At 42.6% G+C, this 144,179-nt stretch overlaps 7 protein-coding genes across 22 annotated transcripts in view; 3 read left to right on the top strand and 4 right to left on the bottom strand.

Moving 5' to 3' along the window:
* The window catches only part of LOC110538394 (serine/threonine-protein kinase WNK4), a 99,552-nt gene extending 80,492 nt beyond the window's left edge, over positions 1–19,060 (top strand). For both annotated transcript variants that reach the window (XM_036938416.1, XM_036938415.1), the window contains 13 exons: positions 232–431; positions 1,011–1,081; positions 2,144–2,270; positions 2,499–2,615; positions 4,543–4,716; positions 7,812–7,866; positions 11,089–11,220; positions 12,474–13,369; positions 13,587–13,680; positions 14,159–14,771; positions 15,586–15,791; positions 15,878–15,972; positions 16,189–19,060. In XM_036938416.1, coding sequence (XP_036794311.1) covers positions 232–431; positions 1,011–1,081; positions 2,144–2,270; positions 2,499–2,615; positions 4,543–4,716; positions 7,812–7,866; positions 11,089–11,220; positions 12,474–13,369; positions 13,587–13,680; positions 14,159–14,771; positions 15,586–15,791; positions 15,878–15,972; positions 16,189–16,191 — 2,783 coding nt within the window. In that variant the 3' untranslated portion in view covers positions 16,192–19,060. The remainder of the gene's footprint in view (positions 1–231; positions 432–1,010; positions 1,082–2,143; positions 2,271–2,498; positions 2,616–4,542; positions 4,717–7,811; positions 7,867–11,088; positions 11,221–12,473; positions 13,370–13,586; positions 13,681–14,158; positions 14,772–15,585; positions 15,792–15,877; positions 15,973–16,188) is intronic.
* Positions 19,061–24,570: 5,510 nt separating this feature from the next.
* Positions 24,571–64,152, bottom strand: LOC110538397 (rho GTPase-activating protein 12). Of its 4 annotated transcripts, none has more exons than XM_021625189.2 (19): positions 63,786–64,152; positions 56,257–57,322; positions 38,984–39,541; positions 38,380–38,589; positions 38,188–38,271; positions 33,253–33,375; positions 32,654–32,740; positions 32,271–32,333; positions 30,752–30,819; positions 30,578–30,665; positions 30,308–30,409; positions 30,088–30,186; positions 29,914–29,998; positions 29,636–29,761; positions 29,431–29,529; positions 29,263–29,340; positions 29,028–29,162; positions 28,770–28,875; positions 24,571–26,651 (listed from the first exon to the last, which is right to left on the bottom strand). In XM_021625189.2, the coding sequence occupies exons 2-19, from the start codon at positions 57,232–57,234 to the stop codon at positions 26,474–26,476; spliced, it is 3,267 nt and encodes a 1,088-aa protein (XP_021480864.2). In that variant the 5' UTR covers positions 57,235–57,322; positions 63,786–64,152; the 3' UTR covers positions 24,571–26,473. The 4 variants fall into 4 exon arrangements, with proteins under 4 accessions (XP_021480864.2, XP_021480863.2, XP_021480865.2 ...); XM_021625188.2 differs by having other exon boundaries at positions 24,572–26,651; positions 29,636–29,764; positions 63,786–64,146; XM_021625190.2 differs by lacking the exon at positions 32,271–32,333 and having other exon boundaries at positions 24,572–26,651; positions 29,636–29,764; positions 63,786–64,137.
* A 4,271-nt stretch (positions 64,153–68,423) lies between these two features.
* On the top strand, positions 68,424–71,750 carry LOC110538399 (60S ribosomal protein L23). Its single transcript, XM_021625192.2, has 5 exons — positions 68,424–68,540; positions 70,070–70,153; positions 70,330–70,458; positions 70,697–70,810; positions 71,621–71,750. The coding sequence occupies exons 1-5, from the start codon at positions 68,528–68,530 to the stop codon at positions 71,701–71,703; spliced, it is 423 nt and encodes a 140-aa protein (XP_021480867.1). The 5' UTR covers positions 68,424–68,527; the 3' UTR covers positions 71,704–71,750.
* A 229-nt stretch (positions 71,751–71,979) lies between these two features.
* Positions 71,980–79,794, bottom strand: LOC110538398 (von Willebrand factor C domain-containing protein 2-like). Its single transcript, XM_021625191.2, has 3 exons — positions 79,366–79,794; positions 78,795–78,924; positions 71,980–73,710 (listed from the first exon to the last, which is right to left on the bottom strand). Exons 1-3 carry the CDS (start codon positions 79,777–79,779, stop codon positions 73,469–73,471), a joined length of 786 nt encoding a protein of 261 aa, XP_021480866.1. The 5' UTR covers positions 79,780–79,794; the 3' UTR covers positions 71,980–73,468.
* Positions 79,795–80,039: 245 nt separating this feature from the next.
* On the bottom strand, positions 80,040–86,560 carry LOC110538400 (SWI/SNF-related matrix-associated actin-dependent regulator of chromatin subfamily E member 1). 12 transcript variants are annotated; one of them, XM_021625193.2, is made up of 12 exons: positions 86,406–86,560; positions 85,855–86,031; positions 84,634–84,685; positions 84,400–84,443; positions 83,863–83,967; positions 82,968–83,060; positions 82,475–82,606; positions 82,200–82,371; positions 81,932–82,104; positions 81,753–81,854; positions 81,218–81,482; positions 80,040–80,999 (listed from the first exon to the last, which is right to left on the bottom strand). In XM_021625193.2, the coding sequence occupies exons 3-12, from the start codon at positions 84,638–84,640 to the stop codon at positions 80,779–80,781; spliced, it is 1,314 nt and encodes a 437-aa protein (XP_021480868.2). In that variant the 5' UTR covers positions 84,641–84,685; positions 85,855–86,031; positions 86,406–86,560; the 3' UTR covers positions 80,040–80,778. The 12 variants fall into 12 exon arrangements, with proteins under 12 accessions (XP_021480868.2, XP_021480871.2, XP_021480874.2 ...); XM_021625196.2 differs by having other exon boundaries at positions 80,040–80,996; XM_021625199.2 differs by having other exon boundaries at positions 82,980–83,060.
* An 8,244-nt stretch (positions 86,561–94,804) lies between these two features.
* On the bottom strand, positions 94,805–126,031 carry LOC110538402 (carbonic anhydrase-related protein 10). Its single transcript, XM_021625205.2, has 9 exons — positions 125,617–126,031; positions 122,231–122,305; positions 113,492–113,637; positions 101,976–102,161; positions 101,124–101,219; positions 100,911–100,983; positions 97,343–97,497; positions 97,026–97,200; positions 94,805–95,898 (listed from the first exon to the last, which is right to left on the bottom strand). The coding sequence occupies exons 1-9, from the start codon at positions 125,672–125,674 to the stop codon at positions 95,876–95,878; spliced, it is 987 nt and encodes a 328-aa protein (XP_021480880.1). The 5' UTR covers positions 125,675–126,031; the 3' UTR covers positions 94,805–95,875.
* Positions 126,032–136,090: 10,059 nt separating this feature from the next.
* On the top strand, positions 136,091–141,910 carry LOC110538969. The gene is made up of 8 exons (XM_021625935.2): positions 136,091–136,452; positions 136,572–136,696; positions 136,830–136,866; positions 136,977–137,245; positions 137,482–140,960; positions 141,086–141,249; positions 141,370–141,451; positions 141,727–141,910. The coding sequence occupies exons 1-8, from the start codon at positions 136,297–136,299 to the stop codon at positions 141,882–141,884; spliced, it is 4,470 nt and encodes a 1,489-aa protein (XP_021481610.2). The 5' UTR covers positions 136,091–136,296; the 3' UTR covers positions 141,885–141,910.
* The last annotated feature ends 2,269 nt before the right edge of the window (positions 141,911–144,179 follow it).

The following is a 144,179-nucleotide window of genomic DNA, read 5'->3' as shown; positions in this document are numbered from 1 at the left end:
AGTGGAGCCCAAAAAGGACCCCTCCCTCAGGCCATGTTAGGATTTTTCTTTCATTAACAAATAAAAAGAAACATTGAGTATACATTATTTCCAGACAAGACATATCCTTTACAGTATATGTTGAACACAGTCAGGGGTACATGACATAAAGAAGAGATTGATAACATGTTAACGCCTGTCTGTCTCTTCCCTCCCACTTCCCTTCCTTTAACCATGATGTCTCCATGGCAGCCGACTGCGAGATGGACGGCTACCTGAGCTCTTCTGGCTTCCAGGATCCCGGGGATTCCCCTCTCCAGCCTCCTATTAACTCCGCCCCTTCCTCCATCACTCCTGTTCCGTTGCCCCTGGAGATCCCTCATGTCGAGACCCTGGCCATCAAGGCTCCTCCCCCTGACGCTCCACCAATCCCGGCTCTCCGCTTCCCCTCGGTAGGTAGCCTGTATGATGGTCTTGAGGTTTATATTTCTATGGATGTAGAGCTCAACAGTCCAAATATTAATTATCATGACTTCTTATAACTGTTATATTTAAGCAATAAGGCCCGGGGGGTGTGGTATATGGCCAATATACCACGGCTAAGGGCTGTTTTTATGCACAACGCAATGCGGAGTGCCTGGACACCGCCCTTAGCCATAGTATATTGGCCATATATCACAAACCACCGAGGTGCCTTATTGCTATTATAAACTGGTTACCAATGTAATTGAAGCAGTAAAAAATACATGTTTTGTCATACCCATGGTATACGGTCTGATATACCATGGCTGTCAGCCAATCAGCATTCAGGGCTCGTACCAGCCAGTTTATAAAATGTGTTATATCCAGTTAGAACTCTTACACAACACCTTACCAGGAAAGTTTCTGGGCCCTACTAGTTATATAGCGGGGATATGTGTTTATGATTAGAGTGATGAGTGGATAATCCATTAATACCCAGAATAGCCATGAGTGTGTAATTTTAGCACCCTACCTCAACAGGCTATTCTGACCCTCTGTCCCTCCCCCAGAGTATCGCTGTATCCAACACTATCATGCCCCAGTCAGGAAACGCCAGTGGTTTCTCTTCTCCTGTCGACAGGTAACCCAAACACATGTAGAACCCCTCTTCCATGATGAGGGTATAAAGAAAGGCAAAGGCCTGCACCACACACCTCATGGCCAGTATCTAAATATAATGTGATGTGTGTATGGCAGTGTTGCATTCAAGACAACAAAGGCCCAACAAAGGAACAAACATTTCAAATGTTCTATAGAAGTATACAACCACTATACAAGCACTTTGCTGCTTTTATCTAGTTAAATAAATGTTAAATTAAATAAATAAATACAACTAAAATGGACTACTTCTCTGTCTAATGGGTGGATATCCGTGCAGTTAACACACAATTCCGGTAGTATTCATTAAAACAGGACAGGTGTGTGTGAACTTGAAGGCAATCTTTTATAGAGCCTGTGTGTGGTTCTCTATCCCCATGGGAAATAGCCAGCAAGTCTGACGTGGCGAACAACACTTTGATGAATGATGCTACGTGAATGTCTGTTTAAAGCGCTCCATTGGAGTGTGCTTCCCTTTCTCCTGTGTGACTCACCTAACACACACACACACACACACACACACACACTCTCTCTCTCTCTCCCCCATCCTCCCCCTGCCCTCGTCCCCCAATCACTCCATTTCCTGTGTGCAATTAGAACGAGAGTGGAGCAAGAGGCATCAGAGCACTTCCTTCCCTTCAGGTGCCTTTCTGACTGTAATCCATAATGGTCTCGGGGGAGAAGGTCAATGGTCTTAATAGGCTTTTCCTTCTGGGAGCTGGGTGGGATGGAAATAACCTTTTAATAGGAGTTAGAAGACTCTCAGGGGTTTGTTTGGTCATACACTGCAGCCTCATTAATAATAACCAGTTCATTATTAGTTGTGTAGTATAAATAAGATTAGAAGTAGACATTAGTAGTAGTTGTTGTACTTTCAGTAGTAGAAGTTGTATTGGTACTGCAAGTGCTCGTAGTTAACATTTTTGTAGTGGTGGTAGTAGTGTAGGTGTTCTTATAGCAATAGTTAGTATTATCAATAACAAAAGGACACAGTGTTACATCTCCTGGTCAGTTGTCATAACCCACTTCCTGATTATCCCCACAGCTATGCCTCTGATGTGACGTCAGGCTTGAGTGATGGCAATGAGGGCCTATCAGAAAAGAGTGCCAACAAACGTACCGGTACCAAGCTCTTCAGGAGGAGAGCCCGCTCACGCTTACGAATCACTGGGGTATGGAATGTCTGGTCTGGTCTGGTCTTGTCTTGTCTTGTCTTGTCTTGTCTTGTCTTGTCTTGTCTTGTCTGTTGTAATGAATTAATCACATACAAAGAGGATTGACTGTACGTTTGTTTATTCCATGTGTACTCTGTGTTGTTGTTTGACCAAGTCATCCTTGGTCTTGTCAAGTGGCTACGTGTTCTGAGTGGATAAACACTTGTTTTTCTCCTGTCCTTCCAGTTGTCTGACAAAGTGGACCGGGTCGTGGAGTGTCAGCTCCAGACTCACAACAGTAAGATGGTGACCTTTAAGTTTGATCTGGACGGAGACAACCCGGAGGACATTGCTGCTGTCATGGTGAGTGCGCTGTGTGTGTGTGCGTGCATGCGCGTATCTCCAACTCAACCAATTCTTATCCACTGAGCTACTGTAATCCCATCCAGTGTTACAAAACATTGGCCGATTTTCAAACAGAACCATAACTTCCCGGAGAACACAGAAGAACACTGTGCTTGCTCCTTGAGAATATAACATCTAATTATCCTATCAATGAAATAGTGTTTACTATGTAAGGAAAGTGAAACTGACCTTGGATTCCAGCAAGATCTCTCACAGTTTTGGAAAGAATGTTGTTTGGCCTTGGCCCTGGGAACGCATGGTTAACGGTTTTGATTGAATATGCCCCAGTAATGGGGGAACATTTCCCTAGTTCTTAAAACTTCATAGCAGTTGCTTACATCATGGAGTTGATGGGATTAAAACAAGCTGAAAAAGACTGCAGAGAACAACAAGACAAGACAAGACCAGTTTAGATTTCACTTTGCAAAAAGTGAAATCTAAACAAGCCGAAATATCTTATATTGAGTGATAATTCATACCAAGGGAAATGATCTAACATCATTGGCAGATTGCATATTTTAACCTATAAAAGGCTTAATACAAGTACTTTATCTTATTTGAAGATATTTTCTGAGATATTTTACCTTAATATGAAATAATATAACATATGTTGAAAAGTGTCTTGAAACGAGATAAATTACTTGTATTATATCTTTTTTTGGTTCTATAAGCAAAATTAACTGCCCAAATAATGGAAACACTTCAAATGTTAGTATACTAAAATTAGGTGCTTCCACACAGGTGTGGGTCTTGAGTTAATTAAGCAATTAACATCCCATCATGCTTAAGGTCATGTACAAAAATGCTGGGCAGGCCATTATTTTGGCTAGCATGGCTATGCCCCATAGGATGACAATGCCCCCATCCACAGGGCACGGGTGGTCACTGAATGGTTTGATGAGCATGAAAACACTGTAAACCATATGCCATGGCTGTCTCATTCACCAGATCTCATGTCACGACTTACGCCGAGGTCGGGTCCTTTCCTTGTTCGGGCGGTGCTCGGCGGTCGGTGTCGCCGGTCTTCTAGCCATCATCGATCCACTTTTCATTTTCCATGTGTTTTGTCTTGTTTTTCCTCACACCTGGTTTCAATTACCTCAATTACTTGTTGTATATTTAACCCTCTGTTCCCCCCAAGTCTTTGTGTGGGATTGTGTATTGTAAGTGCATGTGCACGTTTTCTCAGGTGCACGTTTTCTCAGGTGCACGTTTTCTCTAGTGCGCGACGGGTTTTGTACCCATTTGTTTGCTTTTCTGGTTTTCGGTGGTTTTATGAATAAAACTTCTCCGTTGATTACCCAGTTTTGCTCTCCTGCACCTGACTTCCCTGCCACCAGTTACGCACTCCCTTACATCTCAACCCAATTGAACACTTATGGGAGATTCTGGAGCGGTGTCCGAGTGTGTTTTCCGCTACCATCAACAAAACACCAAATTATTACATTTCTTATGGCAGAATGGTGGCGCAACACCCTATTAAGACACTTTATGTTGATGTTCCACTTTATTTTGGCAGTTACCTGTACAATGCACTTGGAATTTCAAGACCTGCGAAAGAAACTAGTTTCAAAACTAGTGTGTATGAAAGCTATCGACTCACTGCTCCAATAGCCATCTGCCTAAGTTGTTGCCCTGATACATGGCTATAGACTCCCATAGCGGCTAGGCTAAGTGGGTGTCTGTTATGAAATCCTGTCAACAACAAGTGAAGATGATTGTTGACTCACGTTCAAAATCTTTCTTCCCTAACTTTGTCCATCTGTGTCCGTGTTTGTCTCAATCGCCAAATCTGTCAAATCTAACTGTTCCCTCACTCATATCTGTTTTATTGATTGAATGATTCATTCACTGATTGATTGACTGATTGATTTAACTCCCTCAGGTCCACAATGAGTTCATCCTTCCCTCCGAGCAGGAGGGCTTCATCTACCGCATGCGTGACATCATCAAGCGTGCAGAGGCCCTGATGAGGAGGGGCGAGCCCCTGAGTCTGGGGGACGCTGCCCACCAGCTCTACCCCTACCTCAGCGAAGTGGGCACCTTGTCCGCCTCGCAGGTCAGTGCCATAGAAATATACATCATTGGTCAGTGCCACGATGCCAGGTTTTTTTATTTTTTTATTTCACCTTTATTTAACCAAGTAGGTTCTCATTTACAACTGCGACCTGGCCAAGATAAAGTAAAGCAGTGCGACACAAACAACAACACAGAGTACACATGGAATAAACAAACGTACAGTCAATAACACAATAGAAAAAGTATATATACAGTGTGTGCAAATGGCGTGAGGAGGTAAGGCAATAAATAGTCCATAGTAGTGAAGTAATTACAATTGTAGCAAATTAATACTGGAGTGATAGATGTGCATATGATGATGTGCAAGTAGAAATACTGTTAATAAGCTGCCCATTGTTGGCATGGTTACAAAACCAATAGTTACAAAATAGTTACATAACCAACCATCTATACTGAACAAAACCATAAATGCAACATGAATGCAACAATTTCTAAAAATTTTACTGAGTTTGGGTTCATATAAGGAAATCAGTCACTAGAAATAAATTCATTAGGACTTAATCTATTGATTTCACATGACTGGGCAGGGGTGAGCCTGGGAGGGCATAGGGCCACCCACTTGGGAGCCAGTCCCAGCCAATCAGAATGACTTTTCCCCAACAAAAGGGCTTTGTTACAGACAGGAATAGTCCCTCAGCACCACCCCTCCCCCTCCTCATATGATCCCGCAAGTGAAGAAGCCAGATGTGGCAGTCCTGAGCTGGTGTGCTTACTTGTGGGCTGGTTGTGAGGCCGGTTGGATGTACAGCCAAATTCACTAAAACAACATTGGAGGCGGCTTATGGTAGAGAAATGAACATGAAATTCTCTGGCAACAGCTCTGTTGGACATTCCTGCAGTCAGCATGCCAACTGCACGCTCCCTCAAAACTTGAGACATCTGTGGCATTGTGTTGTGTGACCAAACTGCACATTTTAGAGTGGCCTTTTAATGTCCCCAGCACAAGGTGCACCTGTGTAATGATCATGTTGTTTAATCAGCTTCTTGATACGCCACACCTGTCAGGTGGATGGATTATCTTGGCAAAGGAGAAATGCTCACTAACAGGGAAATTAACAAATTTGTGCACAACATTTTAGAGAAAAAGCTTTTTGTGCATATGAAACATTTCTGGGATCTTTTATTTCAGCTCATGAAACATGGGACCAACACTTTACATGTTGCATTTATATTTTTGTTCAGTGTATATACAGTGTGGAGAACAAGTATTTGATACACTGCCGATTTTGCAGGTTTTCCTACTTACAAAGCATGTAGAGGTCTGTAATTTTTATCATAGGTACACTTCAACTGTGAGAGACGGAATCTAAAACAAAAATCCATAAAATCACATTGTATTGATTTTTAAGTAATTAATTAGCATTTTATTGCATGACATAAGTATTTGATCACCTACCAACCAGTAAAAATTCCGGCTCTCACAGACCTGTTAGTTTTTCTTTAAGAATCCCTCCTGTTCTCCACTCATTACCTGTATTAACTGCACCTGTTTGAACTTGTTACCTGTATAAAAGACACCTGTCTACACACTCAATCAGACTCCAACCTCTCCACAATGGCCAAGACTAGAGAGCTGTGTAGGGACATCAGGGATAAAATTGTAGACCTGCATAAGGCTGGGATGGGCTACAGGACAATAGGCAAGCAGCTTGGTGAGAAGGCAACAACTTTTGGCGCAATTATTAGAAAATGGAAGAAGGTCAAGATGACGGTCAATCACCCTCGGTCTGGGGCTCCATGCAAGACCTCACCTCGTGGGGTATCAATGACCATGAGGAAGATGAGGGATCAGCCCAGAACTACACGGCAGGACCTGGTCAATGACCTGAAGAGAGCTGGGACCACAGTCTCAAAGAAAACCATTGCCAGCGCATGTCCAGGCCCGTCTGAAGTTTGCCAATGACCATCTGGATTATCCAGAGGAGGAATGGGAGAATGTCATGTGGTCTGATGAGACAAAAATAGAGCTTTTGGTCTAAACTCCACTCGCCATGTTTGGAGGAAGAAAAGGGATGAGTACAACCCCAAGAACACCATCCCAACCGTGAAGCATGGAGGTGGAAACATCATTCTTTGGGGATGCTTTTCTGCAAAGGGGACAGGACGACTGCACCGTATTGAGGGGAGGATGGATGGGGCCATGTATCGCGAGATCTTGGCCAACAACCTCCTTCCCTCAGTAAGAGCATTGAAGATGGGTCGTGGCTGGGTCTTCCAGCATGACAATGACCCGAAACACACAGCCAGGGCAACTAAGGAGTGGCTCCGTAAGAAGCATCTCAAGGTCCTGGAGTGGCCTAGCCAGTTTCCAGACCTGAACCCAATAGAAAATCTTTGGATGGAGCTGAAAGTCTGTATTTCCCAGTGACAGCCCCGAAACCTGAAGGATCTGGAGAAGGTCTGTATGGAGGAGTGGGCCAAAATCCCTGCTGCAGTGTGTGCAAACCTGGTCAAGAACTACAGGAAACGTATGATCTCTGTAATTGCAAACAACGGTTTCTGTACCAAATATTAAGTTCTGCTTTTCTGATGTTTCAAATACTTATGTCATGCAATAAAATGCTAATGAATTACTTAAAAATCATACAATGTGATTTTCTGGATTTTTGTTTTAGATTCCGTCTCTCACAGTTGAAGTGTACCTATGATAAAAATTACAGACCTCTACATGCTTTGTAAGTAGGAAACACTGCCGATTTTGCATGTTATCAAATACTTGTTCTCCCCACTGTAAGTGGTGCACACCTCCAGTCCTTGAGGGCCACAGTCCTGATTTTCACCTTGAATTTAACAATGGGATGGATTTCTATCTGGGAAAGGAGGTATTTGCACTCTCCATCCAGTCAGTAACATCAATCAACTGCCTGGTGAAAAATCGAATCAGCACGACTGGAGAACTCAAAGACCAGAGATATGCACCCCTGAGACAGATGGTTGGTTTTGTCTGTTGTTGTTTTGTAAGTTGTGCACTTGTTGGTCCCACTTACAATGAACAACAACTTTAAGGCCCTGGGTTTAGGTTTAACAGTGATTTTAACAGTTGATTGGTTGACTTGCTTTGTGATTGTATTTCAGCCAAACTTACATGCACATGGACTGGAACGCACACATTCCTCTTCATCTTTGCCCGGTAAGGAAGATTCCCTGTGTGCATGTGGAATATATGTATAGATGTATGTTTCTATAGTGCCTATAGAAAGTTCTGCACCCCCTTGAACTTCTTTCACATTTTGTTGCGTTACAAGGTGGGATTGAAATAGATTTAATTGTATGTTTTTGTCATTGATCTACACAAAATACTCTAATGTCGAAGGGAAAAGAAAATTTGACACATTTTTACAAATTAGTAGAAGTTTAATAACTAAAATGTAGTCGTTGCATAAGTATTTACCCCCTCAGTTTAGACTACCCCTTCCTCTGTCCCCCATACATACAACATCTGTAAGGTCCCTCAGTCAGGTATTGAATTTCAACCACAGATTCAACTACAAAGACCAGGGAGCTTTTTGAAAGCCTCATAAAGAAGGGCAGTGATTGGGAGATGGGTAACAATAACAAATCAGACGTTGATGATTTTACAGCGACGACTACAGTTCAATGGCTGTGTTGGGAGAAAACTGAAGATGGATCAACAACATTATAGTGACTCTACAATAATGACCTAAATAACAGAGTGAAAAGAAGAGTACAAATATACAGAATACAAATATTCCAAAACATGCAGATGTATGCAACATGCCACTAAAGTAATACTGCAAAGAAACCACAACACAGGGCTACAATTTTTGGCCTAAATGCAAACGCCTTATGTTTGGGGCATATCCAACACAACACATCACTGAGTAACTGCCTCCTTATTTTCAAGTATGGTGGTGTCTGCATCATCGTATGGGTATGCTTGACATCGGCAAAGACTGGGTAGTTTTTCAGGATGAATAAAATGGGATGGAGCTAAGCACAGGAAAACCTGCTTTACAGGACAATAACCTACAATACAAAAAAAGTCTGCACTGGAGTTGCTTACAAAGAAGACAGTGAATGTTCCTGAGTGGCCAAGTTACAGTTTTGACTTAAATCTGCTTGAAAATCTATGGCAAAACTTGAACATTGCTGTCTAGTCATGATCCCCAACACCCTTGACAGAGCTTGAAGAATTTTGAAAATAATAATTGGCAAATATTTCACAATACATGTGTGCAAAGCTCATATGAGACTTACCCATGAAGACTCACAGCTGTAATCATTGCCAAATGTGTTTCTAACATGTAGCAACACTCAGGGGAGTGAATACTAATCAAGGTACAGTGGGGCAAAAAAGTATTTAGTCAGCCACCAATTGTGCAAGTTCTCCCACTTAAAAATATGAGAGAGGCCTGTAATTTTCATCATAGGTACACTTCAACTATGACAGACAAAATGAGAAAAAAAATCCAGAAAATCATATTGTAGGATTTTTAATTAATTTATTTGCAAATTATGGTGGAAAATAAGTATTTGGTCAATAACAAAAGTTTATCTCAATATTTTGTTATATACCCTTTGTTGGCAATGACAGAGGTCAAACGTTTTCTGTAAGTCTTCACAAGGTTTTCACACACTGTTGCTGGTATTTTGGCCCATTCCTCCATGCAGATCTCCTCTAAAGCAGTGATGTTTTGGGGCTGTTGCTGGGCAACATGGACTTTCAACTCCCTCCAAAGATTTTCTATGGGGTTGAGATCTGGAGACTGGCTAGACCACTCCAGGACCTTGAAATGCTTCTTACGAAGCCACTCCTTCGTTGTCCGGGCGGTGTGTTTAGGATCATTGTCATGCTGAAAGACCCAGCCACGTTTCATCTTCAATGCCCTTGCTGATGGAAGGAGGTTTTCACTCAAAATCTCACGATACATGGCCCCATTCATTCTTTCCTTTACACGGATCAGTCGTCCTGGTCCATTTGCAGAAAAGCAGCCCCAAAGCATGATGTTTCCACCCCCATGCTTCACAGTAGGTATGGTGTTCTTTGGATGCAACTTAGCATTCTTTGTTCTCCAAACACGACGAGTTGAGTTTTTACCAAAAAGTTATATTTTGGTTTCATCTGACCATATGACATTCTCCCAATCTTCTTCTGGATCATCCAAATGCTCTCTAGCAAACTTCAGACGGGCCTGGACATGTACTGGCTTTAGCAGGGGGACACATCAGGCACTGCAGGATTTGAGTCCCTGGCGGCGTAGTGTGTTACTGACGGTAGGCTGTGTTACTTTGGTCCCAGCTCTCTGCAGGTCATTCACTAGGTCCCCACGTGTGGTTCTGGGATTTTTGCTCACCTTTCTTGTGATCATTTTGACCCCACGGGGTGAGATCTTGCGTGGATCCCCAGATCGAGGGAGATTATCAGTGGTCTTGTATGTCTTCCATTTCCTAATAATTGCTCCCACAGTTGATTTCTTCAAACCAAGCTGCTTACCTATTGCAGATTCAGTCTTCCCAACCTGGTGCAGGTCTACAATTTTGTTTCTGGTGTCCTTTGACAGCTCTTTGGTCTTGGCCATAGTGGAGTTGAGTGTGACTGTTTGAGTTTGTGGACAGGTGTCTTTTATACTGATAACAAGTTCAAACAGGTGCCATTAATACAGGTAACGAGTGGAGAACAAAGGAGCCTCTTAAAGAAGAAGTTACAGGTCTTTGAGAGCCAGAAATCTTGCTTGTTTGTAGGGGACCAAATACTTATTTTCCACCATAATTTGCAAATAAATTCATTAAAAATCCTACCATGTGATTTTCTGGATTTGTCTTTCTAATTTTGTCTGTCATAGTTGAAGTGTACCTATGTTGAAAATTACAGGCCTCTCACATCTTTTTAAGTGGGAGAACTTGCACAATTGGTGGCTGACTAAATATTTTTCTGCCCCACTGTATGAGTGTTTTATATTTCATTAAATTCTAACATTTGTCAAAGATTTTCTTCCACTTTGACATTAGAGTAGTTTGTGTAGATCGTTGACAACAAATGACAATAAAATCCATTTGAATCCCACTTTGTTACACAATAGAATGTGAAGAAATCCAAGGGGATGTAGACTTTCTATAGGCACTGTATGTCTAACTATAATGTTGTACTTTAGGGGCCATAATGGAAATAGTTATCTGATTTTATTGCACTATCCCTGTCACGTTTGTAAATGTATGTACTGTGTGTATATGTACTTTTTTAACCTGGTAATAACATCAATCAATCAATCAACTGAGTTGAATTGGTAACCTAAGCAGCACAGTGACGTCCATCACATATAGATACGGTATGATCAATGTCACTTCTGTGTATCTGCGCATGTTTAAGGGTTTATTTGTCTCTCTGAGCCAGACTTTGCTGAGGGCAGCGTTGCTCAGCTCCGAGGCTCGTCTCCTGTGGCGCCTGTTGGAGACTTCTACATCGACCCAAAGGCAGTCCCTTCTGTTCGCCCCCTCCGCTCTCAGTCCTTCCAGACCACGTCAAGTACGTACCACACTCCAACACCAGAAAAACTGTCTGGCTGCTCACCATCAACCACAGAAACAAAAACCTTTCATTTATAGCTGGAATCCTTAATAGGTGAAACTGCCATGTCCGTTTGGGATGTTACAATAACAAAAGAGTTACTGCAAACAACAAACACTGTTTTTTTCCCCTTCAGACATCAGACTTTGAGTCTTAGACTTTGAATGCTTATTACAGTAGTAGACTGAGCAGTGGTGTTGATATACTTTGATATTGCCAAAGTATATATATGTTTACCAATCAGGCATTGAGATAGGCAGAATAAGAAGGAAAGAAGATTTCCATTAGAAACAATATGCCGTCTGGCAATTGGAGTCAAAACATGTGATACTCTATATGGGCATAAGGTTATTCGAAGAACTGGTATCCCCACTCAGACACACCCACTCACCTCTAGTGTTCAGGTTTACTGTAGAGCAGAGTGCTATCAGCCAGCACTGTGCGTCACTTCCTCCTCTCAGGCACCTCACAGTCGGAGTTCGCCCCACAGCAGGATCCCCTGGGTATTTACCTCAACCACCCAGAGGGGGGACGGTTCAGGCCTGAATGCCCTCTCTTATTCTCTCATTCTCTCTCTCCTCCCCCCCTCCAGTTGCTCTCTCAGAATGTTTACTGACCGATACAGTGGGGATTTTCCCTCTCTGTCTCAGCTCCACTTAGAGTTGCCATTCAGTCTCTTTTAACAGGTGTGAGGTTTATATGCAGCTGCAATGTGAAAGAGGAGTTTAGTGAGTTACATAATCCATCCATCATTGACACATTTTTAGCTTTTGTTTATTTTTGTTTTCTGTAATTACTTTTGACACTCTGGGCGAGTCAAATTTCCTTTTGACTGCCATGATTTCATGGGAACCTGTGCTTAACTGAGCTGAAGTTGTACTGCAGAATTATATCTCTGTCCATTGGTAAGATTGAAAAAGGAAGGAAGTATCTACATTTGTGAGAGGAAAAGCGAATGTAACCAACACTGTGTCACTGTATCTGAGTGAAAATAGGTCTTTCCTCATGTGGTCCAGTTTGATTTATGTTGTAAATAACTGATTGGTTACTTTAGATGTGGTGCTAGGCAGAAGGGAATGATGTCTACATAACATAAACTCTTTAGAACAGGTCTTTATTCTGTTTGTGGATGGAACCCATTCAACCAGTCATACGTCAGATTGTTGCCCTACTTATGAGTCTAATCCCAATATTCCTTATGTGTCTTCCAGGTTCTTCCCAGACCTTCCACCCGCCTGCTTCCCATTACCCCCAGTATTCCCACCCCGAGGCCGTGCCCCCCGTGATGCCCCTCAATCAGCTGCCTCCCCTGCCCCAGCAGTACCCCAAGCACCCCTATGTCCACAACACCCACTTCCCCTTCCCTTACCCTGTCACCCAGAACTCCTCAATGCCCGCCAGCGCCCCCTTCACCCCCGAGACCCTCCACCGGGTCCTAAGCAACTCCAACCTCTCCTCCTCTTCCCCATCCCCTTCCTCCTCCCCGGCCAAGCCGGCCACCCCAGGGCAGCAGCAGAGGGGTGAAATGTTACCTCTGAGCAGTGAGGTAGTGGGCAGTACCCCCCAGCCTACCCCTCCAGCTCAACAGCAGCAGAACCCAGGCATGTGGCCCCCAAACAGCCACAACCAGCCCCTCTTTTCCCTGGCCAACGTGTTGTCCCTGGCCATGAGCGTGGCCCAGTCCTTCATGCCCCCCACCTCCATGCCCAGCGGTCTGAACCCAGCCCAGTCTGGCTCCTACCACCCCTCCATGTTTGGCCCTCCCCAGCTGATGCCAGGGGAGGGCTCCTACCAACCCAAGGGCCAGATAACAGCAGGCCAGTATCTGGACATGTACCAGCAGTATGCAGACACCCAGGCTCTGCACCAACAGAGCCTGTTGAAAACCAACGTAGCCCCAGGGTCACCCCAGCCTGGCGGGCTAGTGGATGGGACTGCTTTCAGGCAAGCTGGCTCCAGCCTCTCTCCTCCAGGATCCAGGGCGAGTCCCCAGATGTATTGCCAGCTGGGGCCCAGGGTGGGGTTCCAGGAGCAGACAGACAGCTCAGCCTCCACCTCTATCACCAGCTCCCCCTCCTCCTCAGCTCCAGACAGCCCACAGAGCACCGTGAGTCACTTAATAAATATGTGCTCATATACATGAAGAAGTGTATACTGTAGGATATGAATTTGCTTCAACCTGTGTTGCCTTACCTTTAAAACCTCAAACCTGTTCCTCTACAGTGTTGTATAGATTAGACACGCCTGTAACATGTTTTGGCACAGTGTATTATTACAGTACTGAGCTGGTAAAGCTGAAAAAATGTTGTTATTTTACCCTGCAGGTGTCTTCACCCAGGCTAAGAACCTCTTCCACCCTGGTGGTGTCAGAGTCGGGAGCTAACGCTGCCAAAAACAGACTATCACCTATCTCTGAGGGTAAGCTCTCTCTCCATGCCATACACCTTTTCATTGTGTATGCATTTGGCATGATGAGCTAATAATAGTCAATCACGTCAATTCATTTTTAATTCATGTACATTTTTAAAGCACTGTCTGTTTCCAAGGTAGCCGATATGTCAGGAAAAACCACATTGTATTTTTGCACCTGCTGTGTCCATGGCAACTTAATATACGATACTGTGGATCATTAATTTATCAATTCACTTTTTACTGTGTACTTGTATGACCCCAAGGTACTCTCTCAAGCAACATTACTTAAATCATTGTACAGTTAAGTCTGCCCCCCAAGTGCCCAACCTGTAGTATGAACTTTGATGAGAAATACTTTGTTGTGTAGATGAGTAGGCTGGCTTGATGTCAATGACTTTCTAGACACCATTATAATACGTAATGTGAAATAACTCTCACTCTCCCCCGCTCTCTTCTTCTCTCTCTCTCTCTCTCCCTCCAACAGAGAAAAAGCCTACAGTTACCGTCGGCCGTTTCCAAGTCACACCCAGCAGAGAGATCCCTGCAGCCTCCGCTAGCCCAGCCCAGGATCCTCCCGAAACCCACCCACAACACCAAACCCCGCCCACTGTCACCGTTAGCAGCAGCCCTTCCTCCCGGGACAGTGAATCTGATACCAGCACCGAGGAGCAGGGGGGCGAATCAGAAAGCAGCATTAGCACTGTAACTGTGTCCCCTCCCCAGCGATCCCCAGGCGGGCCCCTGTGTAACCTAGACATCACCCACTCCTTGCCTGGAGGCCCTAAGCAGACAGAGCAGGAGGACCAGCAGAAGAGTGAGGAGGAGCCCGACAAGGAGCCAGACAAGGAGCCCGACAAGGAGCTCGACAAGGAGCAAAAGGAGGGAGAGGAGGATGAGGAGGAGGAGCTGAGGAGAAGGGGGGGCCGGAGGCTGAGCCTGAGCCTGTGGGAGGGTACAGCGGGGAGCCCCCAGTTTAGCGGGAGCAACCTAAACCAGCCCTGGATGAGCTACACGCGCAGCGCCTCGTATGTCAGCAGTGACGAGACAGAGAGCGAGAACGAGGATATGTGCGAGGAGCTACAGGAACTCAGGGACAGGTGAGTGGAGGAGAGGAGGCGCACCATTTCTGTTTTTGAAGTTAAGTCTCTGAGGTTGTGAACAAACACACAGTCAAAGTACAAAACGTTAGTCCACCAATCAAGGTCACCGGTTCCTCCGCAGTCCTCCAAAACAAAACAAACGAGTTATGGCCACACTGTTGATAGGAAGTAGAGGTGTGTCTTTATCACTCTAGTTGAATTAAAAAGACTTCAAAGAACTGTTGACATCAACATGTGTAATAAGGTCATAAGCATTGTCATTCAGTGGAGGCTGGTGGAAGGAGCTATAGGAGGATGGGCTCATTGTAATGGTTGAAATGGAATCAATGGAACGGAGTCAAACGTGCGGTTTCCATATGTTTGATACCGTCCCATTTATTCCATTCCAGTTATTACAATGAGCCTGTCCTCCTATAGCTCCTCCCACCAGCCTCCACTGTCATCATTAGAGCATGACATAAGGTTTTGAACATTCTTAGAACTTGGTTTGACAACACCAAATGGTCATTAAACCAAAATGATCTTCCAAATTTACGACCTGACTGTCAAAATACAAACACCAATTCAAGCTAACTTAATAAAACTCTTCTTACCCCTTCTTTGCCCCTTACCTTGACCATCTTCTCCTTTCTCAACTCTTTCCCTGTCCCATTCACTCTCTTGTATTCTCTCCTCCTTGTCCTCTATTCATGTTCTGTGCCCTTTCTCTCTCTTTCTTCTTCTACTCCCTTCCCCCTCTCTGTCCTTCCTCCCTCTCTCTCTCTCTGTTCTCTCTCTCTCTGTTCTCTCTCTCTTTCTCTCTTTCTCTCAGGCACCTGTCAGAGGCGCAGGCCCTCCAGCTCACTCAGAAGAGGGAGATTGAGGCGCTGTATGAGCAAATGGGAAAGGTGCCTCCCCCTGGCATCATGCCCCCTGCCGCGATGCTCAACAACCGCCAGAGGCGCCTCTCCAAGAGCGGCAACTACCCCGGCTCGCGTAGGAACAGCCTGCAGAGACTGGATATACTGCCCCCTGCAGGTCAGTTGGTATTGTAGTAGTTATGTTGCTGTCTGGTTGGGAGTTCGTTATGACTTAGCTATTCCCTCCATGTCTTACAAACACAGGGATCATGCGTAAAAACTCAGTCAGTGGCAGCAGCAGTGGCTCTCAGGAGAGGTCCAGTAAAGGGGTGACCTTTGCCCCCGACTACAACCGGATGGTGAGCCAGCACCCTGTCTGACCCATGATCACTGAACTCTGATCTTGTCAGTGTGAACAATAACGTAGAACATTTTGACAGGTGTAATCCTTCTAAAAACCTGTGCAGTGATGAAAATAATATGTTAGTGTAGTCACCTTGGTTTTTCTTTGTAAACCTGCTTGGTTACTTGGTGAACACACTACGCCCTCTGACCTCTAACTTCTCTCCTACTAGTGAGACTAGTCTCCCTGTGTGATCTGGAGGACAGGGGGTTGGGGCAGGTGATACTGTGGCCAGCCGCCTCCCCTCCCAACCACCAACCAGGAAGAGAGGGAGCCCAATGATGACCAATAAGTTGCCAAGCCCAGTGCTGAACAGATAGCTCCCAGCCTGAGCCTTGGGATGGGGAAACCGGATGGCCAGAAGACATGGGCCTTTTCTCAATTGGATTTGCTCAACTCCTGCGTCCTCTTTCCTCTGTCCTCTCTCCTCTCTCGCCTCCTTTTGAAAAAGGTAATTGTGGAGAGGTAGCAAGGAGAGTGAACGAGGACGAAAATGAGCTTGTAAGAAATTAGACTTCTTCTCCACTCAGGCAAATTATGTTTACAGGGGTGGATCCCAAAATAAATGTGTAGAGTGATAAAAACAAATGAAGTTAGTTGTTCAAGACATTTTATAGATACAACTACAAGTAGCATATTGTTTGTAAACATGTGCAAGCTTTTCTCCATCAAAAAACTAAAGCTGATTCAAAGGGGGTGTGGCAGATTTCTAAATTATTCGGTGAAGGACTCGGGTAGGACACACATGACTATCATCTATGAAAGATGGCTAACAAGGAGGAAGAACACACTTCTGTTCGCCTCGACCACATATCAGTTTCTGAGTCACGGAGGAGAGAGGACGGAGGTGAGGTTGGAGGAAGGACGTTTTCCCAAATGAGAAAAGGCCATGGTCATCCACACGATGGGCCTCACTAAACACTCCTCCTAATGACGATAGATAAGGATCCCATTGTCAGAGCACCAAAGCACCCTATCTGCCATCTGGTTCATGTGCAATACCATGAGTTAGTATTGTGACACTAAGCCAAGGAAGTCCCCCTCCCGATCTTAAGGATGCTAAGCTTATATAGCTGTGTGTAGCGTCAGGTCAAATGGAAAGTGAGGATAGGAAGGCTTAAGGTGTGTGTTTCTGTGTGTGCTCTTATGCGGATGCTGCCTGTGCTATCCCTGGAAAACACGTCCCAGAAGCCCTGCTCTCTCCTGCACTTCGTCATCCAACTGCTGCAAGCAGGAACTCCTCTTAATACAATATGACCCTATTCAATCCGAAGTGCTGAAGATCTGCTTAATGTTGCGATTGACAACTAAAGGCAATGTTCCTGCGGTCACGGAGACTGTATTCACGGTAAACGCTGCATATGTCTGCTCAGGAGATAAGATAGCTTTAGCAGGATGAGATGTAATCATTGCCTCAAAACAATGTATTTGTATGGTTTATAATATTGCATAAGGAATGGGATGGACAAATATGCATCTATCTCATGTATTGACCGGCAAGTCAGGTAAGCAGTTTTCCATTTTGCAGCTCCGCTTACTTGGTGTGCTTGGCGAACTAAATCAAGTACACCTAAATAAGAGTCAATCCAAGCTGCCTGCAGGTATCTGCAAAACATCAGAGCCGTATTTGGTGTAAACAAATGTTCATGAAGCAACACAAATCACACATGGTGCATGAAAAACTAAATGTCACTTTATTGAACGTACACTGAACAAAAATATAAACGCAACATGTAAAGTGTTTGTCCCATGTTTCATGAGCTGAAGTAAAAGATCCCAGAAATGTTCCATATGCACAAAAAGCTTAGTTCTCTAAAATGACATTTGATTACATCCCGGTGAGTGAGCATTTCTCCTTTGCCAAGATATTCCAGCCTCCTTCATCCTTCAAGAAGCTGATTAAACAGCACAATCATTACACAGGTGCACCTTGTGCTGGGAACAATAAAAGGTCACTAAAATGTGAAAGTTTTGTCACACAACACAATGCTACAGATGTCTCAAGTTTTGAGGGCATGTGCAATTGGCATGCTGACTGCAGGAATGTCCACCAGGCCTGTTGCCAGAGCATTTAACATGAATTTAAACCGACTCCAACTTCGTTTTAGAGAATGTGGCAGTACATCCAACCAGCCTCACAACCACATACCACGTGTATGGCGTCGTGGCTTGCGTGGTTTGCTGATTACAACGTTGTGAACCGAGTGTCCCATGGTGGCGGTGGGGTTATGTTATGGGCAGGCATAAGCTATGGACAACGAACACAATTGCATTTTATCGATGGCAATTTTAAATGCACAGAAATACCGTGACGAGATCGTGAGGCCCATTGCGAGACCCATTTTTTAAAATGAAATCCAAAGATTAGGGCCTAATGAATTCATTTCATTTGACTGATTTCCTTATATGAACTGTAACTCAGTAAAATCTTTGAAATTGTTGCATGTTGCGTTAAAAATGTTGTTCAGTATACAAACACTCAAGGTCTTATAACATACTACACATTGTTCATTTGTTATTCACTTTCTAGGGCCTAGTAGTAAAGATACTGGGTGTCACTTATCAGCCTTCATTTTCTAAGCAAAGAGTGGACTTTAAAAACGTATTTTAATCAATGGATTGATACAATGCACTTTCCAATTGCGTACCTATAAATAATAGCGGGGTAAAGATGTATAGTTATATATTTTAAATCGGTATGCGTGCCTACGCATTTAGTGTTGGTAATTATTTGATTCATGACAAAGACCTGAAGCTGTGAAGAATTCTGAGCTATTTGCCTTAAAGTATGCACATGGGGAACGATTGTAGTAGAACACATGAAATACATTACTCAGATTGTGTTCTTCTAAATCAAGACATCAACAGTAAATATACAATATATATTTAGGATGTCATGAGCTCTATTTTGTTGTCAATCGTGTTTCTAGAAAACATACTGCCATGCAGATTCTGTGCCTTTACCTTTTGTTTTTTACCTTTCAAGTGTGATTGTTTCTTAAATCATATTTGTAAATATTGCTAATAAATTACAATTCAACATAATGCAATGTTTTTATTTTTTTTATTTTACCCCCTTTTTCGTGGTATCCAATTGTTAGTAGTTACTGTCTTGTCTCATCGCAACAACTCCCGTACGGGCTCTGGATAGACAAAGGTCGAAAGCCATGCGTCCTCCGAAACACAACCCAACCAAGCCGCACCGCTTCTTAACACAGCGCACATCCAACCCGGAAGCCAGCCGCACCAATGTGTCGGAGGAAACACCGTGCACCTGGCGACCTGGTCAGCGTGCACTGCGCCCGGCCCGCCACAGGAGTCGCTAGTGCGCGATGAGACAAGGATATCCCTACAGGCCAAACCCTCCCTAACCCGGATGACGCTAGGCCAATTGTGCGTGTCCCCATGGACCTCCCGGTGGCGGCCGGCTGCGACAGAGCCTGGGCTCGAACCCAGAGTCTCTGGTGGCACAGCTAGCATGGCGATGCAGTGCCTCATCATGCAATGTTTTGAGTTTTCTTTCTCTGTAGGTTGATGCCCAAAATCATCACGCATTGACTTTGAAAACTCAAAACTGATACACCGTCAAGTAAGTAAATAATTTATTACACACTAATCATCTGATTGCAGCTTTACGTTTTATTTCATTGTATAACAACATCCGAATATCATGGAATAGCCCAACACGTAAGCTTTCTCCTATATTACGAGGCCAATTAGTTACACAATACACAAACCATGTAATATTCTTAAACAACCTCTTATTATATAACAAGTTATATTATATTCAGAAACCAGTTTGCAGGGTATCCAGGTCTAGATCATGTGCATGGTTACATCTATCTCTACAATGCATATTGAAATAACAGAAACTGATAAGCGCCTCCACCTTTCAAAAACAAGTGTGTATATTTTGGCCACAGTTGCGTATGGCAGATTGACAGTCCAGTCCCGAGTGAGCTCAGCTTCCACTGTTCCTGTGCAGGTGAGGGAGCTGGGAACATCCCTAAGAGTTGGTCCTGGGACCTCTGATGTAATTGATCTTTGCCTCGTTATCAATGTCCTCCATGATCCTCTCCTGCTTCACTGAGAGGATGGTGTAGCTGACTGAAGACAAAAAAATGGTTAAGGCCACAAAACCGGCAGGAGTAACCTTTGCCTTTTTCCTCTCAAAGAGCACTTCAGTATATTTCTGCGGAGTTGTGGTTTTCATTGCAGTGCCATATTGAGTGCTGTGGATCATTTAAGAGCAGTGAGAAATGATAAGACACATACACCACACACAAACTAGCTAGGAACCTATTTGGTGACCATGACATGCTAACATTAGCAGCCAGCTAGTTAGTAGCTATGAAAAATATTGCCTAGTCAGACCATTACCACTGTTCCAACTGGCTGAAAGGCATTTCTTAGAACATGTAAAGCGTAGATCAGATCATTTTTGACCAGGGCTATAAAGTGCAACCATTTTGGCTGCATATGCTCCTAAATATTTTGTTGTGCGACCTGCCATTTTATTTTGGGAGCACCGTGCACCTAGAGAAATAATCACACAGACAATAATTGTTGTAATGATTAAGCTTCGCTGTACCGTTGTATAAGTGCCCTAGAGATAAAAGTGGGCGTAGATTCCTTACTGTCATGGCTGCACCATTACTACAGAGAAAAATGTCATGGATTGACTATACATACATAAACCAGTTCGCTCTTAGTGTACAATTTTCAATTATGTACCCAGTGGTGTAAAGTACTTAAGTAAAAATACTTTAAAGTACTGCTTAAGTTTGTTTTTTTTTGGTATCTGTACTGTTGTGTTTTTGGCTATGCCGGATTAATTGATATGACATGCTATTCTATAAAATAATTTCTCCGTCATTAATATCACCTGATTGAGCTAATCATGTAAATGTAATTAAATAGAGAGTCGGGCACCACAAAATAATATTTATAGATCTGTTATCTTCCAAATAAACTCTTAAAGAACTAGTAATATTTTACATCAATAGCAGTCAACATTAATCTTCATTTTACTTCAGTCTCATAATCTGAAAGTTGTAAATTCTTGGTTATCTGCAAGAACCCTGGCTAACAAGTTGAATCAGCAATACAAAATTGGGTTTAATTATTTATTTACTAAATACATAACTAATCACACAGAATTACATATACAAAGAATGAATTATACCTGGATAATTCTTTACGTCATAGGAAAACGTCCCTAGTGGGCAGGAACAGATATGACAGCTTGTTACACAAAGGAAAAGGGGCTGGGTTGAGTGAAAGAGCGGGAGACTGGAACAAAGGTGAAGCTGTGCTATCATAAATACAGTATCTTATGCATTCTAAATGACCGCCCATTTGGAAAAGGAAAATGCAATAAATATTTACTCTGAGCTGCGCTTCAGTAGGTTGGTGGTAGATGGAAGACCATGTTGCCAAACCGAGTCCTCTGTCCTTTGAAGAATGTTTCTGGTGGTCACTTGGATAAGTTGTAGTAACGTCGTTGTGTGGTAGATGGGATACTCTGTCTGTTCCTTCCTAACCTGCATTTACAGCTGCGGTCGCTAAATCAACGGCTAGGAGATATCACTTCTGTCGTGAATAAGAGTTCAAAGTTCATACCATTCGCAACCAAAGCTCATGCTGATGTTGGCTTCGTTCTGTAGTTATTATCTGAACCATTCTGACATCGGACCGTCGTCCTCACATCCTCGGAACAGGAGGTTATATTGTCGTCAAGGGCTTATATAGGAAGGAAGAGGAGGGTGTTTTTGAAAAGTTTTATAGCCCTTGTCCCTTCACAGGGGAGGGACACTGATTGAACAGCCCTATCTTATTAAAATCCAAATCTCACATTTTAGAAACTAAAATCACATTTCAACCCATCACAAATAATTTCATATTCAAACATTTAAATTGAACAACAATTCAATGTAAATCTGATAACTCTGATGTATAGACTTTCCACTGTAGAGTTTATGTCATCTTATCATTGATGAGAATGTCTCAGATGACAACCGAACTGACATCATATTCATTAAGTACCACTGCACATGTTCAATTGTTCGGATTACCAGAATATAGTTAATTTCCCCCCACATACTGATGTTCCCAGAATCTCTATGTTAACCAAGGGATTTTTAAATGCAACCTCAGTAGGTTAGAGAATGGAAAAGGGGGGAAGGGGTATTTATGACTGTCAAAAACCAATCCCCCAGGCCAATGTCATGACAGTACTTTACTATTTATATTTTTGACAACTTGTACTTTTTACTCCATACATTTTCTGTGATACTCAAAAGTACTTGTTACATTTTGAATGCTTATTCCAATTCACACACTTATCAAGAGAACATCCCTGGTCACCTCTACTGCCTCTGATCTAGCGGACTCACTAAACACAAATGCTTCATTTGTAAATGATGTCTAAGTGTAGGAGTGTTCCCCTAGCTATCCGTAAATTTAAATTAAAAAAACATTTACTTGAGTAATTTTCTTTACTTTTACTCAAGTATGACAATTGGGTACTTTTTCCACCACTAAATGTACCTCAATAGGTAGTACTTTCACACAATGGAGAAACCTAATATTCCACAAATGACTCATTTCAATGACAGGTTTATGTATTAACATTTCAGCTTTTTATAACAAACAAATGTCTACAGTTTATAGGGCTCAAAAGTAGCTAGAAATTAATATTGGTACAATAGAAAAAAACGTGCTGGTGCTTCTAAATGTTATGATCCTAACTTTAAATCGGGTGCACCTGTACTACCAATGAAAAATGTCAATTTAAAGCCCATTTTTCTACCAACCTACTTTCCGATACTTCCTTCATTCCTGACTTGGAAGACAGCGCATGTCTTCTAAACGTCAATGGCTAGTTAGAATTTAATTTAAAAATGTTTTTGCTCCATTAAGTAATCCAGCAATGTGTATGCTGTCATATTGTCTATTTAAAATATTCTCTCATTGATTGAGACAGCTGGGTGTCCACCCCAAAAGGCCCTATATCAGGGTCGCAACTTTGGTTGAAGTGGGGGGGACAATTTTTTATTTTTTTAATCCACATTCCAAACAGCCTAGTAGACTGCACGTAGGTATCCGCATGGTCCTAAAGCACACCATTGCTTTGTTCTGTATCACATTTCAATTATAAAACTGGGGGGGACAAAAATACGATTTCAGTACGTGGCCCCCCCTTCCCCAGTGAAAGTTGCGCCCCTGCAATATATTGACCAGATACTTAGTATCTGCTCTAACAATTAAAATAAATGTCTTAAAAAATGAAAGGCAGTCAGGAGGCGGCAAATCAGGTGGGCCCATTTTAGCCCATGAGAGGGCATATGCAAGTGAACAGGTACAACTCCGATATAGTTGCCAGGATGCCATGTCCTCCTTATATCAGTACAACCTATGCATTACAAAACGTATTTTCAATGAGCCAGATGTAGCAAATAAGCCACTACATTTGTTAACCAAATTTGACACACATTGACCTGCATACAAAAACTCCTCAGGTAGTCAGCAGAAAAAAAGAAAAACACCACCTGCTGGAGAATACAGATTTGGGCCCAGTTATCCATCTTGCTTCACATCTTCCTCTCTGACACTCACCTGTCTCGATCAATGAGTGTTCGTGCTAACTTGGATCCTTAGGATGTCCCTACCCTTTATATTAACTTCAATGGGGGGTGGTGACTTCCAAGGAATCCAGATTGCAAGGACCATCAATGAGAAGATTTGAAATAGACAAGATGGTGTACACATTTTTACTTTACTTCATGGAGAACAAAAATTGACATTTATTATTTAATAACAGAGCATATTCTAAATGTAATTATAAACTGGGTGGTTCGAGCCCTGAATGCTGATTGGCTGACAGCCGTGGAATATCAGACGGTTATGACAGAACATTTATTTTTACTGCTCTAATTACGTTGGTAACCAGTTTAATAGCAATAAGGGTTTGTGATGTATGGCCAATATACCACGGCTAAGGTGCCTATTGGCCTTATACCACACCTCCTTGCTTAAACAAACCACTTGCAACAAGCCAAGAACGTTTAGACGCTTGCGTTGTCTTCCAAGTCAGGAATTGAGGAAGTATTGTCAAGTAAATGTTTGTCAAATTCTCCGTGCTACGCTTTACACTAAGTAATAACCATCCAGCTGGAACAGTTGTAACGTTAAAGGTCCGACTGAGATATGTATGGCACCCTAGATGGAAGGATACACATGCCGATGACAAACGCCCCGATAGCTAGTCCAGCTATGCGGTTGCGACTACGTATTTTTAGCGCGTTTTTCTTCCAAAAGTCGAGATCTTGTCTTTTCCTGAGAAGCTGTTTCTGAGCAGCTGTAAGTTGCTCATTAGAAGCCATTTCAGTGTTATTATGTGTCTGATAGAAATGACGTACTTTGTTTTATGTTCTTTGGTTTGTGACTGTACTGGACAGCCCAGCAATTGGTGCATTTCCGCCCTCTATCGTTTTGGAGTAGCCTACAAAGCCCACACATTCTGGCTGCGTTCCAGCACATTTTTATTGCAGTCGCGCTGCGCAGATCACCAATTAGTGGAAAGTAGACTTTACTCCAGCCATTCACAGTTAATTCAAATTATATTATTATATCTAAACGTTGTCTTCAAAATCAAATCAAATGTAATTGGTCACATACACATGTTGAGCAGGTTTTATTATGGGTGTAGTGAAATGCTTTGCAAATACTTTCAAAACTTTGGGGTAATGATTTGCAGGGTGTTATAGGCTAATTATTGTCATCACGTTGTCAATTTCATTCATCCTCAATCATTTTCAAGGTAAAATAAATAATAAGTGAGGACTTGGTGGACTGTATATTCTTTAGGTTAGGTTTTACTTCATGTGTTCGTTCCTGTGTTCTGGTAAGGGCACAGATGGCAAACAGGTAGGATTCCAGTTGAGGTGGTTTACTAATGCCGAAGATGCACCAGCACGGAACAGCACCGCACAGTGTGTGTAGTATGAATGGGCTAAGGCACTTAGTGGTCTGGCAACTTGCTTTAACCAAAGTTAAAGTGTGTGTGTGTGTGTGTGTGTGGTATATGAACAAGGACACACACTGGTCTAACACAATGAAGGCTAACTGGTGGGAAAACACAAGGGTGGCTGTAACTTTCTCTCACTTGACTACTGACCTTCTCTGCGCTGTAGATCGCCCAGCATGCATGCTCTGCTCCACTTCACCGGTGGGCAGCGCTACAGCTATATTTGATGAACTAACATTACTGATATGATCACCCCTGGGGCGACAGGGTAGCCTAGTGGTTAGAGCGTTGGACTAGTAACCGGAAGGTTGCAAGTTCAAACCCCCAAGCCGACAAGGTACAAATCTGTCGTTCTGCCCCTGAACAGTTCATCTTACCTTATAAATGAATGTGGGTTAACCCACTGTTCCTAGGCCATCATTGAAAATAAGAATTTGTTCTTAACTGACTTGCCTAGTTAAATAAAGGTTAAAAAAAATAATACTTCACAGCCTTTTGGACAGAAACATTGACAGAAATGGAATTATTTTATTAGAAGAACATTCATTTATAAGGTAAGATGAACTCTTATGTACAGAGAAAAAAAGTTGTTCAAAATATCTTGATATATTGTTCTTATCCTTGTTCTGTAATAACATTAATACTATAAAACAGCCATAATGTACAGTTATGCTCTATCATAATATATTTTCATATATACTGCCCATAACGTCCAGCCACGTTATGCATAATGAACCACAATATAGTCACAAGTGGTATTCCTTGATAAATTCACAGCCTTTTTCTAAAGGAGGAAGTAATCAAATAACTTTACACTCAAGGCAGTGGTTTGCTATCTGTATGGCTCGCCAAAAGGAAAGAAACAACAACCATTTTAATTGGTTGTATTGTTGATTAGGTAACATTCGGGAAGGTATACAATATTTAAGCTTTTTCATAGACTTTAACATATAGTTAAGAGGTCATCCACTAAAAAGACCGATCTGTCTCAGATATGTCAATCCAAACCATGGATACGACATCAGAATATTCCCCCAAATACATGTACACCTACATGTAATATATATTTCATTTGTAAAACTAAACATGATGCCTATTGCCAGGTATTGTCATAGGATCCATGGTAAACTTTGGTATGTCAACATGTTCATCCATTTTCCCTTTTTCCCTCAACTTCCTTTTTTGTCAATGTTCTTGTGAGTGGAAGTACCAAAACAGATGGATGACTGGATGGGTGGACAGCACGAGTTTGAAACTTGGGATGAAGGTTGAAGACTTGGAGCTACCACAGTTAAAGGCTAGTTCACTGACAGAAAATAATCTCCCTTTACCAAATCTAACAACCCATGTAACCATCAGTCTTTTCCCAGGGCCTGGCAACCCCCATTGTCTCCATCCCTCTTGACTCATGGGTGCCATAGAAAATGTCTCAGCTGGGGGCAAATACTGTCTCAAACTCTTTGAGGATGAGCTCCACAATCTGGTTCTGGTAGACCATGTAAACGGTGATGTTGGCCGACTCAGTCTGGGGCCTGAGTAACGTAGGGCCAAACACGATGGCCACACTCTGGACTGACATACGGTTCTTTTCCCCAAACTCAATCACTCTGGAAGAGAGGAAGAGGAGAAGAGGGAGTGGAAGGAAGTATGAGGTTGGAAAGTGTTTAGTATATCAGTTATTTATATCATTTGTATAGTTTTATATAAAACAGAATTGTATATATACAGTTGAAGCCGGAAGTTTACATACACTTAGACGAGTCATATAAAACTCGCTTTTCAACCATTCCACACATTTCTTGTTAACAAACTATAGTTTTGGCAAGTTGGTTAGGACTTCTACTTTGTGCATGACACAAGTAATTTTTCCAACAATTGTTTACAGACATGTTATTTAACTAATAATTCACTATATCACAATTCCAGTGGGTCAGAAGTTTACATACACTAAGTTGACTGTGCCTTTAAACAGCTTGGAAAATTCCAGAAAATTATGTCATGGCTTTAGAAGCTTCTGATAGGCTAATTGACATCATTTGAGTCAATAAGAGGTGAACCTATGGGTGTATTTCAAGGCCTGCCTTCAAACTCAGTGCCTCTTTGCTTGACATCATGGGAAAATCAAAAGAAATCAGCCAAGACCTCAGAAAAAAATTGTAGATCTCCACAAGTCTGGTTCATCCTTGGAAGTAATTTCCAAACGCATGAAGGTACCACGTTCATCTGTACAAACAATATTACTTAAGTATAAACACCATGGGACCACGCAGCCGTCATACCGCTCAGGAAGGAGACTCGCTCTGCCTCCTAGAGATGAAGGTACTTTGATGCGAAAAGTGCAAATCAATCCCAGAACAACATTCAAAGGACCCTGTGAAGATTCTGGAGGAAACGGGTACAAAAGTATCTCTATCAACAGTAAAACGAGTTCTATATCGACATAACCTGAAAGGTCGCTCAGCAAGGAGGAAGGGGGACAAAAGATTGTACTTTTGGAGAAATGTCCTCTGGTCTGATGCAACAAAAATAGAACTGTTTAATGACCATCGTTATGTTTGGAGGAAAAGGGGAGAGGTTTGCAAGCCGAAGAACACCATCCCAACCGTGAAGCACAAGGGTGGCAGCATCATGTTGTGGGGTGCTTTGCTGCAGGAGGGACTGGTGCACTTCACAAAATGGATGGCATCATGAGAAAGTAAAATGATGTGGATATATTAAAGCAAAATCTCAAGACATCAGTCAGGAAGTTAAAGCTTGGTCGCAGATGGGTCTTCCAAATGAACAGTGACCCCATGCATACTTCCAAAGTTGTGGTAAAATGGCTTAAGGACAAGAAAGTCAAGGTTTGGAGTGGCCATCACAAAGCCCTGACCTCAATCCTATAGAATATTTGTGGCAGGAACTGAAAAAGTGTGTGTGAGCAAGGAGGCCTACAAACCTGACTCAGCCGTGTGTGAGCAAGGAGGCCTACAAACCTGACTCAGCTCTGTCAGGAGGAATGGGCCAAAATTCACTCAATTTATTGTGGGAAGCTTGTGGAAGGCTACCTAAAATGTTTGACCCAAGTTAAACAATTTAAAGGCAATGCTACTAGTTGTGTGTATGTAAACTTCTGAATGTGATGTTTTTTTTATTTTACCCCTTTTTTCCTCCCCAATTGTTAGTAGTTACTGTCTTGTCTCTTGTCTGCAACTCCTGTACGGACTCGGGAGAGGCAAAGGTCGAGAGTCATGCGCCCTCCGAAACACAACCCAACCAAGCCGCACTGCTTCTTAACACAATGTACATCCAACCCAGAAGCCAGCCGCACCACTGTGCTGGAGGAAACACCATACACCTGGCGACCTGGTCAGTGCACACTGCGCCCGGCCCACCACAGGAGTCGCTGGTGTGCGATGAGACAAGGATATCCCTGCCGGCCAAACCCTTCCTAACCCGGACGAGGCTGGGACAATTGTGCGTCACCCCATGGACCTCCTGGTCGTGGCCGGCTGCGACAGAGCCTGGGCTCAAACCCAGAATCTCTGGTGGCACAGCTTGCACTGCGAGGCAGTGCCTTAAACCACAGCGCCACCCGAGAGGCCCATGAGACAGGGAATTTTTACTAGGATTGTCAGGAATTGAGTTTTTAAATGTATTTGGCTAAGGTGTATGTAAACTTCAGACTTCAACTGTATATAAAAAAAAATGCCAGTTTCTACCACAACACCACAACACCCACTCACTTGAGGAGGTGTTTGAAAAGGAGGTGCATGGTGTCGTGGTTGGGCAGGGGAAGGGACCTCACCAGGTCACGGAAGTACAACACCTTCTGAGGATAGTCCTGGATTTCTACCAGAGAAAGAGTCATCCCAAATGTCAATTTACTCACATCCTTTCATGCTATTTAGGTCAGACTATGTCAGTTCATTACTATCATGTCATTTGAGTCTGACTATTGAGATGCATGTATAATGTTTTATTAGGGCCTGGCCTAGACTTACTGATGGCAGCGATAAACTTGTCGAAGAAGCTGTAAGGGAAGAGAGGTTCAGGCAGCTCCCTCAGGAAGAGCTTTAGCGCCCCCGTGATCACATGGATCTCCTCCCACTGACCATCCTCTAGGTCCAGATTTTCCTCTGGAGGGAGGGAGAGAGCATGAGGACAGATAATATGGTTGATAATACTGCAAGATGCTCCATCTACAAATTCATTACTAGTCCTTGAAACTTGCGTTACCATGATCTGCTTTGTGGCGTAGTCTCTGAATGACAGCTAGATTCCCACTAACTCTGTAGATCCCATCAATGTCCAGACCTAAGGGGAATGTACAATTGTGTTACCTCTTTAGAGGTGGTAAAGGTAAAGGTTGATATTACGGTATCAGGATAAAGAAGGAATACCTACCTCTAATCTCTACTGCCCTGATGCACTTCTCCGCAAACCTGGGCACAGTGCTGTTCTCTCGATGGCACAGCGTGTCCAGATGACAACCGAACACATTATCTAGAGAACCACGATGAAGAACATTCTGAGTGCCATAAAGGTATCATAAGGTACAATAAGGTTACTCTGCTATGTCATATTAACATGTTATAAAGCCCAGTCTCACCTCTTATGTAGCCCTTCTCCTTCACTGACTGCAGTGTGGGCCTCTTCTGGAGGAACTTGCGTAGTTTGGTGCGGACACGCCCCTGATCTGATGACTCGGCACTGATGCCAGGCGTAATTTTAGTGGCTGCTGGAGGGGGCAATTAATGATGGGTGCAGCTTTCGTTAACTACCTGATGCCCAGTTACCAAATATTGACATTTTACACCTATTTACACCTCAAAAGCATTGAAAGACCTGGTGGTTCGTAATAGTAGGTTGTAGGACACTCATACTTACAGCTGGTCCTCTTGTCTCTGTCTGAAGCAAGTGGAGATTTCTCCATAGGCTCATCCTCTTCCTCTTCCGACAAGTGATCTTGGTCCTGAGAGAGGAGAGGTTATAATGAAGACCGACGCCCCCTTGGCCTACTCTAATTATAACTTGTTACATAGACACCTCCTGGATGCTCACCAGCTGTCTGACGGTGTCCAGTATGATCCTGTGCCAGTCACAAATGATGCTCTCTGTGTCATACTGGACCAGGTACTCACACCCATGACGCGTTTTCAACTGGAGCGGGAGAGGGAAAAAGCCATACCTAGAGTTAAATTCAATTCATTTTGATTCAGTTCCTGAATTGAATGAAATAGAACTGACTTCAACCCTGATAGACCTTAAACAGAGCCCATACCTCCAGAACGTTCTTCTTGCTGGACTTGTCCTTGGGGGCCCAGGCCACAGTGGCTCCACGCAGCTCCACTGTGTACTCTGGGGTGATCTGATTGGTCTTGTTCTGAGGAATCACGGACCAATGACATTCATTCAACAGACCTGGTGGTTCGTAATAGTAGGTTGTAGGACACCCAATCCTGACAAGCAAGCAAATCATTCTTTATGAATACAATGAGCTTATTTTCTAAAGTGGTGGCTGTGAGTGGTTATTGTAGCAAAATGTTCTTACAGAGTTTCCCGCGGGTGCAGATTTTGGGTCTTTGTGAAACGTGAGAATGCCTCCATGCAGCACTGTCCATGACGGACTCCAATTCTTCCTATTAGAAAACCAGAAAATAAGGAATCATTGGTCCATTGCGCAAATCACAATGTGTTGTAATTTGTGCACTTGACTAGACATTACCTAATTCTTTTCCCATTGTCAGCCACCTTGGTTTTGTTCAGGATCCCTGCCTTCTCTAGTATATGTGTCTAAAACAAGCAAAATAGAGACAAATATTAACAAAATATCACAAACGACAGAGAGAGAGAGTGTATGAACATTTCTACTAATGGTGATTACCAGGAACCCACAGACCTCAGATCAGGTTTAAAGATTTTGTTAGTTGTATTGTACTGTACGTACATCAGTGGAGGCTGCTGAGAGGAGGACGGCTCATTATAATGTCCGCAATAGAGTGAATGGAATGGTATCAAACACATGGTTCTCACTGACATACATAGGTAAATGAGTTGAGAAGTTAGTGTCCACATTGAGCCATATGCTACTGGACATTGCCCATCGGCCTAATGGCTGATATGAACATTGGACTGTTCATGTTAGCAGATTATTGTAATTGTGGGCTATAATTTTAGGCCAAGATAAAGTATTGTTGTGACTTTGCAATGCATATGCTAGGCCACTAGGTGGCAGCAACAAATGTTTGTGTTGGCAGTGTTCCAGGTTATGCTGAATTCTTGGGCTATGAGTCCACAGGTAAAGATCAAAGAGTATAAGTAGCAGATTCTTTACAGCTTTGAAATGTGAGTCAGGTATCAACATGGGAGTGGTCAATCTTAGTGTGTGTGTGTGTGTGTGTGTGTGTGTGCGTGTGTGTGCGTGTGTGTGTGTGTGCGCGTGTGTGCGCACGCATCTTTGTGCATGAATGCACAGTTATACATGCTTGGGCGTGAGTGTGTTTGTTTGCATGGATTCATAAAATGGGGAATAATCCTTTGGGGTTGACTTTGCTTATGGCACTAACATTCAGTACTTTGACATTACTGTGCCTACTTCATAAGACAGCGCCATATGTACATTCAGCACAATGCTTTGAAAGGCAATGCAATAAAATATGGTGTCAATCAGATCTGAAAGTACTACCCAACAAGCCACCACTTGGACCACAACGTCCAACAAAAACAACTACAAATGCTCCCTCTCCCCACTAGGGGGTAGTGTCAATGGTGGTCTATCATGACACGATCATTCAGTACAGGGTTGATTCAAGTAATCAAAGCTTGATGATGATTGGTTATTTAAATCAGCTGGGCAAAAACCAAAATGTGCACCCAGGGGGGGGCCCTAGGACGAATTTGGAAAACCCTGATTTAGCAGATGCTTGTATTCCAGATCGCTTTCTTATCCACACACGAAGCAAAGAGAGAGAACAACCCATTCAACGTTAGTAGTTTCACTTAAACACCACATAAGAAACTCTTAATCAGCCCTTTTAAGAGCATACATGTATGTAGTATGTACTGTAACCAATATCTAACCCATTAGCTCCCCTTCCCAAGCGCCGTTAGTTCTCCTATCCAATTCTATATCATAGTATGTTAGTTAGATCAGAAAACCCACACACCACCAGAATGCAATACCTGTCTGGCAAACTACACTATGCATCTATCTATCAGGCCTGACGTGGGCCGTAAGAACCTACATGCTCATGATGTGAGTCTGTGCTCAGATGTGACAGTCTACTCCGTACTCCCAACCTATCAGTCTTTATGGAGAAAACAATACAAGTCTTCAATGAATGGGATAATGGGTCTTCAGGCTCTTTGTCATTTAGAAGTCTGTGTGTGCTGCCTGTACAGTAGAGTACATTTTATTGAGTTAGTAGAAGGGTTGGGAAATGAATGAATTCAATTCATAAAATGAACAATAAAATCATTGTTGAAAAATAATGCAATTTCCAATTCAATTATTCTGTGTACTAGTCCAACACGTATAATATATTGTTTAGGGCCAGTAGAAAATGACCTGACAAAGATCCCTATGGATTCAAAACCTTATCGTGTCGTACGTTCTTACTGTACTTACATGGCGTGGCGTCTCAGGGGAGTTGCCTGAGCTGGATGCTTCACTGGTGACATCCGAAACGTTTCTCCTATGTGTTGGAAAGAACCTCTGCCAAACGGAAGGGAGGGAATTGGGTTCAGGTTGGTTAGTCAACAGTTGTCGATAGGGCCTTATTGTTCGAACAGAGCAGAAATCCTGTCAAATTTGATGAGTCATAATTCTATCCTCTTTCTCCCCTGCCCCCTCCATTATTGTTGTAGTTTCTCCCATTTCGGTTTGTAAGTGACTTCCTGAGGGGAAATCAACTAGGGCAGGTGTTTCCATCTCCTGTTGAGAGGGTCGACAACGACACAAACACAACGACATCATTCCACAAGGGCATTGTGCATAAAGCTGTGAGGGCAAGGTGTCTCATGTCAGGGACTAGCCCTAATGGCTTGTTTGCTTGGGACTACCAGAACAGCAAATGCTGCAGTTTCTATGTTCCTATACCGTAGTGCCAAATTCAGTCTAGATTCCAAAAAGAGATTCTAATGGCCCATAAACGTCTGTTGCTATACCAACGGTGTGAAACCTCCTTCAACGTTCCTGTCCATGCTCTGGGCTCCCCAGCTACTCACGTTGTCTTCTTGGGAGGGGCCAAACTGAGCTGGGCCCATTGTGTGTCTCCAGTTCTTCAGAACCAGCGGGCTGTCCTGGTCCACTCCATTCCCCACCTTGGACAGACTGGCTGCACCTGGGATCTGAGAGGGTTAACAGAAACAAACAGTGTAAAGGCCCTGGCCTATTTTATCAAACCCAGTAACTGGTTATCTGAGGTAAGGGCATCTTTTTTTCACCTACAGAAGTTTACATACACTTAGGTCGGAGTCATTAAAACTTGTTTTTCAACCACTCCACAAATTTCTTGTTAACAAACTATAGTTTTGGCAAGTCGGTTAGGACATTTACTTCGTGCATGACACAAGTCCTTTTCCAACAATTGTTTACAGACAGATTATTTCACTGTATCACAATTCCAGTCAGAAGTTTACATACACTAATCTGACTGTGCCTTTAAATAGCTTGGACAATTCCAGAAAAAGATGTCATGGCTTTAGAAGCTTCTGATAGGCTAATTGACATAATTTGAGTCAATTGGAGGTGTACCTGTGGATGTACAGTGCCTTGCGAAAGTATTCGGCCCCCTTGAACTTTGCGACCTTTTGCCACATTTCAGGCTTCAAACATAAAGATATAAAACTGTATTTTTTTGTGAAGAATCAACAAGTGGGACACAATCATGAAGTGGAACGACATTTATAGGATATTTCAAACTTTTTTAACAAATCAAAAACTGAAAAATTGGGCGTGCAAAATTATTCAGCCCCTTTACTTTCAGTGCAGCAAACTCTCTCCAGAAGTTCAGTGAGGATCTCTGAATGATCCAATGTTGACCTAAATGACTAATGATGATAAATACAATCCACCTGTGTGTAATCAAGTCTCCGTATAAATGCACCTGCACTGTGATAGTCTCAGAGGTCCGTTAAAAGCGCAGAGAGCATCATGAAGAACAAGGAACACACCAGGCAGGTCCGAGATACTGTTGTGAAGAAGTTTAAAGCCAGATTTGGATACAAAAAGATTTCCCAAGCTTGAAACATCCCAAGGAGCACTGTGCAAGCGATAATATTGAAATGGAAGGAGTATCAGACCACTGCAAATCTACCAAGACCTGGCCGTCCCTCTAAACTTTCAGCTCATACAAGGAGAAGACTGATCAGAGATGCAGCCAAGAGGCCCATGATCACTCTGGATGAACTGCAGAGATCTACAGCTGAGGTGGGAGACTCTGTCCATAGGACAACAATCAGTCGTATATTGCACAAATCTGGCCTTTATGGAAGAGTGGCAAGAAGAAAGCCATTTCTTAAAGATATGCATAAAAAGTGTAGTTTAACCTGTTAGAGCTCTAGGGGCGCTATTTCATTTTTGGATAAAAAACGTTCCCGTTTTAAGCGCGATATTTTGTCACGAAAAGATGCTCGACTATGCATATTCTTGACAGTTTTGGAAAGAAAACACTCTGAAGTTTCAGAATCTGCAAAGATTTTGTCTGTAAGTGCCCCAGAACTCATTCTACAGGCGAAACCAAGATGATGCATCACCCAGGAATTAGCAGAATTTCTGAAGCTCTGTTTTCCATTCTCTCCTTATATGGCTGTGATTGCGCAACGAATGAGCCTACACTTTCTGTCGTTCGCCCAAGGTCTTAGCAGCATTGTGACGTATTTGTAGGCATATCATTGGAAGATTGACCATAAGAGACTACATTTTCCAAGTGTCCGCCTGGTGTCCTGCGTCGAATTCGGTGCGCAATTGCCAGCTGCTTCCACTTTACCATTTTATTCAGGGGAGAAAGCATGTGTCCAAGAACGATGTATCAATGAAGAGATATGTGAAAAACACCTTGATGATTGATTCTAAACAACGTTTGCCATGTTTTCAGTCGATATTATGGAGTTAATTTGGAAAAAAGTTTGCGTTTTGAGGACTGAATTTATGGATTTTTTTTGGTAGCCAAATGTGATGTATAAAACGGAGCTATTTCTAATACACAAGGAATCTTTCTGGAAAAACTGAGCATCTGCTATCTAACTGAGAGTATCCTCATTGAAAACATCAGAAGTTCTTCAAAGGTAAATGATTTTATTTGAAGGCTTTTATGTTTTTGTTAATGTTGCGTGCTGGATGCTAACGCTAATGCTAACGCTAAATGCTAACGCGAAATGCTAACTCTAGCTAGCTACTTTTACACAAATGATTGTTTTCCTATGGTTGAGAAGCATATTTTGAAAATCTGAGATGACAGTGTTGTTTACAAAAGGCTAAGCTTGAGAGATGGCATATTTATTTCATTTCATTTGCGATTTTCATAAATAGTTAACGTTGTGTTATGCTAATGAGCTTGCTGATAGATTTACACAATCCTGGATACAGGGGTTTTTTCATAGCTAAACGTGACGCAGAAAACGGAGCGATTTGTCCTAAACAAATAATCTTTCAGGAAAAACTGAACATTTGCTATCTGAGAGTCTCCTCATTGAAAACATCTGAAGTTCTTCAAAGGTAAATGATTTTTTTGAATGCTTTTCTGTTTTTTTGTGTAAATGTTGCCAGCTGAATGCTAATGCTAAATGCTACGTTAGCCATCAATACTGTTACACAAATGCTTGTTTTGCAATGGTTGAGAAGCATATTTTGAAAATCTGAGATGACAGTGTTGTTAACAAAAGGCTAAGCTTGAGAGCTAGCATATTTATTTCATTTCATTTGCGATTTTCATGAATAGTTAACGTTGCGTTATGGTAATGAGCTTGAGTCTGTATTCACGATCCCGGATCCGGGATGGGGAGATCAGAAAGGTTAAAGTTTGCCACAAGCCACCTGGGAGACACACCAAACATGTGGAAGAAGGTGCTCTGGTCAGATGAAACCAAAATTGAACTTTTTGGCAACAATGCTAAACGTTATGTTTGGCGTAAAAGCAACACAGCTGAACACACCATCCCCACTGTCAAACATGGTGGTGGCAGCATCATGGTTTGGGCCTGCTTTTCTTCAGCAGGGACAGGGAAGATGGTTAAAATGGATGGGAAGATGGATGGAGCCAAATACAGGACCATTCTGGAAGAAAACCTGATGGAGTCTGCAAAAGACCTGAGACTGGGACGGAGATTTGTCTTCCAACAAGACAATGATCCAAAACAAAGCAAAATCTACAATGGAATGGTTCAAAAATAAACATATTCAGGTGTTAGAATGGCCAAGTCAAAGTCCAGACCTGAATCCAATCGAGAATCTGTGGAAAGAACTGAAAACTGCTGTTCACAAATGCTCTCCATCCAACCTCACTGAGCTCGAGCTGTTTTGCAAGAAGGAATGGAAAAAAATGTCAGTCTCTCGATGTGCAAAACTGATAGAGACATACCCCAAGCGACTTACAGCTGTAATCGCAGCAAAAGGTGGCGCTACAAAGTATTAACTTAAGGGGGCTGAATAATTTTGCACGCCCAATTTTTCAGTTTTTGATTTGTTAAAAAAGTTTGAAATATCCAATAAATGTCGTTCCACTTCATGATTGTGTCCCACTTGTTGTTGATTCTTCACAAAAAAAATACAGTTTTATATCTTTATGTTTGAAGCCTGAAATGTGGCAAAAGGTCGCAAAGTTCAAGGGGGCCGAATACTTTCGCAAGGCACTGTATTTCAAGGCCTACCTTCAAACTCAGTGCCTCTTTGCTTGACATCATGGGAAAATCAAAATAAATCAGCCAAGCCTCAGAAAAAAAATAGTAGACCTTCACAAGTCTGCTTCATCCTTGGGAGCAATTTCCAAATGCCTGAAGGTACCACATTCATCTATACAAACAAAGGTATGCAAGCATAAACACCATGGGACCATGCAGCCATCATACCGCTCAGGAAGGAGATGCGTTCTTTCTCCTACAGATGAACGTACTTTGATGTGAAAAGTGCAAATCAATCCCAGAACAACAGCAAAGGACCCTGTGAAGATGCTGGAGGAAACGGGTACAAAAGTATCTCTATCAACAGTAAAACGAGTCCTATATCGACACAACCTGAAAGGTCGCTCAGCAAGGAGGAAGGGGGACAAAATATTGTACTTTTGGAGAAATGTCCTCTGGTCTGATGAAACAAAAATAGAACTGTTTAATGACCATTGTTATGTTTGGAGGAAAAAGGGGGAGGCTTGCAAGCCAAAGAACACCATCCCAACCGTGAAGCACAGGGGTGGCAGCATCATCTTTTGGGGGTGCTTTGCTGCAGGGGGGACTGGTGCACTTCACAAAATAGATGGCATCACGAGGGAGGATAATTATTTGGATATATTGAAGCAACATCTCAAGACAGTGAGGAAATTAAAGCTTGGTCGCAAATGGGTCTTCCAAATGGACAATGACCCCAAGAATACTTCCAAAGTCGTGGCAAAATGGCTTAAGGACAAGAATGTCAAGGTATTGGAGTGGCCATCACAAAGCCCTGACCTCAATCCTATAGCGTTTGCGAGCAAGGAGACATACAAACCTGACTCTGTTACACCAGCTCTGTCAGTAGGAATGGTCCAGAATTCACCCAACTTATTGTGGGAAGCTTGTGGATTTCTCCCCGAAACGTTTGACCCACGTTCAACAATTTAAAGGCAATGCTACCAAATACTAATTGAGTGTATGTTAACTTCTGACCTACTGGGAATATGATGAAAGCAATAAAAGCTGAAATAAATCATTCTTTCTACTATTATTCTGACATTTCACGTTCTTAAAATAAAGTGGTGATCCTAACTGACCTAAGACAGGGAATTTTTACTAGGATTAAGGGTCAGGAATTGTGAAAAACTGAGTTTAAATGTATTTGGCTAAGGTGTATGTAAACTTCCAACTTCAACTGTATGTGCAGTACAGAGTTGCCCCATACATTTTCAAGCTCTTTGAGACCTGGTAAAAAGCCACTCAATCATTCCTTGAAATTACAATATTGCTTCTCTTCACCTCTGCTGGAAGGTTCCACTGGGATCTGGAGCCGTCTCTCAGGTAGTAGTATGTCTTTCCTTCTTGATCCACAGACTTGAGCCACTGCCAGGATACACACACACACAAGACAAAACAGCGTATGACACACACTGCATGGTTTCTCAAACCTCTCCCCTTTCAAAGCACTAGACCTCGATTCAATACACTTACCTGCTCCTGTGTGCGTTCGCTGGTGAATACGGTCTTCCCATCTGCCTCTACGGAGCGCTTCCAGCCCGCCGGGACACTGTCTAGAATGGCCCGGGGTATGATGGCCAGTTTAGCTTGCGGCGTGGACAGGATGTCTTTGGGGAACACCGAGGAGGAGGTGTCTGGAGCTTCGTGGTCTTCTGTCAGGTAGTCTTCCTTTGGGAGAGGGGGCTGAGGAACAGAAGATTTGTCAATGCTTTTAAGATGGAACTCAAACTGAGTGGCTAATTTATAAAAGGTTTATGACATGGTTCATAACATGCTAGCGATTCTGCTCAAATGGCAAACGTTCTTAGTAACTTCGCTAGTAACACTTTGTGAATAAACAGCAAAAAGCATGTGTATGCCATAGCAGGCTTTAGACATAACTAGCTAATGAACTAACAAAACAAGACTCCCTCAAGACCATGAAGCAGATGTTAATGCGCTGGTGTCTGACAGAGACTGCTTTAGCAGTCAACAATCCAACAACACTTTCCACTGTTCTGTATTTTAGAAGCCTTATCTGTTGATGAGCTTGAAACAATGGCCATATTAGTCAAATAAAGCATAAGCTAACCCTTACCGGTCCTCTGTCTGGGAGCTTCAGCATGGGAGGCTCAGTAACAGGAGAGGAGGGGGCGATGGGCTCCGGAGCTCCCCAGGACGTGGCCCCAGAGGTGGGGTTATAGAAGTAGTTTCGACCGGTGGTCTCATCAAACACCTGTTCCCAGTTGGAACCCTGGGATGAGGCTGGTGAGAGGGCTGGGGACAGGGCTGGGGACAGGGCCGGGAACAGGGCCGGGGACAGGGCCGGGGACAGGGCCGGGGACAGGGCTGGGGACAGGGCCGGGGACAGGCCCGGGGAAAGGGCCATGGACAGGGCTGGGATAGCCAACGCCTCCTTGGGCAGCTCCATGTCTGTGGAGGGGAGGGTGCTGCGGGGGTCGGCCCAAGTGGCTTGGCCCGTGGCTGGGCGGTAATAGAACTCTTTCCCACTGTCCTTGTCAGTGTGCACCTGCCATCCCTCCTGGGTAAGGGGCAAGTCAGGACTCAGAGCTTCTAACGGAGGGGATTGTGGGATGTTTTTCTTCAGCTCGGTGACGTTGGCGTAAACAGCAGTGTTGGGGCTGGCATTCTCCGCCTGGAGACAGAGATGAAAGAGAGGTCACAGGTCAGTCATCAGGAATAACATGAGGAGGAAGAAACATTTCACCCCCAGTCCTAAAGGCCAGTGAGCCACCAGTCCATAATATCTTGTGCTCTATATAAACAGAGTGGACTGCCTGCGTAGTACTCCCCAACCTCACCTTATTTGCAGTGAAGCCAATGGCCCCATCAGCCCCTATGAGAACAATCCGTGAGAATCTCCACAACACAAAAGACAGAGGGGAAAAAGTTCTCTACCTGCACCTCCCTTTACTCCCATCAAGTAACAAAGCACTGACTTGGGATCAAATATCATTCTCCCAACCCCTTTGTTCGAATAGGCTGAGTTACCCAACTCATCACAATATGCCCATTCTTACAAAGTGCAGACATTGAAAGAGCTACATGTGGATCTCACTTTTGAGTGTGTTTTTCTTTCTTAAAAGAGTACAGACAACATCAACATTCAATTGTAAGCCTTTTTTCAGTTTCAGTGGAAATGGCCATACGTCAGTAATATCTGCATCCAAAAAAAGTGATCTGTCCTGTTAATGTCTTTCCCGAACCCTACATACATCTCAGGGGTGTGGAAGTGAAGAGCAAAACATCACATCTCAAACAGAGGAGATTTCCACCACGTGGAGTGGAGTAGACCACAGGGATCTGTGTGGCAGACCGTCACTTCATTGACAAACACAAGCACATTTCAACATGAGCCAGACATGATAAAAAGCTATAAAGACTGGGGAAGTTTGAACGACAACGCAGATGATGTTACAGCTAAATACTGTACTATAGGCCACATTTACATTTGAGTAATTTAGCAGAGTCTTATCCAGAGCGACTTACAGGAACAATTAAGGTTAAGTGCAGACAGATCTTTCACCTAGTAGACCTTTCGGTTACTGGCCCAATGCTCTTAACCTCTAGGGCACTGTACCTGTCGCCCTCACATATGTAGGCTAAGTACTGCAGGCATAGAATTGAACATGTAATTCAATTGGCACAGACACAAAAATTAGGACAGGCTGAGTGAAATGAGCATGAAGTCTTAGATTAGTGAAGGAAAATACCATAATTGGGACGCACGCCCTTAGGTACTTACCTGGGAGACACCCAAAAAAGTCACAAGCCTGTGTCTGAAGCTACGGCAAGCCTTGAAGATCATGTCGGTCATATTCCCTGACAAAGGCACCTCTTCGAACAACGTAATGATCAAATATGTTGCATCCCATCAGGGGATATAACATTTTAACTAGTAGATCCAAAAGCAGAAGTATTAGCAAGGACATACCACCGTTTTTCAGACCAGGTACCAGTTCCTTCTTTTGATTACTACCTGGCTTGAAGAGGGGCTTTTTTTTGTTGTTGCTTTGAATAGGTTTTTAAGAAACACTGAAAAAGCCAGAGACCAGGGAATAACTGTTTTTGGGTTGCCCAATTCGCTCCTTGTAAAACAGACATTATTCATGAAAAATTGCTTTAAAGGAAAATCCTGGCTCAGAGGTAAGGTTTCTTTGGTATCGGCAAGACTCTTCTGTGTACCACACATGGACGTATACTGGCCTGAACACACAGACAGACTATACCAACCTAAATACTTGTAAGAAAAACACAAATAAGATACATGGCTGGGTGGGTGGAGGGAGGGAGTCGACTGTCCAACTGTCATTTCCTCTCAAAATGGGCTAATGGACATTTTGAACATAAACACACATCCCAGTTGGGTTGTTTTGTTGTATACTGCTTACAAAATCTCTGCCGTAAAGTACCTGCGTAATACTTACTGTATGCAAGTATAAAGTAAAACACCAGAACACATTGATACACACACACCTCTATGCCTGAAGGTACTCTAACATTTAAAATACACATGTGCACAATGAGAGTATTAGTTCTGTGCTAGAATGATGCTGTAGCAGATAGTGTGGATAGTGTTTCCTTGTTCTGTGACATTACCTTCTCTGGGACCAGACGGGGTCTGTCAGAAGCTGTGGTTCCCTGGTTTGGTGGTACCTAAAGGTCAACCTGTGATACGCGAGTCTGCCCACTGTTCATGTCCTATGAACAGCTGGCATTGATTGTACAAAACATTAGGAAATCCTGCGATTTCCATGACACAGACTGACCAGGTGAATCCAGGTGAAAGCTATGATCTCTTATTGATGTCACCTGTTAAATCCACTCCAATCAGTGTAGATGAAAGGGAGGAGACCTGTTAAATAATGATTTTTAAGCCCTGAGACAATTGAGAAATGGATTGTATATGTGTGCCATTCAGAGGGTGGAGTCAACATGGGCCAGCATCCCTGTGAAACGCTTTCGACACCTTGTCATCCATTTTCCAATGAATTGAGTCTGTTCTGGGCAAAGGGGGGTGCAAATCAATATTAGGAAGGTGGGTATCTATGTGCATAACGCAACAGATGACAACATCATAAAAAGAACTCCAGACTCTTGTACCAACATAATTGTTTTGTTATTCAAATGGTACCTCCGACAGACACACCCTAGAAACCACCTGGGTTACAAAGCTGCAGGCTAGAGGTTGATCCTAGAATCATCATTTAATAATCACTATACAGTTCTGTTTCATTAGACAGAGTAATAAACGCTACAAATTAATAAACACGCCTTGGGCAACGCAGAGCATGGGCAGCAGTAAATATGCAAGCAAAACTATAAACAAACTCTCACTCTCAGGTTTCGTTTAACACCACCTGATAAGTTCTTCTTTGTGGTTGGAGAGTTTTCTTTGGAATGTGGCAGTGACTACTGGCTACACATTCAGGTTAAAACATCAAAACCTGCCTGTGGAAAGCCCCAGTTTTTCTACAGTAGATATTAATGAAGCTTAGCCTACCCCTCTTCCTTTACAGTAGCAACACAACAATAAGCTACAAGTGCAGGTGCGTGTAGCAGAAGAAACTAAAATGATATTTAATAATAGATGCGTAATAGTAATAAAAGTGATTGTGGTGATGATTCTTTCAATCAACCGGAAGGAAGCACATTGTTTCTTATGAGCTAAAGCCTCCAAGCTAAATAGCATACCAGCCTCCTCAAACCAAACTAAATGGAAAGGATACCAGAATGACTGGTTCACACACAGCAACGTGAACATTTTCTGCCAGTCAGCAATACCTGTCATGCCAACCATTTGTTTGGAGCCTAGGTGGATAGTGGCAATATAGTGACTTTTTGTAATCTCTCTAATCTCTCTCTGCTGTCACAGAAGGAGAAGAGATATCACACCTTTACATCATATTATGTTCCTGGCTGCGTGTATCCAAGCAGGTTATGGTCAAGTATTAACTTTCTGCTTGTGACTCATTGTCAATGATTTATATTTACAAGCAATGAAAACCAAGATGGCATTCCTCCCTTGTAGTTTGACCCCTTCTCCCTGGCAGGGTTGGGGCAAACCTTGTCATGCCCATCATCATAATATTATCACACTTACAATTACATCAAGCTTTTTGACACTGCATAAACAGGACCAAGGAAGTCAAAGACAATTACGGATGTACATACTGTACCCAATGTGTCATTTATGATAACGTAATTGCGTATAATATGACAGAATATTCGAGAAATTACAACTGATTGACACTTTACAGTTTAAAATGAACTACAACTGATTGACACTTGAAGGTTTAAAATGAACTACAACTGATTGACACTTGAAGGTTTAAAATGAACTACAACTGATTGACACTTGAAGGTTTAAAATGTACTATTGTAAAACCACTGTAGTGAAATAGAGATACACTGACTGTACAAACATTAGGAACACCTGCTCTTTCCATGACACAGACTGACCAGGTGAATCCAGGTGAAAGCTATGATCCCTTATTGACGTCACTTGTTAAATCCACTTCAATCAGTGTAGATGAAGGGGAGGAGACAGGTTAAATAATTGTTAAGCCTTGAGACAATTGAGACATGGATTGTGTATGTGTGCCATTCAGAGGGTGAATGGGCAAGACAAAATATTGAAGTGCCTTTGAACGGGGTATGGTAGTAGGTGCCAGGAGAACCGGTTTGAGTGTGTCAAGAACTGCAACGCTGGGTTTTTCACTCACATCAGTTTCTTATGTGTATCAAGACTGGTCTACCACCCAAAGGACATCCAGCCAACTTGACACAACTGTGGGAAGCATTGGAGTCAACATTTTGGGCGGCAGGTATCCTAGTGGTTAGAGTGTTGGGCCAGTAACTGAAAGGTTTCTGGATCGAATCCCCGAGCTGACAAGGTAAAAATCTGTCGTTCTGCCCCTGAACAAGGCACTGTTCTCAGGTAGGCCGTCATTGTAAATAAGAATTTGTTCTTAACTGACTTGCCTAGTTAAATAAAGGTTAAAAAATAAATAAAACATGGGCCAGCATCCCTGTGGAATGGTCTCGACACCTTGTAGTCCATGCCCTGATGAATTGAGGCTGTTCTGAGGGCAAAAGGGGATGCAACTCAATATTAGGAAGGTGATCCTAATGTTTTGTACACTCAGTGTATATGGACAGATTGGAACTATATAAGAGCATAATCTCAGTCTCGCTTTATACTGTCTTCATCTTAAATCTTCGAACGCTCACTCAGTATTGACCTTAGAAATCAGATGAGGTGACTGAATGCTGCATGGCAGTGAGTGCCACATGGTTTACTGGTTGATGTGCTTTTCCATTCAATCACCAGTGGACTGACTCATCAATTCCTCATATTGATAAACTGATGAAAAAACAGCTGACACTATCAAGATCTAAATAGACAAGAGTTATGGACCCATATACAGATATTTAGAGTAATAGTAAGTAGCCTATAGAGCATTACATAAATACCCCCCTACAGAACAAGAACATCATGGTCTGGGCTAATGCATAATCACAATCTATACCTGAGCTATTTTGCATCTGAGGGTCAAACACTGTTTATGTCAGAGGTCATTGACCGACAAATATACAGTATATTGACAAGATAAGTCAACTGGAGGAAGGTCATGTTTTCAAAAATGTAATGTGTGCTCAAATAATACCAGGTTATTGCCAGTGACCAAAATGAAATTTGATAGAAATGAATGCTTACTCTGAATCACTGTAATTTACACCACATGTATAATACATGTACTAAAACTGTTACAGTTAGTAGCTATTAATGCGCATAAAATCCTATTTAAACAGAGCAAAGCCTCAATCCAAATCTAAACAACAAATGGAGCCATCACGACCATAAAAAGGGCAAATTACCTGTTTAAAGTTTGTTTGGTTAATCTCAGGCTCAATGTAGAGTAGACTATCCTTCAAAGATATCATTTAGAAGATATAGACTTCAGCTTTCCCTTAATCCAGTTTTAAAGTACAGTATTCACCTCACTATTCCACACTGTACACTCACACACTCCATGCCTTGTCAGGTACGCTACAGTACAGGTAAAGCCACTGCCTAGCAGCAGTAAGTCTTGGGAGTGGTTGTGATGTTCCTCAGTTTAACCCTCTCTTGCCTGCATAGATTGCGAGCACACATAATGCACAGAATGCAGCCAACACAACACTGATGCCTTGCATAACTAAATAATAACGTTTTAGAAAAGCATGTGTGCGTGTGATTGAGAAGCACTGAAGGGAGTATCTTTACTCAATCGCCTGTTTACATTTAGCTAATTAAATAATTATGTCATGAGAACATTTCAGGATTCAGGAGCTCTGCAAACAGTTCTGCTCAAAAACTTGAGTGTGTGTGTGCGGCCTGGCGTGGCATGGGGGCTAGCCTATTGGAGCGGAGTATGGGAACATGTGTTTGTGTGTGTTTGTTTCCAGTTGTTTGGGGCAAGGCTTGCAGCCCTACAGTACAGGAAAGGGCTCCTCCTTTGTTTTGTAAACACACAGCACAGTGGCCCAGCGGTGCTGCTAACTGGGTACTATGGCTGGGTGGGTGTACCTAATTTCTACCAGCATGTCACATGTGCAACTTTACTCCACACACAGAGATGTGTACAAAGCTCTCCCTCGCCCTACATTTTGCCAATCTGACCATAATTGTATCCTCCTGATTCCTGCTTACAAGCAAAAACTCAAGCAGGAAGTACCAGTGACTCGCTCAATATGTGGCAGGGCTTGCAAACTATTACGGATTGCAAAGGGAAACCCAACCGCTAGATGCCTAGCATTGAAAGCCTACCAGACAAGCTTTATGCCTTCTATGCTTGCTCTGAGGCAAGCAACCCTGAACCATGCATTAGAGCACCAGCTGTTCCGGCGACTGTGTGATCACGCTCTCCTTAGTCGATGTGAGTAAGACCTTTTAAACAGGTCAATATTCACAAGGTCACAGGGCCAGATGGATTACCAGGATGCGTACTCAACGCATGTGCTGATCAACTGGCAAGTGTCTTCACTGACATTTTCAACCTCTCCCTGACCGAGTCTGTAATACCTACACGTTTCATGCAGACAACCATAGTCCCTGTGCCCAAGAATTCCAAGGTAACCTGCATAAATGACTACCGCCCCGTAGCACTCACGTCTGTAGCCATGAAGTGCTTTGAAAGGCTGGTCATGGCTCATATGAACTCCATCATCCCATCATCCCAGAAACCCTAGACCCACTCCAATTAGCATACCACACCAACAGATCCACAGATGACGCAATCTCTATTGTACTCCACATTGCCCTTTCCCACCTGGACAAAAGAAACACCACATGAGAATGCTGTTTGGCATTCATCACCATAGTGCCCTCAAAGCTCATCACTAAGCTAAGGACCTTGAGACTAAACACCTCCCTCTGCAACTGGATCCGGGACTTCCTGATGGACTGCCCCCAGATGGTAAGGGTAGGCAACAACACATCCGCCACGCTGATCCTCAACACAGGGGCCCCTCAGGGATGCGTGCTTAGTCCACTCCTTTACTCCCTGTTCACCCACGGCTTTGTGGCCACGCACATCTCCAACACCACCATTAAGTTTGCCAATGACACAATGGTGGTAGGCCTGATCATCGACAACGATGAGACAGCCTATAGGGAGGGGATCACAGACCTGGCAGTGTGGTGCTAGGACAACAACCTCTCCCTCAACATGAGAAAGACAAAGGAGCTGTGGACTACAGGAAAAGAAGGGCCCATTCACATTAACAGGGTTGTAGTGGAGATGGTCGAATGCTTCAAGTTCCTTGATGTCCACATCACTAACAAACTATCATGGTCCAAACACACCAAGACAGTCATGAAGGGCGCACAACAATGCCTATTCCCCCTCAGGAGACTGAAAATATTTGACTTGGGTCCTCAAAACGTTCTACAGGTGCACCGTTCAGAGCAAAACGACAGATTTTTTAACTTGTCAGCTCAAGGATTCAATCTTGCAACCTTTGGCCCTAAAAATGATCAAAGACTCCAGCCACCCAAGTCATAGACTTGAATTCAGCGCATGTGACAAATACAATTTGATTTGATTTGTATCACTTACTGAGTGACAGAAACAGAGAAGAGTGCATGTATTGCTTAAGAGCTATATAAAATGTTTTAGCACTGTGAGTGAAACATGATCAGATGATCGAAAGCTCATTGAGTCATACTGCATGTTACATCCTGTCCAATATGTATGTTGCTAATTATACCTCTACCACAAAGCATCGAGCAGTTATTTATTCTCACGATGTTGCAGTCAGACACAGGCTACATTTAGAATGACTTAGCTATTAAGGCAAGAAAAAAAGTTTGCCCTCTCATGACTGTCTACACTTGAAGAGTTTATTTCCAAAATGCTATATCCACCAATTGTTCACATTTGGTTGCTTATGGGTACCTTCATGTGTGTGTAAAATATTACTGTTCTCAGATTTTTTTATTAATAGATTTTAGATGTGTATGAAAATGTTTTTTTATTGTTATTATTCAGTATATCCATTCTTTAGCCAGAATGGAATGTTCGTAACCTGTATATTTGACTGTGATATCTGGTTGTCTCACCTAGCAATTTTAAGATGAAGGCACTTACTGCAAGTCGCTCTGGATAAGCAATGACGAAACAATGTTTGTATATATTGATGTCACAAATGTATCATTTGTACATTTCTTTATACAACACGTACAATTTGTCATATTTAACTGTGTTAAACCTAGCAGTACTACTTATTTATCTGAGAGTGAGGTGGATATATAATATTTTGCAAAAAATAAGATTTTTTTGTCTCTGAAATTAAACCATCAAGTGATAGATTTTAAACAAATACATGTCTGTCAATGAACAACCCCATGCCATGATTAGATAGTGAAAAAACAGACCAATCTCTTTCATCATTTCTTCAAACAATAAAAGCTAATTTATCGACATTTCTGATAATGTATATAGAGCGTGAAGTTTTTAACTCATACAGCTTGGGTGGTTATCAGGTTAAGGGGTGCATACCTTAAATTATTTGGATGGGATACAGGCTTTATAAATGATGAATGGATTCTTCCTTATGTAGCTGCTTACAGAAGTTGGCCAACTCATTGGCTGTCAAGTTATAAATATAATGAAGTTATAAATATAATGTCCACTACTCCAAATGTAATTGAATGATTCCATGTTTCTCAGCCATGATAAATGATTGTTTAATTCTACATGTCACCTACAGTTCGGCTTCCATATAACAAACATGATGGTTTATTGTTTATTGCTGTATGTAGAACTTATATCAAGTCACTTGACCAAAGGCCACAGAATCAAAAGCCGAAACCTAGGAATCACACAATGTTTATTTTGTGTCAAATTCAAAGAGGTGAACAGACACTGAATGTGGCTGAAATCCAACCGATTGTTATTGTGCAAACATGTTTTAAATACACTTCAGTTTGTTTCTTACTGGAACTCAGGCTTCTGTGTACCTGCTTAAACATAACAGAAATCAAACTGTGCAGGTGAGAATCAAGCAAATACCTCTAAAATAGTGACGGCTGCTAATAATGGCCAGAATGGAGTGAACAGAATGGTATCAAACACGTGGTTTTCATGTGTTTAATACCATTCCATGAACTCCATTCCACACATTACTAGGAGCCATCCTCCCCTCAGCAGCCTCCACTGCAGTCTAAAAGTAGTACTATGGTGACTAAAATGTAACCCAAGGTTACTCATCTTTGTGCCGGTTCAGATATTCCCCAGCAGTCTACAGGCATGTGGTGACGTGTCTCAGTTCTGCTCAAAATGTATTCAATGTCAACCAGTTTTGCAACAAGAAGTGTCAAAAAAAGATAAGATATTGAATACATAGAATGGTTACATGTGAATTACTTTACACAGATAGTAGGCAGGACAAAGAGCGTTACACACATTCAATTGTTAACTTAACACTGGTGCAGCAGCTCAAACATAAAATGCAGATTCAATTTTTTTTAAATTATCATCAGAGAATTTAAAACAGGCAGGTAATAATGACTCGAAAGTCAAACATTAAACTACTTTTTTATTATATTTAAACTACATTAGAACAGCATGAACTTTAAACTTACCCTGGCTCTATCTATTGCATTCTCAGTGTCACCAGATCACGAACTTCTGACATAAATGCCTGTCAATTGTAATCCAAACCTGACAAAACCATGGGACTCCACTTTTGACACCTGAATAGGTTTGTCTCTTTGCGCCTATGAGAGATCTGAAGCCTTTGACCCTCCTCTCTGCACAACATACTTGTGTCTGAGCGTTGTAATTGCATGGTTCCTGCATCATAACATATCTCCCTTCCCAGTCAGATCCAAGCCTGATAAAGTTCCTTTGGGAGAAGAAGTTCAGGCTTTATGAGGAAAATGTGTATTTCAAAGTATCTTGCCCCATAAGTGAATATGTTGTTTGACGTTGTCTTTTGTCGTGTTGTTTTCAAGTGACAACATTAGACTGCGGTGGTATGCATATCATCTCTGCAGTTCATGTAAAGCGGTGATTCAGGATAGCTTAGAAATTATTTTAATGAACAAATTAATGTGAACATTTTTATTTCAGAATCTAGACATACTCCATATGTTAGAGCACACTATAAAGGAGGATAATGACACCAAGATGTTGTCTGTATCATGTACAGTTCACAGGTTATAGGTGTCACGTTCTGACCTTAGTTCCTTTGTTTTGTCTTTGTTTTAGTATGGTCAGGGCGTGAGTTGGCGTGGGCAGTCTATGTTCTTTTTTCTATAATTTTGGATTTCTGTGTTTGGCCTGGTATGGTTCTCAATCAGAGGCAGCTATCATTCGTTGTCCCTGATTGAGAACCATACTTAGGTAGCCTGGTTTCACCTTTGAGTTGTGGGTGATTATTTTCTGTTCTGTGTTTTTCTTCACCGTGTTTCCAGTGTTCAGTTGTTTCATTAAAGAATATGAACACTACCACGCTGTGCATTGGTCCTCCTCTTCTTCCACCCATGATGAGCATTACAATAGGGTCTTACAGGATGCATGTAAAATGGCCACTTTCATCGTGATTTTCAAAAAAATGGTTTGTGATACAAATGTAAAAAGCATGTTAACCATCCTTTCGCTGAAGTTTCTATGCAAGATCTGCCAAAACAATCTCTTTGCAAGATCACCCGCGCTGGCTTGGAATCGCCCACTGAACAACCCTGACCTAGATCCTCCCGTCTCTCCTATAATTTTCCTATTACTCTATCTGACCTAAAAACATGTTCATGCACTTTTTACAGCTCTTTAAATCACTGTGAGTGTGAGTGGTATAACCAGAGAACTTTTACATTTTAATATTGTTTGAAAACTTGAAAAGCGTCCTGGATTGATTCCCCTCTTCCCCTGGAGTCAAACTCACCACTTCCTGCCACCACGGCTCAAAAAAGCATATTCTCCGTTGACGTTACCTCAGCAGTGCCGGCCTGTAACTGACCCTCTTTTCTTTTGTCTTCCATGGTTTCCTCTGTCCTCCCTATTTCATTATCTCTGTGGCCAAAGCATTAAACGGCCTGGCCACAACCTCATGACTAACGCTAGCAGACAGAACCTCATGTGTTTCTCCTGACTATTGTGTGTGATGTCACTGGCAGCAGTGGTCATGCTGATCACCATTGTATTCCTGCTATTTTCTTTTGAAAACACTTCCTTCACCACTATTGGCAATTGAGGAGTCACAGATTCAAGACTGAACTATAGGCTGAGAAGTTGAACTTGTTCAACGAATCAGTTGACTGAAACTTTCAGTGAAAAAATCAAGTTACCAGACAGAAATACGGTAAACAAATCTCTTCCTGATGTTTTAACTTGAATATTTAATATTTAACTCCAACAATGCAGAGAGAAAGAAAATAGAGAAATAATAGAAAAGTAAAATACTTAATAATAAATACATAATGAGTAATACATAATAACTTGCCTATATACACGGGGGGCCAGTACCGAGCTGTCGGGAGCTTCATGAAATGGGTTTCCATGGCCGAGAAGCCTAAGATCACCATGCTCAATGCCAACCATCGGCTGGAGTGGTGTAAAGGTTGCCGCCATTGGACTGTGGAGGAGTGGAAACGCATTCTCTGGAGTGATGAATCACGTTTCACCATCTGGCAGTCTAACGCACAAATCTGGGTTTGGCGGATGCCAGGAGAACGCTACCTGCCCCAATGCATAGTGCCAACTGTAAAGTTTGGTGGAAAAGGAATAATGGTCTGGAGCTATGCCCCTTAGCTCCATGGTTTGGGCTAGGCCCCTTAGCTCCAGTGAAGCGAAATCTTAACGATACAGCATTCAATGACTTTCTAGATGATTCTGTGCTTCCAACTTTGTGGCAACAATTCAGGGGAGGCCCTTTCCTGTTTCAGCATGAAAATGCCCCCGTGCACAAAACGAGGTCCATACAGAAATGGTTTGTCGAGATCGGTGTGGAAGAACTTGACTGGCCTACACAGAGCCCGGACCTCAACCCCATCAAACACCTTTGGGATGTATTGGAACACTGACTGCGAGCCAGGCCTAATCAGTGCCCGACCTCACTAATGCTCTTGCGGCTGCATGGAAGCAAGTCCCCGCAGCAATATTCCATCATCATCTAGTGGAAAGCCTTCCCAGCAGAGTGGTGGCTGTTATAGCAGCAATGGGGGGACCAACCACATATTATTGCCCATAATTTTGCAATGAGTTACCACATACTTTTGGCCATGTACTGTGTGTACATATAACTAGCAATATTATGCCAGATAAAAACTGTAGTAGCAACGCATATGATGAGCCAAAAAGTTTGTGCAAAAAGGGTCAATGCGGATAGTCCGGGTAGCTATTTGGTTAACTATTTAGCAAACAATTTAGCAGTCTTATGGCTTGGGGGCAGAAGCTGAATATGTGGATGTTGCCAGGAACTACCTTGATTTCCTCAACAACATTTAGTTGAAGACAGTGCCTCCCTGTGGTATCTTAAGTTATGGAGGAAAGAAAATGTCCATCTGTGAACAGGTTCTTCTGCACCCTGCCCACAGTGTTACCTGTCTGACTTGATATGCTATTCCAACTATTTGCTGTTAGCTAGCCTGCCAGCTTAGTGGAGTCTGTCACTAGCACAGTCAGTGTTGTCAGCTCAGCTATCCCCATTGTCTGTGCCTCGACCTGGGTTGGGCAAAACTAAACATGGCGGTGTTCGCCTTAGCAATCTCACTAGGATAAGGACCTCCTCCATTCCTGTCATTATTGAAAGAGATCGTGATACCTCACAACTCAAAATAGGGCTACTTAATGTTAGATCCCTTACTTCAAAGGCAATTATAGTCAATGAACTAATCACTGATCATAATCTTGATGTGATTGGCTTGACTGAAACATGGCTTAAGCCTGATGAATTTACTGTGTTAAATGAGGCCTCACCTCCTGGTTACACTAGTGACCATATCCCCCGTGCATCCCGCAAAGGCGGAGGTGTTGCTAACATTTACAATACAAAAAAAATGACGTTTTCGTCTTTTGAGCTTCTAGTCATGAAATCTATGCAGCCTACTCAATCACTTTCTATAGCTACTGTTTACAGGCCTCCTGGGCCATATACAGCGTTCCTCATTGAGTACCATGAAATCCTATCGGACCTTGTAGTCATGGCAGATAATATTCTAATTTTTGGTGACTTTAATATTCACATGGAAAAGTCCACAGACCCACTCCAAAAGGCTTTCGGAGCCATCATCGACTCAGTGGGTTTTGTCCAACATGTCTCTGGACCTACTCACTGTCACAGTCATACTCTGGACCTAGTTTTGTCCCATGGAATAAATGTTGTGGATCTTAATGTTTTTCCTCATAATCCTGGACTATCCTGGACAATTGCAACAAATAATCTGCTCAGATCCCAACCAAGGAGCATCAAAAGTCGTGCTATAAATTCACAGACAACACAAAGATTCCTTGATGCCCTTCCAGACTCCCTCTGCCTACCCAAGGAAGTCAGAGGACAAAAATCAGTTAACCACCTAACTGAGGAACTCAATTTAACCTTGCGCAATACCCTAGATGCAGTTGCACCCCTAAAAACTAAAAACATTTCTCATAAGAAATTAGCTCCCTGGTATACAGAAAATACCCGAGCTCTGAAGCAAGCTTCCAGAAAATTGGAACGGAAATGGCGCCACACCAAACTGGAAGTCTTCAGACTAGCTTGGAAAGACCGTGCAGTATCGAAGAGCCCTCACTGCTGCTCGATCATCCTATTTTTCCAACTTAATTGAGGAAAATAAGAACAATCCAAAATTTATTTTTGATACTGTTGCAAAGCTAACTAAAAAGCAGCATTCCCCAAGTGAGGATGGCTTTCACTTTAGCAGTGATAAATTCATGAACTTTGAGGAAAAGATCATGATTATTAGAAAGCAAATTACGGACTCCTCTTTAAATCTGCGTATTCCTTCAAAGCTCAGTTGTCCTGAGTCTGCACAACTCTTCCAGGACCTAGGATCAAGAGAGACACTCAAGTGTTTTAGTACTATATCTCTTGACACAATGATGAAAATAATCATGGCCTCTAAACCTTCAAGCTGCATACTGGACCCTATTCCAACTAAACTACTGAAAGAGCTGCTTCCTGTGCTTGGCCCTCCTATGTTGAACATAATAAACGGCTCTCTATCCACCGGATGTGTACCAAACTCACTAAAAGTGTCATTAATAAAGCCTCTCTTGAAAAAGCCAAACCTTGACCCAGAAAATATGAAAAACTATTGGCCTATACCGAATTTTACATTCCTCTCAAAAAATTTAGAAAAGGCTGTTGTGCAGCAACTCACTGCCTTCCTGAAGACAAACAATGTATACGAAATGCTTCAGTCTGGTTTTAGACCCCATCATTGCACTGAGACTGCACTTGTGAAGGTGGTAAATTACCTTTTAATGGCATCAGACCGAGGCTCTGCATCTGTCCTCGTGCTCCTAGACCTTAGAGCTGCTTTTGATACCATCGATCACCACATTCTTTTGGAGAGATTAGAAACCCAAATTGGTCTAGATCTAAACCTGGCCTGGTTTAGATCTTATCTGTCGGAAAGATATCAGTTTGTCCTCTGACAAATCAACTGTAAATTTCGGTGTTCCTCACTGTTCCGATTTAGGACCACTGTTGTTTTCACTATATATTTTACCTCTTGGGGATGTCATTCGAAAACATAATGTTAATTTTCACTGCTATGCTGATGACACACAGCTGTACATTTCAATGAAACCTGGTGAAGCCCCAAAATTGCCCTCGCTAGAAGCCTGTGTTTCAGACATAAGGAAGTGGATGGCTGCAAACTTTCTACTTTTAAACTCGGACAAACATAGATGCTTGTTCTAGGTCCCAAGAAACAAAGAGATCTTCTGTTGAATCTGACAATTAATCTTAATGGTTGTACAGTCGTCTCCAATAAAACTGTAAAGGACCTCGGCGTTACTCTGGACCCTGATCTCTCTTTTGACGAACATATCAAGACTGTTTCAAGGACAGCTTTTTTCCATCTACGTAACATTGCAAAAATCAGAAACTTTCTGTCCAAAAATGATGCTTTTGTTAATTCTAGGTTAGACTACTGCAATGCTCTACTTTCCGGCTACCCGGATAAAGCACTAAATAAACTTTGGTTAGTGTTAAATACGGCTGCTAGAATCCTGACTAGAACCCCAAAATTGGATCATATTACTCCAGTGCTAGCCTCCCTACACTGGCTTTACATGGGCTTGCTCCTACCTACAGTGCCTTGCGAAAGTATTCGGCCCCCTTGAACTTTGCGACCTTTTGCCAAAGGGGGCCGAATACTTTCGCAAGGCACTGTATCTCTCTGATTTGGTCCTGCCGTACATACCTACACGTACGCTACGGTCACAAGACGCAGGCCTCCTAATTGTCCCTAGAATTTCTAAGCAAACTGCTGGAGGCAGGGCTTTCTCCTATAGAGCTCCATTTTTTATGGAATGGTCTGCCTACCCATGTGAGAGACGCAAACTCGGTCTCAACCTTTAAGTCTTTACTGAAGACTCATCTCTTCAGTGGGTCATATGATTGAGTGTAGTCTGGCCCACAAGTGTGAAGGTGAACGGAAAGGCTCTGGAGCAACGAACCACCCTTGCTGTCTCTGCCTGGCCGGTTCCCCTCTTTCCACTGGGATTCTCTGCCTCTAACCCTATTACAGGGGCTGAGTCACTGGCTTACTGGTGTTCTTTCATGCCGTCCCTAGGAGGGGTGCGTCACTTGAGTGGGTTGAGTCACTGATGTGATCTTCCTGTCTGGGTTGGCGCCCCCTCCCCTTGGGTTGTGCCGTGGCGGAGATCTTTGTGGGCTATACTCTGCCATGTCTCAGGATGGTAAGTTGGTGCTTGAAGATATCCCTCTAGTGGTGTGGGGGCTGTGCTTTGGCATAGTGGGTGGGGTTATATCCTTCCTGTTTGGCCCTGTCCGGGGGTATCATCGGATGGGGCCACAGTGTCTCCTGACCCCTCCTGTCTCAGCCTCCAGTATTTATGCTGCTGTAGTTGATGTGTCAGGGTCTAGGATCAATTTGTTATATCTGGAGTACTTCTCCTGTCTTATCAGGTGTCCTGTGTGAATTTAAGTATGCTCTCTCTAATTCTCTCTTTCTCTCTGTCTTTCTCTCTCTCGGAGGACCTGAGCCCTAGGACCATGCCTCAGGACTACCTGGCATGATGACTCCTTGCTGTCCCCAGTCCACCTGGCCATGCCGCTGCTCCAGTTTCAACTGTTCTGCCTGCGGCTATGGAATCCTGACCTGTTCACCGGACGTGCTACCTGTCCCAGACCTATTATTTGACCATGCTGGTAATTTATGAACATTTGAACATCTTGGCCATGTTCTGTTATAATCTCCACCCGGCACAGCCAGAAGAGGACTGGCCACCCCTCATAGCCTGGTCCCTTACTAGGTTTCTTCCTAGGTTTTGGCCTTTCTAGGGAGTTTTTCCTAGCCAACGTGCTTCAACACCTGCAATGCTTGCTGTTTGGGGTTTTAGGCTGGGTTTCTGTACAGCACTTTGAGATATCAGCTGATGTACGAAGGGCTATATAAAAAAATTGATTTGATTTGATACTATTACTCTATGAACTGTAAAAGGCCCCGTAAAGGCCCCATGTAATGAAGGGCCTCACCTTTAATCAACAGTCATCCCTTCATAGGTACATACATAGTGTGAGGGAAAGACTGTGGCCCCAATGCGATCAAATAGGCAAGTCGCACTGCAGGTTCACTACTTACAACCACTTTACAGATAATACTTTTACCTGTGTCTGTGTTGGAGATGGAGAAGTGGGAATGATAACAGGTGTAGGTTCAGCCACAGCAGCAGGACTCACTGTCGGGGCCTTCTCCACTATTATAGGGGACTCATCCAGCTTCAGGTCCAATATGGATTCATAAATATTCTCAGTGTCCTCCTTCGATTCGTCCTCAGGCTCCACACTAGATTTCTCATTTTCTCCCTCCTCCAGCTCCAGAGGACATTCCGGCTCTTTCAGAGGTTCCTGATGGGGAATCCCACCACCGGTGACCTCGGCATCAGGAATGAGGGACCTCTCCACTGGGATGGCCTGGGAGGGCCGTTGGAGGGGGTCAGCTGGGCTGAAGCTGGGGGCTCGGGGGTTCAGGGAGAGAGGCTCCTCCACCGACAGGGAAGAGCCGAAGAGCACACCGGAACTCAGGCTTAATTGCTTCTTGTGTTTGGCACTATTGTTGGCTTGAGGCGAGGGCACTGTTAAGGGGACCTCAAGGGCAACGGTGGAGTGAAGGCCCGGCAGAGAGTCGTTCAGCTCGCCGCTCTTCAATGCCCTGGGAGACTGGTCGTGGAATTCTAAGGGTACGCCAAATGTGGACATGCGGTGCTCAGTCTTCTGATGTCTCTTCGGGGAGCGGAGACGGATAGTCACCTCATCTCCTGCCCTCGTTTCTGCCTGGTCTGGTACGGAGTGCTTTGGGACTGACACTGGCACCGGCCCAGGAACCAGGACCAAATCGGGACTGGGTGGGTCAGCAAAGTCCAGCGGGGATGGGAACTCTGCGGGGAGCTCCTTGACATATTTAGCGGGTATATAGAAGGGCCTTGCTTGCTCGTTCTTCCTCACGTGCCACCAGTGGTCGTTGGTCTTGGCCAGCAGGATGTATCGTTCGTTGGGCTTGATGGACACCAGGCCCCCGTCACGGCCCGTGTACTGGTACTCAAACTCTACCAGCACCAGCCCCATGTTGCACACCAAGGAGGACATTGTGGCAGCGTGGTGGCCGTGGCAGTGTCTGTTGTGGCCACACCCCCTCTCTTTCCCCAAGGACGGTCAAGGCTCCACTGCAGGCCTCCTAAAGGGAACAAAAAAATATAAAAATTGGTTCACTACATTACTCATACTTTACAAAGGTATTGCATTACCTTACTGTTCTTGTAGATATACAGTATGTTCTGTACATATACAGTTGAAGTCGAAAGTTTACATACACCTTAGCCAAAAACATTTAAACTTAGTTTTTCACAATTTCTGACATTTAATCCTAGTAAAAATTCTCTGTCTAAGGTCCGTTAGGATCACCACTTTATTTTAAGAACGTGAAATGTCAGAATAATAGTATAAATAATTATTTATTTAAGCTTTTATTGCTTTCATCACATTCCCAGTGGGTCAGAAGTTTAAATACACTCAATTAGTATTTGGTAGCATTGCCTGTAAATTGTTTAACTTGGGTCAAACGTTTTGGGTAGCCTTCCACAGGCTTCCCACAATAAGTTGGGTGAATTTTGGTCCATTCCTCCTGACAGAACTGGTGTAACTGAGTCAGGTTTGTAGGCCTCCTTGCTCGCACACGCTTTTTCAGTTCTGCCCACAAATATTCTATCGGATTGAGGTCAGGGCTTTGTGATGGCCACTCCAATACCTTGACTTTCTTGTCCTGAAGCCATTTTGCCACGACTTTGGAAGTATTCTTGGGGTCATTGTCCATTTGGAAGACCCATTTGCGACTAAGCTTTAACTTCCTGACTGATGTCTTGAGATTTTGCCTCAATATATCCACATAATTTTACTTCCTCATGTGGCCATCTATTTGGTGAAGTGCACCAGTCCCTCCTGTAACAAAGCACCCCCACAACATGATGCTGCCTCACTGTTGGGATGTTCTTCGGTTTGCAAGCCTCCCCCTTTTTCCTCCAAACATAATGATGGTCATTATGGCCAAACAGTTCCATTTTTGTTTCATCAGACCAGAGGACATTTCTCCAAAAGTACGATATTTTTCCCCATGTGCAGTTGCAAACCGTGGTCTGGCTTTTTTTATGGAGCAGTGGCCTCTTCCTTGCTGAGCGGCCTTTCAGGTCATGTTGATATAGGACTCGTTTTACTGTGGATATACACACTTTTGTACCTGTTTTCGCCAGCATCGTCACAAGGTCATTTTCTGTTGTTCTGGGATTGATTTGCACTTTTCGCAAATCAATCATCTCTAGTTCATCTCCAGGAGACAGAACCCGTCTCCTTCCTGAGCGGTATGACAGCTGCGTGGTCCCGTGGTGTTTATACTTGCATACTATTGTTTGTACAGATGAACGTGGTACCTTCGGGCGTTTGGAAATTGCTCCCAAGGATGAACCAGACTTGTGAAGGTCTACAATTGTTTTCTGGGGTCTTGGCTGATTCATTTTGATTTCCCATGATGTCAAGCAAAGAGGCACTGTGTTTGATGGTAGGCCGTGAAATACATCCACAGGTACAACTCCAATTGACTCAAATGATGTCAATTAGCCTATCAGAAGTTTCTAAAGCCATGACATAATTTTCTGGAATTTTCCAAGTTGTTTAAAGGCACAGTCACTGGAATTGTGACACAGTGAATTATAAGTTAAATAATCTGTCTGTAAACAATTGTTGGAAAAATGACTTGTGTCATGCACAAAGTAGATGTCCTAACCGACTTTCCAAAACTATAGTTTGTTAACAAGAAATTTGTGGAGTGGTTGAAAAACTAGTTTGAATGACTCCAACCTAAGTGTATGTAAACATCCGACTTCAACTGTACATCTTCACATTTTTAAATATACATATACATATTGCAGTACACATGATTTTGTCACTATCAAATGGTATATCTGTATATGTGAATGTGTACGTTAGGTCATTTCAGTTGAAGCACCAACACTACATGGCCACGACCCACACGTCCATTGTCAACAGATAATGTTTAACTTCAAAGATTACCCAGCTGCCAAGTGGTCACACACACACTACCAGTAGATATAATAGTCAACCCCCTATAGCTCTATATCATGACAGCACTGCTTGTGACACATCTGGACATCTGTCAATCCAGCAAATGTGGAAATTACCTGTCATGATAATGCTGTTCTCCATTTAGAAGTTTCATATAAGTCCTTTAAGGAAGTTGGGTGGAATGCATTTGATTTGGTTGATATGCATGTCCATTTTAGGGCTTAAAATGTACTGTTTCAAGCCCTAAAATGGACATGTGTTATGTCATGAAAAAAGCAGAACATGTCATATGTTCCCTTTTAGCTTTCTTTAGACTATGCATGTCATCAGATTGTGTTAGCCTGTTAAGCTAAACCCTAGGTATTATCTTGGGGAGCCAATGCAAGTATTCGGGTCTCTGGCAGGCGTTGTCACCTCTTGTTGCACTAACTAACTAGTTTGGTAGAGTGTAATGTATAATGGTAGAGTATAATGTCATTTGGTAGAGGATGATATTTTCATGGTGTTTTTCATGGTCATTGTAAATATTACAGATTTTCCCTGACTGGTGAAAAATCACAGCACCGGAAGCCTTTCCTAAGCTTTAAACATCCTATAAATACCTTGTCTCTCCTCTCCTCTCCTCTGCGTGTTTGTCTGTCCCAGTCAATCATTTGGCTAACCCTTATTTTCAGGATTTTAATGAATATCTGCATTGTTTGATTTGCGAGTGTGACAGTTTAGTGGTAGTTCCTTCCTCTCTTTGGGCTGGCTGGGCTAGGTCATACACAAAGAGAGAAGCAGTAAAAAGTAGTGTTGTTCTCAGCAACATGCCAAAATATATCATAACACCGACCAGTCCGTGGCAGGCCAGACATCATGAAACAGGATGTGCTGGCGATGGAAATCGTTCCTCATCACAGATCTGGGAGCAGCATACCCTACACAAATCCCCTTTACTAACTGTAATCCTTAGGGGTCAAAACTGACCTTAGATCAGCTGAAAGGTCACATGCATGCACATACAATGCACGCCCACACATGTGCATAAACAGACCTCACTTCACACACAATAGGAAAATTCCACATCCATTTTGACATCATAGCCTGTTTTGGTCTTGTTTAAAAAGTGAGAACGAGTTGACCTCTCTCCTCAATGCCAATTTAGAGCAGTCAAAAGATGTTGACATAGAAACCAAGTGAACCCTCTTTGTCTCACATCTTGAGAATATCACACAGACACACAACCACACACATATATGTCTCTCTTATCTCAGACCACAACGCTAAACCACACACTGTCTACCACTCAAGGAAACACAACTCTCTTTAACCTAAGGGAAATGGTGGTATTTGCCTATTTCAACACTGAAAATGAAAATACATTGCATTTGTATGCTTGTTCTATGTTTTTATATCAGTATTCTCAATTGCAGGTAGATTGAACGGCTTTCTTTATTATTACTAATGACTGACACTGCATAATGCTTGCCATTGTGTGCAGGCCCAAATACCAGTAGTCAAACACAATGGCAGTGTATTTTAACACTACATAGCATACAGCATGTTCTTGTACAGGTGTATCCTCTCAATAGATTTGTCTTATGCACCAACTTCTCTTAGAACAACACAGTGCAGCTTGAGCAATTCCCATAGACCAGTAGTAGAACAGCCCACAGAGCACGTCTGCTAATGCTACAACGTGTCTGGCTTGTATTTCTGGCCTAACCTGATTCTACTACGTGATCAGATGTGCTCACTGCTCAGGTAATTAACCAGTGACGAAGGACTGACAATTAAAAATAACTCTGGGGAGGGAGAGGGGACAAGGCAGGACTAGTCAAGTGATATATCCTTTCTGTGTCTGTCGCTGCAGTGGGAAGAAAGAGGGATGAGAGATTGAGAGAACTTAGAGAAAGAGAAAATGAGAGAAAGAGGGTTTAGAGATAAAGAGAGAGAGGGGAGAAAGATAGAGAAGGGGAAAAGAGAAAAAAATCACTGGCCAGCTATTCCCTTTATCCCTCTCTGCTTTGTTTACACTGTAAACACTGGCCTCTTCCAGCTCCACCTCTGCATGTAACCTGTAAGCCACTCCCATCATTCACTCCAACCTAACAACAAAACTGGTTAACAGCCTGAGAGAGCAGAGGGTGGAGACAGAGAGAGCGGAACAGCCCAGCCACCGCTTCTACACTGAATAGAGGGAGGGAGTTGGCCCACCGGAATGGCAATCCTGCGGTTTACCAAAGGAACAGAACCCCAAGAAGGGAGCGCCTAACCCGGCTCCAGAGATAAAGCCACACAAACTCTCAGTGCCAAGCTCACTGCTCATGTATCCATATCTCCTAACATGACATAACAAATAGGGCTTTGTGAAAATGCAGAGTTTCATAGGATTGAACTAGGGCGCTTCTTGTAGAGAAAAGTAACCTGTTTGACGACTTGATAACGACTTGATAACATTTGATAACATTTCAGTGACTCCCTCCCTCTGGGAACGGACAGAAAGGGACAGAAAGAATGATCGATATGCTCAATGCAGTGATTCATCATGTCAGTGCAAGTCAGAAAAGAGTGCCCGTCCCAGCAAACTTTTTCTGGGTCTCAAAACGTTCCCAAAATGCTTGTAAAATGTTTTCAGAACAGATTCTGTACATTGTTCTTGCCTTTCACTGTACCATTTCAATCACACACATGCATTTATTTCTTACAATGCACAATGTTTTCATAACTTTATCACGTGTGATTGTAGACTTTTTGTGTTCAGAAAGTGTCTGTTGTAGCATGAATGTCTTATTATTGGCTCAAAATAACAAATACAGTATCTAACACTCAACGAACATCCTTGCTGGGTTGGTAGCTATGCTGTTGAGGAACACCCTCCAACTCAAAAAGGCTGATGAAAAGGGAGAACAATTGGAGGAGGCAGATCCCATTCAGCCTGTGTTTAAATACGGAAACCTCTCTTTTTCCTCTGGTTGGGCTCCCTTTGACCTCGCTCAGTGTCTCTGGTTCCTGGCCGGATGTCTAGGATGGAAAAGAGTAAGGCTGCGCTGCTAAGCTTACCCCTGCAAATATGGGACACCTCTGAACTGTGGCGCTCCACACTCCCAGGCCTCGACATTAAACCTTGTTACAAATTTAGCACTGCTCTCTATTCTCTGATTTTGTTAACCTTTCAAATAAGGCTATGCTGAGCTCAAGGCAGAACAATGACACATAATCTTAGAGCTTTAAGGATTCAGGAGAAAAGCAGTGATGGTGGTTAATGCAACCACATGAAATGGGTGGCTGAGTGGGTAGAGCGTTGGGCCAGCAACTGAAAGGTTGCTAGAATCCCTGAGCTGACAAGGTAAAAAATCTGTTGTTCTTCCCCTGAACAAGGCAGTTAACCCACTGTTCCTTGGCTGTTATTGTAAATAAGAATTTGATCTTAACTTACTTGCCTAGTTAAATAAATAAAAGTAGTCACATAACCACTATGAACCAATGGTTCATTTCTGCTATTCAAAAATGAACCAAAACACCTGAACAAGGTGATGTTGGTTTGTGAGACCACAGAAGTGTCTCAATAGGAGGGAGGGTGGACTTGCTGGAATGTGTCCTGCGCAGATGTAGGATCTATATTGTCGCAGCAAATTAATCCTGCAGCAACAGGACTTGAAAGTTTAGTCCATAATGTTGCTTTTGATCGGTGGTTATGGTGTTAGCAGGCCAAAAGTAGGTTACATGAAAAGTCTGATACTGTTAAAAACAACCCTATGTGAGAGTGTATGTATGTAAAGCTCATCTGCATTTCCTGCGGTGCAGGAACACTCTCATCAACAAAAAAGGGATCTAATTAAGATCCTACACCTGTATGTGTATAACCGAGCCCGCGGCACTACCCTCTTTCCCTCCACACCCACCCCAACCAGGCAGGGGCAGGAATGTAGTGTGAGTGCTCCAGGGACACATACACTCAATTTGTTCCTGTCCTGTAAACACACCCAACAACACACTCAACAACACACTCAACAACACACTCAAAACAGAGAAAGAGAGGAATATAAAGGGACACCCATACTATCTCTGAATGTATGGCTGTCATAAAATCAAATGCTGAGATTAGCCACAGAAAGCGATGAAAAACTAAACCCGAAGGTGAAGGTTTAGAAATGAATATGAATCATGACCACTGGGGTGTTGACCAAACACCACAAGATCATTCTCAGAGATCAACACGTGACACAATCGTAATTTTCCTGAGTGATTCGCATGTGACAGAATCACAACAACATCCATGGTGAACATTCACCCTTTCACTAAGTATGTGATTGGTCAAACACAGACAACAACAGCCAAACAGCAGTCACACACTGGGCATCTAGCGTTAAACTTGTGTTGTTTTCATACATTCGAATAAGAGCCCTCGCTCCTGGCTTGTTAAATAAAGGTCCTACTTCCCTACAGAACCCTCAAACAACATTTCTGCCATGCCAAAAAAAAAAAAAAAAAAAACATACACTTCTCAGTAACAAGGTGTGATAAGGTACAACAATCACAATATAAATAAGTCTATTAAAAGGTTTTTGCAGAAAATGTACCTGGAGCAAGAGGACAGCAAAACCATCCTATAGCCTGTGTTCCCAGCTCCCACGGTTTCTTCAGCAGAGTCCCAGATCTCACGAACAGGTTGCTCTGTTCTGTCTTTCACTCTTTTCTTCTCACTGATCCCCCCTGCCCTCTCCTTCTTCTTCCTCTGGCCGGCCTCCACTCCCCTCCTCCGCTTTCTGTCTTTTCACCTGGGGCTGAAAGGTTCCAGCTCTGGTTGGAGGGCAGTGTGTGTGTGTGTGAGAGAGAATGTGTGTGTGTGCGTGTGCGTGCGTGCGTGCGTGCGTGTGTGTGTGTGTGTGTTTGTGTGCGTGCGTGCGTGTGTGTGTGTGTGTGTGTGAGGGAGAGTGCTCTTTGTGTGTGTGCCAGTCGCAGCTTGCCTGCCTCTTCTGTCTGCATTCATTTCCTGTTCTAGCGCGCACATCCCCGCTTCAGAGAAGTGAGAGGAAGAGCGACAGGAAGAAAGAGTGAGACAGAGAGAGAGAGAGAGAGAGAACAAACACCATTGTAAATACAACCCATATGTATGTTTATTTATTTTCCCTTTTGTACTTTAACTATTTGCACATCGTTACACACTGTATATAGACATAATATAACATTTGACATTTCTTTATTCTTTTGGAACTTCTGTGAGTGTAAGGTTTACTGTTAATTTGTATTGTTTATTTCACTTTTGTTTATTATGTACTTCACTTGCTTTGGCAAAGTTAACATGTGTCCCATACCAATAAAGCCCTTAAATTGAATTGAAATTGAGAGAGAGAGCGAGAGAGAGAGAGAGAGAGAGAGAGAGAGAGAGAGAGAGAGAGAAAGAGAGAGACAGAGACAGAGACAGAGGCAGAGACAGAGACAGAGAGACAGACAGAAAGAGAGAGATAGAACACTAGTTGGGGGTCTATGTGTGGGTATTACGAGGGCAGCTAGTCTCTCATTCACAGGTCTTTGAAAGATTCTGATGAATCGATAGAGGAAGCCATATGACTGGCTGCAATGAGCTATTATCGACAACAGCATTTAAATGATTGAAAAATGGCAAAGTTGATTTGGTAAAAATGATTTTAGGATGTAGACAAAAGGGAGGTAGTTGTCTTAATAAAGTTGTAGATTGAGGGCTAAAAAGCATTAAACAACAGATTTTGTCTATCCAATAAGTTTTATAATGATAAGTTATTAATAATGAAATTCTGTGTGAGTTGGCAAAACAGAAACGCCCTTTTAAATGCCCCATTTTATCCTAGGGGAAACATGAATTTAGTGTGTGAGCCAAATAAAGTGATTTGGGTTAGAAGTGAACATATAATGTAGCCAACTTAGTTTTTTTCCCTGTGGGAGGCAGCAAAAATCATGTAAAAAAGTATTCTGCATCATCTGACTGAGTTCGCATTGTGTGCATAGCTGCGGGAAGTAGGGGCAATGGAGAAAAACATGTTTTTATTTCAGAAAAATATATTATTTCACAAAAGTGGTGCACTCACTCGAGCCTTTAATAGTCCCAAACGAATTCCAGCAGCTATGGTTGTGTGACATCAGACTAGGCAGTGTAGTAAGACACATGACTAATGGACAAGAGACCATACACACACAGTCAGCGACTCTGGCTTGATGACTGGGATGCCCATCAAAAATAGAAACCTTGCAGATAGACCATAGAGCTAAAAAATTATAAATGTAGTTTCCCGGGGTGAAATTAATTCATACCAACCAACGACTCACACCCATAAGGGCTCTGTTGGAACCGCCATAGAATCGCTATCATTCCGTTTAATTTACTATTGAAGGGTGCATTGGCGCCATCTATTGGCCGTTTTTGTCATCGCATGAAAGTGGTCCATGATGACGTCGATGAACGAAACAGTAACAAATGTATCAAGCAAACAAGCTTCCTCTAAAAACTGCAACAATATCACCCCTGTAAGCTCCTTTATGCCTTGCTAAGCGTTAGTCTTGTAGCTAGTTAAGTAAAAGCAGAATATTGTTGAATGTTAGCAACTATGTATTTATTCTTTCTGTAATTAACTGAGCCGATGTTTATATAAACAATACCTTTTATGCTAGCTAGCTAGTCTGTCTAGCAAGTAACTGTCTGTTTTGATTCATGTTAGCGTAGCTCCATCATGGAGATTGTACTGTAATTATGTTTAAGCAAAGCATTGTTTTTCCAAGGTAATGTTTTCACAGTTCACAAATTTGACATTTCGCAAACTTTTGTGGATTTTATTGGGTTTAGCTGACTCTAACTATTAAGAAACACAGTGAGGACAGAGCAGGTATATTTTTCCACAGTTTCACAACTGCTAGATTTAACACATAAATATGCCAACTTTGATTAATTATTTCTAAATTCTGCTTTTAGATACCAGTGTCATATGTCAACAATCCTTCCTCTGAAGGACTATTCTATGGATCACATTTTGTGAAAATCACCAAAATATTGGTTTCTCTGGGTTTCGTGAGGAATTACTATTTCACCCTAGCCAAAACCTCCCTCCTTAGGTAACATCATCCACTCCCTCCATGTCTCCTTCCTACATGATATCTTCCCCATCCTCACTAATTTCCTACTGTTAGACTATTCCTCCAACTCCATTATCCTTTTCCCCCTCTCACCCAGACCACATCCTTATTCTTCCTATCAACACTTGCTATAATTATCCTCCCTCTCACAAAGATAAATCCTTGCATGAAATGGCTTCAAAGATAAGCAGGCAGTATCGCTTTTTCTCATAATATACTTTTTGATGGCAAGTGTCTAATGAATTGTGCACCTTATGTCTAGTTCTGTTCTCTTGAATTTTGTTCTCAACAAAGATAAGCTTCGCCTCTTCCCATCTGTCTTCACCAATGATGTACACTACATGACTAAAAGTATGTGTACACCTGCTCGTCAACACATCTCTTTCCAAAATCATGGGCATTAATATGGATTTGGTACCTTTGCTGCTATTACAGCCTCTATTACAGCTATTACAGCTTTCCCTTATATGTTGGAACATTCCTGCAGGGACTTGCTTCCATTCAGGCACAAGAGCATTAGTGAGGTCGGGCATTGATGTTGGACGATTAGGCCTGGCTCGCAGTCAGCGTTCCAATTCATCCCAAATGTGTTTAATGGGGTTGAGGTCAGGGCTCTGTGCAGGCCAGTCAAGTTCTTCCACACTGATCTCGACAAACCATTTCTGTATGGACCTCGCTTTGTGCACGGAGGCATTGTCATGGTGAAACAGGAAAGGGCCTTCCCCAAACTGTTGCCACAAAGTTGGAAGCACAGAATCATCTAAATGTTAATTGTATGCTGTAGTGTTTAGATTTCCATTGACTGGAACAGCCCCAGACCATTATTCCTCCTCCACCAAACTTTACAGTTGGCACTATGCATTCGGGCAGTTAGCATTCTCCTGGCATCCGCTAAACCCATATTCGTCCATTGGACTGCCAGATGGTGAAGCATGATTCATCACTCCAGAGAAGGCGTTTCGACTGCTCCAGAGTCCAATCAAATTGTATTTGTCACATGCGCTGAATAAACATGCATTATTCAAGGTCTGACAACACGCATCTTTTTTGTTATTTTGACCAGTTTTCAGTTTCTGCAAATAAATGCTCTAAATGATATTATTTTTATTTGGAATTTGGGAGAAATATTGTCAGCAGTTTATAGAATAAAACAAAAAAAATAATTTTACCCAAACACATACCTATCAATAGTAAAACCAGAAAAACTGATCATTTTGCAGTGGTCTCTTAATTTTTTCCAGAGCAGTATATAGTGTATATAAACCCTGGATTGCTAATTCTATGTATTGGCCATTGAGAGGCTTTGAAGCCATATTGGCACTCACTAGTAGGCGCAATCCTCCAGGAATGAATGGAATTCTACAGTATTTCACGTAAATGTTTCAAGCACAAAATTGTATTTACATGTTTTCAAGTCAAATGTTTTTTTTTTTTTTTTTTTAATGTTTAGCTCACTTAATGGGGCGGCAGGGTAGCCTAGTGGTTAGAGCATTGGACTAGTAACCGGAAGGTTGCAAGTTCAAATCCCCGAGCTGACAAGGTACAAATCTGTCGTTCTGCCCCTGAACAGGCCTGGGCAGAACCCACAGTTCCTAGGCCGTCATTGAAAATAATAATTTGTTCTTAACTGACTTGCCTAGTTAAATAAAGGTTAAATAAATAACAAATAATGTAATTTTAAGGTGTGTGTAATATGTGTTTGTAAAATGTCAAAAAACGAATGTAGACATCAACACATGCTTTTATTTTGCTCCCCAAAATATAATTTTTTACAGTTGAGAAGTATCAAGGGGGCTTCAATACAGCGTCCCCTGTCAGCCAAACAATACACCATGGCTCAACTTGGCTAGCCGGGGAAATCATTGCTTACACTGCACACGTAGCTACAGTAGCTAGTCAGCCTAGGGCTTCAGCGGTGTCCATGATTTGGAGTCATGCCTTGCTTTTAGTCAGGTGGGCTTCACTCACCTCATTATTTCTTTACTGTTTTCAGTGTTCCACTTGTGACCCCTGCCATTCATGACTGGACAATTAGTAAATAATTGCACATGAAGTTGCACAATGTTTACTTTGTTTTAATTTTGAAAGCAGAGGCTGTTGTAGCCAACAGCAGAGGGCGATATAGGCTTAATCGACCGGACGTGAAATATCTGGTATGTCTGCGGAACTTTATATCCCATGATTCCTTTTTCCGTCTTCCTCTTTCCCTTTAGCAGCAATGTCTAAGAGAGGTAAGAGACTTGCTAAGAAAAATCCACATTCATCTACCCGTTTGCAGAATGTCTAACATAGGAACATAATGTTATTTGGATAATGGACGATTTATGAATAATTGTCATTCATATTGGCTTGAAAATATGAAGTACTGATCATTGTTAAGAGGGATGATTTTAGGCGCTTGTTACCGAAGCCATGTTTGCTGTTACTTAGCTGATTAGCTTTTGGCGTGTTAGCTAAAATACATTAATTGGTGAGCTTATTTTCTAATCCGTTTCACGTATAAGCACAGTTGCCATTCCAGTACAACGTCCAACAAATGAGTGGCAGGTGAACTACTTATTTGAGAGTGTTATTGTCAGTGTGTGGTAGCATAGCGTTTGACTAAAAGCAAGGCATGACTCCAAATCATGGACACCGCTGAAGCCCTAGGCTGACTAGCTACTGTAGCTACGTGTGCAGTGTAAGCAATGATTTTCCCCGGCTAGCCAAGTTGAGCCATGGTGTATTGTTTTTAACTTTTAAAAAGGGGGACTTCCCCCAAAACATCAACCAAAGGCACTGATTCCATATGTGATAGAACGTTATTTTCCTTGCTAACTAGCTAGTTTCCTCCAACTCTTCTCCCAGGCCATGCAAGTAATTGCTAACTAGCTAGCTTACCTTAACAGCAGTCTACTCACAACTAGCTGGACAATTGCCACTGCAAGCTACCCTAGTGGTGTGCATTAGACAAGGGGTAGAACTGTCAACATGGGCTGCCTTTTTGTAGTACAAGCAGTAATGTTAGCCAGTGTTACATTACTTCTATTCTTGAGGCCTTTTGGTTTGGTTGTGTGGTCACTTTTGTTCCATGCCCCCCACATAGTGCTGTGGCTGCATGTTCTTGGCAGTAGTTTAAATCTGAAAAGAAAATAACGAAATGTGAGTTTATTTTTTACAGGGACAGTGCACATTAATCAACGTTTCAGTAAAAGTGCTGGTTTTAGCCAGCCGGCTAATTTTCAACCGCAGTCCCTGGGCAGGTTATTAAAAACAATTACAATATAGACAATAGCAGCATAGAACAAGCAAGACATAGCAACATAGGACAAGCAAGACATAGCATACAGACAGAGCAACATAGGACAAGCAAGACGCAGCATACAGACAGAGCAACATAAAACAAAAAGCAGCAAGACAAAATTCATAAAAGCAACAAAGTGTTTCCACACCTCACAAGCTACAGACAACAGACAACATGGAAAGCGGCAACACACAGCTAGGGACCATGTTCACAAATCTGATTGACCTTTAGCCATGTCTTCAAGCATTTTAAAGTTGAACCCCTTTCAAAAAGCACTTGCTTTGTCTGGTCAGTAGCTGGGTGAGTTGTCGAAGAAGGGTATAGTAATCATCACTGGTGGGTGAGATGGCAGTCACCTATACTGAACAATCTCAATCCGTGATGGAACAACTTGGATAATATTTGCTTGATTTAAGCAGTGTGCTTTCAGTCTCTGCACCATGCAAAGTTTACTTCAATGGAATCTCTTCTCTTAAGGACGTGGTGGGTCATCTGGGGCGAAGTTTCGCATCTCGCTGGGTCTCCCAGTGGGCGCCGTCATAAACTGCGCTGACAACACAGGTATGTGAGATGGCAGTCTCATTTTGGCTAAGCAGTCTCAATCAGTGATGGAACATGTCGTGTATTTCAACCTTGTCTTGAAATGGCCTACAAGGATCTGTACCTTGAATCAAGCCTGGTCAGTGGAACCATCTCCAACCTGTCATATATTCACCATCTTCCCCCTTTCTCACCAGGTGCTAAGAACCTGTACATCATCTCTGTCAAGGGCATCAAGGGACGTTTGAACCGTCTGCCCGCTGCTGGTGTGGGTGACATGGTCATGGCCACTGTCAAGAAAGGCAAACCAGAACTCAGAAAAAAGGGTGAGTGTTCTGCATTCTGTATTCAATTACTAGAATAGGATGAACTGGGACTAGCTAATCAAGAGATTATGGTGGTTTGCTAATGGTGGTTGGCATAGTAATTTGATTGGTCTTTAAAATGACTTGTAGTTTTCAGTACAGTAGTAGTTCCAGACCAATTGTTTAACTGAATGGTGAAAATCAACAGTGTGAGTTATGTCAGGTTGCTGGATTCTGATAGTCTTCCTCTTTCCTACAGTGCATCCTGCGGTTGTGATACGGCAGCGGAAGTCGTATCGGCGAAAGGATGGCGTGTTTCTCTACTTTGAAGACAATGCGGGGGTCATAGTGAATGTCAAAGGAGAAATGAAAGGTGAGTTGGGATTTTGAGTCTTTGGTCCCCCATCCCAGGTCATGAAGGTTCTTCATAAGGATGTTTTTGGTTGGGTTTCTTTGGGTGCTTTTCAAATTCTGGATGTGGATTTTGAGTACTAAATTTTATTTTCTAATATTTTGTTGCGAATGATAAATGACACCCCTTCATAAAGCACTTGCTTTGTCTGGTCAGTAGCTCGGTGAGTTGTCGAAGAAGGGGATAGTAAGATCATCACTGTGGGTGAGATGGCAGTCTCATTTTGGCTGACCAATCTCAATCAGTGATGAAACATTTGTTCACTGGATAGTGGTCATCCTTTTGAATACATTTAGATATAGTGAAATAATGGCGGCAGTGTGATTCTCTACCTTTCTCCTGGAAGTGTGTACGTCCTCACTCAAGTCGTTGATTTAAAAACATTGTATTGGTATGCACACCTGTCCATTCCTTTCAAGTTCACTTGGGGAGATGGGTAGAGAGTCTCACTGCTATGTATCATATTTTGATTTTACAATGCCAAGTGGGGTTATTTTCTAGGTAACATTATAGGAATTGACCTTGAAAAGGTAGTGTGAACTGTTCGTCAACAACCAAAGTAAAGTGTGGATGTTCAAATCAAGACGATACAGTCAAATTGAGTCTAGTTTTCTTGTGGATGCATAGCTCCATAACTATGTTTTTGTTCACATTGTAAGTGGCAGGTCTGCAGAGAGTGAAATGTTACTGCTCTGATGCAAGGCCAAAGGCATCTTGTCCACTATTTTATCTAATTTTTGTTGTGGGTTAAATTTGTGTTCTGTGTCACAGGTTCGGCCATCACAGGACCGGTGGCCAAGGAATGTGCAGACCTGTGGCCCAGGATTGCTTCAAATGCTGGCAGCATAGCGTGATCCTTGACCCTGGCTTGTTGTTTTCAATAAAAACCGTTGTAAAGTCAGTGTCCTGTTTGCAAAATCCCAACGCAGTGTCAAACTACACAGTATCTACTGTATACATCTGTTAGTCTCACTGGGTGTACGAACAGGAGCACATTCAACAATATTAACACAGCTATTCTTTTTTTTCTTTTTACCTTTTATTTATCTAGGCAAGTCAGTTAAGAACAAATTGATATTTTACAATGACTGCCTACCCCGGCCAAACCCTCCCCTAACGACGCTCTGTAAATTGTGCGCCACCCTATGGGACTCTTGATCACGGCTGGTTGTGATACAGCCCGTGATTTACCCAGGGTCTGTAGTGGCATGTCTAGCACTGAGATGCAGTCTCTTAGACTGCTGTACAATTCAGGAGCCCCAAAATTCAGAAGGGGCCAGTGAATTGTGGTTCACGTCAGGATATATTTGATAACTTGTCAATGTTAATGGATGACTAAATTATAGATAGCAGAGGTAAATTATTTATGGAGAATTTATCTTCATGGCTGAAAATACAAATCCATTTTGCAGGAGGTTGCTCATCTAAGAGCCTAAATTAAGTTTCCATTGAGGGATATGATGAAGAGTATAGAACAAGAAGGCCCGCCAAAAACAAATTGTATTTAATAACGAGATGGGTACATGTACCAGAAAATAATATATCTTTACAAAATGACCAAGTGGGTAACCTAGAAGGCAAGACAAATAAAAGTAACAATCATGTAAGAAACTTTGCCAAGAGCCCTGAGATCCGATAGAATCCTTGTCCAGGGAAAAGTGTAGGGTGGGGTAGGCAATCCTGGTCTTGTAGTGCCACAGCCACTTCATGTTTTTGATTTAACCACCTGGAAGACCAGGTGTGTTGAATTTGGGCAATCACTGAACTGATCAATTGGTCATGTGGTGCCTAGTTGGAACAAAACCCTGCAGTACTTGTTGCACTCCAGGAACAGGGTTACCTACCCCTGGTGTAGGAGCTTGTCTGCATGTAAACAAGTATAAGGATGGGACATTGTCATTCATTCAACTGGGTCCGTATCAAGCGTCTCCGTAGGAGGGTTGATCTGGGGTCAGGGCCCCTTATCCATGTAATCTTATATTCATTGTAATCTATTAAAGGCAAAACTGATCCTAAATTGCCACTTGAATCTGAGACGCTTGATACATACGTTTCCTGATGTTTATTTGATAAAATGCCAATCAAAGCTACACTTCATAGAACCACAAGTCAATTTGCATACAGAAAAAGGAACATTTCCATTTCAGCATTAGAACAATTCTACAATGGATATCTTTAAGTTAGTAAAGAAACAACAGTAGTCAAAGAGAAATATACAGTGCAACGTTAATGTGCACTAGTGTAAACCTGAGATTAATAAAAGGGTGAATGTTGCCACCATCTCTAAGTGTCCACTTACACCAGCCCTTTGATGACAAAACCAAACTACTGCAAGTGAAGGAAAATGAAGAAATTAATTTCAACAAACTATATGTTATAGTTGTATATTGTCTTGAATGTGCACCATACATTGTCCCTGTGTGCAAAGTTGTATATAATATTGCATAAACACTACTAGCTAGTAATGTTATTGTGGTTGTATAATGTGGTGTAGTAGGTCATCCCTGGCCCTAAGCCCTATGCAGACTGCACTCAGCAGGGCACGGAAAACAACCTGCCCCATCATCTCCCCGTTTCCCCTTGGCGCACTATTACCCTCACACCCACCCTCCTGCCTGCTCACGGGATCCAGTCCAGCCTGGGGCGGAAGTCCCTATCCATCTGCTTGGTTTCGTCTTCCTCGGGGGGCTCAGAGGGGCTGGGGTTGAGATCGGGGTCCGGCAGCGGGCGCTGCTCGCAGGTGGCATGGGGGTGCATCTGCCAGGTGCCGTCCCGGTAGGTGCAGTAACACACAGTCTGCTTGTCTATCTCCACCCGCTCCCCTGCCGAGATCACTCTGTCACCCACAAAACAATTGGGCCCTGTAGGCAGGATGCAGGAAAATTATGTCAAATAAATCAATATTATATCTGATGTCACCTTTAATGTGAATTCTGTATGTTTTAGACAATTGTGTACTTAATGTGCTCGTTTTATCAGCATTGCAATGAGAAACTTCTGTAGTTTTATTAAAATCATCCTACTGTCATTTGCAGCACCAATATGCTATACTTTGCTTACACATCCATAAAGGCAGACATACAGTTGTGGCTAAATAAATTGGCACCCTTGCACTTTTCTTAAATAATTCCCTACACAAGAAACGTCAATTGGACTTCGCAAAAACCCACTTAAACAACCCTAAATTCTGGGAAAAAATGTTCTGTGGAACAATACAATACAAATCAGCACTATGTTTACTGATGACCAAATTAAGCATTCAAAGAAAGACACTTCCTACAATCAAATATGGGGGAGTTTCAATAATGCTGTGGGATTGCTTTGCTTCCTCTGGTACTGGGGGCCTTGAACATGTGCTAGGCATCCTGAAATCTGCAGATTATCAGTCCAATGTTTCAACCCAGTGTACAAAAACTGGGTCTATCGAAGGTGGTAGGTCTTCCAGCAGGACAACAAACCCAAATACGCATCAAAAAGCACCCAGGAATCATTCAAGAAGAAACACTAGACTGTTCTGGAGTGGCCAGCATTGAGTTCAGATCTGATTCCATCTAAAACATATGGTGAGATCTGAAAACAGCAGTTGGTGGAAGGCACCCCTCAAACATTGCAGAATTGGAGCAGTTTGCAGCTGAAGAGTGGGCCAAACTTCCAGTAGAAAAGAGCTAATTGAAGGCTTCAAGAAGCGTTTGTCAGCAGTTACTGTCTCTTGGCCAAAGGCTGTGCAACCAAGTATTAGCTGCCTTTCTAAGGTCTTCGAAAGCCAAGTTAACAAACAGATCACCGACCATTTTGAATATCACCGTACCTTCTTCGCTATGCAATCTGGTTTCCGAGCTGGTCATGGGTGCATCTCAGCCACGCTCAAGGTCCTAAACGATATCATAACCACCATCAGTAAAAGACAATACTGTGCAGCCATATTCATCGACCTGGCCAAGGCTTTCGACTCTGTCAATCACCACATTCTTATCAGCAGACTCAACAGCCTTGGTTTCTCAAATGACTGCCTCGCCTGGTTCGCCAACTACTTCTCAGACAGAGTTCAGTGTGTCAAATCGGAGAGCCTGTTGTCCGGACCTCTGGCAGTCTCTATGGGGGTGCCACAGGGTTCAATTCTCGGGCCGACTCTTTTCTCTGTATACATCAATGATGTTGCTCTTGCTGCTGGTGATTTTCTGATCCACCTCTATGCAGATGACACCATACTGTATACTTCTGGCCCTTCTTTGGACACTGTGTTAACTAACCTCCAGACGAGCTTCAATGCCATACAACTCTCCTTCCGTGGCCTCCAACTGCTCTTAAATGCAAGTATAAATGCATGCTCTTCAACCGATCGCTGCCCGCACTTGCCCGTCCATCCAGCATCACTACTCTGGACGGTTCTGACTTAGAACATGTGGACAATTACAAATACCTAGGTGTCTGGTTAGACTGTAAACTCTCCTTCCAGACTCTCCAATCCTAAATGAAATCTAGAATTGGCTTCCTATTTCGCAACAAAGCATCCTTCACACATGCTGCCAAGCATACTCTCGTAAAACTGACTATCCTACCGATCCTTGACATTGGCGATGTCATTTATAAAATAGCCTCCAACACTCCGCTTTGTCACCAAAGCAACATATACTATCCACCACTGCGACCTGCATGCTCTCGTTGGCTGGCCCTCGCTTTATATTCGTTGCCAAACCCACTGGCTCCAGGTAATCTATAAGTCTTTGCTAGGTAAAGCCCCGCCTTATCTCAGCTCACTGGTCACAATAGCAGCACCCACCCGTAGCACTCACTCCAGCAGGTATATTTCACTGGTCACCCCCAAAGCCTATTCCTCCTTTGGCCGCCTTTCCTTCCAGTTCTCTGCTGTCAATGACTGGAACGAATTGCAAAAATCACTGAAGCTGGAGACTCATATCTCCCTCACTACCTTTAAGCATCAGCTGTCAGAGCAGCTCACAGATCACTGCACCTATACATAGCCCATCTGTAAATAGCCCATCCAACTAGCTCATCCCCATATTGTTATTTCTTTTTTTGCTCCTTTGCACCCCAGTATCTCTACTTGCACATTCATCTTCTGCACATCTATCACTCCAGTGTTTAATTGCTAAATTGTAATTACTTCAGCACTAAGGCCTATTTATTGCCTTACCCCCCTAAACTTACCTCATTTGCACACACTGTATATAGATTTATTTATATTGTGTTATTGACGGTACGTTTATTTATTCCATGTTTAACTCTGTCTTGTTGTTTGTGTCACACTGCTTTGCTTTATCTTGGCCAGGTCGCAGTTGTAAATGAGAACTTGTTCTCAACGGGCCTGCCTGGTTAAATAAAGGTTAAATAAATAAAAAAATAATTATAAAAAGCTCATGGGTGCTAATAATTGAGTCCATGCCATTTGTTTTTATTTTCTCAATTAAAATTGTAAACTTAAGTTTCAAAAAACAAAATTGCTTCTTCAAATGTTGAAAATCCAATGTGTGGAGACCAAACTTTTTTTTTTTTTTAATTACAACTTATTATTTAAGAAAAGTGGAAGGCTGCCAATATATACTGAAAAAATATATAAACGCAACATGCAACAATTTAAAAGATTTTACTGAGTTACAGTTCATATAAGGAAAGCAGTCAATTGAAATAAATTCATTATGCCCTAATCTATGAATTTCACGACTGGGAATACAGATATGCATCTGTTGGTCACAGATACATAAAAAAAAGGTGGGAGAGTGGATCAGAAAACCGTTCAGTATCTGGCGTGACCACCTTTTCCTCATGCAGCGCGACACATCTCCTTCGCATAAAGTTGATCAGACTGTTGATTGTGGCCTGTGGAAAACCGTTCAGTATCTGGCGTGACCACCTTTTCCTCATGCAGCGCGACACATCTCCTTCGCATAAAGTTGATCAGACTGTTGATTGTGGCCTGTGGAAAACCGTTCAGTATCTGGCGTGACCACCTTTTCCTCATGCAGCGCGACACATCTCCTTCGCATAAAGTTGATCAGACTGTTGATTGTGGCCTGTGGAAAACCGTTCAGTATCTGGCGTGACCACCTTTTCCTCATGCAGCGCGACACATCTCCTTCGCATAAAGTTGATCAGGCTGTTGATTGTGGCCTGTGGAATGTTGTCCCACTCCTCTTCAATGGGTTTGCGAAGTAGCTGGATATTGTAGTGTTGTGTTATGTAGTGTTGTGTTATTTAGTGTTGTGGTGTCTTTCTTGTTGTGATGTGTGTTTTGTCCTATATATATTTTTTTCAGCTCATGAAACATGGAATCAACAATTTAGATGTTGTCTTTATATTTGTGTTCAGTCTACATCTGCATTGCTTGCTGATTGGGGTTTTAGACTGGGTTTCTGTATAAGCACTTTGTGATAACTGTTGATGTAAAAGGGCTTTATAAATAAATGTGATTGATTTACTGATTGAACTATATACGGCACACACACAAGCTGTTCCTTTACTGCCTGCTGTTGGATGGCTGGCCTCATGCCCCACTATCCCACCAGGCTGGGGGCTAGTTACTATTCCTGTGTTGGACAGAGCACTATCGAGCAGTTTGATTACATCCCTCTTTATCCAGTGTCTACATTCAGTTATGTAATCTGTGCAATGCTGAATTCCATAGTTTAGTTCTAAGGATGCTTGGATCCCACATCAGTGACTAAATATTTGAAATATTTCCAAAACTCCTTGGCTTGACTCTAACTAATAATTGAGCTTGTTATGAATATGATGCACATATCATGTTGAACGCACAGTACAGATGGTACCAGTGCAGTGGAGCAGTGATTAAAGAAACACTGACGATATTGATGACCTTAGACTCCAACTGGGGGCAGCGGCCAACTTCTGCCATCGTAAACATTACATAAGAAGAGCTGCGGCTGTGTCAAAGCTAATTATTGATGGTTGAAATCAAATCAATGTTTATTGGTCGCATACACAGTTAATTAAGCAGCTGTTATAGCAGGTGCAGCGAAATGCTTGAGTTACATACAGTTGAATTCGGAAGTTTACATACACTTAGGTTGGAGTCATTAAAACTAGTTTTTCAACCACTCCACAAATTTCTTGTTAACAAATTATAGTTTTGGCAAGTCGGTTAGGACATCTACTTTGTGCATGACCCAAGTAATTTTTCCAACAATTGTTTACAGACAGATTATTTCACTTATATTCCCTATATCACAATATAAATATAAAGAAGTTCACAATATAAAGAAGTTTACATACACTAAGTTGACCCCAAGCATACTTCCAAAGTTGTGGCAAAATGGCTTAAGGACAACAAAGTCAAGATATTGGAGTGGCCATCACAATCCTATAGAAAATTTGTGGGCGGGAACTGAAAAAGTGTGTGCGAGCAAGGAGGCCTACAAACCTGACTCAGTTAGACCAGCTCTGTCAGGAGGAATGGGCCAAAATTCACCAAATTTATTGTGGGAAGCTTGTGGAAGGCTACCTGAAACGTTTGACCCAAGCTAAACAATTTAAAGGCAATGCTACCAAATACTAATTGAGTGTATGTAAACTTCTGACCCATTGGGAATGTGATGAAATAAAAGCTGAAATAAATCATTTTTTCTACTATTATTCTGACATTTCACATTCTTAAAATAAGGTGGTGATCCTAACGGACCTAAAACAGGGAATTTTTACTAGGATTAAATGTCAGGAATTGTGAAAAACTGAGTTTAAATATATTTGGCTAAGGTGTATGTAAACTTCAGACTTCAACTGTATGACCAGGCTTATGGACTCTGTATATTTGTGTTGTATGTTCAGGTCAAATTATACAGAACACGTGTGTGTGTATGTCCACGCTATCATCATAGCATGCAAACTAGTGTGCAAGAAATTGTGTGTTTCTGAGGGTAGAGACCATTAATTGTGTTGGAAAGTTGTGTGTTTGTAGAAGTGAACTCACCAGTGTAGCAGACAGGACAGCAGTGGTTGGGCTCATATGTAGGGTTGACACAATGTGGTGCAGGACAGTCAGAGATGGAACAATACACCTCCCTGTTGGGCTCACAACGACATCTCTCACAGCGTGACAACTGAAACAGCAGGTTAGACACACCTTTAGACATATTTTCTACCACACTCACTTTCATTCTCTCTAAAGTTAAACTCTGTGTTCTCCTGTCATTTGGAAGGAAGCATAATACTTGAGAAACCTATGAAGCATGCATCAATGTAATACTTGAATACTGTTTTCAATTGCCATCTCAACTGCTGACCCCCACATGACCCCCTTGTTGATGGAGAGTACTGTTATGATTACACTTGACAATAGGCCTACATCTCTAATGCAATTAATCAATAACCAATGTCCCCATCTTCACCATCAGGCTAGACACACAAAAAAACACTGCTTTGACATTGAGTATAATACAGTATAATAAACTAATTCAAAGGTCCAACCTTGGATAATGTACACAGTCACTTAAAGTAGATGGAGCATATTTTGTCATGTTTCTTTTAAAAATAAATCTCACCCTGAATTCCTCGAATATTCTGTACATTTTGCCACCATATACACACACTTTGCTAACTGCCTCACACACTGGACAGCAGGACTTGTATTTAATCCGCGTACATCGAGGATGAATGCGAGGACACTTGGGTCGTATGCACACGGGTCCGTCTTCAGTGCAGGTGCACGGACAAGCAGATGGACTGGGATAGTACACCTCCCCGATGCTATACACAAATCCGTGGTCGTCTAAGCACCACTTGCCCCGGTAATCCCCAAACTCGTACTCCGAGTCAGTATTGGTTGAGTATTCCGTCAATGTTTTGGGAATCGGGTAGAGGAGCGCGATGTAGAGGCAAAGCGCGCGGCTGTTCATCATTCCTGATATCTGCACTGTGACCGTATGGTGCTCCCTCCAAGAGGTGTGACGACGCATGGATGGTAGAAAGGCAATGAGGCAAGAAAAGTGGGCATGCAACCACATTCCCCAATGGCCAACGAGATTTTACTCACAGTAGTAGTCCAAAAGTCAGACCATTTTCCCCCCAATTTGAAATAATTAAGGAACGTTAGATAATACATTGTCGATATCAAAATTACAATGCTGAGTTATAATTGACTGGGCAGTCTAAGCAATCATCATAGGCCTACATCTAGAGAAAGACAATAAAACATTTGAAATAAACCACAAGTCAGAAAGACAGAAATAACTTTTATTTGGGCAAGAGGCTTGACAGTACAAAAAAAGATGCAAATTGCAGAGGCATACTAAAATTACTCAAATTCAAGTAAAAACAGTCATTTGAATGCATGAGGTTTTATCGGAGGTTCATCCTGACCATTTCTCTAGTGGTGATACACAGCAACAGGGTTTGACACAGCTGTGCAGTTGCAAACAGCTCATGTAAAACAGTTCACAAATTATCCATTTGCTGTGATATAATAGGTGATATTCAAGGACTGGCCATTTCATATGAATTCTGAATTTAATCCATAACTAACAGTCCACACCATATTGATTACTAACTAAAAGTTAGATAAAAAAAAAAAAAGGCAACAAAAACAGCATTTAAAAACCATTGTCAATTAGGTATGGAATAAATTAGGCCCTGTTCTATCAACGCCAATAGCTAGAGAGGAACGGTTGGCTTGTGGTATGAATCCAGAAATCCATAAGATCAATAGAAATGTCAAACACACAAACTGAGTGTGGGGATGGTGGAAGAACATCACAGGGTCATATTTAAATGGGCACAGGGTTGCACGACATCGCAAATAACACACAGAATGTACAAAACTATGGACATCTCTACCCATGAAATCACTTCTATACATTCTAATATTTTTGATATGCAACACTGTGCCCACAAAGCATGACCCTAGTCTACAGGTTGGAGGGTGTGCTCAGAGAGAGGTGTGCCCTTCTACAGAGATGTTATTGGGAGGGCTGGCTGGCTGGGCGTTCCTCTGGGGCAGGTTCAGCTGAGGCAGGGGTGTCTGCAGGGGGTCCGGTGCTGCTCTCGGATGGGGCAGTGCTGTCACTAGTGCCCTCGTCCGTGATGCTCTCCACCGGCGGGCCCTGCTGCTTCTCTGCAGCATGTGTGCCCTCCTCAGCCTCAGGATGGGTCTCAGATGGCTCTGATGTAGGAGTCTCTTCTGAAGGAAAGGAGGAAAGTGTGTAGGTCAGGTGTCTTTGTGTAGATTGTAATGATCATTGATCACAATGCTCAGTCTGAATGCCACAACGGTTAACATGTTACTGCAATAAAAGCACTACTTGTATCAGGCTTTTTCTTACTCCAAACAGCAAGTTACTGAAATAACAACAGAGAAAATGCTGTAGTTAGTGTTAGTGAGATGTTGGTATGACTGACCGGTCTCCATAGGGGTTGACTTGTCCTGGTCCTCCTTGTTCTCTGTGGTTGGTGGGGTGGTGTTGTTCTGTTCAGTGATGGGCAGGGTAGATGAAGCAGAGGCTGCTGCTGCCTGCTGCTGCTCTTGCTGTTCCTGGGCCGCCTTCTCTGCCTGCTCCGCCGCTTCCTTCTCCCTCTCCTCCGCCCGCCGCCTAGCAGTCTCCTCTGCCACAGCAATCTCTGCTGCCAGCTTCTCCATGTCTACCTCCACCTTCTGACCGCACAGCTGCACACAGACAAACATCTAGTTTTAGACACTGCAGCTTTGAGCAGTTACGACAAATCAGACTTTTGTACAACACACCAGAGCTACAAAGACAAACTTGAACTGCAACAGAGTGGCACAGAATACAAACCTATCATCTCAGCTGCTGATAAAAGTAAACAAATTATCTTCACTAGTACAACAAAAAAAAAAGAGATACTAAGGCTATCAGCTGCTGCACTTTGTATGAGGCAATTCTCATTTTGGACACGGTGGGGTGGGGGCACATACCCGTTTGAGCTCACTGTTGAAGGAGTCTGTCGTCTCCAGGAATCTCCTCTTCTTGTCCTGGTGCCGGTCCTCTATTTGCAGCAGCTCTGCTTCCAGCTTCCTCTGTGGAAAGGAACCGTGTCAAACCAGACTATTATGTGATTGCAGTCCAGTGTGTGTTTTCCACTAGCTTTGCTTACCTGGTGCACCATGAGGGACTGGACCTGGCGCTTGAGGACTTGCATGCGTGCAGTGGTGACGACAGAGCGCACATCTGGCACCACAATCTCACTGAGGATGTCACTGATGAGCCGGTGGTTCCTCTGGAAGCGAGCGGTGGCCGTGTGCTTCATGGAGAACCCATCGTCATAGTCTACGGAAAGGACAAACGTTGGCTTTCAATACACACAACATGGATAAACAAAAAAAAGGTACAGGAGACAGAATTTCTAGTCCCCGGGCCATTACCATCTGGGTCTTCAGCAGGCTGGATGCTCATGTAAGGTTCTCCCTTCTCAACGCGGGTCTGCCGCTGTCTGCTCTCCTCCTCCAGAGCCGCCTCGGCACGGTTCTTGGCATTGATGTAGGCCAGGTAAGCCGGTGAGTTGTGGTAGGCCTTCAGGGAGTCGTTGTACTCAATCTATAGAGGCAGTAGTTATAAAATCTCGGTGAAAAGACTTGACTCATTTACCCAAGGCAAAATAGCAGGGCATTGGAAAACTGAAGCTCCCAACTGCCCTCACCTTTTCCGCTTCATATTCGTTCAAGTAATCCTGCTTCTCCTCTTCAGTGAGGTCCCTCCACATGCCACCAATAATCTTTCCAATCTCCCATAACTTCAGATCCGGATTGGAGGCTTTGACTTGGTCCCAGACCTGGCAAAAAGGAGGCACCATGGTCAAAATAGAGCAGCAACTAAGCCGGAAAATGTATATAAATACACAAGAGGAAGAAAGAGGGAGGGAAAGATTTGATTTGGAGGAGACAAAGGGAAAGCAAGCACAATAGGTCACACAGAAACCAGGACAGACAGAATCAACAATGAAGACAGGTGTTGAAGAGGAGTGGATCCAGATGGTGGTGTAACTCAGCTGTCTCCGACCTCCAATCCAGAGGGGGTAAGATGTGAGGAACATACCACCAGGGGTCATCAACAGTGGGGTCCCCGGCCATCCAGACGGTTGGCTGGGCGACCCCCTGTACAAGCAGTAAAAGTAGACACCGTGGGTGTCTTACCTTCCTGCTTACCTTCCGGCTGTACCGCATGTAGGGCATCAGCGGCTTGTCTGGCGGTTTGGGCGGCTTGGGAACAGTGATTCCTGAGGAATTCTGGGAAAGAGAGCCAAAGAAAATATCAATAGATCAAACCAACGGACAGTTATTACAGAAAGCACTTATGTACTACTATGAAGAAGGGGCAGGGCCACAACTGAAAATGACAATCTGCTTTAAGTGAAGCACTTAAGGAGACTCATTACAAAATCCTACACCTTAATTTTTGGATAGTGTTTCATACATAGCTGGTATGTAGACGACAAATTATTGCCCTCTCAGTGTTGAGGGCTATAATTAAAATGAATACTGCTATCAGTTTTGGCTGCCTTGTGATTAAAACACCAACCAGTATGAACCTCTGACATGCCAAGTCATGAGCCTTGGATGGACGGGGCAACATGCTGCTGCTCCCTAGCAGGCTGTACAAGCAGGGGAGGGGCATGGCAGAGGTGCAACTGCTCTAACATGAAATGCTTTTGCATCAAGGAGTGGGACAAGATGAGGGGAGCTGGTGACACTTCGAACAAACAATCACATGTGGTTGGTGGGTCATCAAGCGGAGCATCAAATCAGTTGGAGTAAGATGATCGTGTTAGTTTTACAGAAGATTATAGGAGGACTTTGGGGCAATTACTGACCTCACTTGACCACGGCCAGCAGCTGTTTTGTTGTACCATTTATCCCCCCCAAATGTATCCTTTCCTGCATGTTGAATATATATATATTTTTTTTCTTCTTCACCATTCCATTGTTGTACCAAACACTCATTTCCCTTTTCTCCCAATTATCCTTGTCTCACTCAGGGAATAGCCAGCCTTACGCCTTGGGCTCTAGCCCTGGATGGCATTGGTCCTACCATTACCCTGTTGTTGCTGCCGGTATTCCCTCCCAGCCTGTAGTTGTTGTAGGCCAGATGGCTGTATGGGTTGTACCCCACAAACCCAGGGGTGTTGGGCACTTGCTGATGGAGACAAATGAGACAAAACACAAATGAGAAATGACACAAACAAGGGGGAGGGACAACAAAAAATGAAAAGGATTTTGGGGGTAATGATTTAAAGCAGCACATAGTCATTGGCTTATTCCTGTCATAGGAGCATCACAAAATAAAAAGATAGCAAAGAGGGAGGTAAACAGCGGGTAAATGGCCAGTTCTACTTCCATCTATTGATGTTCAAAATGTATAGCAGCATGTGATTTAGATGAAGGGAAATGTTTGTCTGTGAGCCACATACTTGCAAATGTATTGACAGAACATCCTGAGCTAATATGTCTGTGTGGTCCTGCAGCCCAACCGTACATTACTGAGCTCATGTTGATTGTATAGAAGACCCACTCCCCTGGCATTGGGAGAAAATGTGAGGACTGATGTTGGATGGTATGTGATACTTACAGTTGTGGGGGCTGGGGTGGGGGGAGGTGCATATGATGGCCTTTCTGTGTAAAATAAATGTTAAGACAAAGTTTAGACATACCAAAACAAAAAGAGTAAATTGGACTCCCTGTATCATTAAGCTCTATAATGCAGTTAGCGTTGAACCTGTATCTAAACCTACATGTCAGTTGTATTGGTCCCAGGCTACCTGCCACCCCAATTCAAAACAAATTGACATAAATATCTACTTACTTGACATCTTGGCTGAGGAATTGTGGATTTCAAGCTATTCTAGTCATCGGCGCTGTAATAAAAACATTGCGCTTGTTATAGGCAAATAATAATATCAATGCCAAAAATGGATAGTGTGCCCAGTGCAAGAGATTGAAAGATTATGGCATCTGGGAAACAGACCGTAGGATTCACACCTTTTGTTGTTGGCTCCATAAATACAATGTAACCAGTAGGCTGCCTACAAAACATGGTGTCATTTCCTTAAAATAAGAAATAAACTAATTTAAAGCAGTTTCTATACTGACAGACTAGCTTTCGTCCACGCATGCATCTCGGCAGATCCAACGCAAACTCATGGATTTTTCTCTACCGCCTAGTGTGAAGGTAGAGAAAATGCTAACAAAAAATACTTTATTTCGTATTTGGGATTAATGGCATCCTACGCATACATAAACACGTTCTCTAGAACCCTAGCAACATCTTTACTTTCATAAATTAATCAAGTTTAGTGAAGCTAGTCATGAACGCAGAGCCTCATACTGAGCAAAGTAAATTAACGTTAACTTTAGTTGTCATCACCGCGATGTGAACAGAACAAACTAGCAACTGGAGGGAGGCGGTAGACCCCGCGTTGGTTGAAACCGGCCTAACTTATTTTGTTGACGTCAAAATTGCGTCAGGCGTTTAACACTTATATTGATTTACTAACCAATTGCAATGCTAAGATATTAGTAACTGACTAGAGACATATGCAAGTACAAGATACCAGTGTGTGAGAATCTACCCATGTGATGACACAATGGTTGGAAAATGTCGAGAAGTGGCTAGTAAGAGTGCTAGCCGCATAGTGGGATAGCTACAGTAACTATAGTTAAATCATTCTAGGTTGAAACTAGCCACGTAAAGGACGTGATCTCAAAACAACATACGCTAACGTTAATTAAACATCCAAACCAGCAAAGTTACAGAATGTAGCTAGCTAGCTAATCTAGTAAGCAGAGTTAACGACAACAGTTACTGTTAGCTAGCCCTTAAACCCCTTTCCATATGTAAGGTTTTCAGAGGTTACATTCTCCCACATTTGGCTCCATGTGAACTACAATTCCGACGCTGTGTTTTAACTTTTAGATAAAGTCAATAGCCACTCCTTCAAAACCGATTTTCTAAACATATGCTGATATGCCCTTTATCTTTCATATCAGTGAGAAATAAACTTTCAAATACAAAATAAGCACTTACAGTATTGCACAGAAGTTGTGTTTCTCCAGTTGAAGAACTACACTTCCTCCCCACTGTTGCGTACAGCCAGATGTTCGAAGCAAGCTAGATAGCTCATTAGCACAGGTGGCCGCCTATGTTTTCTGTCTGGCTTCCGTAAACAAGAGCTGGAGATATGGCCTTGTGGGAACACCAACCCTATAAAAAAAAGTGTAGCAATTTAACCTTTAGTTCTTTCAATTATTTATCGCTGATATGAAAGACAAGTCTACAAAAACGTACCGCAAGCGATGCGTGTTAATGTCTAGAGCAGGAGTCGGGGCTCTTAACAAAACCTACACTGGTCAGAAGCTATCGTTAATATGCGCTAAAGATGTTAGCGTCTATGAAAGGAGTCACAGTTAGCTAGCGAACGTTAGCTAAGCCTTGCTTGAAAGTAAATGCAGATTGTATTCGGTTTGAATGAAAATACAATTCTATTCAGTTGTGAAATTATCTCCACCTTCATCTGATCTTTTCGAAAAGTAAAATGCAAAACTATCGAACGGATCTACACTTGAAAATTAACTCACCCCGAGCTCCTTTCTTTGTTCCCTCAAAAGCGCGTCTGTAATTTTTTCGCTGGTGAATAACTGCGGATTAAAACAAGATTTCGTAGAACACGCCGTCTACTGTTTCGGAGAGGAACCGCTGATTTGCACCCAGTGAGTTAATATGCTTAATCTTTGCTTACCTCTAGGTGGCTGCAGAACACCGCTACTGATTTTATGCAGATTGCTTTTAGGTATTGCATGGCTGCCCTCCTTGCTCATGGCTTGAGCAAAGATAAAACAAAACTGATATTGGGTCAGCTCTCAATCCCGAACCGTTACTGAAGTTCAAGCACAGACAGATTACCTTATCCCGATTGTCCTCCCCTCCTCAAGATGTTTCACACAAATGTTTCACCTCTTGTCTTTCTTACACTTCTGTGCACACAGATGCACAGAACACATAAACATGGTATGTTTGAGATTCAAGCTCAATTGTAGTTATTTAGCCCCTACAAAGCCCTGTAAACTTAGTAAAGTACAGTTTCAGTTCACTTGTATAACACCACCACTTCTTGACCAAATTGTGGGTGAGATGTGTGGTAGTACGTCCCCAGAGATTCCATGTTGCTGTGAGTGACCTGGATATGTAGTCTTCACCGTTTTATTCAAAGGAGTGCTGCTAGAGTGCATCCCCAGAAAGAAGCAGACAGGACTGTGAGGTAAGCCCTAATAATGAAGGACAGCTTTTCTCCTGAAGACCAGACATCTAGGCTAAACCTCGTGTGAATGTTGCCCAACACCAAGGCGCAAAATGTCCCCATGAGTGTTTACTTAGGTCTTTTTACATTCTTACTGTCCTGTGAGCTTAATGAAGATGTAATATGTATGAGTGCTATATTATGTTTCTGCTCAAGGTTTGAATGGTGCAACTTGTGTGTGTGCGTGATGAGTCTGTGGAAGAGGGGGAACTGGGATTTGTATCCACTTGACATAGTTGAACAGCGACAGATGGATGCTGTCAGATGTTGAAACATGTATTTCCAATATGGAGTGTCCTTTCCCAGGGGTGTTTAACCTCCTTTCCCACTCCCACTTCTCCATTCTGGCTAGACTGCATTGAGAGAATGTGCTGTTCTTGCTCTGTCTGTACTTTTTCAAACTGCTCCAAATGGAAACGTCCCCAAAGTAACATAGCCAAGAGCAGAATGCAATACTTTTTTCAATGATTCTGTGCTTATTTTTCAAGCCAGCAGCTGCATCATTTATTTTCAGTCAATCATGAAACCAACAATATCCTTCAGGATTGTCAAGTCATTGAAACATAGCTTCATGATGAGGACCATAGCATAATTATACTAAAATGTAGGCCTACTTGCAGTGCATAGAACTAATATGGTCCAAAGATAGTGACAAGATATGACTTGAACATAAATCTGAATGATGAATATCTCTGTCTGAGATGAATATCTCTGTTGTCTGAGGAATGCCATAGTAATTGTGAACACCAATCACCTGCACACAGACATGCATGTTGAAGACTAATGAATATTCATTTCCGGGGGCACAGATGGTGTAGTAAAATAGGTTGCTAGGTAACGCTAGCTGACCAAAGCTGGGGCTCCTGCAGATGATACATCTGATGAATGCTTATAAGATTTCTCTTTGAGAGAGAACGTGTACACCGAACAAAAATATAAACGCAACATGCAACAATTTCAAATATTTTACAGAGTTACAGTTCATTTCAGGAAATCAGTCAATTGAATTGCATTTACTAGGTCCTAATCTATGGATTTCACATGACTGGGAATACAGATATGCTTGTTAATCACAGATGCCTTAAGGTCACAGATACCTTAAAAACAAAAGGTAGGGGCGTGGATCAGAAAATCAGTCAGTATCTGGAGTGACCACCATTTGCACAGTGGTCTAAGGCACTGTATCTCAGTGCTACAGGTGTCACTACAGATCCTGGTTCGATTCCAGGCAGTATGACAACCGGCTGTAATTGGGAGTCCCATAGGGCAGCGCGTCGTCCTGGTTTGGCTGGGGTAGGCCGTCATTGTAAATAAGAATTTGTTCTTAACTGGCTTGCCTAGTTAAATAAACATGAAATAAATACAAAATAAGTGCAGTGCAACACATCTCCTTCACATAGAGTTGATCAGGCTGTTGATTGTGCTCTGTGGAATGTTGTTCCACTCCTCTTCAATGGCTGTGCGAAATTGCTTGATAATGGCGGGAACTGGAACACGCTGTCCTACACGTCGATCCCAAACATGCTCAATGGGTGACATGTCTAGTTAGTATGGAGGCCATGGAAGAACTGGCACATTTTCAGCTTCCAGGAATTGGGTAGAGATCCTTGTGACATGGTGCTGTGCGTTATCATGCTGAAACATGAGGTGATGGCGGCGGACAATGGGCCTCAGGATCTTGTCAGGGTATCTCTGCATTCAAATTGCCATTGATAAAATGCAATTCTGTTCATTGTCCATAGTTTATGCCTACTGGGACATAATCCCATCGCCACCATGGAGCACTCTGTCCACAACGTTGACATCTGCGCTCGTGCACACGACACCATACGGTGTCTGCCGTCTACCCGGTAGAGTTGAAACCGGGATTAATCCGTGAAGAGCACACTTCTCCAGCGTGCCAGTGGCCATCGAAGGTGAGCATTTGCCCTCTGAAGTCGGTTATGATGCTGAACTGCAGTCAGGTCAAGACCCTGGTGAGTACGAGCATGCAGATGAGCTTCCCTGAGACAGTTTTGGACAGTTTGTGCAGAAATTCTTCTGTTTTGCAAACCCATAGTTTCATGGGGCTGGCCGGGATGACCGGTCTCAGACGATCCCACATGTGAAGAAGCCGGATGTGGAGGTCCTGGGCTGACGTGGTTGCACACGTGGTCTGCGGTTGTGAGGCCGGTTGGAAGGACTGCTAAATTTTCTAAAACAATGTTGGAGGCGGCTTATGGCAGTTAAATTAGCATTAAATTCTCTGGCCACAGCTCTGGTGGACATTCCTGCAGTCAGCATGCTAATTGCATGCTCCCTCAACTTGAGGTATCTGCGGCATTGTGTTGTGTTACAAAATTGCACATTTTAGAGTGGCCTTTTAATGTCCCCAGCACAAGGTGCACCTGTGCAATGATCATGCGGTTTAATCAGCTTCTTGATATGCCACACCTGTCAGGTGGATGGATTATCTTGGCAAAAGAGAAAAGCTCACTAACAGGGATGTAAACACATTTGTGCACAACATTTGAGAAAAAAAGCTTTTTTGTACGTTTAGAACATTTCTGGGATCTTTTATTTCAGTTCATGAAACATGGGACCAACACTTTACATGTTGTGTTTATATTTGTGTTCAGTATACAGTTGAAGTCGGAAGTTTACATACTTTTAGGTTGGAGTCATTAAAACTAGTTTTTTAACCACTCCACACATTTCTTGTTAACAAACTAGAGTTTTGGCAAGTTGGTAAGGACATCTACTTTGTGCTTGACACAGTCATTTTCCAACAATTGTTTACAGACAGATTATTTCACTTATAATTCACTGTATCACAATTCCAGTGGGTCAGAAGTTTACATACACTAAGTTGACTGTGCCTTTAAACAGCTTGGACAATTCCAGAAAATGTCATGGCTTTAGAAGCTTCTGATAGGCTAATTGGCATCATTTGAGCCAATTGGAAGTGTACCTGTGGATGTATTTCAAGGCCTACCATCAAACTCAGTGCCTCTTTGCTTGACATCTATGGAAAATCAAAATAACTCAGCCAAGACCTCAGAAAAAAATTGTAGACCTCCACAAGTCTGGTTCATTCTTGGGAGCAATTTGCAAACGTCTGAAGGTACCACGTTCATCTGTACAAACAATAGTATGCAAGTATAAACACCATGGGACCACGCAGCCGTCATACCTCTCAGGTAGGAGACGCGTTCTGTCTCCTAGAGATCAGTGTTTTGGTGCAAAAAATGCAAATCAATCCCAGAACAACAGCAAAGGACCTTGTGAAGATGCTGGAGGAAACCGGTACAAAAGTATCAATAGCCACAGTAAAACGAGTCCTATATCGACATAACCTGAAAGGCTGCTCAGCCAGGAAGAAGCCACTGCTCCAAAACCGCCATAAAAAAGCCAGACTACGGTTTGCAACCGCACATGAGGACAAAGATCGTACTTTTTGGAGAAATGTCCTCTGGTCTGATGAAACTAAAATAGAACTGTTTGGCCATAATGACCATTGTTATGTTTGGAGGAAAAAGGGGAAGGCTTGCAAGCTGAAGAACACCATGCCAACCGTGAAGCACGGGGGTGGCAACATCATGTTGTGGGGGTGCTTTGCTGCAGGAGGGAGTGGTGCACTTCACAAAATAGATGGCATCATGAGGTAGGATAATTATTTGTATATATTGAAGCAACATCAAGACATCAGTCAGGAAGTTAAAGCTTGGTCACAAATGGGTCTTCCAAATGGACAATGACCCTAAGCATACTTCCAGAGTTGTGGCAAAATGGCTTAAGAACAACATAGTCAAGGTATTCACAAAAGCCTTCACAAAGCCCTGACCTCAATCATATAGAACGTTTGTGGGCAGAACTGAAATACCATGTGCGAGCAAGGAGGCATACAAACCTGACTCAGTGACTGACAAGCTCTGTCAGGAGGAATGGGTCAAAATTCACCCAACTTATTTTGGGAAGCTTGTGGAAGGCTTCCCAAACTGTTTGACCCAAGTTAAACAATTTAAAGGCAATGCTACCAAATACTAATTGAGTGTATGTAAACTTCTGACCCACTGGGAATGTGATGAAAGAAATAAAAGCTGAAATAAATAATTCTCTACTATTTTTCTGACATTTCACATTCTTAAAATAAAGTGGTGATCCTAACTGACCTAAGACAGGGAATTTTTACTAGGATTAAATGTCAGGGATTGTAAAAAACTAAGTTTAAATGTATTTGGCTAAGGTGTATGTAAACTTCCGACTTCAACTGTGTTTATATATCTTTAGGCATTGTGGTATTATCATACAGAAAGGGTACATGTATGATATTGTGTTTAGACAAAGACTTCAGCCACACAAATCATGGATGGTCTCTCTGCTACCGTCCAGCAAGCGGTATCAGAGAATCTGGTCTTGGACCAACAGGCTGAGACAGTTTCTACAGTGCCTTCGGAAAGTATTCAGACCCCTTGACCTTTTCCACATTTTGTTACGTTACGGCCTTATTTTGAAATGGATTCAATATTTTTTTCTCAGCAATCTACACACAATACCACACAATGACAAAGCAAAAACAGTTTAGACATTTTTTATAATTTATTAAAAATAAAAAACAGAAATACCTTATTTACATATGTATTCAGCCCCTTTGCTATGGACTGAAATTGAACTCAGGTGCATCCTGTTTCCACTGATCATCCTTGAGATGTTTCTACAACTTGATTGTTGTCCATCTGTGGTAAGTTCAATTGATTGGACATGATTTGGTAAAAAACACATCTGTCTATATAATGTCCCACAGTTGACAGTGCATGTCAGAGCAAAAACCAAGCCATGAGGTCAAAGGAATTGTCCGTAGAACTCCGAGAAAGAATTGTAAAGTCTGTAACGCAACAAAACGTGGAAAAAGTCAAGGGGTCTGAATACTTTCCGAAGGCACACGCATACTGATGCCCCAAGAATAAGACAGTTGAATAGTTATCCAATGGTTACCCCAACTATCTACACTGCACTATTTTGCATTCTCACGTGACTTGATCCTGACACTCTCACACAAACACACACACTTACACACGCACACGCATACTGACGCCACACAAACACACACTTTCACACATGTACACATACACTCCAAAAAAAGGTGCTAAGTAGAACCATATAGAGTTCTTCAGTTTTGTCCCCATAGGGTTCTTCAAAGAAACCCGTGTAGGGTTCTACCTAGAACCCCCTATAAACAATTCCACCAACCTTATTAGCCTTTAAAATCAAATGATCTATGATAATACATTACATTTCACAAGGCCTTTCTTGGAGGGCTTAGTTATACCCAACAGTAGTGTTAGGAAACTCCTGGTTACAGGCCACATCCGGCCTGCAAGTCCCATTATGCTGGCTTGCAAAGTGATGTGTAATTCCTATTGGAATCCAGCCAGTTAGTATATCCAACAAGTGGAATTGTTAAATCACCCGCAACCTGCATTCAGAATGACTGTCAGTCTCAGTATTCAATCTTCCATAACCTATCTCAATCATCTAAACTGGAACAGCCATCTCAGTAATAGGTGCAATAAATCCAATAACTAAAAGATTGGATTATTTTAGATAACTGTATGTTATTTATCTTTGTGTAGCATGAAATTAATCAACCAATCAATGTACATGCGAAAACACAGATAATACAGTAAAACAAACCATTCTTAATCTCCCTGCAATAGAGCATACTGGGAAATATTATGTATGGTTTTATGTAGAACCATTCTTGTCTTCCAAAGAATCATCAAATCACCCTTTCTTCCCAAAACGGTTCTCAGGATGTTAAATGTTCTAGGTAGAAACCTTTGCCTTACAAAATAATCCTGGTCTTCCAAATAGGGTTCTTTAGATCAAAACGGTTCTTGGTAGAACCCTATCCCTCCACAAATAACCCCTTTGTAAACCTTTTTTCGAAGAGTGTACACTCATCATATACGCTGCTACTACGTTGTTTTTATACTCTTATTATTATCTATCCTGATGCCTAGTGACTTTAACCCTGCCTACATGTACAGTGCATTCAGAAAGTATTCACACCCACTGATATACACACACAATACCCCATAATGTCAAAGTGGAATTATGTTTTTATAAATTTTTACAAATTAAGAAAAAATGAAAAGCTGAAGTCGCTTCAATATAAGTATTCAACCCCTTTGTTATGGATAGCCTAACTAAGTTCAGGAGTACAAATGTGCTTAACAAGTCACATAATAAGTCGCATGGACTCGGTGTGCTGGTGTTTAACATGATTTGTTTAATGACTACTTCATCTCTGTAACCCACACATACAATTATCTGGGTCCCCCAGTCGAGCAGTGAATTTCAAGCACAGATTCAACCATAAAGATCATGTACAGTAGGTTTTCCAATACCACACAAAGAAGGGCACCTAAATGAGTTTAAAAAAAAGCAGACATTGAATATCCCTTTGAGCATGGTGAAGTTATTATTTACACTTTTGATGGTGTATTAATACACCCAGTCACCACAAAGATACTGGCGTCCTTCCCAGCTCAGTTTTCGGAGAGGACGGAAACCGCTCAGGGATTTCTCCATGAGGCCAATGGGGATTTTAAAACAGAGTTTAATGGCTGTGATGGGAGAGAACTGAAGATGTATCAACAATATTGTATTTACTCCACAATACTAACCTAAACAACAGAGTGAAAAGAAGGAAGCCTGTACAGAATACACACATTCTAAAACATGCATCCTGTTTGCAATAAGGCAATAAAGTAATACTGCAATAGATGTGGCAAAGAAATGAACTTTTTGTCCTGAATACAAAGCATCCCTGACTAACACTCTTCTTATTTTCAAGCATGAAGTTGGCTGCATCATATTATGGGTATGGTTGTCATTGGCAAGGACTAAGTAGTTAAAAAAAACAAAAACAGAATAGAGCTAAGCACAGGCAAAATCCTAGAGGAAAACCTGGTTCAGTTGGCTTTCCAACCAGACACTGGGAGACAAATTCACCTTTCAGCCGCACAATAGCCTAAACGCTAGGCCAATTATACACTGGAGTTGCTTACCAAGACGGCATTCAATGTCCTAGTTAAAGTTGGCTTAAATTGGAAAAAAATCTATGGCAAGACTTGAAAATGGCTGTCTAGCAAAGACCAATAACCAGAGCTTGAAGAATTATAAAAATAATAAAAGGGCACATATTGTACAATCCAGGTGTACAAAGCTCTTAGAGACTTACCTAGAAAGACTCACAGTTGTAATCGCTGCCAAAGGTGATTCTAACATGTATTGACTCAAGGGGTTGAATACTTAGTGTTTTATTTTCCATTTAATTAAATTAAAAATAAAAATGATACATTTTCTTCCAACTTGACATTAGACTATTTTGTTTAGATTGTTGCCAAAAAAATGACAATTCAATTCATATAAATCCTACTTTGTCAAGGGGTGTGAATATTTTCTGAAGGCACTGTATATACTTACCTCAACTACCTCGTATCCCTGCACATTGATATTGGTACTCCTTGTATTTAGCTTCATTCTTGTGTGTTATTTCTCTTGTGTTTTTATCTTCTTGTTTTACTCTGCATCGGTGGAAAAGAGCTTGTTAGTAAGCATATCACTCTAGACCTGTTGTTGTATTTGACGCATGTGACAAATACAATTGTATTTGTTTCGTTGCCACAAAACGAGGAGATTTATCCTATTTAATGAGAAATACAATGCTCAGGAGAGAGCGCACACAGACAGTCATGTACACATGTGCGCACACACACACACACACAAACCCACATTGCCTGTAACGCCATACACAGCGCAGAATTGAAAATGAGGATAAATAATTGATAAGGAATGCCTTGTGACTGCTTAAAGAATTTGCAGACAAATCACGTCCCATGCTCTATTCAGTGCTAGACAATATACAATTCTTAAACAGCATATACTATATAGGCCTTATGTAAAGTGTTATTTTATCTTACATAATTCTCTGAAACATGTTAATTGGGCTGCTATCATTGAAATAAACAGAATGAAATTGTAAACAATTAAACAGAGAAAAGGCAAATGGCCCAAAATGGCTAGAAAAGTTTAGCAAATACAGTATAAAATACTGGATTTCCCAAGTCTATGGCTAGGAGTGTTTCCTGACTATGTGGCCTGATCAGGAAAATCTCTTGCCCTGGTGTTTTACTGGGGCCCAGATTTTTCCTGGTTAGGTCACATGGTCAGGAAATGTTTCTGCATTTGTAACATTTATTCAGTACACCTTTTGCTTGTGACATGGTTATGTAGAAGCTTTCATCACCAGAAGAGCACCCATCATATTCAGATTCCTAGCTTGATGTTAGATCTGATGGAATGCTTTTGGTATCAAAACACATTATGGTTGTATCTGTGATTACATTTAGCTAATTTCAAGAAGTGTTGGTCCTTTGAGATCTTTGGGTACTCAAGTGAATCTGATGATGATGATGTCATAAAAGAGGTCCTCGTTATCTCCACTGCAGAGGTCAGTAAATGGCGGAGCCTGCTGAATTTCCATTCAGCCCATTTCCATAAGCTCTGTAGAAGAATTACAGTTGTGCAGCCTTAGAAGTTACACTTTTCAATCTTTCCTTGTCTTACTTTGCAATCTCAAACATATTCAAAAAACAGCCTCTCTGCTGATAATGTATTATTTCCACATTCAAATAAAGTCTTGAGAATCAGGATCGCATATTTCGTTTTTATCCTGTTGTATTGTACAGCATGTTCATATTTTTCCTACTTCAGAAGCCACTGGTTTACTGGAAAGAGAACAAAGAGATGTGGAGGTTAGCATGAACTGCTTGAACTGGAAACAAAGGCAATGCTTGAGACATAGAACCTACAAAGAACCTGTTCATTTTGAGGGACGAGGCATTTCTCTATAGACATCTCAGAACTATAGAAGACAGAAAACATACACTCAGTGGGCAGCTTATTAGGTACACCCATCTAGTACTGGGTCGGACCCCCCTTTGCCTCCAGAACAGCCTGAATTCCCCAAGGCATGGAAACGTCGCTCAATTGGTATCAAGGGACCTAATGTGTGCCAGGAAAACCTTCCCCACACCATACACCACCGCCACCAACCTGTATCGTTGACACCAGGCAGGATGGGGCCATGGACTCATGCTGCTTACGCCAAAGCCTGACTCTGCCATCAGCATGACACAACAGGAACCGGGATTTGTCAGACCAGGCAAAGTTTTTCCACTCCTCAATTGTCCAGTGTTTGTGATTGCATGCCCACTGGAGCCATTTCTTCTTGTTTTTAGCTGATCGTAGTAGAATCCGGTGTGGTCGTCTGCTGCAATGCCTTTCTGCACACAACTGTTGTGCTGCAACATTATTTACCTATTTGTGGCCAGCCTGTTAGCTTGCACGATTCTTGCCATTATCCTTCGACCTCTCTCATCAACAAGCTATTTTCACCCACAGGACTGCCACTGACTGGATGTTTTTTGTGTGTTGCACCATTCTCGTTAAACCCTAGACACGATCAAGCGTGAAAAGCCCATGAGGCCGGATGTTTCTGAGATACTAGAACCGGCGCACCTGGCACCGCCGATCACACCACGCTCAGTCGCTTAGGTCACTGGTTTTGCCCATTCTAACATTCAATCGAACATTAACTGAATGCCTTGATGCCACGGTCTGTAGGAGTGAACCATTTTCGTGAATGGGGTAGTGTACCTAATAAACTGGTCACTGAGTGTATATTGAATTTCTAAAAACACAAACAGTTTCAGAATACAGTATGTGCAGTTTATATTACTATGGCAACCTTCTTCCTCACAGTCTGTTTTTACCAATACCTGAATTTTACCGGAAATGTTCAAGTAACCGTGTTGATTGAATACAGATCCTAAACACATGCGTTCAGACACACCTCGATACTGGGGCCTCAGGGCACGGTTGTTGGGGCAGTCTCGGCCCTGCTTGCTGAAGTTGATGTTGGTGCGGATACAGCGCTGTAGGAGAGGCTGGGCGGGCCGCGTGTTGTCACTCATACTGAGGAATATCTTATATGGCTCATTCTGACTCAGCAGTCGCAGAGAATGCATCTAAAGAGACAGAGTGAGAGAAAGTTGGACAGATAAGGTTTATGGTAAAGAATCTACAGTCTCAAATACGGCCAACTATTAAGTAACTTCTGGCAAACATGAGTTAATGTTATTATTGAGTCTATGATCGAGGGTGAGTTACCTGCATCTGTGTGACGTACACAGGTTTGTTCATGAGGATCCAGGTGGCTGTCTCGAAGCAGGGCGGGATAGTCATGGAGCCCTCGTATGTTATAAAACGTGTAGTGTCTGGATATAGATCTGCTATGTTGAGCCCCATGAGTAAGAATGCGTCATCTGGAGGTGGACCAAAACAGAGGTAATCACATTCATACTGTACCATCCTCAACATTTTCTACACTGTATTACAGAATAATAATAACACATTTCATTTGTATAGCGCTTTTCAGTACAGTGTTATCCCAAAGCTCTACATAGGCAAAAAAGATTGATAATAAAATAAAAACTACAGTAAAAACAAATGAAGGCAGGAAATAGCAATAGTAGGCTAGTTGCTAAAAGGACTTTCCAGATTAGGACTATAAGAAAGACAGTCTGTAGAAATGTGTTTAAAGACCCGTTTTAAAAGCTCTGTTTGATGGAGCGGCTCTCAAATGGTCAGGGAGAGTATTCCATAGGCGAGGGAGCAGAAGGCTCGGTCCCCCATAGTACTGAGATGTGTCTTGGGGTCCTGAAGCAGTGGTGAGTTCCTGGAGTGGAGAGTGCGAGGTGGCTCACTCACACTAGGAGGAGGTTATTAAAGTAAATCTTATAGTTGACCGGTACCCAGTTCAGCAAGGATGGGGGTGATGTGGGCTGACTTCTTGGTCCTGGCAGGACTCTTCTGGAGAAGTTGTGGCCTCTGAAGTGATTTGGTTGAAAGGCCCCCGAACAGAGCATTGCCAGGGTCGATCTGGGAGAAGATGAAGGCGTGGACGAGTTTCTCTGCATCTGGCTGGGAGAGCGATGGTTTGAGCCAGGCAATGTTTCTTAGATGGAAAAATGATGTTTTGCAGATATGTTTTATATGGGCATCAAAGGACAGAGAAGGATCAAACTTAACTTCCAGGTTAGAGATGACAGAGGACAGATGGATGACTTGACCGTCACTAGTAGGGCAGATGTTTCTAGCACTACTGACCTGCTTGTGTGTCCCAATAAGCATAGCATCAGTCTTGCTGCTGTTCAGCAGTTCTCTTTCATCCATGCCCTGATGTCATCTAGGCAGCTGCCAAGTTTTGCTAGGGCTGAGATGGTGTCCGGATTGATGTAAATATACACTTGGGTATCGTCAGTGCAGCAGTGGAAGTTGATGTTATAGACTCTGAGGATTTGGCTGAGAAGGAGCATGTAGATTAGGAACAGAATAGGATGCAAAACGGACTCCTGTGGGATGTCGCATGTGACTGTAGACTCCACCGATCTGGACTCTCCAATCGGGATCGATTGCTTCCTATTGGAGAGGTAAGAGGAGAACCAGTTCAGAGCAGTTCCAGAGACTGAAGTGTGCTCTCTGATGCCGCAGGAGGATGTTGTGGTCAGCAGTGTCAAAAGAGCACTGAGATCTAGTGGGAGGCTAGGTGATCCAGATTCTGTAGCCATAAGTAGGTCATTGGTAACTTTCACCATAGCTGTTTCAGTGCTGTGCAAGGACTGGAAACCTCACTGGAAAAATGTGTTCAGCTAATTGGAAGACAGATGGGATTGAAGCTGGTTTGCAATCCCTTTTTCCAGTCCTTTTGATAGGAAGAGGTTGGAGATGGGCCTGTAGTTGGATAAGAGGTCAAGGTTGGGTGTCTTCAGTAAGGGGGTGACTGCATCTGTTTTGACAAATGATAGTACCTCCCCGGTCAGCAAGGACTTGTAATACAGTATAACATCCAATTATTATAATAATGGGATACAAATGAAAGGATGATTAGTGATTTATTTAATGTAATTTGTTTAATTTAATTAAATTAATGAAAATGGAATGACAATTAAATTCACCAGACTAAATGAAGAGCATAAAACTGAAAGAAAAGAGAGTTTGGGTAGAGGCTGTTAATACTAACTATAGCAATGTTACATAATTGTTGTCTTTAAAGGAATGCCAATTTTCGATCAGCTTAGAACATTCTGAAAGTGCCACAGAGTTATTTCTGTCAGTTAGAAACAGGAAATGACTCAAACATCTCTCAGGGTTGGGGGCAGTTTCTATTGTTACACATCTTATCCATTGAACCAGGAGGATCACATTGGTAATGTAGCTGATTAATTCAGAAGTTGGAATTAATTTCATTCAATCTCTGATTAAGTCAATCTCTGGCAACCTTCCAATTAGCCAAATTAATTCAATTGCTAGATATTCTTTTTTTTTATGGCGGATCCAGAAATGGAATTATTGAATATGGATTATTCTATCTGTGACTACTGTAGATTTGACAACGTGTGTGCATAAACCCACACATCCTAACACCATTCTGTATACTTCCGGCCCTTCTTTGGACACTGTGTTAACAACCCTCCAGGCAAGCTTCAATGCCATACAACTCTCCTTCCTTGGCCTCCAATTGCTCTTAAATACAAGTAAAACTAAATGCATGCTCTTCAACCGATCGCTACCTGCACCTACCCGCCTGTCCAACATCACTACTCTGGACGGCTCTGACTTAGAATACGTGGACAACTACGAATACTTAGGTGTCTGGTTAGACTGTAAACTCTCCTTCCAGACCCATATCAAACATCTCCAATCCAAAGTTAAATCTAGAATTGGCTTCCTATTTCGCAACAAAGCATCCTTCACTCATGCTGCCAAACATACCCTTGTAAAACTGACCATCCTACCAATCCTCGACTTTGGCGATGTCATTTACAAAATAGCCTCCAATACCCTACTCAACAAATTGGATGCAGTCTATCACAGTGCAATCCGTTTTGTCACCAAAGCCCCATATACTACCCACCATTGCGACCTGTACGCTCTCGTTGGCTGGCCCTCGCTTCATACTCGTCGCCAAACCCACTGGCTCCATGTCATCTACAAGACCCTGCTAGGTAAAGTCCCCCCTTATCTCAGCTCGCTGGTCACCATAGCATCTCCCACCTGTAGCACACGCTCCAGCAGGTATATCTCTCTAGTCACCCCCAAAACCAATTCTTTCTTTGGCCGCCTCTCTTTCCAGTTCTCTGCTGCCAATGACTGGAACGAACTACAAAAATCTCTGAAACTGGAAACACTTATCTCCCTCACTAGCTTTAAGCACCAACTGTCAGAGCAGCTCACAGATTACTGCACCTGTACATAGCCCACCTATAATTTAGCCCAAACAACTACCTCTTTCCCAACTGTATTTAATTAATTTATTTATTTTGCTCCTTTGCACCCCATTATTTTTATTTCTACTTTGCACATTCTTCCATTGCAAAACTACCATTCCAGTGTTTTACTTGCTATATTGTATTTACCTTGCCACCATGGCCTTTTTTGCCTTTACCTCCCTTCTCACCTCATTTGCTCACATTGTATATAGACTTGTTTATACTGTATTATTGACTGTATGTTTGTTTTACTCCATGTGTAACTCTGTGTTGTTGTAGGTGTCGAACTGCTTTGCTTTATCTTGGCCAGGTCGTAATTGTAAATGAGAACTTGTTCTCAACTTGCCTACCTGGTTAAATAAAGGTAAAATAAAAAAATAAATAAATAAATGCCTGAGGGTACTTACGTTTGTATGTTATTCTCGTGATGGTGTCTCTGTTCAGCATGCGATTCAGGAATACATTTGGAGACTCGGATATCTGAGAGGGATGAGATGTAAAAGAACATGAAATATTCAGCATCCGCAGCACAGACCCATGGGATTCTGAATATAAAGACCACTGTCACTACAATAGAACACCACAGAGAAGGAGATTGTCTGCATCAAGCACAAACAGACCTTTATGAATATGGACACAATAGCTACGCCATTGGGGCTCTTGGCTGCCTCACTGTAGTTGGCATAGAGTTCCTGGTTGTAGTGTATAAGTTGCACCTGTAAGTGAGGCGAGATAAAGACAAAACAAACAGTGAGTCCTTCCTTTCCTGGTGTTAGACCATGTGAGATAGAAAGGTGACTTTGTCTTGCACATGAAAGCATTATGTCAGATTAAACTAATCTTACCCATCCAACCCTCACTCGAAGACAAACTCAAGAAATTCAGGAATATTTTACTTTGACACTTGTCTGCTCAGTAGAGTTCCAATTTAGAACAGGATTCAGCTCTAATTATCTGGGCAGACGCTTACTTCTGGCAACATATCTTCCTCACTTAAAAATGGTGATTAAGGACTGGAAAGCGTTTGCCAATTCTCAGTTAAATCGTGACAGACAAACTCAGTTTGGCACCTGATAAGTTTACTGTTTTTTACTTGTCATTATAATATCGCCCTCCTCCACTGAAAAAACACACTGCCACTAAAAACTCACTGCCACTAAAAACTCACTGCCATTTGTCGATCCAGCCTTTGCTGTTGCTCTTCTACCCCACCCGTCAAAGGCCCTGTACATGTGATTAGTGGACTGAGTGACAGAGGTAGTTCAGCATATTTCATCATTGTCCATTGTTTGAGGAAATCTTCCACACAAACAAGCCTCGGTAGGGCTGTGTAAAGCAGTGAAGCCTTAACTGTAATGCAAGTCTGATTGAATTGAGCTCTTAGTCTAATGAAAGCAACTTGCAGTGGATTGGATTGTTTATAGACACAGCAAAGATAATCCCTCTTGGCTCATTGGCTCGTTCCCTCTCACCTCTGCAGGGAAGGACTGTCCATTGAGCAGGTGCTCCGAGCCCTGGCCGTCCTCGCTACCGAAGTGCAGGCGTATCTCCTCCAGCCGGTGACTGTAACCCAGAGGCCCACCGGAGATGTTCACCAGGTGAGCCTTGTCTGGCCGCAGCGACACGTGGCGCCCTGTGTTGTACATGGTGCCTCCCATCTGCACAGAGAGGAGTCAAGATAAGGGGGGGGGCAAGTTTCTCACCTGAGAGACCTCTACAGAAGAGGAAATGGAGATAACTCATGTTAATACACTGAACTAAAATATAAATTGCAACATGCACAATTTCTAAGATTTTACAGAATTACAGTTCATATAAGGGAAATCAGTACATTTTTTAATTAATTAATTAGGCCCTAATCTATGGATTTTACATGACTGCAAATACAGGTATGCATCTGTTGATCACAGATACCTTAAAAATAGGTAGGGTTGTGGATCAGAAAACCAGTCAGTATCTGGTGTGACCACCATTTGCCTCATGAAGCGCGACACATCTCCTTCGCATAGAGTTGATCAGGCTGTTGATTGTGGCATGTGAAATGTTGTCCCACTCCTCTTTAATGACTGTGTGAAGTTGCTTGGCAACTTGGCGGGAACTGGAACACGCTGTCGTACACGTCGATCCAGAGCATCCCAAACATGCTCAATGGGTGATATGTCTGGTGAGTATGCAGGCCATGGAAGAACTGGGAAATGTTCAGCTTCCAGGAATTGTGTACAGATCCTTGCAACATGGGACTGTGCATTATCATGCTGAAACATGAGGTGATGGCGGCGGATGAACTGACTCACCACAGTATCTCTGTGCATTAAAATAGCCATTGATAAAATGCAATTATGTTCGTAGCTTATGCCTGCCCATACCATCACCCCACCACCACCATGGGGCATTCTGTTCACAACGTTGACATCGCAAACCACTCGCCCACAGGATGCCATACACACGGTCTGCCATCTGCCCGAAACAGTTGAAACCGGGATTCATCCGTGAAGAGCACACTTCTCCAGTGTGTCAGTGGCCATCAAAGGTCAGCATTTGCCTACTGAAGTCTGTTGCAACGCCAAACTGCAGTCAGGTGAAGACCCTGGTGAGGATGACGAGCATGCAGATGAGCTTCCCTGACACGGTCTCTGCACATTTTAGAGAGGTATTTTATTTTCCCCAGCACAAGGTGCACCTGTTTAATGATCATGCTGTTTTATCAGCTTCTTGATATGCCACACCTGTCAGGCGGATGGATTATCTTGGCAAAGGATAAATGCTCAGTAACAGGGATGTAAACAAAATTTATTTATTTCAATTGCACTTTCCCATTACTGCGATGTAAAATCATAATATTCCTCAGGCTCATAATCACAGACTAATTATTTGCGATTGGCTGTAGGCCTGCAGTAAATAAGGTTTTTAAAAGGTGGATTAAAATAAAAAATGAGAAAATCATCTTCCAAATCTCATCTCATTAAGGAAGCAGGTGAAATTAACAATAAACTGAGAAACCAACTCTCACGTTGTTTGAAGTGACACATGGAAATGCCCAACAGGTAAAGGAAGAACTTCAAAGCTTTCTTCCATTCTTTCATATAAAACTAGGATAACATTAAGACTTATAATGAAATGAGAGGGAGGTAAGGAGAAAAAGTGAATGGAGGGAGTTCAGTGTTATGCCTGTGTAGATCGTGATGGAGTCATTCATCATAGGGTGATCCACTTAGTTAATTTATTCAGAGACAAAAAAAATACAGAAAAATATATACAACAAATACTGCCGATGGTTAAATTAAGTAGAAAAAGCAATACATTTCACTTGACATGTTTTTTAATAGCCCTTTAAACAGGGACCCTTTCTATTCCCTCTTAGTGCATAATGCATGTAATCAAATGAGCAAAATGGTGAGAGCTGAACATTAATTAAATTCCTCAACAGTGTTATGTATTAGACCAAATCTTCCACTGACACCTATTCTAATTACTAGGCAAAATAAGCACTCAGCAGGTACTGAGCTGGCACTGGGGCCAATACTTTGTGCATGAGAAGACGGCAATATGGGTTCGGAGTTGTAGGTTCTGTTTTGGGGATGATATAATCTCTACTGGCTAGTAAGCAAACAAATGTGATGAGGCCCTTTGGGATGTGATAATGTAGCTGGCTTGCTTTGTCATAAAAATATGTTTTCACTAAATCCACCTACAGTTCAACAAACAGCCTTCAAAATCCTTCTGATAACAGTGGTGCATTAAAATCTGATAGAAAGATATAAGAACATTTAGAGTACCCACTTAACAGTGCATTTAAGGTACAGAATGAGTACGTGTCCACATTTTCGACTGGTACTGTGATATATATATATACACAGTGCCTTGCGAAAGTATTCGGCCCCCTTGAACTTTGTGACCTTTTGCCACATTTCAGGCTTCAAACATAAAGATATAAAACTGTATTTTTTTGTGAAGAATCAACAACAAGTGGGACACAATCATAAAGTGGAACGACATTTATTGGATATTTCAAACCTTTTTAACAAATCAAAAACTGAAAAATTGGGCGTGCAAAATTATTCAGCCCCCTTAAGTTAATACTTTGTAGCGCCACCTTTTGCTGCGATTACAGCTGTAAGTCGCTTGGGGTATGTCTCTATCAGTTTTGCACATCGAGAGACTGACATTTTTTCCCATTCCTCCTTTCAAAACAGCTCGAGCTCAGTGAGGTTGGATGGAGAGCATTTGTGAACAGCAGTTTTCAGTTCTTTCCACAGATTCTCGATTGGATTCAGGTCTGGACTTTGACTTGGCCATTCTAACACCTGGATATGTTTATTTTTGAACCATTCCATTGTAGATTTTGCTTTATGTTTTGGATCATTGTCTTGTTGGAAGACAAATCTCCGTCCCAGTCTCAGGTCTTTTGCAGACTCCATCAGGTTTTCTTCCAGAATGGTCCTGTATTTGGCTCCATCCATCTTCCCATCAATTTTAACCATCTTCCCTGTCCCTGTTGAAGAAAAGCAGGCCCAAACCATGATGCTGCCACCACCATGTTTGACAGTGGGGATGGTGTGTTCAGCTGTGTTGCTTTTATGCCAAACATAACGTGCTGCATTGTTGCCAAAAAGTTCAATTTTGGTTTCATCTGACCAGAGCATCTTCTTCCACATGTTTGGTGTGTCTCCCAGGTGGCTTGTGGCAAACTTTAAACAACACTTTTTATGGATATCTTTAAGAAATGGCTCTCTTCTTGCCACTCTTCCATAAAGGCCAGATTTGTGCAATATACGACTGACTGATTGTTGTCCGATGGACAGAGTCTCCCAACCCAGCTGTAGATCTCTGCAGTTCATCCAGAGTGATCATGGGCCTCTTGGATGCATCTCGGATCAGTCTTCTCCTTGTATGAGCTGAAAGTTTAGAGGGACGGCCAGGTCTTGGTAGATTTGCAGTGATCTGATACTCCTTCCATTTCAATATTATCGCTTGCACAGTGCTCCTTGGGATGTTTAAAGCTTGGGAAATCTTTTTGTATCCAAATCAGGCTTTAAACTTCTTCACAACAGTATCTCGGACCTGCCTGGTGTGTTCCTTGTTCTTCATGATGCTCTCTGCGCTTTTAACGGACCTCTGAGACTATCACAGTGCAGGTGCATTTATACGGAGACTTGATTACACACAAGTGGATTGTATTTATCATCATTAGTCATTTAGGTCAACATTGGATCATTCAGAGATCCTCACTGAACTTCTGGAGAGAGTTTGCTGCACTGAAAGTAAAGGGGCTGAATAATTTTGCACGCCCAATTTTTCAGTTTTTGATTTGTTAAAAAAGTTTGAAATATCCAATAAATGTCGTTCCACTTCATGATTGTGTCCCACTTGTTGTTGATTCTTCACAAAAAAATACAGTTTTATATCTTTATGTTTGAAGCCTGAAATGTGGCAAAAGGTCGCAAAGTTCAAGGGGGCCGAATACAAGGCACTGTATATATTAAAATAGTTGCAGACAGATTTTAGGTCACGTTACATTTTTTCACATGGTTTTGATTTTCTTTTTATATAGAAGCAGATGTTTAAAGTTGTTCAGTTCCTGTATTCATCTTGTGCAGCGACGACTATACTCTAAATCAGTGCTTTTATACTGGCCAGGTATGGTCACATGGTCATTCAATCAAACCAAATCAAATCTCTTAACTTCAATTTATTAAGAGTAGCATGGACAATCAATTGGATATTCTATCACAACGTGTATTTCAAATGCTCTCCATTCTGTGCGGTCTCATTGACACCACAGACTGACTAGGCCTACCTAACAGGCAGAAATTCTGCAGATGAACCTCAATTCCATTGAAATTCACAATGATCATTGATTATGACAACGCACAATGCCCTCGCTACCTTGAATGCAATGTATTTGGATGTAAAGTCATGCTAGAGGAGGAGCTGACACAACACTCCTGTTGAGGGATTTAGCTGTCCGCTTTAAGCATTCCCAAACAGAGCATAAAAGCTGCTTACCATGACCAAAAATCCCCCCACGCTTCATTGAGTTAAAAAGGCTTGGGACTAATTGCTGTTCTGCTTCGGTGAATTGAGTCCAAATATTGAGGGCTTATATTTTGGGGACATTTGATTATAATTTGAAATTTGTTTTAGGTTAGGTTAAACTTTTCCCCTCTGCTGTACAGTGGACTGTCCCTCAGGCTTGAGAGATAGGTTCTACAGTGCCTTCAGAATGTATTCACACCCCTTGACTTTCCAAATCTTGTTGTGTTACTAAGTGGGATCCACATGGATTTAACTGTCCTTTTCTTTGTCAATGATCAACACAAAATACTCTGTCAAAGTAGAAGAAAAATTCTAACATTTGTAAAAAAAAAGAAATCCCACAGTGTCTTGTGGAAAGCGGAATGAACCATGTTTTCCTGCTTAGCTCTATTCCGTTAATTTTCTATCCTGAAAAACTCCCCAGTCCTTAACGATTACAAGCATACCCATAATATGATGCAGCCATCACCATGCTTCAACATATGGAGAACGGTACTCAGTAATACATTGTATTGGATTTGCCCCAAACATAACACTTTGTATTCAGGACAAAAAAACTGCTTTGCATTACTACTTTAGTGCCTTGTTGTAAACAGGATGCATGTTTTGGAATATTTTTTATTCTGTACAGGCTTCCTTCTTTTCACTCTGTCAATTAGGTTAGTATTGTGGATTAACTACAATGTTGTGGATCCATCCTTAGTTCTCTCTTATCACAGCCATTAAACTCTTTAACTGTTTTAAGTGGTGGTGGTGAAATCCCTGAGCAGTTTCCTTCCTCTCCTGCAACTGAGTTAGGAAGGACGCTTGCATCTTTGTAGAGAGTGGGTATATTGATACACCATCTAAAGTGTAATTAATAACTTCAGCATGCTCAAAAGGGATATTCAATGTCGGCTTTTTAAAATTGTACCCATTTACCAATAGGTGCCCTTCTTTCCGAGGCATTGGAAAACCTCCCTGATCTTTGTGGTTGAATCTGTGTTTGAAATTCACTGCTCGACTGAGGGACCTTAGAGATAATTGTATGTGTGGGGTACAGAGATGAAGTAGCCATTCAAATATAAAGTTAAACACTTATTTCTGATAAAGCGAGTCCATGCAACTTATTATGTGACTTGTTAAGCCAATTTTTCCTCATGACCTTATTTAGGCTAGCCAATACAAAGGGGTTGAATACTCACTGACTTATTGACTTAATTTTTTATTAATTTGAAAAAATGTCTAAAAACATAATTCCACTCTGACATTATGGGGTATTGTGTGGAGGCCAGTGACAAAAAACATCTAAAATGTAAACAATTTTAAAGTCAGGCTGTAACACAACAAAATGTGGAAATAGTCAAGGGGTGTGAATACTTTCTGAAGGCACTGTACGTGTCATACCTCACTTTTATGCAGAACGCAAGACTCTCCCATTATTATATCAATGAAAAGTAAATTGCAGTGACTGCCCTCAAAACAGTGAGAACGGGAGGTAGTTTTGGATTTCCACTATGTTTTGAGAAGAGAAGTTAGACTAGTTTTGATTAGATTATTAAATTCCTAATCAGTTTTCTCTCGGTTCCCTGGAGGCCCTCTACTGTCTCTGCCTGAAAAAGACACATTTTACATTTACATCATTTAGCAGATGCTCTTATCCAGAGCAACTTACAGGAGCAATTAGGGGTAAGTGCCTTGCTCAAGGGCACAGCACAGATTATTCACCTAGTCGGCTCGGGGATTCTAACCAGTGACCTTTCGGTTACTGGCCCAACACTCTTAACCGCTAGGCTACCTGCCGCCCTCTAACTGTGGCCTTTACACTCTGAAGTGAGCTCCTCTCTGTGGGGAAACTCATTCTATGCAACGAGGCACGTCTACTGGCTCTGTTTCAAAGTTGGGATTTTACTTCACACACACTCAGCATGAGATCCACAATAGTAGTATAATGGAGAGAATTTTGTCTCGGGCTAAACACGAGCAGCAGAGAGAATCTCCAGTAAACACACGTTGACAGAAACACTGCCTGTTCCTGGCAGTTCAATGCAGTTGGGGTGGTAAAGCAACAGAAGGCATGTTATTTGTTCCGCCAACACAGTAAGGTTACAATATGCAAAATAGAAATTCTCACAAAATCGTGCACGAGAAGCGTACCCGTAGCTCTCTCTTTGGCTGGTTAATTAACCATCATTTTGCAACTTGAAAGACAAAATATGCTAAAACATCTCCGCCAATAAAGTGTGTTTTCTAAATTCCCGGTTCATGGTGTCTGTTTGAATGTTGTGTGGACCTCAGACAACCCCTGAACATCTTTGTTAAAGGGATTCTCAGTACTTTTCTATACTGTTTAGCCAGTAGTTCTGAAAGTAGCACTCATGAGCCAAAAGAGGACTCTGGAAATGGTGTACTGCAGATACGTGCACCACGTCATTGCTCTAGCTCTGCTGCGTGGCATCAAGTGCATCTTGCTAGCTGTCACTCATATGACGAGGGGCTGAAGCTCATTGGTTGAACTCAAATTGCTTAGGGGGCAAATGTAGGGAAAATGGTGCAGCACAGCTCCCAGAAAAACAGTTGCTTCCAACTATGGATTTCGTGGCTAATCGAGGTAAGAAGGTAATTCTGCTCATAGATTATGCATTTATGAACTACATATTGACACATCCAAACCCCCCAAAAAGTATTCCTACTATGTGGTGCATTTTCTGTACCCAGGAAATATCACTTCTTATTTAGTTTAAAATGTGAATTCCAAAGACTTGAAATATAAGGTCAGGTATCCTTTACCTTAAAAACACAAACATTTGGATCTTGAAAGGAAATGCCTTTTGAACACTTTTTTTAGTGTGGATGTAGGCGTTTTTGCCGTGTCCCCGGGTGTTATTCATCAACTTCCAGGAGAAATATAAGCCATAAAATAACGGAAGGCATGTTACTTTCTCCGACAACACTAAGGTTACAATACGCGAAATAGGTACACAGAAATCCTCACAAAATCATGCACAAGAAGCATGTAGCTCCCTTTTTGGCTGGTTAACCATTTTGCAACTTGAAAGACAAAATATGCTAAAACATCTCCGCCAATAAAGTGTGTTTTCTAAATTCCCGGTTCATGGTGTCTGTTTGAATGTTGTGTGGACCTCAGACAACCCCTGAACATCTTTGTTAAAGGGATTCTCAGTACTTTTGTATAATGATATATTTTTTCATTCTTTTATAGTCCTAGTTAAATTCTCTCTCAATAACTTTCTTCCATGATTATTGTATTTATTATAATTGCATTTAATCCTGTTCAAGTGTTCACCATTACGATATTATATACTTTATTGTACATACAAATGGAAATTCATTTTGTGACGCCAGAATATAAATACACAAACACAACACAATATACTACATGCAGTACAAACAAATTGAAAGTTAGTACACAAGTCACACATTTACATTTCCACATATTCAAAGTCTCTGCGGCCCACTGACAGGCCGTGTATTGGGCCAGCATCTGTCCTATGTCCCACTGTTCAGCATCCTGCATCTGTCCTATGTCCCACTGTTCAGCATCCTGCATCTATCCTATGTCCCACTGTTCAGCATCTTTCATCTGTCCTGTGTCCCACTGTTCAGCATCTTTCATCTGTCCTGTGTCCCACTGTTCAGCATCTTTCATCTGTCCTATGTCCCACTGTTCAGCATCTTTCATCTGTCCTATGTCCCACTGTTCAGCATCTTTCATCTGTCCTATGTCCCACTGTTCAGCATCTTTAATCTGTCCAATGTCCCACTGTTCAGCATCTTTCATCTGTCCAATGTCCCACTGTTCAGCATCTTTCCTATGTCCCACTGTTCAGCATCTTTCATCTGTCCTATGTCCCACTGTTCAGCATCTTTCATCTGTCCTATGTCCCACTGTTCAGCATCTTTCATCTGTCCAATGTCCCACTGTTCAGCATCTTTCATCTGTCCTATGTCCCACTGTTCAGCATCTTTCATCTGTCCTATGTCCCACTGTTCAGCATCTTTCATCTGTCCTATGTCCCACTGTTCAGCATCTTTCATCTGTCCTATGTCCCACTGTTCAGCATCTTTCATGTGTCCTATGTCCCACTGTTCAGCATCTTTCATCTGTCCTATGTCCCACTGTTCAGCATCTTTCATCTGTCCAATGTCCCACTGTTCAGCATCTTTCATCTGTCCTATGTCCCACTGTTCAGCATCTTTCATCTGTCCTATGTCCTACTGTTCAGCAGCCCTTTGGCTGATGGAATGAAACTTGCCTTGCTCCTATTCTAACTGAACAGTGAGACCCTTAATCTCTTTATGCTAACTCAATCTTGCTCACTCACAGAGCTATGGCTAATTTAGGCTCCAAATTTCCACCCTGTTAGGTTCCACCCTGGTAGGATTATGCACCTAACAGGTTGGAAAATGCACACAAAAAAAAGTGACCAATATGTTTTTCTGAAAGTCAAACTGGTAGAATACAAAAATTATGAGACCCAAAAAGGCACCGCAATGTAGGAATGAGTCACCAAAGTCTTTAAGTGGTGACACTCCATGTGAAGTCTGTCAGAATGATGAATTCTCCTGTTATTTGACCCAACACTCACCTCACCCACCTTACTTCTCATTTAGTCTCTGTCACTCCCAAGCCACGTTGTACTCCCTCCCTTCCTTGAGGATTCAAAGTCTGGGATTTGAACAGATTGAGGACATTGAAGTCCTTCAACCTTCGAAAGGTTTGAAAGGAACTATGGTAACTTTTTTATCTTATCTCAAACTTGTCACTTGGTAATAGCAGGCTGTTTTCTGGATAAACAAAAAAGAAGGATATTCTAGCCCTGGATTACATTACATGAAATAGATTATACTGTATAATTGCACCAATATTTTCAAAGGACCGACATTTCCCAACTGACAGTTTTCCTCATGGGTGCTTTGCAAAATGCCAACTTGTTGCCTACTAAATGTTTTCTATGAGCAACTGTTTGTGCTTTACTAGGGTAAGTTAATGAGAAACTACGTCTTCATGAGTGAATTTGGTGACAGTGTGAGTGCGAGCGAGTGAGTATGGCTTTGTGGACATCATGGGAGCAAGTGAGATAGGAAATGACTAATGTCCTGCTATTGACTGTCGCAGCATCCAAATGATTACTAAATGTCAACACGTTGAAGTCAATTCAAAGATGCTGTGAACAGAACCATTTATCAAGCAAAGGCTTATCACCACAGTTTCATGTTGTCTTTTTTCATGACACAGATTGCCACACTAAATCACTTCTTAGGATGAATTGTCTGTATCAAGTATCTAAAATGCAAATTGCTATTCAGTCGCTGCCTGAGCATACAAGTTGAAAATATTTCCCTAATATTCAAGTGAAGTGAACAAATACACTTCCGTAAAAGTGCAGTTTTTGGAGTGCAGCAACTGCATCTTATCGTTTGATCTTTGACCACAACAAGTCTATTTCACACTTTCTCCAACAGTTAAATGTCTTTACAAAACAGGTTCCTCAGAATCTCAGCATCCCCTCCACCTGAGCATCTGTCTCCACCTGACGTTTTCTGTGGTAAAGTGAGACTCCACCACAAGGTCTAACATCCCAAGTGCTTAATAACAAGATGGAAATTCCTTTACACAACCACCTTTTTCAAGCAACCACCTTTCATCAAGCTGTAAATCAAAGCTCAATGTTAATCAGGAATAACATTTATTCTATTTGTGTGTGAGCTGAGTTTGTGTGTGGTGCCGTATGTGTGTGTAAATGGCACATGACAATATTTAAAACTAAAATAGTGTATACATCTCAATAAATAGCTGCAGGAAAAGAGGCAATTAACTGGGAGAGTAAACATGTCCATCTGTTGATGGACAAATATCTGGGAGTATCGAGTAGACGAGCTGTGGCGAATGTAAAAACATCCTGGCTAACTTAATTTATCCCCTCTCCCACAGTCCTCCCACAGACACACGCCAGCACAGATGGCCCAGCTCTCTGCGCTCTCGCTCAGCAGATGCACACTAGCATTAATCATAAAACAAGACTTACAAAGAGAATTTAACCCTCTCTTACATGTACTGTTCTTTGCCAATCCTCCCTGGCTCCTTGTGGTATTTTTCTGATTCAAACTAAATGAGAGTACTATTCATGGGAACCAAATGCTAGGGGAGGTGGACTCTTAATCAAAGTGTTTTGTCCTCTGAAAAATGGTCACCACATACCTTACAGTAAGTCAATTTCCATTCTCACACAACGCCGCTAAGAACCAAAAGATACATCAATAAAATGTAATTGCATCAAATAGGCTCGGTAATAGTTAAATTGTCACCATTTGAACTACAGTACTGAGTGTAATTCTGTTGTCATTCTCATTTTACATGATTAGTGATTTCCCCTATTCCCTAGTGGACTTTATGCCCTGTGGTGAACGATGGTCATGCCCCCTTGTCCCCAGCTTGCAGCTTGAGCTTGGGGCATCCTGCCAACACCCTTTGATAATGTTAGTGAAATCCTACAATAAATACTATCTGCTATATGGGTCATTTGATGGGATCGGGATGGGAGAGATTCAGAAGGCAACTGTGAAAGCAGAGCATGATGTACAACTAAAGGAGAGCCATGGGGCCAGATAGCGGGGGTGTTGCTAGTGACATTTAGAAAATTCACCCAGTCAGTGTAGTCGAAAGAATTCTGAGAGAAGATGTTTTAATTTGATGTTACTTCATACTATAAATCTAGAAGCATTTATTCTGTAAACATAATTTTTCCCACCTACACCTCGTTTTGATGATGGCTGAGCATACTAGTCCTCATTACCCATTGTAAATGTAATATGAACACACACAACTGGAATCCAATAATAGCATCCAGACGATCAACGTCTCCTGAAGTTTAAGTCCTGATGCCCTTCAGATCTACAAGCTCAAGAGTCATCTGGGAGTTTAAGATCAGGCTTTCCACAATCTCCTTACCTTGCTGCGTCCGCCTGTGTTGAGACGTAGAGGGGTGAGGAAGGGGTCAAAGATCATGTGACTGGTCTCGACGTTGACCGGCGACTGCCTCTTTCCCATGGCACACAGGTTCCAGGCGGAATTCACTAGCCCCCAGAAGGATGGTACTGTGGACAACAAGCACAGTTCAATGTCCTTTATCATGTCTAATGTCTAATATCATGTTGATGTGTGAGATGAGTAAGTTCTTAAACAGCACTTGGACTATCAACACTTTGACGGGAACCATTGAGGAGGAAACACTGAGTAAGGAAATGAAGTAAAGATATCCCTTTAATTAAAGTCCTTGCCTTACTGTAACCAAAATGGCAGCAATTAGAGTATGGAGTATGCCATCAGCACAACATTCCATATTATGATTGTACAGTACTAGGAAGAGCCATTTTGAGAGAAGGGCACGTGAGTAATGCCAACGTTGATTATGTATGTATGTATGTATATGTATGTATGTATGTATGTTTGTATGTAGGTAGATCCTACTAGATTTAGATAGAATCCCTCTATATCAGAATCAGTTTAAATGCTTCCAGAATCTGATTTAAGATCAGCTGAAATAATCTTAGTTATCCGTCCCTCGTTACTTGCACATGACAGAAGGGACTGGGGAGAACCCTCCTCTCCTCTTAGTATGGCTCAGAGCCTGGCAGTGGCACAGCGGCAGGGCAGCTGTGACAGATGTGGCAGGCCTCAAGAGTGATATCACTACCCCTTTCTGACACGTGTGACATCACCCAGCCGTGATTACATCACGTGGGTCGGCTTGAATGGAGTGGGCCGCCCAGCTGTGAAACAGATGAGGGTTCAGGACTATTACGTTTTCTCCCTTAGCACAGGGATTAGAGGCTGATACTCATCTGAACTGCTGGACGGAGACTCCTGGGACAACCAGTACTATTCATTGCTCTTAATTCATGGGCAAGGGGCATGCCTTCATGTGCAAAGCCCAATGGTGGTTAAGGACTATCAGATCAGTGCCACAACCCCTTTTGGATGTTTCTACAAAAAGAGGAAATCATAACTAGGAGTCAATTTCAGAATTAAGAATCAGCTAATGAATCAATCAGCTAGTGAATCTGCTAAGTAGGGAACTCTCAAAATAATCTGAATAAAGATTCAACTAGCAAATAAGCAATGGATTAGCCACCCTAAGATGATCAGTGACCTATATTACATGCTGATCTTGGCCAAACTCCTCTTAATGCATAATAATGAAATACAGTAGATGAGGATCTGGAATGATGTTGGAATTTCTGAATGTCAACAAAGCTCATGTTGCATATCTTCCTGCTTTCTGAGCCACCACATTGTTTACCAGTTGTAGCTTCATGTGTAGTGGGTTCAATATAGTGTTTATCAAAAAAACACAATGTTTAGTCAAATTCACACAACATTTTTAACTAAACTATCATTGTTTTAACGAACTGATCCAGGGAAAAACTAACACGGTTGTTGATAGTTTCGAAGGCAGTATTTTGGCAACAATTATTACTTTTGCCAAAAAAAATGAGGTAATGTGACATACAGTATGTAAAAGCCTTTGTGTCCTAAAACAGTGATGTAACTGTGTTGTAATCCCACTCAGTGGCATTTGGTGAGCACAACAGTCGCAAGCAAGAGAGGATATGTGAGAACCATACTCAAAAGGGGAAAAAAAGATAGCATTACACTCAATTCATTGCAATAAAACTGTTGTTTTAACTTTTGAACCACTTTAATTGATTGTTGATTTGGTGGAGCAAGAGCGATAAAAACATTTAAATAAATGATGAGGCATTCATTGTTAAGGATGCTTCATAGGGCAGATTCAAACAAACGTTATTGTTTTGGCAGCGAAAGGTGCTTAGAGATGCACCTGGACACTACTGAGGCTGAGCAGGAAAGACAACAATTTGCATTAGAAAACTCAACTAGAAAAGTTTAAGTATGTCTAAATCCTCACGTGTGAACTCTCACCCCCTTTACCCATGCTGCCTAGTGCTCATGATCTCTATTCCAGTACAGGTATATTATTGGATCAGGTAGCAGGTGCATGCAGCAGGTGCAATGCAGTACGTCCCAGCCAAGAGCTGAAAACCAGACCCTACAGTACAACTACCTCTAGGGAGACTTCACAACACGTGTTGGGATATGCAGCTAATTGAAGCCTAGAGGTTTTTTTCCAGAGCAAAATAGTCAGGATATAAACATAACGTTACAGAGAACAAACTAAAATGAGAACATAAATGTCAATGGGTCTGGAGAGACCACGAGGACTGGCCAATTCACAGCAATCACAATTCACAAAATTCACTCTGATTTTATATCAAATGACCAGGGAAATCTTCCCCTCAGATCGTAGGGATTACATTTCCAATTTTCGAAGCAGCATAAACAAAGAAGACAAAATTGGGACAGGTTTCTGTCTACTGAACCTGCTGAACTGTGCAGAGACACTCCCGACTCAGTGTAATGCTTTCCTAAGGTCCTGTGGATATAATTAAAGTGGAGGAATAGCTGATGATCCATCATGCAGTTACCATAAGAGAGCAGATGTCTTGGGATGTGAGAGAACTACAAATGGAACTACAATTAGTTCAAATAACTGTGTTGCAACTGCAAAATTGTTTGCCAAATACTAGGACACAGTAGACCTTTTCACACTCAGACAACCGTCTCATGAAAACTATAGGCTATGGAGTGAGACAATCAAATCAAAGTTTATTTGTCACGTGCGCCGAATACAACAGGTGTAAACCTTACAGTGAAATGCTTACTTACAGGCTCTAACCAATGGTGCCAAAAAAAGGTGTGTGTGTGTGTGTGCGCGCGCGTGTGTGTAGGTAAGTAAAGAAATAAAACAACAGTAGAAAGACATTTGAAAAAAGAGTAGCAAGGCTATATACAAACACCTGTTAGTCAGGCTTATTGAGGTAGTATGTACATGAATGTATAGTTAAAATGACTAAGCATATAAGATAAACAGAGAGTAGCAGTGTAAAAGAGGGGTTGGGGGGGAGGGCGCACAATACAAATAGTCCGGGTAACCATTGGTTACCTGTTCAGGATTCTTATGGCTTGGGGGTAAAAACAGTTGCGAAGCCTTTTTGTCCTAGACTTGGCACTCCGGTACCGCTTGCCATGCGATGGTATAGAGAACAGTCTATGACTGGGGTGGCTGGGGACTTTGACCATTTTTAGGGCCTTCCTCTGACACCGCCTGGTGTAGAGGTCCTGGATGGCAGGTAGCTTTGCCCCAGTGATGTACTAGGCCGTATGCACTACCCTCTGAAGTGCCTTGTGGTCAGAGGCCGAACAATTGCCGTACCAGGCAGTGATGCAACTGGTCAGGATGCTCTCGATGTTGCAACTGTAGAACCTTTTGAGGATCTCAGGACCCATGCCAAATCTTTTTAGTTTCCTGAGGGGGAATAGACTTTGTCGTGCCCTCTTCACAACTGTCTTGGTTTGTTTGGACCAATCTAGTTTGTTGTTGATGTGGACACCAAGGAATTTGAAGCTCTCAACCTGCTCCACTACAATGAGAATGGGGACGTGCTCGGTGCTCCTTTTCCTGTAGTCCACAATCATCTCCTTAGTCTTGGTTACATTGAGGGATAGGTTGTCATTCCGGCACCACCCGGCCAGGTCTCTGACCTCCTCCTTATAGGCTGTCTCGTCATTGTCGGTGATCAGGCCTACCACTGTGTGTCGTCAGCAAACTTAATGATGGTGTTGGAGACGTGCCTGGCCATGCAGTCGTGGGTGAACAGGGAGTACAGGAGGGGACTGAGCACGCACCCCTGGGGAGCTCCAGTGTTGAGGATCAGCGTGGCAGATGTGTTGCTACCTACCCTCACCACCTGGGGGCGGCCTGTCAGGAAGTCCAGGATCCAGTTGCAGAAGGAGGTGTTTAGTCCCAGGATCCTTAGCTTGGTGATGAGCTTTGAGGGTACCATTGTGTTGAACGCTGAGCTGTAGTCAATGAACAGCATTCTCACATAGGTGTTCCTTTTGTCCAGGTGGGAAAGGGCAGTGTGAAGTGCAATAGAGATTGCGTCATCTGTGGATCTGTTTGGGCGGTATGCAAATTGGAGTGGGTCTAGAGTTTCTGTGATAATGGTGTTGATGTGAGCCATTACCAGCCTCCATTACCAGCCATTAATCAGAGTAATGATGAAGGGAGAATTGTTCTTCAATAAACAGTGCTTAAAAGGGTGCTGTAAGCCAAGGGATAATTCAATGGAGCAATTTATTTAAAAGGCAGGCGGGTGTTTTGGGTATTGGTGGGCAGGTAGCAATACCAATTCCAAAGGAGGAGCCTGACTATGTAGAACAACTAGCTAGGTTTCCATCCAGTTGGTGACAGATTTTCATGCAAATATTCTAAAATCTGCATAAAAACAACATGCACATTTTCTTACCAGAAATGTTTCCATCAAGTAACAGACTTGTTTGAGGATAAAAGGCTGTGTGTGATGATGTAATACACATAAATACATATACATACATTTCCGGCTTCCCGGGTGGTGCAGTGGTCTAGGGCACTGCATCGCAGTGCTAGCCGTGCCACCAGACTCTGGGTTTGCGCCCAGGCTCTGTCACAGCCGGCCGCCACCGGGAGGTCCGTGGGGCGACGTACAATTGGCCTAGCGTCGTCCGGGTTAGGGAGGGTTTGGCCGGTAGGGATATCCTTGTCTCATCGCGCACTAGCGACTCCTGTGGCGGGCCGTCGCAGTGCACGCTAACCAAGTCGCCAGGTGCACAGTGTTTCCTCCGACACATTGGTGCGGCTGGCTTCCAGGTTGGATGCGCGCCGTGTTAAGAAGCGGTGCGGCTTGGTTGGGTTCTGTTTCGGAGGACGCATGGCTTTCAACCTTCGTCTCTCCCGAGCCCGTACGGGAGTTGTAGCGATGAGACAAGATAGTAATTACTAACAATTGGATACCACGAAATTGGGGAGAAAAGGGGGGTCAAATTAAAATAAATAAATACATTTCCATGTACTGAATAAAAAAATACAATTTAGATGGGTTTCAATCACATTTTCAACTCTAGTGATGGAATGTAAAGGTTTAATGTAAACCTGGTTACTGACAAGCTTCTGGTTTGACAGGATAATATTCCTAGGTCTAGACCTTCTTATCATCATAGAGGATTTAACACCATCTGCTGTAGGAGGTTATTTTGCTCAGCCCTCAAACAAATCAAATCTTACTTTGACAAAGGCAAGGAGGAATAAGCCACTGCTTTTCTGACCTTTCTTTTGAGCATCTTCCTTTATCACCGCTGTAAATTACTTGGCTGGCTCGCCTAGAAATTATTTGGTTGTTAACAGTCTTAAATGTCAGCCATAATCTAGCACTTTCACACAATGTTTTTGCTTTGAGGACAATGTTGTAGCTAGTGTTGCTCCAATACCAAACCTATCCGCTCATCCTCCAGGCCGCCATACCTGCAGGTAGAAATACAGCAGCAATATGCTAGAACATATGTATGTTCATCACATTAGTCGGTGAGTGGGAAAAGGAGGAAGAGGGGCTTAACATTATTATAGCTCTGAGTGAGAGTGAATAATGTAAAGTGTCCTGTGAATATGGCCTTTTAATACCATTAGTATTAAATACCACCAAGATTTTTAAGAGCATAGTAATCATAATTCTATTCTAGCCTCTTCCCATTCCATTTAAATTCCCCCAGAACTCTTTGCGTGGGAGGGATTCTGTTTCTTCCTTCCGCACTTCTTTTTTGCCCCTCAGTCTTTGCAAGGGCATCTGTGTATGTGTGTGTGTGAGAGAGAGAGGGAGAGAGAGAGAGCGATAGCTGGCTGTGATCACTAACTTGGTGACCTACTTTCCAAGACTGCAGCACATACAAATAATAATACAGAGTTATGCTCCTGTAAGAATATACAGAAGGAAGGTGATACCTTTGTTTCTGACAAAAGGTTCAGTTGAATTGAAATCTGTATCAAAAAGTTAATGGGCCAAGGCATAACTGCACTCTTCTTGAGCCTGTTTAGATCAATTTGATTTCCTTTCTATTTCAAAAAGTAAAGTCTTTAATTAGATGGCTCCAAATGTACATTCTAGCTGTAGAGTTTCCTGTTTTCATCAAAAAGGGCTTGAGGTGAATGAATGTACAATAGCAAAAACATCCCACCAACTTGGCTTCCACCCATATGACACACAGCACATACACAGAGTCACTGTCACTTGCTGTGTGTGGATGTCTCCTCTCCTGTGTAAAGGTCTCTGTGGTGATAGACAGGAAGCTTCCCTGCAGCTAGGCTGAGAGGCTGAAAGGGCTCACCCCCTGAGTCCACACACTGATACACTAGCAGCAGACATAAAGTAAAAGGTCAGGGAGCATCCCACAACCTTCTACAAAAGACTTCCAAAGGCCTCTGTGTCACCTGCTGTGCTTATCTGTCACAGCTAATAAATAGGCCTTTCTCCTAAGGTAATCCAATGACAGGGTTAAACATGGACCAGCTGAGAACAGCGCTGGCCCTCGAGGCAGCAGTTTCTGCTGGTGTCACATATCCTTATAGGAGTCCATTGGCTCATCCAAATGTGCACCATTCCTTGAGGCCCACATTGACAATTGGGGTGGGATGATAGCAGTATCGTGATACTCATTAGTATCGTGGCAAAGGAAACAAAACACAAAGCGGATTTGACTTCTTTAGGAAAACAGCGCTAATGTTGGAAACAAACATTATGTTGTCATCCAGAGCAGAACCGGCGCCAGGATAAAGTGAGTAAGGGGGCAGTGGAAATCGGTGAGGGGGCTACATTTTGGGGTGTTCTTGCACTGGAATTATATTTAATTCTGCTTATCACGCTTTACCAAAATAAACATAAAGTTCAAATGCAGAGACTCCGAGATCATTGAGTGCTTTTGAAATGACAGGTTGGCGCAAAGTCTGTAATCCATCTCTGCTACGCCGTGTCAGTGTAAAATAGGGTCCTTCTAGCAGTCACAAGGACACATATTCAGCAGGAGGAGGCAGGTAGAGATGCAAATTAGTTGGATTTATTTTACACAGCACTGGGGTTTCAAAGATGACGGCGATATTTATATTGATATTTAAACGAGCACTGGGTACATGATACCATGTTGGTCAATGTGTATGTCCATCTGGTGAATGTAGATTAACAGAGCAAATAAAGGACCATCATAGCAGTTGCCCCAAGGCAGATGAACACTTTGCCCAGGCCCTAAACACCGTCCAATAACCTTTTGGCAATGCAGGGGTACAAACTTCCCCACGTGGGCCTTTTTTTCTAGCAGGTAAGAGAGAATTCTCTCCTGAACAATGCACAGTGGATACTGGGGTTGTCTCCAGACTCCCCAGCTGTGACAACTTCCGTGCCACTCCCAGGAAAGATTTTGCAGTGCAGTCCTTTACTCTCCGAGTACACCCTGCCACCCTCTCCAGGCTCCGGAGAGAGCTAGGTCATCATCAATTCAGTGTCAGTCAATGTCGGGATGAAAACCTCACTCATAGGAAGAGCAGAGGAGCAGGAAGGAGACAATTGGGCCGCCAACACTTAAACTGGTAAACTTGACCCCGCCCTTATAAATCTAAATCAAATATTACATGCCAAGGTGTACAACTTTATTCACTTAGCATACCACAGAGATGAGACGCATTTTTTCCCGCTTTTTATGGAAACTCAAAGGAGTCATACCTAACTGCCCCAGTGGCTTTCCATAGCCCGCCTACACACACAGTGGCACGCCCTGTCCATTGTGCTGACAGCGAAGATAGTTTTAGTTTTAAAAAGAGCTAAATCTGAGGGGGGCTAGGCCCCCTTTAGCCCCCTCGTGGAGCCAGGTACAATTCAGAGTCACATGTATTTATTTCCCAAGATATAGCACAAACTATTTTACATAGAGCAGGTTTTTAAAGGACAACAGAGTTTGGTCTGCTTCATTTTCATTTTTGCTATGGAAAAAATATTGTCATACTGGTATCACCCTGACCCTATTGGCAATAGTGTAAGTCTTGGCAATTGATTCCTGCAAAACAGGAAGTTGATTCCTGCAAACAGGAAGTCACCTTTCTGTGTATGATATAATAGTTATGTCAAATGTACATTTTAACGAATAACAGCCTTATGTTGTATTAGTGAAATGTTACCAGACTGCACTTGACTCCATTGTTATATTGGTCATTCGATCCTTCCTCCTTGAAAAGGTCTGAGACCTCTATTTTATTCATTGTGCTGCCATTCTTCTTCTGTATACTTGTATGTCTGTGCTCCCCTTGATTATGGAATGAAGAAGCACAGGGAGGGAGGAAGATGGAGAGAGGGCTGTGATAAAAATTTCATAAGACCTGCAGTCAGAACAGTAGTGAACCTGAAGCTCCTGCTGCAGAGACAGAGAGCGGAGGAAGAAGCCAGCCCATGTCAATAACACTGCCCAAGAGCAAGAACGTTAGTAACAAGCGAACCCTCCTGATTAACAAGAAATGTTCCCTTCCCAAAACAGAGAGGAATGTTTGGTCTGGCTTTCTGTTACAAAACAACCCACTGGACAAAAACTGGTTGAATCAACATTGTTTCCATGTCAGTTCAACAAAAATAATGAAATATGATGACATTGAATCAATGTGGAAAACTGATAGGACCATCTCTGAATAGTGGGCCATGTGGACACCAAGGCTTTGAGTTCATGTGATGTCAGTGTTTGTTCAACATCTAAAATAATTACCTGGAACAAAGCTCCCTTGGACTGCATCTTTGTACGCCCACCAACCATCATGAATCTTTGGTGAAATTAGCTGTGCTGCAGTAGGAAAAAAAACAAAACCACAGAAACTATCATGTCGCTGAAAATGATCATCAACTCACTTGTTAGAACACTTAACTTTCACTTCTTAAGTCTAATATTACCTTTAAAGAGACAATGAGAGAGATTAGAGATAAAAAACTGAATTGAGGCCCTGGCTTTTGTGGTCAGCCTGACCACATTAAAGAGACGTAGGGTTTGGAACGTTCAAGTGGATACCTCCATTTAATAGGATATGTTACGTTACAAATAATAATGGTCTGGTTACTTAAGACATATATGAAAAGTAGGGAGGTTGGTCCATAACCAAGGGAAGTAGGGTGCACAAGCATTTCGCTACACTCACAATAACATCTATTAACCATGTGTATGTGACCAATAAAATGTGATTTGATTTTGATTAGGGGTGCTGAGGATACGGAGGCACCCCCTGAAAAATCTGAAAAAAAGTATAAAAATAAGGCAACCAAAGGTTGTGTGTTCGAGTTGGGTCGGGGACAACTGTAGCATTTAAGCTAACACTTTTCCTAACCTCAACCTAATTCTACTAACCTGCAACTTACATTCTCCCTACCTTTGTCCTTACCACAAATGCTAACAAAAGAACAAGCAGCCTGGAATCAGAGCAAGATGTATAGTACTTACTTTTTTTAACTAGGCAAGTCGGTTAAGAACAAATTCTTATGAACTGCCGTGTTCAGGGGAAGAATGACAGATGTTTACCTTGTAAGCTCAGGGATTTGATCCAGCACCCTTTCGGTGACTGGCCCAACACTTTAACCACTAGGCTACTGCCACCCAATACGTCATCCAAGATGCATTATACAGTGCCTTGCGAAAGTATTCGGCCCCCTTGAACTTTGCGACCTTTTGCCACATTTCAGGCTTCAAACATAAAGATATAAAACTTTATTTTTTTGTGAAGAATCAACAACAAGTGGGACACAATCATGAAGTGGAACGACATTTATTGGATATTTCAAACTTTTTTAACAAATCAAAAACTGAAAAATTGGGCGTGCAAAATTATTCAGCCCCCTTAAGTTAATACTTTGTAGCGCCACCTTTTGCTGCGATTACAGCTGTAAGTCGCTTGGGGTATGTCTCTATCAGTTTTGCACATCGAGAGACTGAAATTTTTGCCCATTCCTCCTTGCAAAACAGCTCGAGCTCAGTGAGGTTGGATGGAGAGCATTTGTGAACAGCAGTTTTCAGTTCTTTCCACAGATTCTCGATTGGATTCAGGTCTGGACTTTGACTTGGCCATTCTAACACCTGGATATGTTTATTTTTGAACCATTCCATTGTAGATTTTGCTTTATGTTTTGGATCATTGTCTTGTTGGAAGACAAATCTCCGCCCAGTCTCAGGTCTTTTGCAGACTCCATCAGGTTCTCTTCCAGAATGGTCCTGTATTTGGCTCCATCCATCTTCCCATCAATTTTAACCATCTTCCCTGTCCCTGCTGAAGAAAAGCAGGCCCAAACCATGATGCTGCCACCACCATGTTTGACAGTGGGGATGGTGTGTTCAGCTGTGTTGCTTTTACGCCAAACATAACGTTTTGCATTGTTGCCAAAAAGTTCAATTTTGGTTTCATCTGACCAGAGCACCTTCTTCCACATGTTTGGTGTGTTTCCCAGGTGGCTTGTGGCAAACTTTAAACGACACTTTTTATGGATATCTTTAAGAAATGGCTTGCACAGTGCTCCTTGGGATGTTTAAAGCTTGGGAAATCTTTTTGTATCCAAATCCGGCTTTACACTTCTTCACAACAGTATCTCGGACCTGTCTGGTGTGTTCCTTGTTCTTCATGATGCTCTCTGCGCTTTTAACGGACCTCTGAGACTATCACAGTGCAGGTGCATTTATACGGAGACTTGATTACACACAGGTGGATTGTATTTATCATCATTAGTCATTTAGGTCAACATTGGATCATTCAGAGATCCTCACTGAACTTCTGGAGAGAGTTTGCTGCACTGAAAGTAAAGGGGCTGAATAATTTTGCACGCCCAATTTTTCAGTTTTTGATTTGTTAAAAAAGTTTGAAATATCCAATAAATATCGTTCCACTTCATGATTGTGTCCCACTTGTTGTTGATTCTTCACAAAAAAATACAGTTTTATATCTTTATGTTTGAAGCCTGAAATGTGGCAAAAGGTCGCAAAGTTCAAGGGGGCCGAATACTTTCGCAAGGCACTGTACATTACATCATCCAATTCGTATGATATTGTTCGGCAGGGTAAGACGTGATACTACATGTCCTCCAATTCATATGATATTGTACAACAGCTATTCCATTCATAACATAACATATCATACTTAATGGAGGGGAACATGGGGATCGTGCCCCCTGTCAGTTGTCCTCTCTCTTACTCTCTTGCTACATTGGTGGCAGGCAGCAATGGGATCATTCCGGAGGTTTCTAGGGCGCTGGTTTGCAGACGGTGCTCTGTGCAAATGGACAAGTCTCGAAGGGAGAGAATACTGAAACACTGTTTATGTGAGTGTTCTACTGCCTCTATCACAGGCCCAGGGTTTTGTGGTACATCACTTGCCCTTCTGCACTTCTGGATCTTGGGGTCAAGCCCCACGGTCAGCTGTTCTTCACACTAAACATCATGTCAGCGGTCATGATGGTAAGAACATAATATACCATTTATTGCAGTCTGGCAGATGTAAATAAGAACAGAAATTAGATGGAACTTTTCAAGTATGTTTATTGACAAATGAGTCTCTGTCATAGCTTATTTTGGGAAAGAGGCCTCCTAGGATGATGTAAGATGTGGGTAATAATGATATCCATGCAACATGTAAAGAGCAACGCCTAATGTTGAATCTAATCTCAGCATTACAAATTTGACAGGCGCAAAGAGATTTTGTAAAATGTTCTCTCATTTGTACCAAATTGGGGGCGGGACAAAAAAAATCTATAATCCTAAACACAAATAGCCTATTATATAATATTATGACTAAGATTCACGAGAATGGCTAGAAAATCAACGATTACAGTAATTGTGTTGCCAACTCACGCGCAAGTGGAGCAAATATTTGCTTTATTGACCTTTAAAGACTCGTCATGCTTAAACCTACATTAAAACAATTATTGGTAGACAGCTGCAACACCCGTGCCCTACATTGCACGGTTTACAGTTGCAACCGTATCATCAACAGAAGACTATTCTGTATTTCCTTACCCAAATACATTTAAATGTGTTACAATATTCTGGGGTTTGTTCAAGCCCTGAAGTTCATCACTTCATCTCATTAATTACATTTAATAACCGCAGGCTTCAAGGCTTACCTGATGTACAGATGAAATATGCTTGAAAAATCAAAAATATTTCCCAAACGATATGCATTCTTCATTCATTCCAAGTTAATTTTGCAAAAGCTTAAATATATTAATTGTAAAGTTTGAGTTCTTAACGATGACAAACTTTGATGAGGCATTTTCCCCAATCCGTCAACGATCCAAGGTGTCACTTTCAGAGTGGGGCGCGCTCTGCCAAAATGGTATGCCAAAAGAACGCGCGTTAAAAAACACTACCGCTCAAAACACGTTGTAATGTGAGCAATAAAAAATATATATTCTATAATTACGACACGATGCCGTCGTTCGCTTCGCCATTGAATGTGTTTGAAGACCGAGTACGAACTAAAGCTACATGACTGGCTATCTTTGAGTGGACTCAACTTGTCACTGCGTGCCGCAGACCATCACCATGGGCAGACTGGTCTCGTGGACTAGACGTAGCATAGTAAACGTAAGTACGGGACACTTAAAATTAGTACAATACTTTATGTTTGGTATGCTTATATAAGATAGTAGGTTACTTAAGGCAAAAACGAAAGGAAAGTGGTTGGTCGTGGTGGTTGAGTGACATAACGCAAAAGTCTAGCAACTCAAAGGTTACATGGTCAAATTGTATCACAGACAGCTTTTGCATTTGAGCTAATTAGCAACTTTGCAACTACTTACTTATTTTTAGGTACTTTGCAACTACTCAGTAGCGGTGCATGGGTAATATCACTGAGGACGCCAAGGCAGTACAAAAGCCATATTACGTGAAAATTGCGTTGTTTGCTTTATAAGCTATTCGTTCATACGCCACCGTGATATACAATAAGGCAGTGACTAGAAAAAGACAACAGTCACACAGTGGCGGAAATAATTTCAAATACACATATGTTAGTTTCGTCACAAAACTGGAGAGCAACATCTGTCCAGTGAAGTCCACAGAGAAAATATAGCATGTAACAAGCAGTTATATGACATGCAGCATGGTCAAGCGTGTTAATGTTTTCAACAGTTTACTAAACAACTACTGATTTAGAACCAGAGTTACACCACGCACCATTTCAATTTAAACATTGTCAAATCAACAAGGCTACATACAGTGGGGCAAAAAAGTATTTAGTCAGCTACCAATTGTGCAAGTTCTCCCACTTAAAAAGATGAGAGAGGCCTGTAATTTTCATCATAGGTACACTTCAACTATGACAGACAAAATGAGAAAAAAATCCAGAAAATCACATTGTAGGATTTTTAATGAATTTATTTGCAAATTATGGTGGAAAATAAGTATTTGTTCGCCTACAAACAAGCAAGATTTCTGGCTCTCACAGACCTGTAACTTCTTCTTTAAGAGGCTCCTCTGTCCTCCACTCGTTACCTGTATTAATTGCACCTGTTTGAACTTGTTATCAGTATAAAAGACACCTGTCCACAACCTCAAACAGTCACACTCCAAACTCATACAATTTGTAATTTGTAACACATCATACAACATGCATGATGGACATTCACAAATGACTACATACCATACGAAAGGAAACATATCATACTAAATTTAGTGTCTCAGATTTCTGTATAGAATAATACGAAATACTCTGAGACCGTGTTGCCATGAGCCAGTGACATGCCAGCAAGGTGTGAAAAAAGAATGATGATCAGTCAATAGATAAACTACTCTGAATCTGTAATCTTTACTTTTATTAATTCATGTAGTAATGCATCTTAACAGGAATGGCATGTAGCCTACGTTTTGGCAGTTTGTAATGTATTGCCAAATGGCCATATTTATAAGGCTACAAGTTTTAATTTGTGTGATTAAATCTGTGCTTATGATACCCACAAACCATGACAGGCCTACACAATACAACAATATAACTTAACCCCTACCTAGCCCATAATATTGGGAAAAATGTAGATACATTCCATAATTTCCCACATAGCTAGAAAATACAAGTTCAATGCAAATTAATGGATAATCTGAACACTTAGAGACATCTGGTGGTTGTACTTAGCTAGTACATCTCCAGGAAAAATGTTTGCCGATATACAAACATGGAGGTATTCCACCCATTGTAGACTATACTGTACATAGTCCCACTGTAACACCTATAGGGCTTGGATATAATTTAGTTGAGAAAACAATTATTGTTGGGAGTCTATAATTGGTAGTCAGCGTTCCACTGGATCAGGTGTTGGACTAAGGGTTAGGCCTATACTGTATGACAGACTGGAGTTTGGGGCCACTGGCAACTATGGGTTCCTATGAGAACTCATGTTGTTCATGTTGCCACTAATGTCAATACTAATATTCTAACTGCAGGCTAGTAATTCAATAGCCATTTCATTGTTACATATGAAATTCACTTATTTTCTTGCCTGTGCTTGATAGCCACCTCAATCTCCCTGAGGATTTTCCCCTTATTGTTTCTCATGTTTGCAGATGCCTTTTCTAGAAGGTGATACATCTTCCCTACAATGTAAGACAGTACAAATGTGGTGTACTCAACCATCTCCTTCTTTATTTCCTCCTCACCTAGAGACATGATAAGAAACATCAGGATCAGACACATCAAGCAAAGAAAGGATACACAAAGAGAAGGAAAGCATAGAATGAGATGACATACCTTTACAATTCTACATATTGAAGAGGGGCATGTATATGATGGTGGGTTCACTCGGTTGCCCTCAGAGACGTAGCAGTCCTTTGGATGGTCTTTTTCCTTTGTCACACTGTCGCCTATTTTGGGGAATGGATTTGCCATCTTTTTTTAATAGTCCCTGGAGTGCATCACATTCTGTGGGTAAAGAAGGTATTAGTATGCGTCCCAAATGACACCCTACTCCCTATAGTGCTTTACTTTAGACCGAGAACCAGGGACTCTGTTCAGAAGTAGTGCACTACATAGGGGAATACTGTGCCATTTCGGACGAAGACTTGAATGTGGCCGAACCATCTAGGCCGCGGGTGTCACATTTGGATAGAAATATAGTATACTACGTCAAAAGAGATTTCTAAGTGGGAATTAAGGGTAGATTTTCCTCAAATATGTCCACTGCGCTGAACATCACATCTCCAAACACTTCACCAGTTCATTTTCAAGCTCTCTGGCTCCAGTGTAAAATGTGTATTGGTTTAATTTGGTTTGTCTGCAAAGTAGACAGATGGAATATTCCTATAGTAATGCTACTCTCACAAATACCACTAGTACAACAAGTATGACCAATCTATCTTATCATCACTGTCATCATCAGCAGCATCACAAACAATCATAGTTGTGACTGGATACAGAACCAGATACAGTGCCATTCTTTGTCTCCGAATTCTGGGGGACACGGGATAGCGCTGGGATAAATATATTCCAAATTATTTTTGTTCCAGATTTATTTTATTTCACCTTTATTTAACCAGGTAGGCAAGTTGAGAACAAGTTCTCATTTACAATTACGACCTGGCCAAGATAAAGCAAAGCAGTTCGACACCTACAACGACACAGAGTTACACATGGAGTAAAACAAACATACAGTCAATAATACAGTATAAACAAGTCTATATACGATGTGAGCAAATGAGGTGAGATAAGGGAGGTAAAGGCAAAAAGGCCATGGTGGCAAAGTAAATACAATATAGCAAGTAAAACACTGGAATGGTAGATTTGCAATGGGAGAATGTGCAAAGTAGAAATAAAAATAATGGGGTGCAAAGGAGCAAAATAAATAAATAAATAAAATACAGTAGGGAAAGAGGTAGTTGTTTGGGCTAAATTATAGGTGGGCTATGTACAGGTGCAGTAATCTGTGAGCTGCTCTGACAGTTGGTGCTTAAAGCTAGTGAGGGAGTGTTTCCAGTTTCAGAGATTTTTGTAGTTCGTTCCAGTCATTGGCAGCAGAGAACTGGAAGGAGAGGCGGCCAAAGAAAGAATTGGTTTTGGGCGTGACTAGAGAGATATACCTGCTGGAGCGTGTGCTACAGGTGGGAGATGCTATGGTGACCAGCGAGCTGAGATAAGGGGGGACTTTACCTAGCAGGGTCTTGTAGATGACATGGAGCCAGTGGGTTTGGCGACGAGTTTATTTTTATTTTTATTTCACCTTTATTTAACCAGGTAGGCTAGTTGAGAACAAGTTCTCATTTGCAACTGCGACCTGGCCAAGATAAAGCATAGCAGTGTGAGCAGACAACACAGAGTTACACATGGAGTAAACAATTAACAAGTCAATAACACAGTAGAAAACAAAGGGGGAGTCTATATACAATGTGTGCAAAAGGCATGAGGTAGGCGAATAATTACAATTTTGCAGATTAACACTGGAGTGATAAATGATCAGATGGTCATGTACAGGTAGAGATATTGGTGTGCAAAAGAGCAGAAAAGTAAATAAATAAAAACAGTATGGGGATGAGGTAGTATGAAGCGAGGGCCAGCCAACGAGAGCGTACAGGTCGCAATGGTGGGTAGTATATGGGGCTTTGGTGACAAAACGGATTGCACTGTGATAGACTGCATCCAATTTGTTGAGTAGGGTATTGGAGGCTATTTTGTAAATGACATCGCCAAAGTCGAGGATTGGTAGGATGGTCAGTTTTACAAGGGTATGTTTGGCAGCATGAGTGAAGGATGCTTTGTTGTGAAATAGGAAGCCAATTCTAGATGTAACTTTGGATTGGAGATGTTTGATATGGGTCTGGAAGGAGAGTTTACAGTCTAACCAGACACCTAAGTATTTGTAGTTGTCCACGTATTCTAAGTCAGAGCCGTCCAGAGTAGTAATGTTGGACAGGCGGGTAGGTACAGGTAGCGATCGGTTGAAGAGCATGCATTTAGTTTTACTTGTATTTAAGAGCAATTGGAGGCCACGGAAGGAGAGTTGTATGGCATTGAAGCTTGCCTGGAGGGTTGTTAACACAGTGTCCAAAGAAGGGCCAGAAGTATACAGAATGGTGTCGTCTGCGTAGAGGTGGATCAGAGACTCACCAGCAGCAAGAGCGACCTCATTGATGTATACAGAGAAGAGAGTCTGTCCAAGAATTGAACCCTGTGGCACACCCATAGAGACTGCCAGAGGTCCGGACAGCAGACCCTCCGATTTGACACACTGAACTCTATCAGAGAAGTAGTTGGTGAACCAGGCGAGGCAATCATTTGAGAAACCAAGGCTGTCGAGTCTGCCGATGAGGATGTGGTGATTGATGACAAATAACATTTATTATTTTTCTCCTTTCATTTATTCTAATTGTTTCTCTCCTCTCGCCTGTAAAAAGAAGGTGACCCAATTACCACCCCATCGATGGGGGGATTGCGTGATAAACCTCCAGCTAAACGCTGCACTGCCCAGGAGTCACGTGTACCCTTTGTCCCAGGAGGAGACGTTGGCTATGGAGACATATGTCACGGAAGCTCTGGGACAGGGGGACATTCGGCCCTCCATGTCACCCGTCTCCTCGAGTTTATTTTTTGTGAAGAAAAAGGAGGGTGGTTTGCGTCCGTGCATTGATTATCGAGGTCTCAATTCCATCACGGTGGGTTTTAGTTACCCACTACCTCTCATCGCTACGGCGGTGGAATCATTTCACGAGGCGCGGTTCTTCACGAAACTGGACCCCAGGAGCACGTATAATCTAGTGCGTATTCGGGAGGGAGATGAGTGGAAAACTGCGTTTAGTACCACATCTGGCCATTAGGAGTACCTCGTCATGCCATATGGGTTAAAGAATGCTCCAGCCATCTTTCAATCCTTCGTCGACGAGATTCTCAGGGACCTGCACGGACAGGGTGTGGGGGTGTATGATATCTTGATCTACTCCGCCACACGCGCCGCGCATGTGTCTCTGGTGCGCAAGGTTCTTGGGCGACTGCTGGAGCATGACCTATTGGTGAAGGCGGAGAAATGTGAGTTTTCCAAACGAGCCGTTTCCTTCCTGGGTTATCGCATTTCCACCTCGGGGGTGGTGATGGAGTGTGACCGCGTCAAGGCCGTGCGTAATTGGCCGACTCCGACCACGGTAAAGGTGGTGCAGCGGTTCTTAGGGTTTGCCAATTACTACCGGAGGTTTATCCGGGGTTTTGGTCAGGTGGCGGCTCCCATTACCTCACTGCTGAAGGGGGGCCTGTGCGTTTGCAGTGGACGGCAGAGGCGGACGGAGCTTTCCTTCGTTTGTTCACCGACGCTCCGGTGTAGGCGCATCCGGACCCCTCTTTGGCGTTCATAGTGGAGGTGGGTTGGAGCCGTGCTCTTACAGCGCTCGGGTGCTCCACCGAAGCTCCGCCCCCATGCTTTTTTTTTTAAGAAGCTCGGGCCGGCGGAGCAAAACTGTGATGTGGGGGACAGGGAGTTGTTGGCTGTGGTTAAAGCCCTGAAGGTGTGGAGACACTGGCTCGAGGGGGCTAAGCACCCTTTCCTCATCTGGACTGACCACTGTAACCTGGAGTATATCCGAGCGGCTAGGAGACTGAATCCTCGTCAGGCAAGGTGGGCCATGTATTTCACCAGATTTAGATTCACGATCTTGTATAGACCAGGTTCCCTTAACACTAAGGCCGACGCGCTGTCCCGTCTCTACGACACCGAGGACCGGTCCATTGATCCTACTCCTATCATTCCGGCGGCTAGGCTGGTGGCACCGGTAGTATGGGAGGTGGACGCGGACATTGAGCGGGCGCTAAGGGGGGAATCTGTGCTTCCACAGTGCCCAGAGGGTCGTAGGTATGTGCCGCTCGCTGTACGTGATCAATTGATTCGGTGGGCTCATAGTCTACCCTCGTCGGGTCACCCGGGGATTTCGAGGACAGTGCGGGGTCTTAGGGGGAAGTACTGGTGACCCACCTTAGTTAAGGACGTGTGATTCTATGTCTCCTCCTGTTCAGTGTGCGCCCAGAGCAAGGCTCCTAGGCACTTGCCACGAGGGAAGTTACAACCCCTCCCCGTTGCACAACGGCCGTGGTCCCATCTATTGGTGGACTTTCTCACTGATCTTCCCCTGTCTCAGGGAGACACGACGATCCTGGTCGTTGTGGATCGGTTCTCTAAGTCCTGCCGTCTTATCCCGTTGCCCGGTCTCCCTACGGCCCTACAGACTGCGGAGGCTCTGTTCACCTACGTCTTCCGGCACTACAGGGTGCCCGAGGACATCGTTTCTGATTGGGGTCCCCAGTTCACATCCCGCGTGTGGAACGTCTGGGGGTCTCGGTCAGCCTAACCTCTGGGTATCACCCGGAGAGTAATGGGCGGGTGGAGAGAGTGAATCAGGAGGTGGGTAGGTTTCTGTGGTCGTATTGCCAGGACCGGACGGGGGAGTGGGCGAGATACGTCCCCTGGGCTGAAATGGCCCAGAACTCACTACGCCACTCCTCTACCAACATGTCACCGTTTCAGTGCGTGTTAGGGTACCAGCCGGTTCTGGCACCATGGCATCAGAGCCAGACCGAGGCTCCTGCGGTGGAGGAGTGGGTGCAGCGCTCTAAGGAGACCTGGAGGGCCGTCCAGGAATCACTACGTCAGGAGAGTGGACGGCAGAAGAAGAGCGCTGACCGTCACCGCAGTGAGGCCCCCGTGTTCGCACCGGGGGACAGGGTCTGGCTCTCAACCCGAGGAGCACCGGTTTGAGTGTGTCAAGAACTGCAATGCTGCTGGATTTTTCACGCTCAACAGTTTCCTGTGTGTATCAAGAATGGTCCATCTAGCCTTGACAAAACTGTGAGACGCTTTGCAGTCAACATGGGCCAGCATCCCTGTGGAACACTTTCACCACCTTGTAGTCCATACCCTGACAAATTGAGGCTGCTCTGAGGGCAAAAGGGGGTGCAACTAAATGTTCCTAATGTTTTGTACATTGTATATTTGCCTTCACAAAAAGCAATTCAATTAATCAAGTAGTTAATGACTGTCATGTGTCAACTTGCACTAAGTACACACACACACACACACACACACACACACACACACACACACACACACACACACACACACACACACACACACACACACACACACACACACACACACACACACACACACACACACACACACACATACATACATATATATATATATGGACCTTCCATTGCTCTCTGCGCTTTTAACGGACCTCTGAGACTATCACAGTGCAGGTGCATTTATACGGAGACTTGATTACACACAGGTGGATTGTATTTATCATCATTAGTCATTTAGGTCAACATTGGATCATTCAGAGATCCTCACTGAACTTCTGGAGAGAGTTTGCTGCACTGAAAGTAAAGGGGCTGAATAATTTTGCACGCCCAATTTTTCAGTTTTTGATTTGTTAAAAAAGTTTGAAATATCCAATAAATGTCGTTCCACTTCATGATTGTGTCCCACTTGTTGTTGATTCTTCACAAAAAAATAAAGTTTTATATCTTTATGTTTGAAGCCTGAAATGTGTCAAAAGGTCGCAAAGTTCAAGGGGGCCGAATACTTTCGCAAGGCACTGTATATAGTGTATGTTGTAAAGCAGGTTTGTGGGTGGGAATCCACTAAACAAATTATAGTACATTCCTATTTTCCTCCTTCTTATATAGATTATTTGATCAGGTTGAATTTGCTAAATTATTTTGGAACAATGCTTTGAAACAAAGTACAGTATTCAAATACATTTTTTGATTTACTATCCACTGTCTGTTATAGATTAAAAACTCGGCCAAAGGTCAATAACCTCAAATATCCATTAAAATGGTGCCTAATACTTGTATGTTTGAGAAATTTGATTTATGAGATTTCTGTTGATTTGTATTTGGCGCCCTGCAATTTCATTGGATGTTGGCGAGGGGTTCCGCTAGACAGGTTTAAACCATAAAAACAGACTATTAGTCTGTAGTGTTCATTTCATAGCGGTACTTCTGGACCGAGCCTCGCGAGAGTTTGGTGTCTTTTGAAGACTGGGATCACGTCATTACCTTTACCAACCACAAGAGGGCAATATGTCCTTTAGTTCGTTTTTTAGGTACCACCCTTATTTATTGAAGTCCTCTATATAGGCTGGGCAGAGTTTATTGAACCGATGTTAATGATTGGGTATGACTATGGATTTTAGGGTGAATATAGATGGTCAGTAAAAGGTATTGACTGTGCAGTTATAGTTTATTGGCCTGTTCTCCTTATATCTGGTTGAATTACAGCAGTCATCAGAGCAGGGATGTAACTATACCTGCGACCTGCCCCAGTACCTGTGCGTTAGAGATGACGACGATAGCTCTAACGTACAGATAGATACCGTACGACCTTATTCAAAAACTCTCAGGATCTTATAGAAAGATAGTTTCAGCTCAACTGCGATGTTATGGTATGTAAACGTAGTGTATCACCTTTTATGTTGTTTTGCAAAACATGGGCCTACCACCCCCAGAACTTCCATTTAAATTCAGTACTTTCAATGTGTAGGCCATAAACAAAGCGTTGCATCGGGGGTGCATTTGCAATTGCGTAAAATGCTCATAACATTGTTACGTCATAATTGATGAGGTTTAAAACTGAACAGAAAAACTGGTTGGATCAGTCTTATCTTCGTTGTTGACTGGACGACCTAGTGTTAATCATTGGATGCGCATTCTCTTATTTTACAAGGAAAAGACATGGAGAGTAAAGTATCTGAGGTATGTTACTTTATTTTCAATGCTGTGGTTATTGTAAATGAGAAGAAGAATCATTATACAGATTTTACAGCAGGATGACATCCAATTGTATTCATTTATGTGGGTTAAAAGGTAGCCTATAGGCTGTCATTGACCAAAACATTTAAGTAATAGACCACTCATAGGCTACTGTAAAGATAGGCTAGATGTAGCATGTAGGCCAACTTTCTAATGACTTCAAGGGGTCAAAGGTTATGACCCTTAGGTTGGGTGCAAGCAAAGATGATCAATTATATTGACAAGATAGTTGAGTGGCCACTCTAACAATGGAAATACATATCCTGTAAGGCAGGTGGGAGGGGGTGAGATCAGGTATGACCATTCTAGCCAAGGAGAGGGCAGATGCATGTGTGAACAACAGGCACAACTCCAATATAAAGTAGATTTTTTTCCAAAGTTGCTGAAATGCCACGAGTGTCCGCTTATATCAGTGCATTCCAAACAAACTACCCATTGCGAAACTTCTATTCGATCAAATACACATCACGCAGCAAATTACCGATGACATTTTTCGTTGTTCAAGTTCAATACTCTCATTGACCTCCATACAAATTCTTCACTTCGTGGTCTTATTTTCGCTGATAAATTTTGGGTAGAGTAAAACCTCGCTTTGCCTCTTCCTTTCTGGTGAAAGAGTTGCAATAGGTCAAAGGATATAACCTCGCCTTCACTATAGATAAGATGAGACCAACGAGATGGCTAAAGGTGAGGCATGTACAGTTCTTTCTGATGTCTTTCAGGGGTCAGAGGTCAAAAGTGATGACCTCACCCTCATAGATATTGGAATCACAGCCTCTTGAGGACCCTATCAATATTGCTGATGACATGCAGGATGAAGTCAGATTTACACAAATTATCCATTCACACATAGGTCAAAGGTCTATACATTATGGCTAGGTCCCGGTGATCATAGAGAGATTATTTTCCTCTGCATAGATATGAAAAAGATCAGCCTGATACTGGGAGCCTGACCCAATTCTTTGCTGATCAAGAAATAGCCAGCCCAACTCAGTCAATAGCAGCTGAACCGGAGGCAGAGATGCAGGAGGCTGGTCTGAAGTCAGCTGACCCAACCCAGTCACTAAAGGCTAAAATAGAAAGTGAGATGCAGGCTGATCTAGAGACAGCCGGCCCATCCCATGTACAGGAGCCACACCAGACTTCTCTACTCAACTCTGGAGACCTGGAACTGGAGGTGAAGACTGTAGTCACCTCTCAATTTAATCTTTAGTTGCGTTGTGTGTGTGTGTTTAGGAGGAGAGAGTACTAGAGTCGATTGAATTCCAGCCTAACTGTACTTCCTGTCGTCCCCAGGATACTGATGTGACCTTCACCACCACGCCCACGGCCCCCCAGGCTGCAACGTCCCAGAACAGCCTTGTCAGGCTGCAAAGAAGCTCCCCAGACCTCTCCACCTTTGTGCAGGACATGACTGACAAGTATGTTGCTCTGTGGCTTTCCTATTCTCCCCTTGACTGTTTGATTGTATTATAAATATTTTAGATGCCCAGCTCATCTGGGCTTCCTAGATATGTTCCCCATTAGAAAAGGTATATTTTATTTACTTTTCAGACACTGGAATCTGTTGAGTGAGAATATGCGTGCCAAGGTGAGTTAAAGTCAGTTCCTGTCTGATTGGTTAGTTAAATGGTGACTAATCACATGGCTCTAAGTCATTATATCAGTACAGTGTCTAACTTCTCTATATGTTCATTACAGTTAACCAGAGATGAGTTTACTGCCAAGTGCATGGACATTGTCACATGGGTGAAGAAGATCAAATCGACAGTTGTGGTTCCAGCCCTTGACCTCACCATGCAGATAGAGCTGACTGAGTTGCCAGGCTCTCCTGGATCAGGAAGTGAGGAGGCAGTAACTTCTCTTTCCCGCACTGTGAGATTAAGTTGTACTCAAGGCCCCAGCAGGAGCACCAGCTCTAAAACTTCCTGGAGCATGCGGACACCCACACTTTTCCCCTCCACTTACAGGTAAGCACCACTATCCACTTCCCTCCAAGAAGTTCTACCCTCACACATTACTCCCATACCCCTCACCATGTGTACCAATAACCAGCCCCACTTAGTGAGAGATACTGCTTAGATGGATACAAGCGCTCTAAAATGTTTATTGGTTTACTTCCTCTTCAGTAGTAATAATAATGAGGTTGAGTCCAAAATGCCATGGACATTTTTGTTACTATGTCTCTGTTGTGTGCATTCTCTAGGTCCATGACCTCTTTGCTGAGTGAAGAGGACGATGAAGACTTGATCCCTGGAGAGTTCACATATCTCTCTACACCTGAGGGGGACAATAGAGAGGTGAAGGACAGACCCTGCTCAGAACCACTCAGGTCTGTGTTTGGTCTGTCTCAGAGCTGTGTTTTCAATCAAATGGTCCACAGTGGAGCATGTAGGTCGCTGAGTGAGATTGTACTGCCGTCCAGCCGGAGTAGGCAGAGGAAGCTCATGCCCATCATCGTCTCTGCAGACACCAGGTTGGTAATGGAAATTGTGGAGATGGTGATGAAAGTCATCAACTCCAGGCTAGTTCAGCTAATGCTACATGTGGGTTGTGATCAGGGAACTGAAGATCATGGCAGCAACTCAGCAAGCATTCGGTTTGCTCAAGAGATGCTGAGCATGGCAATTGCATCAATGTATGCCCACGCCATGGCGCATATTGCGCACGGAAGCAAGTCCAGCAGTCGCCAGTCCAAAAAGTCTCCGCTTGAATTAGAGGGGGAGCTTGAAGCCATATTGGGTCCTCTGGCTGGACAGGTAATAGTCACCATCATTAATAGTATCCTCAGGACTAAAGACAATGGAAGAACTGAGCAGGAACGGACCACCCCTTTGAGTTACTTCCTTACTGCGGTTTCTGCTGAAATTCAAAGCATGGTAGTTCAAAGATCTGCAAGTAGACATTCCTCCAGGCAGTCCATCAGAGACCACTTGATGAATATCTCCAAGGGCAAGATCGTGAAAGCCGTTCAAATTAAAATGTCACAACTCTATGGCGAGTCTACCAACGAAAGCTGCATATCAGCAACTCCAACAATCCAGAGCCTGTCCATGTGCTCTTCCAAAGAATCCCTTTGTGATTGGACCTCAGACGACGTGCATCCAGCTAAGTTCCTGTCTAGCAACAGAATTACAGCATTGTCGAATGATGTTGTGGATGTTGTGTTTGGTGATGTTCTTTATAATCTTGGACTTTTGGACAGCCAAACACATTTAAATCCACAGAGCACCGGCTCATCAATAGACATCAGGGGTGTTGCTGGGGAGATGGTCAGACAAGTCTCCGTAAAACTCCAGCCCTTTGTTTCTGAGAGCAGTCTGGAGGCCATGTCCACGACTCACGACTCACCATCTCTGCCCATCTCAGACTCTGACTTGAAGTTCTTGTGCTCTCACTCAGCGTTTGCTGTGGCAACTGCCTGCCAAGCAATTCAAAATGAGCTTGAGATTGAGATGAGTCTCAACCCAGCCACAGAGGCCGGCTCCCAGGGTAACCTTGCTGCCAGAGACCTGGTATCTTCTCTGTCACAGAGTCTTGAGGACATAGATGTTTCTCACATCATTCAGGGCCTTAAGGAGGAAGATGTGACATTTGCCAATCTGAACAAAACCCCTTCAAGCGACACTAATAGATTAGAGGAAATCTTATCTGCCCATATTTCCCCTGAAAGTATTGCAGCGGCATCGGTGGATCTTTTTGATGGCGTATTAGGAGACTTGCATGAGGCATTTGAGGCAAATAAGGTCTCAGCAGCCACAAAATCTGGTCGCAAAAGGTTCTGGGTGGAAGTACATTCAAGTTCACGAAACCTGTACACCAATGTGCTGGACAAACTAAATAAGTGGTTCAGTTTACACCATCTCACTGAGGAAAAAGATGTCCCTCAGAATACCAAGCTCTCTGCAACTGGACCACTCCCAACTGAGGCCTGTTTGGAGGTATCTCCTGTGCAAAAGACCAGTATTAACAGCTCAGGTATGTCCTTCAGGTCTCTGAGTGATATCTCAGACAACCAGCCAACCCTCAACACATGCACTAAAGAGGTCATCAAAAAGGTGGCATCAGTTCTGAAGGTTGAGGCTTCTAAGGAAGACTGTTCTTCTTCCGTTGGAGGGAGGACATTAAATGTGTTCTTGGAGTTCAGCCAGAAGTTGGATGCTCTCATCTCAAAGTTGGAGGACCTCCCCATTTTAGGTGAGATTTCCTCGCTCACACAGCCACAAAGTGCAGTCAGCAGCAGCAGAACCTCTAATATTTCCATCCGGAGTATTCTAAGTGTGGAGTTCCACACAAAGGCTAACCAAATCGTGAGTGAGGCCATCTTTGGAGCTGCAATTGTTTTCATTGCTCGCAAGGCCAACCATTTGGAGCTAATGAATATGCCTGCTACCTATTCACAACACCTGTTTGCAGCAGCCTCAGACATTGTGAACATTATTGTGGAAGACCTAGAGAGAGAGACCATGGATACAGAGTCCCACCTAATACCTAAAATAGTTTTTGATGAGTTTCTGGATGTGGCTCACAACATCTACTACCGAGTGAGGGATAGGCTGAAGGTCTTCTTCTCCATGTCCCCAGTGCCAGCCTCCAAAACCAAAGATATGGTGGATTCCATGCCTGTGGAGAAACATGGATACTTTGAGGCCTCTGACACTGCTCATGACCCGGAGCGACCTCAATCTGTCAGGAGTGAGAAGATGTTGACAAAAGACAGTTTAGCCAATGTTGAAAGGTCTAAATCCCTTGCATCTCAGGGTGACACGTCAACAGAAAATCAAGACTTTGACACCTTCACATTGACACCCACCAAGAGCATGTCAGTGTTGAGTGATCACAGTTTGAAAGGAGATTTTTCTCTCTTGAGTGAAAGTTGCCAACCATTTTTGGCTCTCCAAGACTCAACAGTGCCAGTCACTAAGCAGAGTTTCACCAAATCTGCTAAGAACACCCTCAGCCAGATCCTAAATGTGATCAAGTGCAGAGTGGTTGCCTCGAATAATTCATCTGTTGGAAAGAAGACAACTGACATGTTGGACTCTCTTCTTGAGAGCCTTGACCAGTTGACTGCAGATGAGATAAAGGGGACAGCGTCCCACAGCTTGATCACAATAGATGTGCCAGAATCACTGTCTAAGCAATCCTTGACAAAATACTTGTCAACTCATGAGAGGAACCAGGATTCTTCCCCTGCAAAGCTTGTATGTCAACCATCATGTCTGATACCAACATCCATATCTGACACCAACATTATATTGCAAACTATAATGGAAACGCTGGTGAAGGAGGAATCAAGGAAGACTTCAGCAGAGGAAAACCTTGAGAGGCTCGTCTCCATTGAAACCATTCAAAGTGTGTCAGACGAACTCATCACAAAGGTCCATGGTCTCATTCAGGAGATCACAATAAGCCGGCAACTTCAATCAATGGCTGGTCACAGGAGCTTATCTGAACCGGCATTGCCAAAGCCAGCCCTGAAAAAGCTGTCAAGGAATGATGCCTTTGAGCTCGCCTACAGCTTTGCCGAAAATTCTGTTAGGACTCTCCTGGGGCAGTGTTTAGATGTCTCGCCCTTTTCCACCGGAGTAAGGCAGACGATGGATCAGGTCACTAAGATAATGACCAACACAGTGATGGACACGCTGACTGATGTGTCCAAGCCCACAGTGAAGTCAGAGGATGGTAAGTTAAATTGCCATTTTAACTCTGTAGAGGAATCTTTTGTAACGTGCTCAATAGATTGTTTCTTATGATGTAAAGTTTACTGACTTCAACTGTGCCTAATGTATCGTATCTACTTCTCCTAGAATTAGTTTCCAGGTTAGTCCAACCAGATGAATTCCCCACCAGGAGCCTTAACCCAGCTGATGGCAACGCTGAGGTGACGCCTCGCTCTGCTGGAGGTGAAAAGAATAGCAAGAAGTGGCATTTCCTTTTCAAAATGCCTAACATCCCGAAGATCAGGATCAAGGTAGGGAGCTTTGTGTTTTGGAATTGCTTCTAAGTTAGGGCTGCGATTTAATTATCCCACAGCCAGTGGGCTTATGAGATATTGTGAGGGCTCTAATGTCAGGATATATTTTGTCAACAGGTGTTCAAGAGAAAAGGACAATCCAAGAAGCACCCTGAACTGGAAGCGCTGCCAACAAAACGTTTCAGTGATATGTCACTGAGTGAGTAATAAGCATTGATTATGTCATTTTAATTCATCACCATGTGACCAGTTTGTAACGACCTTGGCAAGAGTGAACAAAGATACAGTACCAGTCAAAAGTTTGGACACACCTACTCATTCAAGGGTTTTTCTCCAGTTTTTACTATTTTCTTACATAGTACAATAACACATATCATGTTGTAACCAAAAAAGTGTTAAACAAATCAGACTATGTGTATATTTGAAATTCTTCAAAGTAGCCTTGATGACAGCATTGCACACTTTTGGTTTCAGAGGTTCCTTCCGCTTCCCCGCCAATGGAGGACCTGATACCTGCACCTACTGCACAGGATCCCCAGTCCCGTAAATGCTCCTTCGTGGTTAGGGTGTTTCGGGCCCTCTCTCGAGCCATCACCAGCCTCTTCAGAGGAGCTTCAGGGAAGAAGCACTAGATAAGTGCCTGATTTTAATAAACATTACTGCATTTATTTTTGTGTCTACAGCAGTCGTATGTGCAAAATAACAAGATTAGTACTTGTTATTAGTACTTTATAGTGGTAGACTTTTTATGGTCATTGATTGTGGAATACTGATAAAGACAAAATGTTGCTTCTTATAGTGTGGCATGCCCACCTTCAGTGTGGCATGCCCACCTTCAGTGTGGCATGCCCATATTCCAAATGTCAAATAGGGAATCCCCAGCTACCCACCTCTAAGACTCCTGAGACGCACTGATAATTCTCACAGTATCCCACTCATCCCACTCCTAGCTTATCATCTATGGCTGGTTTAACAACAGTACTTCATCATTCGTTTTTACATCTGGATCGCTTAGAATTAACAGGGCGAGGCCTCATACATTTGATGCACACGATGACTGTAGTAGGTGTGGGGGAGCACATGGGCCAAGACTGAGTGACGAAACTATAAGCCTTCCTAATGGGAATTCCTCGACCAGTGTGGCTTTTCCGAAGGGTATACAGCACATCCTACCATCATTTACATGGGTCACTCTCAACACCAAAGCTTCACCCTTCACATGTCTTTCTCCATCATGGAATTTCACTAAATTTTTACCCCTGTTGATCATATCTTTGGTCTGCATGTTTGAGTGGAACATCAGATGGATTATTTGTTTGTGTGTAATACAGGACATCAAAGGCTTTGCTCATGGTATTTTAGTCTTAATAGGGAAAAGAGTGTAAAATATGGTAACTGAAATAGCAAGCCATTTCTTACATTCATAGAATTGTCTATAATAGAACTCACATTGACATTTTTTAAATTTTACTAGGCAAGTCAGTTAAGAACAAATTCTTATTTTCAGTGACGGCCTGATGTCAGCTCGGGGATTTGAACTTGCAACCTTTCGGTTACTAGTCCAACGCTCTAACCACTAGGCTACCCTGCCGCCCCACATTGACTGATGAGTTCAGAGAGCACTGAAAGCTGTTCGACGGAGGGCTCTGCTCGGGATTCTAATAGTGTAATATTGTCCACGCGACCCTGAGCCCACAGCACTTTGATGGAGAACATTGTTGAATCATGAATATGCCTCCCTCTGACGGTGACACAGGCATCCGCCCCCTAACCCTGCACATACCATCTGGGACCAACCCTCATATTCTATTCAGCAGTAGTCAACAGCTTATATTGGTGCTGCTTCATCATCTGTGAAGACAGGGTAAATGACTGACACACGCCTCCCAACAAACACACCGGCAGACACGTACACTCCCTCCTGGACAGTGATTCACTATTAATAATATTCTCAGCATGAGGCAAAGTACATGATTACTCCCATCTCCCTAACAAATTGAAGGGATAAAAGGAAAAACAGCATCGCCCCATGAGGTCAATCAGCCAATGGTCCAGGATGAAGAGAAGAGTAATGGTGCTGTGAGGTATACAGTGACGGTCTGTGGATGATGTGTCTCATACATTATGGATGAAACCTTATGTTTTCCATCACTGTCAGATGTGCTTTGCTGCTGTCATCTGCCAGCGATTTAGTTCCTAAACTGCCCTATTTAGAATTCTATATTCGAGGGCCACCGTCAATTGAAACATTGAATGTACAAAATGGCAATTATGAGTCACCCGCATTGCTCATCCTTGGTGTTAGTAATTAGTTACTTGCACCAGTTCCCAGGGCAAGTGGTTTGGAAACGGATTAACTCACCCTACTGTGTGTGTGTGTCTGTCTGTGTGTGTGTGTATCTGTGTATCTGTGTGTGTCTGTCTGTCTGTCTGTCTGTGTGGATCACACAGGATCTAACCCCTCCCTTCCCCCCTCACCTCATTTCCAAAAGAAAATGTAATCTCACACAGATACACAACCCCCTGTGAAGATCATCCAACCTAACCAACCTCCATTATCCAATCAGACACAACCGTGGAGGAACAATCTGCCGCTAATTCAGTGGGCGGGAAAGGAACCCTACGGGGAGGGGCTACTCTGTCTCCCCACTTCCACACCCATGTTTTATAATCAGGTGGTATTTCACTGGGCACTGTGAATGGTAAAAAACTGACTTTAAAAATCATTCTTCACATCCGTGGCATTGTCAGTTTAGTGGTAAGGTCAACCCTTTGAAAAGGAAGATTGTCTTTAAGGACAGTGGGCTGTATAATTTTATGGATGTTTCTCTGGGGGAGGCTAGAGTGTGAGATTTTGTGCCTGTCACTAAGACACATACACAGTTGGCTTTGTAAACAGTAAACGCGTAGCTCATCACTCGAACAAA

Source organism: Oncorhynchus mykiss, chromosome 12 (assembly GCF_013265735.2).
Source record: "Oncorhynchus mykiss isolate Arlee chromosome 12, USDA_OmykA_1.1, whole genome shotgun sequence".
NCBI lineage: Eukaryota > Metazoa > Chordata > Actinopteri > Salmoniformes > Salmonidae > Oncorhynchus > Oncorhynchus mykiss.
Note: the sequence above shows the minus strand (reverse complement) of the source record. Positions and strands in the feature narration are given on the sequence as shown.

Bases quoted from the DNA above. Each gene is read 5' to 3' on its own strand.
- LOC110538397 (XM_021625188.2), bottom strand. From the start codon at position 57,234: ATGTCCTCCTTGGTGTGCAACATGGGGCTGGTGCTGGTAGAGTTTGAG. The intron at 38,590-38,983 runs GTAAGGGTTAGC...TCTGTTCCTCAG, and splicing joins AGCTCCCAGACAGAGGACCG to CCCCCTCTCCCAAAGGAAGA. The intron at 26,652-28,769 runs GTGAGTGGGTGT...CCTCTCTTCCAG, and splicing joins CTTTTCAAACACCTCCTCAA to AGTGATTGAGTTTGGGGAAA.
- LOC110538399 (XM_021625192.2), top strand. The intron at 70,459-70,696 runs GTGAGTGTTCTG...TCTTTCCTACAG, and splicing joins ACCAGAACTCAGAAAAAAGG to TGCATCCTGCGGTTGTGATA. The intron at 70,811-71,620 runs GTGAGTTGGGAT...TCTGTGTCACAG, and splicing joins TGTCAAAGGAGAAATGAAAG to GTTCGGCCATCACAGGACCG.
- LOC110538398 (XM_021625191.2), bottom strand. From the start codon at position 79,779: ATGCGTCGTCACACCTCTTGGAGGGAGCACCATACGGTCACAGTGCAG. The intron at 78,925-79,365 runs GTGAGATTTATT...CTGCTGTTTCAG, and splicing joins GAATATTCGAGGAATTCAGG to TTGTCACGCTGTGAGAGATG. The intron at 73,711-78,794 runs GTGAGTTCACTT...TCCTGCCTACAG, and splicing joins CTGTCCTGTCTGCTACACTG to GGCCCAATTGTTTTGTGGGT.
- LOC110538400 (XM_021625193.2), bottom strand. The intron at 83,968-84,399 runs GTAAGTATCACA...TGTCTCCATCAG, and splicing joins CCACCCCAGCCCCCACAACT to CAAGTGCCCAACACCCCTGG. The intron at 82,105-82,199 runs GTAATGGCCCGG...TCCTTTCCGTAG, and splicing joins GCCTGCTGAAGACCCAGATG to ACTATGACGATGGGTTCTCC.
- LOC110538402 (XM_021625205.2), bottom strand. From the start codon at position 125,674: ATGCATATCGTTTGGGAAATATTTTTGATTTTTCAAGCATATTTCATC. The intron at 113,638-122,230 runs GTAATTATTTTA...TGTTGTCCACAG, and splicing joins CCAAGGGAGCTTTGTTCCAG to TACCATCCTTCTGGGGGCTA. The intron at 102,162-113,491 runs GTAAGGAGATTG...CTCTCTGTGCAG, and splicing joins ACACAGGCGGACGCAGCAAG to ATGGGAGGCACCATGTACAA.
- LOC110538969 (XM_021625935.2), top strand. From the start codon at position 136,297: ATGCAGGAGGCTGGTCTGAAGTCAGCTGACCCAACCCAGTCACTAAAG. The intron at 136,697-136,829 runs GTATGTTGCTCT...TTTACTTTTCAG, and splicing joins GTGCAGGACATGACTGACAA to ACACTGGAATCTGTTGAGTG. The intron at 136,867-136,976 runs GTGAGTTAAAGT...TGTTCATTACAG, and splicing joins GTGAGAATATGCGTGCCAAG to TTAACCAGAGATGAGTTTAC.